Source organism: Macrotis lagotis, chromosome 1 (assembly GCF_037893015.1).
Source record: "Macrotis lagotis isolate mMagLag1 chromosome 1, bilby.v1.9.chrom.fasta, whole genome shotgun sequence".
NCBI lineage: Eukaryota > Metazoa > Chordata > Mammalia > Peramelemorphia > Peramelidae > Macrotis > Macrotis lagotis.
The window spans coordinates 742,818,070-742,962,248 of record NC_133658.1 but is presented as its reverse complement, the minus strand read 5'-3'; the positions used below and the strand labels follow the sequence as shown (position 1 = coordinate 742,962,248).

The following is a 144,179-nucleotide window of genomic DNA, read 5'->3' as shown; positions in this document are numbered from 1 at the left end:
ACCTGACAGCTTTTGAATTCATAGGTTCTGTCCCTCCAGAGTCCAGTCGTCAGAACCTGAGGATTCCTTTTGGCCTATGGACTGTCCAGTTGGCTACTACTGTCCACCAGGCACAGAGTCTTCCACACAATATCCTTGTCCCAGTGGTATCTTTAGCAAAAGACCAGGGGCAAGCATCTCCGAGGAGTGCCAACCCTGTCCAGCAGGGCAGTTTTGCAATTCAGGTGACTAGAATCTTTGGGACTCTCTTTTTTTTCTAAGATAAGATAGAAATTCTTGTTTTGTACATGCACATGCACAAATTGGAAACTAAAGAACAAGATGAAGATGTTGATTGGTGTGTCAAGATGTCGTGGGTTGCCTGCCTCTTCAAAAAATTTATACACAAAGTCAAAGAGGGTTGAGGGTCTCAAAAGGGCAGATGGCCAAACTTGGGAATAGTTTAATAGAGGGAGATGGAGAAGAGATAGGTGGGACTGTTCAACTTCTATGTCACAGCCAGACTATAAGCATTTAACACCCTAAGAAAGATTGGAAAGACTGGTGCAGACCTCTTTAATAGACCCCTGAGGTCACAGATAAACCAAGCCTCCCAAGTAAAAACACTATCCAAGTGGTTATCACACTATGATCTAAATATTCCAGGTCACTGAATCAGCTTTCATTTGCTGTTGCCTTGCTACTTCTTGAGTAGAACAAAATCCATTGTTCTATCTCTCTGCTTTGATCTCTTAAAAACCTTCCTGCTGTTGTCAAATCCTCTTGGTACAAGAAAAACTGCCCTGATGGTCATATTTGTTGTTGTTATTAAATCATCTCAGTCATGTCAAACTCTTTGTGACCCTGTTTGGAGTTTTCTTGACAAAGATACTGGGGGGGTTTTCCATTTCCTTTTCCAACTCATTTTACAGATAAATGAAGCAGAGTTAAGTGACTTGCCCAGGATTACACAGTAAGCATCCAAGGCTAGATTTGAACTCCAAGTCTAGCACTCTATCCACTTTACCACCTAGCTACACCAGTCATCATACTTATTATCATACTATGCTATGCCAAATCCCAACTATCCCTGGCTCCTACCAGCTACTAATTTGTGAGAATAACATTATAGTAACCTTGAGAATAGAAGGCATTTTCTATAAAATATCTCTCTGCTCTCTTCTCTCTCTCTCTCTCTCTCTCTCTCTCTCTCTCTCTCTCTCTCTCTCTTCTCTCTTCTCTCTTCTCTCTTCTCTCTTCTCTCTTCTCTCTTCTCTCTTCTCTCTCTCTCTCTCTCTCTCTCTCTTCTCTCTTCTCTCTCTCTCTCTCTCTCTCTCTCTCTCTCTCTCTCTCTCTCTCCTATACTATACTATAAAATCTATAGAAAAAAAAATATAGCCATCAGAGATGGGACATAATGCCTGCACTGGTGATCTGAACCTCCAACTTCAGTAAAAAAGCACTGACTGGAATCAATTTGAGCCCTAGGCTCAGATCTCATATCAGATGCCTTCTCCCTATGTGACTCTGGAAAAGTCCCTTAACCTTTCTGCACCTCAGTTTCCTCATCTATAAAATGGAGGGAATAAACTAGATGGCAACTCTATGGAATACTACATAGAGTACTAAACTAGAAGACAGAAAATCCTGAGTTCAAATGCTATTTCAGACACTGATTGCTTGTGTGACTCTGAAAAGTTACTTAAACTCTCTCAATCTCAGTATCTTCATCTGTAAAATGGATATTATAATAATAATAACACTTACAGGGTTGTTGTGAGCATGATATTATCTATAAAGAGCTCTGCAAATCTTAAAGTGCTATATTAATTTTGGTTATTATTATTATTATTTTCCAGAGTTGATGGCAAAGCTAAGATTTGAACCTAGATTTTTCTGATGTTAGTGTTGAGTGTTTTTACCTGTATCTCCAGTGAAGTTACTTCTGGAAAAAAAACACTTTCTAACAAACACTACATACAAATTTTAAACTGAGAGTGATGAACAATCACATGCTGGGGAAAGGGAAAAGGTGGGAAGAACAAAGACAGGAAGAATTTAACTGATGGAATTGAGTCTGTACATTTCAGAAGGAACCAAATAGTGTCAGTTATGACACAGCTGCCTTTGTTGATCTTCTAGATATCAGTGTCCATGGTCCTGAAATGTGCCCCCAGGGCCATTTCTGCCCACCTGGTACCCAATCACCTACAGAGCATCCATGCCCTCCGGGTACATTTGGACCCAGGACAGGGGCCACCAGTGAAATGAGCTGTGAGTCCTGCCCAGCAGGTAAATGGAATTTTGGCAAAAAAGACCCAAAATGAAGTCCAATTGAGGGATAGGGCAAGGATGGGGGAGGGCAAGGAAAGAAGCAAGGAACCAAATCAATTTAGGAGAATCCCTAAGTTATCTGCTCTCTTCATAAGAAAATATGGAGGATAAGAGCCAAGCATTACTAATTTTACAATGTGTCCTAAACCTGTGGACATGATCATAGAAAGAAAATATGCTTAATACTGTATAACTGGAATAAACTCCTGCTCATTCCCCACCCTCATTTGACTAACTGGCTTAGACTTGTTGGGTCCCTGAATGTCTGGCACACTTTGTGTTTTCTACTTCCTTCTCTAATATTTAATATAAAAAAACAGTGATAAAGGGGTAGATCTTGCAACCATAAGAACTAATTTTGAGATTCAGCCACCATTCACTAGCTATGTAACCCTTAGCAAGTTACATGACTTTTCTAAAACCTCAGTTTCCCTATTTGTAAGATGGAGTTTATAAGGATCAAATAAGGTAATGTTTATAAAGAGTTTGCAAATTAAAGAATTATACAAATGTTAACTATTTTCATTATTATCATTATTCAGCATCTTCATTTCATAGATGATTATATTTTTTGAGGGTCCCTGATTCAGAGCCTGAGAGTTGTCTCTATGTAGACCATGCATTCAGCAAGAACATAGGCTTCAACCATCCAAATGGACACCAAACAGGATCTGAAGGGGAGAAGGGGGTGGGGGTTTTCCCTTGGTCCTTGAGCCTATTTGTGTCTGCTTGTTCTAGGTATGTATTGCTCGTCAGAAGGACTGTCTGAGCCATCTGGTCTTTGTCACTCGGGCCACTATTGCACAGGGGGAGCTGTGTCTCCTACCCCCATTAAGCACAAGGTATGAGTGTTGGCTCCTATGCCAAGGATGAATGGTTGCCCTGGAGCACCCATGCAAATTAGCCCAGCCCACAAGCCAGGGCAGAAACTCTTCCAACTGATTATATTTAAAGAGGATGCCAAGTCAAAAGGTGTAACCCAAGTTTTGCCTCTCACTTATTAACTAATCTTTAACAAGTCCCTCTACTTTCTGGAACTCAGTTTCCCCTAATTAAGAATGAAGCTGCCCTCTTCTCTAGAGTTATGGGAGGAGTAGGAAAACTAGGTCAGAGGGGAACAAAAAGAAAGCAAAGTTAGTGAAATAACTCCATAATCTAAAAGTGGAAAGGCTTCTTCAAACCTTCAGTGTCCCTCACCTACATTCAATTCATACCTCTGCTAAGAATCTTGAAACAGAACCCAAATAACATTCACACTTCAGCACAGAAAATTATCCCCTGGTAAATGAGGGGTAAAAAATCCCCACCCCTGCTGAATCTTATCTTAGAATAAAAAAAAAAAAAACTGATTAATTCCTTTTCCTTTTCCATTTCCTACCCCAGGTGGAAACTCCAGGATATTCAGGGAATGATGTCTGTCCCCCTGGCTTCTTCTGCCCCAGTGGGACCCATTCTCCTGTGCCCTGTCCTCTAGGAACTTATTCCTTTTCCCCAGGCCTAGAAACTGAAGAACAATGCCAGCCCTGCCCTAGAGGAAAGTACTGCAGCAGAGCCAGTCTGCTGAGTCCCTCCCAGCCAGCCCCCTGCAGCCCTGGGTAAGGAGACCATCAATCCCACCCCACCCCAATCCCAGTCTCCTGGCAATTTTCAGCTTTTCCTTCTGGAGAGAGATGGCCATAAACCACACCCAAGGTCCCTAGGGCTTCTTATTCTTTTGATCACAGAAGAGTATGATTCACCCCCAGCAGTTCTAGAAACCTCAAGCTCAGAGGGAACTTGGACCTTGGTGCCCTCTGTAAAAGGAAAGGTATGGCAATGTGATCTAGTGGAAGGAACACTGGATTTAGAATCAGAAGACCTGGACTGGACCACCAATTCTGACACATGCTACCTGTGTGAATTTGAGCACTTTCAGTTTGGCCTTAATTTTCTCATCTGTAAAATAAGGGGGTTGGAGAAGATGGTCATGAAAGTCTCTTCCAACTCAAAATTCCCAAGATCTCATGGACTCAATGACCTTGAAAATTACCTCCTCTAAAATTCAAAATTCTATATCTGTGGGAAAGTTACATTTTTTGGATGAAACAGTGGCAATAAGAAGCCCTAAAAATTATTTAGTGGTCTAACTTCATAGCAGATTTGTGCACCTATTTGAGAGTAGTTGTCCCATCTGACAGGGCTACCTCCAAATCCTCTATAAATTCTCTCCCTATTCTATGATAAGTTTAATCCAAACATTGGCAAGAGGTGATAATTACCAATGAAAATCATGTACTCTGTATCTCAAAAGGAAATCAGAGAAGAGAAATGAAGACCAACCTATTAACTTAATGGAAGTGGGAGACTCTTCCTCCAGTGAGTTCCCATCTTCATCAGCATTATTTGGGTATGCCCTCCTGGGACCAAGATCATTTGTCTTGTCATCAATGGTCAGTTTGGAGAGGAGAGCAGTTAGTTCCATTGAAGCAGGCAGGATAAGAGCACTCTTGACCTTGTGCTAAAGCTGACTCCCTAAGCCCTCTTTTCCTGCTTAGGAATCTATTTAAGTTCCTGTGCCAGGGACTTGGGGGCATTTTTCAGTATTACCTGCTGAGGACCCAGAAGAAATTTGTGCATATTTCTGAAGCTATCAGGAGAGTTCCCACCTAGCTCTTGGCAAAAAGGTGACCATAGGAGTGTGATACCCAGCCCAACACTTACAAGATTCATTCTAAAGCAATTTTGCAGCCTTGGTCATTGCCCTCATGATTCTGGGAACTGTCTTGTTTTTATGCTTTGTTTTCTCAGGTACATCTGCCTGGAAGGTAGCATCAGCCCCTCACCATCAGATGAAATCCAGGGGTACAGATGTCCCCGTGGTTTCTATTGCCTTTCAGGTGCCAGTATTGAACTGCCCTGTGAGCCTGGTACCTTCAGCCCAATGCTCGGGATGAGTACTTGCTTTCCTTGTCCAGCAGGTACCTTTTGCCAACAGGCTGCGTCTGTGGAGTCTATCATATGCCCCAAAGGTAACCTCCATGCCTCACAGTTAAACTTTCTTCAAAGCCATGACTAAAAGAAGAAATTGCTAGTAAAGAGCAATGTAGACAGAGGATAGTGTGTTTAATTTTCCAGTTTCCCTCTTTGCTTCTTTCCTCATTTCTGTCTAGGTTTTTGTTTTTCTACATGTAAAATGACAACTGCAGATTTAGCACTTGAAGAGACGTCAAAAATCTAATCCAATCCCTTCATTTTACAGATAGGGAAACTGAGGCCCAACTAGATTGAAGTGATTTTGACATACCTAAGGTCAAATAAGCAATGAATAACTGAGCCAGGATTTAAACATGGGTCCTCTGATTTTAACGAAAGGGTTTTCCCTTTGAATCTACCTTTTAAAAAAGATTTTTGGCTCATGTTTATATTTCCCCAAAGAAGGAAAAGGAACTTCATCTTTCTTGGGCTAATACAATATCAAATATAGGACAAGCTTTACTAAACCAGACAAAAAACATGTAACCCACAAAGGGCTTATACCCAAGCCCTAAGTTATTCAAAACAAACCCTACCTTTGCCAGAAAGTCCTTCAGAATTAAAATGCTATTCTGGTCTTGAACCCTATCTCTTTACATTCCTTTGGCGAAGATCAACCTGTATCATGAACCAGGTGATACTTTTCAGGGGTATTTAAGTGGGGATCATTTTATTATTTAAAAGATAGCCAATTTTATGTCTCTTTTTCTTAGAACAATAATAGAGTCAAAACTACCATTACTTAAAAAAAAAAAAGACATGTTAATGTCCTGCCCTTTGGTTCCACTCAAAAATACTGAATTTCCCATATGAGTTTGTTTTTTTCCTTTTAGAATGTAAACTCTGAAAAGGTAAGATTGACTGCTTTTGTTTACCTATCACCAGCACCCAAAATAATGTGCCTAACACATGATATGCCCTTCCCTGATGTTATGGGGAATGTATAGGTCCAGGGAGATAGGTTGATTCCCTAACAACCCTGAGTGCTTTTCCCTAGTGAGGAAGGTGCCTAAACCCAGGCTAGGAGTATTATTGTATAGAACTGTTTATTTAGCCCCTTAAAAATGAGACTCACTAGACCCTAGTGACTAGAGGATGGTATTTGTGGGGGAAAGATACCCCTGAAAAGTATCACCTGGCTCATGACACAGGCCGATCTTCACCAAAGGAATGTAAAGAGAAGAGGAAGGATGACTTAGGCAACTGATATAAGTAGATAAGGTTAGAAAATATTATTGTCAAACACTCATCATTGGATAACAGAAGGTTCTCGATTTGTCTGGGCATACCTTTACCCAGACAAATAATTGGCTATTTGATCTATCCTCTAAGTTTCCTTTTCCATGAAATGGGTAGGATAATTCCAAGAAGATGCTGTTGATAATGATGGAAAGGGAAGAACTTACACTAAACCACTGGATGATTGGTTGTACCAAGAAATTGGCAGAGCTAATCTCAAGGGTAAAGTGGCTAGGAAATATGGTGCACTTTGTGAGGGTAGGCTGGAGCATCAGGTTAGAAAGAAATTGTTCAATCATTTAGCACTATAAAGGAACACTTTACAAGTGCCTATTTAGCTTCTTATCACCTCCCTCTTTCTGAACTCTAGCTGATGTTCACTTTAGCCTGATTCTCTTGTCATAAATATAATGGGGTTAGGGATCAAATGGGGATGGCCCATGTGTAGTACTATATTGTAGCACTTCAGGTTGCTATTCCAGTTTTCTCCTCTGCAGGTCATTACTGCCCAGCTCATTCAGCTTCAGCTCTGCCCTGCCCAGAGGGGACCCTGAACACCCTGGAAGGGGCTCTCTCTCTCGATGCCTGCCAATCATGCCCAGTAGGGAGGTATTGCCCAGGAGAAGGCAACTGGCATCCTGGAGGTAAGTATTGCCACTCCTGAAGAAGAGACCAATGGTTTGTTTTGTTTTTGTTTTTGTTTTTGTTTTTTGTCTTTTGGGGCAGGGAGGGGGAATGAATTAAATGGTTTGGATACCAGAAAGATGGAGGAAGAAGAGATGGACAAAGTTCCTCAAACCAGATTAGACAGTCAAAACTTGATGGGGTGAATCCTGCTCCCCCAATCATATTTAGACCCATAGTATCAGGTTAAACTGATTATAAACCATAATTCTGTAGGAGAGAGAAAAGTAGCTCAGTGGGACTGTGAAAGGTGTGTATATGGAGGCTGAGCAGGGTTTCTTTATAGCACTAGTTGGCAGAATCATTTTTTTTCTCTCTCACCTCCACCTTGAGAGAACTATGGACTGTCCAAGTGTCCAGAAGTTCAGAATCTGTTACTTTTCCTTCATCTGGAAAAATGTACAAAGTCCTCCCCATCCCCCCATGTTGTGAAGGAGATCCCACAGCAAGAATATTCTGGAAGCATCTTCACTATTTATTCTGAATCCTCACCTTTCAGGTTTGCATTGGCTCCTTTTCACCCCCTCACAAAAATTTCTGGTACTTTGCTATAATTTGCATCCCAAACAGTTCATCAGCTAACTGCCCATTTTTACTTTGGGTCCCAATCTCTCTGAAGAACTTCTGCAAACAGAGAGCAAGGCAGCCATCTTGACCTAAGCTCTAGCCCTGTCCTTCACCTTGGAAGTCAGGAACAGAAATTCTGAAATAGTAAAGAAGAGCAGGTTCAGAGGCCTTTGTCTTTGGCTTCCATATCTACTTGAAACCCCACCATCTGTCTTCCCCCTTCACTATCAATCCAAATCTAATAATACTGATACAATTCCTTTGTAATCCAACCCCAAAGCTAGGCATATCCAGGATAGCAATGGGTATGGCTACTTTGATCTCAACCATTGAAGCAATTCAGTATTTTGGACAAAGATTACTCTATGGAAAGTTGTTCAAAATCCCCCCTGACCAGAGTTGAGGATCTAGGGTAAGTCTAAGGTGGACCTTGCCACAAACAGGAGGTCTGTGAGAATTTTCTTCTCATTCTGAAATTCTCTGATTCTTCTTCATTCACCAGGTCTGTGTTCTGCAGGCTATTACTGTGAGGGAGGAGCTGCTTGGCCCATCCCTCAGAGAACTACAGCTTTCCCTCTCAATGGACCCTGCCCCAAGGGGCACTACTGCCCAGAGGGGACTCTTAACCCCCTTCCCTGCCCTATAGGGACTCTAAGAAATGAGACTGGTGAGTTTGTCTCCCTTATATAGTTACTAATCTCCAGCTGTACCCCTACCCTTTCCAATGCTGTTCAGAACCTCCTTCAGCAATTCTTTCTGAATTCATCCCATGTCTTTCTCATATGATATTACATCTAAAGTTTAAATTGTCAGATCTTCCCATATTTGCTCTGTTCCATTGTACTTCTCTCTGTTCTAGCTATATCTGTCCTTCTTTTACCCAAGACACCATGGCATGATGGAGAGAGTTCTGAACTAGGAGTCAGGAAGATCAGAGTTCACATCTTAACTCTGATATTAGGTGTCCCTGGGCAAATCATTTAAATTTTATGTGCCTTAGTTTCCACATATGTAAAATTAGGGAGTTGCATTAGAGAGTCTCTAAGTCCTCATTCATTTCTATGGCTATTTTCCCTCCTTCCTCTATATCTCAGCACAGAGTCTTCTAATTAGATGTTCAGTGTTACTGGCTAACTTGGGGTTGTTGATGCCCCAAAGATAACCCTGGTCAAGATGCCCCCTTGGCAGTAAGATTATTTCCTTTCTCCAGGTGGCTCATCTGAGGGCAGCTGCCTACCCTGCCCACTTGGATTCTTTTGCACCGCCTTAGGCCTCAGCTCCCCAATAGGATCCTGTGCAGCTGGATTCTACTGTCCTTCTTACCTCAGTTCCTTCAATTCTACAGGTTTCCTGTGCCCTCAGGTACCACTACTCACTTCCCCCAGAGAAGAGAGGAGAGGAAGGGAGGGAAAGATAGAAGAGGAAAGGACAGGGAAAGAGAGGAGAGGAGAGAAGAGAGGAAAGGAGAGGAGAGGAGAGACTGAGAGACAGAGGGGTTTGAATTTGTCTCCAAGGGTCATATTCTACAGCCCAAGAGCTCAAAATAACTCAAAGCAGCAAACAAAAATTTTGAGCCCCTCACTAAGAAACACTAAGATTAAGATGCCCTCATTCAATAACAATGATAATACCTAGTATTTTTATGACACTTTCAGATTTACGAAGAGCATTTGAATCTTATGACAACACCCCCCCACACACACACACACCAGGCTTCTCTACTCTTATCATGTATTATTACTATATAGTCTTTGTAGGCACACTATGCAAAATTTGTCTAACCTGGAAAAGTCACAGTGGACCTAACCCCTCCTACCTTCCGAAATTAAGCCTCAGGAGATGGCATGGCTTGTGTTTACTCTCCAGGGTCATTTCTGCCAATCAGGAGCTGCTCATCCTACTCCATGCCTCCCAGGGGAATACCAAGCAAAGCAGGGCTCAACCAGCTGTCTTCCTTGCCCTCCAGGATTCTACTGTCCAAAATATGGCACAAAAGAGCCTAGGTTGTGCCCAGCACATGCCTACTGTCCTGCTGGTATGTACAGGAGTCACTTTCAATTATCTAGACCCACCCATTTTGCCAGTTCTATTGCTTCTAGAATAAAATATAAAATATTAAAAGAGTCTTCGTGGTATAGTTGAAAGGACTTCTGGATTTGGAGTCAGAGTTTCTAGATTCAAATTCCTCTGTCATTAGCCACCTGTATGACTTTGAACAAGTCACTTCTCTCTGGGACTCAGTTTCTTCATCTGTTAAGCAATATGATTAAACTCTTGGCCCCTTCTAGTTAAATATTTTTGCTATTCTCTCAAACTTCCCTAGACAAAGATGTAAATGTCAAAGTCCATTTCCCTGGGAATACATTTTGTCTTGATTGGGTGAGTTAGTTAATTTATGTATTAAACATGCTCAATTGAATTCATATGCAGCAATTTAATTTGTGATTGTTTACAAATGGCTATCTTTAGTAAAAGATGGATATATCTTTTATAAGGGAAGCAAAATTCTTCCAGCATAATTCTCAAGCTCATAGTGCCGTTGGGATTCCTTTCCCTGATTTTGATGATGCTAGATACATCTTTCTTGCTTGTCTCTGCTCTGTATTTTAAACAATGAGTCAGAAAATCAAGTAGCTTGCATTATATTAAGCATTCTACAAATGTTGAGTTGATTCATAACCCTAAATGGGATGGGACTTCAGAATCACCTGTTTTTCTTTTCATCTCTGTCCTGTATGTCTAGTCTCTCTGTCTTTTTATGTCTCCATCTTTATCTCTATCTGTGTCCATCTCTGACTGTGTGTCTCTCTGTCTATCTGTCTCTCTCTATCTCTGATTCTCTTTCTCCTCCCCTTCTCTTTCTTTCCCTTTACTTACCCTCACTATAATTGAAGATTCCCTTTACAGAATCTCATCCATCAAAATCTTCCTTCAACCAGAGTTCTCAGATTCTATCTTTGAGAAATTTTTGAGCCAATTCCAATCTCTAGCAGTTCCTTTCAAACTAGAAAGTCTCTAAGTATTGATCTGCTGGTGGAATATATGGTATTGGATATGTTTCTGTTTTCTGAGGATCATCTAAGCTAAGCGTAAAGACTCATCATCACCAGGCTGACTTTAGGGCAGAAAATTGTCAAGAACAGTTCTTAAAGACTCTACCAAATTGTAGAGGGATTCCAATATGCACCAGGGAAGGGAGATTTCACACCTGATCCATGAAATAACAAATATCCTTGAAATCTGAAAATCTTAGCAATGTAAGATTTTCTGAGGATGTACCTTTTACACAGTAGCAATGCCTCAGATGAACCAAAACAAAGTAGATGGCCAAGGCACATTAACAACTGATAACTGATGAATTTGATAAAATATTATATGAAATGATAAAAAAATGCAAATAAGAATTTTAGGAAGAAGAAACTAAAGAAGAAACCTGGCAGCTGTATACCAACAGCTCCCTCTAATTACAAAGTTTTAAAAAAAATGAATCCTATTCAAACAAGAAAGAGAAAAATAATCTGGGAGTATATCCTGTACAGAGAACATGTATTTCCAAAGAAGGAAGGCAATGGGAAGAGATGACTGGGGACCCTTCCCCAGTAGGATAGAGAAAGGAAATTACTTTAGTGGCACTCTGTACAACATAGTACTGAGGTTAACACTAAGGTTCTCCCTGGATGTGTCATCTATACAAACAGAACTCAGTAGCCAGGTACATGCCAATGATCTGACAAAAATGGTCAGAAGACTGCTTTACCCCCCCCCACCACAAATCTCTCACCTCTCCACTAGAGCCTAAAATTCTCCCATTAGATTAATTTATTTGGGTTATGAAGTACCTATATTATGATAAGTACTTTACAAATGTTATTTCAGTTGGTCTTCATTTAAGGGAAACAGGTTACTGTCTTTTAAAATGCAAATACCCCTAGAAGGAATAATATCAACAAATTCATACAAAGGAGCTAGAAACATAATTACTAACTTTTATAGAATTTCGAGGAGGAAGAGATCATAACATCCATCTAATTGAATACCTTCATCATATAGTTGATGAAAATAAGGCCTAGAAAAGTGATATGATTTGTGATAAGATCAACCTATGTAATGAATAGAAGATTAGAATTCCAACCCAGGGGCCCCACTGTAAAATGTAGTGATTCTTCTCCCATATCACAGTCAGGATTCTAGTAAGAAGAGGGGTGAGAAATGTGTAATTTGAAATGTGTGATTTCCCCAGTTTTTAGTACTGCCTATCTATTCACCATACTGGATTTACTCCAAATTTATGTTTATGTCTAAATATACTTTGTACTTAAGTTTTGGTAAGCTAAAAGACTCATGCCCTCAGCAAGTATCTGCCTCATTGTAAGCACCTAAAATTACCTATCTTTATTGCAGATGCTTTTAATGGCAGCACTGGAAAGAGCACTGGGCCTGAAGTTAGTAAGAACTAAATTCAAATCCATTTTCAGACAATTATTAGACATGTGACCCTGGGCAAGTTACTTGACCCCTATTTAGCTCATTTAATCATCTGTAAAGTGGGTATAAGAATAAAACCTTCCAGGACTGTTTTGAGAGTCAAATGATATAATATTTGTAAACCAATTAGCATAATTCTGTCTTAAAAATGCTTGTTGCTGTTGATGTCTTTGTTTTAAGCTAGATGGCACAGTGGATGGCCCTGAGTCAGAAAGATCTGAGTTCAATTATGGCCTCAGACATTTGCTAGCCATGTGGCCCTGAGTCAGTCATTTGACCCCTCTTAGCCTCAGTTTCCTCATTTTCAAATGAGGATAATAATAGCCCCTGCATCCCAGGCTGGTGGTCAAGATAAGAGTGAGATCATCTTTACAATCTTTAAAGCACTTTATAAATACCACCTTTCATTCTCATGATTTATTTACTTTCCTTTTCCTTTCTTCTAGGGATATGGTCACCATCTCCATGTCCCCAAGGAACCTTCACTTCTCGAGACACATTGGGCCTAAAGGAAGAGAGTGACTGTGCTGTCTGTCCCCCTGGTCATTACTGCAGGTCAGTTGGGTTGTTTCAGTCATTTTCTTTCCCTCACAATCACACGGAAGAGTAGTAACCTTCCTTGGTAGAACACCTGGCTGTCTTGCTCTAGTCCAGAGGGAACTACATTTCCAGGTAAAGACAACATCCTTGAAAGAAGAGCTCTTAAGAGATCAACCTGCCTTCCTACCCTGCCCCAATCAGTGGTAAAGATGACAGCTCAGAATAAGTTGGCCTATACCTAAGTTGAACAGATGGGTAGTACAGATCAAATGACCTGGGACCTAAAAGAAATCAAATTGGACCTATAGAAATTTCAAAATAGAAGCTAAAAAAGGAAATCCAAACTGTTCCCTGCCATTGGGACATTGGTTAATGCAAAAAAACTCGGAAAACAAAAGGGGAAATTTTTCTATAGACAAATCAATATTCATTTGAGCTTCCAAATGAAACTGCTCCATTTTTTGAAGGAATTTTGAAGGTACAATGTGGGATTATGTCTTTCTCCACTGCTTGCTTAAGAAGTAACTTGGACAAGCAAGTACCCTGACGTCCCCATTCATGCAATAAAGACATTCCAGCAAGAATCATAGGATTCACAGAAGTAAATCAGGATTCCAGTACTAGAATGAGAACTTTTCAGAGGCCAATGCCTTTAGCTCCAGAAGGATTGCACTAAGCCCTACTATCAGGGGAGGAGGCAACCTCCTCCAGTTATGTAAACAAAATAACCAACCTCCCTTTCATTCCCCCACCTTAATAAAATCAGTTTACTTATAAAGAAAAGTAGATATGAGGGTTTAAAAGAAATTAAAAAACTTCCCTTTTCTATCTGTTATCTCTACTAAGATTTTTATGAGTTTTTGTGTCTATCAGGTTTGGGTGGGAGTGGTTAATAAAATTTCCCTGAACTTAGACAAATTCTAAGGCAAATGAGTCTTTGGAGTGGGGGGAGTCACTTAGATGCCAAGTTGATTTTTTACTATCTTGAGTTTTATAGGAAACTTCATCATTCCGTAAAGATTCCTTATAAGGGTAATAAGGACTTTCTCTCATTCATCTAGCTATTATAGGGATTTGAACATATTAAACACAATAAATGTCTGGTTTTTTTTTCAATTAAATTGGTGTTGAACAACTTGCATGCTTGGGAAGTTCTTATCTTGACTGAGTGAGTTTGGGTGGTATCTGTTCTACCATAGAGTTAGACTTGAAAGTTCCCTTTCTCATCTAGTTTCATTTGTCCATCAAAGATTTGCTGAAAGTGATTGGGATATTGTGCAAAATGATGAAATCCTCTCAACACTTGGAAACTCCTTTCCAAAATATTTCCTGGGGTTGGTACAAGAAGTAGTTGGGGAAATCTGTCCCTTTTGTCTTTGTTTTCTTAGTATGGAAAGATGCTCATAGCTTTGAGACTGATCTTTCCAATTGAAAGCAACCCAGAGCCCTGCTTCTAGTCTTTGGTAGGGAAAAAAAAGGATTGACTTGTTGATGGTAGAAGGTACTGTGGCAGGATTTAAAGGATTAGACTGGGAATGTGTGGAAATTTCAGTTTTTATTCTCTCTCTTTGAATCTGTCTAAATCTGTCTCTCTGCCTCTGTCTCTCCCTGTCTCTTTCTCTCTTTGTCTCTCTGTCTCTCTCTCTCTCTCTCTCTCTCTCTCTCTCTCTCTCTCTCTCTCTCTCTCTCTCTCTCTCTCTCTCTGTCTCTGTGTGTGTGTGTGTGTGATTGATCTGGAATTAGGTGATCAACTACAGGATAAAAGAATGTTAGCTGTAAGGGACTTTATAGCCCTTTGAAGCAGCAGGTGGAGCACTGGGCCTCAGTCAAAAAGACCTGAATATAAATGTGGTCTCAAATGCTTACTAGCTGTGTGGGCCTGGGCAAGTCACTTAACTTGCATTAGCCTTAGTTTCCCCAATTATGAAATGAAGAAAATAGAACTGAACAAACATATAAATAATAATATTTATGATAGTGAACAGCTGTTCTGTGTGTATACCAAAGACAGAACAAAAGAGAAAGAGGATAAAGTACAAGAGGAAAGATTTAGATTAGATATTAGGGAGAAGGTCTACAATTGCTGGAGCCAAAGACAGATATTTTCCATTTCCTTTTATGAAATCTATAGGAACAAAATGGCCAGTTAGCTGACTCACTGTATAGAATGCAAAACCTGGAATTAGGAAGACCAGAGTTCAAATCTAACCTCCCACCCTTCCTAGTTGAGTGATCCTGGGCAAGTCACTTAATCCTGTTTGTCTCGATTTCCTCATCTATAATGAGCTGGAGAAGGAAATGGCAAACTCTGCTAGTATCTCTACCAAGAAAACCACAAATGGAGTTGCAGAGAGTTGGAAATGACTGAAATCACTGAACAACAAGAACAATTGTGGATTGTTATCTTTCTAAGCTAGTCCTGCACTGAGACAGGAAGATGGACTATGTAATTTCTCTGAGTTCACTTCTACTCTAGAATTCTTTGCTCCAGAGATATAACCATGGCCTATACCTAGGTATGAGTTCTGATTAGAGAAGCAGTATGGTATAACGGAAAAGAATACTTGTCCTGGTGTCAGAAGAACTGAGTTTAAATCCTACCCCTATTGCTTCCTATCTTCATGACCTCAGAAAGTTGTCTAACTCAGTTTCTTTATCTGTAAAATGAGAGGAGATAGCCTTTGGATCCTGTCTAACACTAGATCTAAGACCTTATGATGGCCTTCCCCCACTCTTTGTCAGGGATGGAAGACTACATGGAAAATGTCCTGCTGGTTACTTCTGTCCAAATGGAAATTCTGATCTGATGCTACCAGACTCAGAGGAGTCCCTGACATCATGCCCTATGGGACAGTTGTGCCCAAGGAAGTGTCCCACAGGTAACCAATGCTCTTTCTTGTCATCAATGAGGTTTCTTACCCATAGGAGGAAGGGTGATCTATTGAGGATTAACATAGACCAGGAAACTTAGGTTTTCCTTGGACCAGAGGGGTAGAATTTCTAGGGATTCAGAAGACCCAGTGACTGATTGCCTCCCCATTCGCTGTCACTCTGGTTCTATCCAAGTCTATATCTATTATGTACCTTTAGGTCTTGAAAGATTATCTACTAGAATATTATCTACTTCATCCCTTTCATTCTTCAGATAAGGAAACATGCTCAGAACATTTAAGTGACATGTCCTAAAATAACGAGTAAGTGGTGAAACTAACACCCAAATCTATGTTCTTTGACTCACAGGTCCATGAATCCCTCCACAGCCTCTTGTCAAAGGGTGCTAAAGGTGAAAGGAATCTTAGAAACCATTTAGTCCAATCCCTCACTTTATATAGGACAAACAATTCCTGAATATAAGTGACTAACCTCTAGGATTAAGTGCAAACTTCTCTATCTGGCATCCAAGTCCTTTAAACCTGACTCCAGTCTGCCTTCCTAGGCACCACTCCTCATCATGCACATTACATTCTAACCCACTGGATTTCTTGGTGCTCCTCCTATTTCCTACCTCCGATGATTTTGCTCAGGTTACCCTCACCCTCCTGCTTGCCATGCACTCACTTAACCTTCTCAGATGGGCAGCTAGGTGGCACAGACCTCAGACACTTAATGACTGTGTGACTCTGGGCAAGTCACTTCATCCTGTTTGACTCAGTTTCTTCATCTGTAAAATGAGCTGGAAGAGAAAATGGCAAACCACTCCAGTATCTCTGCCAAGAAAACCTAAAAATAGGGTCATGAAGAATCAGACATGACTGAAAACAACTAAACAATAATAACAGCCCTTCTCAGAATCCCTAGCTTTCCTCAAAGCTCAGCTCATGTGATATTTCCTGACTCACCCAGCCACTCCCTTCAAAATTATTTCATATCTATTGCATAAATGTTTTATATTTATTTAACTATGTACATGTTTTCACTTTACCCTCCCCGCAGAATGTAACCACCTCAAGAATAGGGCATATTTCATTTTAGTTTCATCTCTGATAGTGCCTGGAATATGGAAGGCATTTAATTAATGTTTGTTAATAATAACTTGCCAAACTGGGACTCAAACTAGATCTTCTCACTCTAAACATAATTGTCTTTCCAAGTCACTAAGTGTCCTCTGAGTTCCCAAGAAATATTTATTTCATTTATTTTTATAACATTCTTTCATTTTATTTTTTCCATAATAGTCATGTTTGGAAAATAAATATAGCTACCCCCTCACAAAGAGAAACCTCGAGAAAAATAAAGTAAAAAAGGTATGCTTCAATTTGTATTCAGACACCATCAGCTCTAACTTTGGGGATGGATAGTATTCTTTATCATAAGTCCTTCAGAGCTGTCTTGAGTCACAGTATTGATGAGAAAACGTTAAGTCATTCATAGTTGATTATCCTACAATATTGCTGTTACTTTGTATATAGTATATTTTCCATTGTATCTGCGCACATAAATCTTTCCAGGTTTTACTGAAACCATCCTGTTCATCATTTCTCATATCAGAATAGCATTCCATCATAATCACATATCAAAATTTGTTCAGTCATTTCCCAACTGATGGGCATCCCCTCAAGTTCCTTGTAACCAGATAAGAGATGATATATAAATATATAAATGTGTGTGTGTGTGTGTGTGAAACATATATATGTCATTTTCCTTTCTATTTTTTGCCTTTTCTAGAATACAGACCTAGTGTGCATTTCTAGGTCAAAGGATAAGTATGGTTTTATAGCTCTTTGGACAAAGTTTCAGATAGTTCTATAGAATTTCACAGCTCCTCCAACAATGCTTTAATGTATAATTTTCTCTGCATCCCCTCCAACATTTACCATTTTCTCATTCTATCCTATTAATCAATCTAATATTTAAAAGGTAGTACTTCAGAATTGTTCTAATTTCCATTTCTCCAATCAAGAGTAAGTTAGGACATTTTTAATATGGCCATGGATAGCATTGATAATCTCATCTGAAAACTTTTCATATCTTTTGATCATTTAACAATTGGAAATGGCTCTTATTTTTATAATTTGATTCAATTCTGTATGAGAAACTTGTTTCAATATTTTTTCCTCACAGTTAGCTATTCCTACATCCTATTCCTCCCATCCCTATTTATTCTATTCTCTCTCTTCTTTTACTCTGTTCTTCCTCAAAAGTGTTTTGCATCTGACCACTCCCTCCCACAATCTTCCCTCACTTCTAACACTTCCCCCCACTTTCTCCCATCCCCCTTCCCCTCCTACTTTCCTCTAGGGAAAGATAGATTTCTATACCTAATTGAGTGTGTATTTAATTTCCTCTCTGAGCAAATTTTGATAAGAATAAGTCTCACGCAATCCCCCTCAACTCCCTACTGTCCCACTCGCCTGCAAAAGCCTTTTCTTTGCCTCTTTTTTTAGGTGAAATAATATTATGTCCCATTCTACCTCCCCCTTTTCCTTTTTTCCAGTACCTTCCTCTCACCTCTAACTCCATTTTTTAAATGTTATGCCTTCATATTCAACTCCTACATGTCTTATCTATATATGCTTCTTCTAACTGCCCTAACAAATGAGAAAGTTCATGTGAGTTATCAGGATCATTTTCCCATGCAGGAATATAAGCAGTTCAATATCATTAAGTCCCTTATGATTTGCCTTTCCTGTTTACCTTTTTACCCTTCAATTGAGTCTCATATTTGAAGATCAAATTTTTTTGTTCAGCTCTGGTTGTTTGTAAGTCCTCTATTTCATTGAATATCCATCTTTTCCCCTGAAATAATAAGTTTAGTTTTGTTGGATAGTTAATTCTTGCTTGTAATCCAAGCTTGTTTACCTTTGGGAATGTCATATTCCAAGCCTTATGATCTTTTACTGTTGTAGCTCCATGATGATGCATTCAACAATTTCTCCTTGAGCTGTGTGAGCTCTGAAGTTTGACTATCATATTCCTGGCAGTTTTCATTTTAGCAATCTCTTTCAGGTAGTGATTGGTAGATTGTTACAATTTCTATTTTATACTCTGCTTCTAGAATATCAGGGCATTTTCCTTGATAACTTCTTGAAAGATGCTATCTAGGCTCTTTTTTATGGTTTTCAAGTAGCCCAGTAATTTTTAAATTATCTCTCCTCTATTTCAGGTCAGTTATTTTTCCCATTAGATATTTAACATTTTCTTCTAGTTTTTCATTTTTGACTTTATTTTATTGTTTTTCAATTTCTCACAAAGTCATCAGCTTCCCTTTGCTTCATTTTATATTTTAAGAAATTATTTTCTACAGTAAGTTTTTGTATCTCTCTTTCCATTTGGGCAATTCTGTTGTTTTAAGGCATTCTTCTCATCATGAGTTTTTTGGACATCTTTTTCCATTTGGTCCAGTCTGGTTTTTAAGATGTTGGTTTTTTCAGTGTTTTTTGTATGTGTGTGTGTGTGTGTGTGTGTGTGTGTGTGTGTGTGTGTGTGTCTCCTTCACTAACCTGTTGCCTCAGTTTTCATGATTTTCCCACATCACTCTCATTTCTCTTCCCAATTTTTCTCTTGCTCCCTTACTTAATTTTCAAAATCCTTTTTTGAGTTCTTCTGTGACCTGAGACCAATTCATATTTGTGAGGGGGGCATGTTTTAAATTTACAAACTTTGACTTTGACTTTGACTTTGTTAGCTTCTTCTGTATGATCTTCCTTATGACCATTGTACCTATGGTCAGATTTTATATTCTTCTGTTGCTTGCTCATTTCCCCAGCCTATGACTTGATTTTAACTCTTTGTTAAGGTAGGAAGGGTTCTGCTTCCAGGGTGGAGAGTGTACTGTTCCAAGCTTTTGGGGGTTTGGCACCTGTTTGCAGAGATATTACTTGGTAATATATAGTAGTTTCTAAGTAGATCTACTCTGTTGGTCAGTGCTCTGGTTTGTGTGACCACAAGTCCTCCTTTCTGCCCTGGAACTATGAGAAGGGTCCCCTGCTCCCACAAGCTCTGTAGTGCTCCTGCTCCATTTCTTCCTGAGACTGTGACCCAGATCAAAGTATGGGCAAAACAACAGTGATAAGCAAAGTGCTTCAGTGATAGCAAAAAGACCCCTGTAATCTCCTTTTGGCCCCCTTACCATCGGTGAACCGAGAGCTCAGGGAGCAGCTGCCACTGATGATTCAGCAGTTCCCAGAACTATTCCTAGTACACTGAGATCAGGTAAGCACTGCTGTGGCCTGCCCTAGACAGCGCCACAGACCTTTCTGGCTGATCTTCCAAGTTATCTCGGGCTAGGAAATAATTTCCCTCCATCTTATTGTGGGTTCTGTTGCTCTACAATTTGTTTAGTCATTATTTAAAGGTGTTTGGAATGGTTTCAAGAAATAATTTGGGGGTAGTTAGGTGGTGCAGTAACTAGAGTACTGGCCCTGGAGTCAGGAGAACCTGAGTTCAAATTTGACCTCAGACACTTAATAATTTCCTAGCTGTGTGACCTTGAGCAAGTGATTTAACCCCATTGCCTTAAATAAATTTTTTTTGAAGTAGATATCTGAAATTTTCTTCCCCGCCCCTTTAATCATTGTTTTCAGAGAGTCAGATAATTCTTTTTTTTTTTCATTTTTATTTTTTAGGGGTTTTTTTTGCAAGGCAATGGGGTTAAGTGACTTGCCCAAGGCCACACAACTAGGTAATTATTAAGTGTCTGAAGCTGGATTTGAACTCAGGTCTGCCTGACTCCAGGGCCAGTGCTCTATCCACTGTGCCACCTAGCCACCCCATAATTTTTTTAAAAAAGAAAACTATAAAAAAAGAAATAATTGATCACCTTCAGTAAAAGAGCTCTACCATGGGGGCAGCTAGATGGCACAGTGGATAGAGCAGTGGCCCTGGAGTCAGGAGGATCTGAGTTCAAATTTGGCCTCAACCAATAAATTACCTAGCTGTGTGAACTTGAGAAAGTCACTTAACCCTCTTGCAAAAAAAAAAAAAAAAAAAAAAGAGTTTTACCCCACCTTAGGTACTAGTCCTACTTTAGGACTCACCTGGAAGTAAGAAAGATCCTTTATGCTTCACTTTAGGCTTTTACTGTCCTGAAGGAAGCGAAGTCCCAACTCTGTGTCCAGCCCACACTATAGGCATTGCCCCTGGTACCAAACAGAAAGAGGACTGTGAGCCTTGTCCGCCTGGACGCTGGTGTAAAGCAGGTTAGTCCTGGGTCAGGGGAGAGGAAGGAGTGTATTCATTTATCAACTTTCCCATCAGACTGGCATAGCACGATGATAGAGAAGTCAGAGTATCCACTGATGAGAAAGCAATGGAAGGAGGGAAAGGAACACAGATGCTTTCTCTATAGGTAATCCAAAAACATATCCCTGCCCTGGTGGTCACTACTGTCCTGGAGGGAATGAGAGCTATCTTGGTGCTCCCCAAAAGTGTCCAGAGAACTCATATCAGCCAGCAATTGGTGCTCAGAGCATGGCAGAGTGTCAACCTTGTCCCCCAGGATACCACTGTCCCTCCCCAGGTAAGAAGCCCTGAGAATTTCAAGGGGATCTGGTTGGAAGGGTACTATTGAAAAATTACAACTGTCTGTAATGACTTCTCCCTACCCCTATCCCTACATGCCACAAACTTATTTCTTTCCAGGTCTATCTTCATTTGTAGATCATCCCTGTCCTCCAGGATATTGGTGCCCAGGTGAACAAGGTGCTTTACTGTGTCCACCAGGCACCTTCCGGACAGAACCTGGAGCATCATCATGGGAAGAATGTAAACCCTGTGCCCCAGGGCACTACTGCCCTGACCCAAGACTGACTGGCTTGGCAAATGTTTTTGGGGTCCCCTGCAGAGCTGGCTCAGAATGCCCAGAAGGTTGTTTCATCTATTCCTTTCACTCCTCTCCTCAACCCTAACCCTTTTTTCTCTTTTCACTCAGCCCTGCTCTTCTCCCCACTTCTGACTACCTCCTCATCCTCACTTCTCAATGTCTCCTTCCCAACCCAGGCTCTATTTGGAGTGTATTGAGAAAATCTTCTTGTGTAGAACAAGGAAAGGAGGGATTGTAGATTTTTTAATTTACCTTTGGAAAGGACTTTAAAGATCATCTACTACTTCTATCCTTTTATTTAACAGACGAAGAAATTCAGGTCTAAAGAGTTTAATGATTTACCAAAAATATCCAAATCCAAAACTGGAATCAAGCTTCTCCTACTCTTAACTCTGAGTTTGCCTTTTAAACAGGCATGCCTAATTTCACCTATAGGCCCAACTCTTACCTCCAAGTGGTGACTCAGAGAAGGGCAGTATATATGACTAAAGTCCTGGGTCCTCCCCAATTTTCTTCAGGATTTTCGAACTTGGGGTTTCCCTTCCCATCTCTACCCCATAGTCCACTAAGTTTCATAGATAACTTTCTTTTTCTTGTGTTTCCAGGTTCATTCAATGAAACTATGTGCAGGGCTGGTTTCTATTGTAGGCCCCAGACTGGGGACCCCTCACCTTGTCCCAGTGGCTATATCTGTCCAGAAGGTTCCTCCACCTTCACTGGTCCAGAACAGCTGTGAGTGTCCCTATTGCCTACTTGGCTGCAGATTGTATACTTTGCAATTGTATCTCAGATATTCAAGACCTGGATACCAGGTCTATGATGATAAATTTACCTTGATAATTTGGGAGTCAAATTCCCAAGCAACTTGGCCTCTAGCCATGGGCTCAGGTCTCATTATCTGCCTATCTCTATTGTCTGAAATAAGATTCCTATTATCTTCTCCTGGGTTCCTAAATCATTAAAGCTAGAAGGAAACTAAGAAATCCTCTAGAAGCACAGCTAGGTGCAATGGTTAGAGTACCATCCCTGGAATCAAGAGGACCTGAGTTCAAACCCAGCCTCCAACACTTAATACTTAACTGTGTGACCTTGGATAAATAACCACATTGCCTTGCAAAAACAAAAAATAAAAATAAATCATCTAGTCTTGTGTCTTCATTTTAAAAGGGGGAAACTGAGCCCCAGAATAGTTAAGTCATTTAGTCAATGTCACACAATTTGTTAGTGAGAATCAAGCTTAGGCAACATGTCTAAGATAAAATATAAGCTTCTCTGGTAGAAATTCAAAGCCCTTTACAACCTAATTCCAGCATCCCTTCCTAGTCATTGCTCCTAATCCAATGCCCTTTCCTCTCCTCATCTTCTTTCCCCAGTCCTGAGATCCAGGTCACAGAACCTACTAGAGGAACCTATTATTAGGAGACAAAGGAAGATGCTGTCTGTCTCAGCACAATGAAACAAAGACATAATCTAGGAATATCTTTAAGGGGGAGTCAACTAGGTAATGGATAGAGCCTTGGGTCTGGAGTCAGGAAGACCTGAGTTCAAATGTAGCATGAAATAATATATTTCAAACATTTAGCACAGTATCCCATGTGCAGAAGAGACTTGAGAAATGTGTATTTCCTTTCTCTATTGTGGGGTGTGTGTGTGTGTGTGTGTGTGTGTGTGTGTGTGTGTGTGTGTGTTGGGACAGAGGAGAAAGGGCATGATAATCTTCCTCACAGTCTGCCACCTGCTGTGTTGTTTTTATATATAGCTGCAGATTTCCATACTACTGCCCACTGGGCAGTGCCCATGGCCTGCAATGCCCTGGGGGCATGGAGGCCCTGAATGTAAGTGGCCTGAGGGTTTCTGCAGAGGCCTGCTGCCAACTCTGTGAAGCTGGCACCTATCGAAGCCTTGCCCTACCTGAACTACCCTGCCAGGCATGCCCAGCAGGATTCAACTGTCCCCCAGGTAAGTACTTAGGGAAAGATGGATGGGAAAGAAGCCTGGGAGTGAATAGTGAAAGGCACAGATGGAGTAGAAGACTTATTTTGAAGAGAAAATGAGGTGGAAGATTCAGCCAGAAGTTTCTGAGGATCCTAGGAGCACCCTCCTGTACTTTTTTCTGATTGGCCCCAGCTCCATCTGACAAAACAAATGTGAAGGGAAACAGGATTCAGGACTGGCAAACACTGGATACATTTTATCATTAAGTGAAAACTGTATGGGAATTACAATATATATAGAAATGGATATAAATTGTCTTCCTTTGATTCAAGAGACATAGTGGATGGGATGGGATCTTGGAGTCAGAAAGACATGAGCTCAAATCCTAACAAATGTGTCAACATACTGACTGTGACCATGCACAAGCCACTTGGCTTCTTGTTAAGGCTCTAAAAACTATTAATTAACAGAGAAGTTATCCATTCACAACAGTGGAAGGAGTTTACACACTCTCTATACTGATGAAATCACAAGGTGGGAAGTTCTTTTCCAATAAACAAGTTAATAGCTCAAGTATCTTGGGTACTAGAATAGACCCAGTCCAGTTGCCTTAGTCAGTCAAGATTCTGCATCCTATAAGTAAAGGAAGGAAGGAGGGATGTTTTCTGGTGGATGGAAGATTAAAGGGCCTGTGGGATAGGGAGATGGAGCAGTGTGGCCATGCATGAAGTTGTCTTCTTCATCCCCTGCTACCATATCTGCCTCAAGCACACACCCTGGGCTATCTATCACTCACTATCTATCTCCACTCTTCCACTCTGAATTTGCTTGTGGTTTTTCTCTAGGGAGTGAGACTTACCTCAGACACCCCTGCCCAGCTGGACATTACTGCCCCTCCATGACCCCCCTCCCCAGACCCTGCCCCCCAGGGACCTTTGGAAATACCACTCAAGCTCAGCAGATCAAGGAATGTCACCCATGCCCCGCTGGCACATTCAACCCTCTATCTGGTCAGACTGGCTGCTTCCCTTGTGCAAGTTCCTCCTTCTCTCCACCAGGTGAGTCTTACCTAGGACCCAACCTGAGTAACTAAGTCCTGTCTCCAAAGGTAACCTTGGGGGTAAAAAGCTTTGCTCCAAAGGATTCCCAAGGGCAATGTGGGCTAATGAGAGTCTACTTCACTACTAGCTTTAGTCAGCTCAAACTATTAATTTAGTGCCATAATTTAGTTTTCCCATTTGGAAAAAGGCTATATAATCATACATATTTGATATATCTTGTTTTCTTTCTTCCCCTTCATATTGGTAAGGGGAGAAAAAGGTATGTTGGGGGGGAGAAAATTAATGCTTGACAATTAAAAAAATAAAATTTAATATAAAAAAGAAAATGGTTATAGTCAGTTAACTAAGCATCAACTAAGTGAAAGGTACTGTGCCACAGTACTGGGGATACAAAAAGAGGCAAAAGGTAGTCCCTGCCCTCAAAGAGTTCATAATGTAATGGCTGTCATATCCTCCCAACATCCCAGGAATATGTATGGATAAAAGAAAAAATGTGAATACAAATAGAATGTGGTACTATCATCCTCTCTTGATAAGCTGTGTAGCATCATGCATAGAGGGTCAGCCTTAGAGGCAGGAAGAACTGGGTTCAATTTCTGCCCTTGAATCATACTAAGGTCGGAAAAGAGAGATAATATCATTCCTAGTCTCAAGAAACTTTGATTCCATCTAGAACACAGTATATGTTTTTTGAGATGTTTGCAAAATAGATTGGGCTATGTTGCAAGGCACTTACAGCTGAGGGGGCTGGGGAAGGCTTCATGGAGAAGGCTGTGCTTGGACTGTGTCTTGGAGATCTTAGAGGGGTAAGGTCGCATATTCCTTGGATGGAGGACAGCCATACCAGAGATGGAGATGAGACTTGGAGTAAGAAGGTCAGAGTGAGATTGGACCATAGACCATGGACTGGAAAAAGACTGGAAATTATAAGAAATTATTTTTATATTTTCTAAGAAAGTCAACTTCTCCTCTCAAGGCCCGAGGCAAGAGTATTGCCTTTGGAATCTGAGGACCTGAATTCAAATTCTACCCTTGTTGCTTGCTATTTGTGTGACAAACCACTTAAGCTTTCTGGGATTTGGTTTCCTTCTTTATAAAATGCCATTTCTGCTACTCTTTGAGTTCATGAAATATCACTTTATAAAATCTATTTGGCATTCAAAGCCCTTCACCTCATGCCCCTATGTCTTACCTTTCTAGTGTTCTTACACTTTTCTCTTCCACCCCCTCTCCCTCATATTCTGTGGTACAGTGATACTTAACTCCTTTCAAGTGGTGATACTCATACTACCTACTTTCTAGAGCTGTTGTGATGCATTAATCTATTAGCACCTATGATCATGTTGACAGATTTAATTTCTGTAATGGATTAGGGACCCAGGAAGAATTATTTGTTTTTAGTAATTTTTTGCAATTGTGTTTGACTCTTGGTGATCCCATTTGGAGTTTTCTTGGCAGAGATATTGAAATGGTTTGCCATTTCATTCTCCAGCTCATTTTACAGATGAGGAAACTGGGGCAAACAGGCTGAATGATTAGAGGCCAGATTTGAAGCATGTAGGAAAGGAGAATGAATCAGAGCTCCCTGCTAGAGAAGACAGGTTAGGGAAGACAAGCCAAGGTCAGAGAGAAAACAAGGATCTGAACAGATGGCTAGAAGCTCATATGAGAGTGTTGCCAAAAGAGAAAGATAAAAAAAAAGAATTCAGAAAACAAACTTTAAACATTAAGTTCTTCAATATTTTGCTCAAGGGTAATTCTGGTAAGCCAATATGCTAACCATATGTTTGCTCTCCTTGGAAAAGTAGTCCTCAAGTACACATGGGCAGCTAGGGTTCAGTAGTTAGAGCTCTCAGTGTGAAGTCAGGAAAATTCATCTTCCTGAGTGCAAATCCAGCTTCAGTTATTTTTTAGCTGTGTGGCCCTGGGCAAGTCACTTAGCCCAGTTTGTCTTAATTTCCTCATCTATAAATTATCTGGAAATGGCAAACCACTCCATTATCTCTATTAAGAAAATTCCAGATAGGGTCATGAAAAATAGGACACAATTGAAAATGACTCCACAAGTGCACTAGGAGGCTAAGAAAGTCAACTTAGATTTGTATTTTAACTTGTATAACTCCCATACAGTAAATTTTATATTCTCCAAATATTCTTATAAGGTCTTATTTAGGAAAAGTAAACAGAAATATTCAGCAATAGTGTGAATCATCAAATTTTTCTACCACATCCCCTGTCCCCAGCTCCAAACAATCATCTAAGACTTTTAACTGGGATTTTCTTGTATTTAGCCCTTTGACTTCACCCCTAGATTATGTATCTCCATATCAAATAAAACATGTGTAAATCATTAACCACTTAATGCTTTTTTCCCCCTGCAACCTATTCCAATCTTTCATTGCCCATCAGGTTGGAACAGTGAGATTTTCAGCAACTCAGTTTCAAAGTGTCTTCAGTAACTCCCCATTACCTAAAATCTCTCTCTCTCTCTCTCTCTCTCTCTCTCTCTCTCTCTCTCTCTCTCTCTCTCTCTCTCTCTCCCTCTCTCTCTCTCTCTCTCTCTCTCTCTCTCTCTCTCTCTCTCTCTCTCTCTCTCTCTCTCTCTCTCACACACACACACACACACACACACACACACACACACACACACATACACAGAGTCTGTCTGTCTGTCTCTATCCTGTGATCTCACTACTGATTGTCTCTTGCTCTCTTGCTGCCCAGTAGATGGCACCATGATATTGTTTTTTGTCCAAACCTGTGTTCTACTACCATGGGGAACCATTGATTCTGATTAGCAGCTCATAGCAACTTCTCTTAGAGTTGCCTGGGGGGGCCACAAATAGAAGCTGAGACTTCCCAAGGTCAAACTGCTGCTGCTTGTTAGAGATAAGACTTGAACCCAGATCTTCCTGATCCTAAGGCTAGCAATAGTAGGTGCTTCATATGTTATTGTTGAACAAATCAAGCAATCAACAAGCGATTATTGAGAGCCTACCACGTGTCAGATGCTATGCTAGAAACTAAAGATGAAAAGAGAGACATAATATCATTCCTAGTCTCAAGAAGCTTTAATTCCATCCAGAACACAGTATATGCCTTTTGAGACGTTTGCAAAATATATTGGGCTATGCTGCAAGGCATTAACAGCTGAGGAGGCTGGGGAAGGCTTCATGGAGAAGGCTGTACTTGGACTGTGTCTTGGAGATGTTGGAGGGATAAGATCGTATATTCCTTGGATGGAGGGCAGCCATACCAGAGATGGAGATGAGACTTGGAGTAAGAAGGTCAGAGTGAGATTGGACCATAGACCATGGATTGGAAAAAGGCTAGAAATAAGAAATTATTTTTATATTTTATAAGAAATAATAGGAGTTTTAAGACTGGAAGGATACCTTGGTACCATGTTGTGAAGGGCTTTAAATGTCAAAGGTAATATAAAGTAACTAGAGGTTACTGAAAAGAGAAGTACCCTGATCAGACTTGTGCTTTATGAAGCTAGGGCAAGAATGACTTGGACTTAGGAGAGACTTGAAGCAGTAAGGCCGATGGGAAACCATTAAAATGTTCTAGGCAACAGATTGATAAGGACCTGAACTGCAGCAATGATTGTGTGGGTGAAGAGAAAGGGGCAGATGTAGATGTAGAAGTACAAAATTTAGCAACAGACTGAATATGTGGGATGAATGGGTGTGAAGAGCTGAGAAAGACACCATGGTTGGAAACCTGGGAGACTGGAAGGATGGGAGTGTCCTCAACAGAATAAGGGAGATTCAGAGGAGGGATGAATTATACTTCATGTTTACTAGTCCTACTTCCCTAACTAAATTGAAAACAAACATTATGTCTTAGCCTTCTTTTGTCTCTTCCACAGCCTAGTCCCACAGTAGGAACTCATAAATGTTTGTTGCTGATGAGCATGGGGTTATCTCTCTCTTCTCAGGTGCCTCCCACTGTACATGCCAGGGCCTGAATCGGGCCTTCCAGAAGTCTGATGGTTCCTGTATCTGCTTGGCAGGATATGTATCTTATGATGAGAGAGGCCAAGAGAGTTATGACAGCAACAGTAACCAAGATTGTCAACCCCAGGTAGACTCTACTAAGCATCGTGGAAAAGGGATGGTAAATGAAGATGGTACCCCCTCTTTCTTCATTTTTCTTCCCACTGAATTAAAAAATCTTTAAAATGTAAGGGAATCTTAGAAGTCATCTAGTCTAGTGGTTGTCAAACTTTGTGCCATTAGGACTCAGTTACAGTTAAAAATGGACAATCACTCTGCCTCCCTAAAGAGTTTTTGTTTATATGGATACTTCATTTATTGATACTTACCATATTAAAATTTAAAATATCTCAGCATTATTATGAGAAGTTTTAATTTTTCAGACACTCTAAAAGGTCTCAGACCACACATTGAGGACCACTGACCTAATCCAATCTCTCACCAAATGCAGGAATCCCCTTTATAATATCCCTGAAAAGGAGTCATCTAGGTTCAGCTTGAATATTTCCATTGACAAGAGGGCTCATTAACAAGACAACACATTCCATAGCAGAACTCTCAGTGTTAGCAAGTTCTCCTTAATATTAAATTTATATGTCCCATCCTGCAGTTCTCTAAAGCTTTACAGAGAAAGTCTGTTTCTGATTCTCCTTTAGGTATTTAAAGTTAATTGTCATGTCTCCCCAAAACTACTTTTCACTGAACTTAACACGTCCGGTTTCATCAATTTTTCTTTATGATAGCTGGTTTTCATACCCTTCACCATGTTGATTGCTCTCCTCTGGATATGTCCCAGTTGTTCAATATTCCTCTTAAGATAGCACTCATACATGAACACAATAAGGATGGTTGACCAGTACAGAGTCCATTGGGACAGTGACTTCCCTGCCTTTTTACCTAGATATTATGCTTCTATTAATGTTGTTTAAAATTTCATTAGCTTTCTTGGATGCTCACTGTTGGCTCTTAAGAGATTTTGATTAATTAGAACCTCTAGGACTTTTCTCATACAAATTACTGCTCTTTCATCTAGTATTTGCTCAGTGTATTTTTTTAAAGACAAATGTAGGACTTTAATTTTATCCCCATCAAATTCCATCTTATTGCTTCTAACTCAACATTCCAATTTATTGAAGTGTTTTTGAATTTCAATTCTCTCATCTAGTCTGTTAGTTATCTCCCCTAGCTTAATGTCCTCCAAAAATTGGAAAAATTTGCTGTATTTTTTTTCATTTAATGCATATATTAAAGTATTGAACAAAACAAAGGTAAGTGCCTCTCAGGGCCCTGAGATGATCCACCAGAGCCTTCTCACCAATCCCAGGTTAACATTGATGAGTCATTCAACAAGCTATGAATTCACTTGGAAGCATTTTCATCAAACCTATATTCTCTATCTTGTCCATAAGAATACCATGAAAGACTCAATCAATAAGCATTTATTAGGTACCTACTTATGTACCAGACATGTTATTAAGACCTGAGGATACAAAGAAATGCAAAAGACTATACCTCCCCTTGAAGAACTCACTCTGATACATCCTTGGCTGAAATTCAGATACACTATTTCCCCAGCCTAGGAATCCTATCAAAAAGGAAAATGAAGTGAATTTGGTATGTTTTGCTATGAATAACCCATATTGGTTCCATGTGGTCAGCATTCTCATCTACTTAATAATCCATTCTGGACTTTTTTACTGGGGATCACTGTTAAGCTCAACCATCAATAACTTCCAGAATCTACAATTTTCCCTTTTTGAAAATCAGAGCAATATTTATCTTGTCTCCAGTTTTCTAATATTTTTCCCATAATTTTTAAAATATTACCAATAGGAGTTCAATTATTTACTGCAAGATTTTTCTTTAACCAAGGATGACAATTTAATTCATTTCAACAAACAAAATAATTATTAATTGCTCACTCTACACAGGGTTTTGTTTTATATGAAGGAAGGAAGGAAGGAAGGAAGGAAGGAAGGAAGGAAGGAAGGAAGGAAGGAAGGAAGGAAACAAGTTATTAAGTGTATACCATTTGACAATTTGATCCTCAAAATAAGCTTGAGAGATAGATAATTTTGTTAAAGAAACTGAGGCAGACAGAGGTCAGATGATGTGCCCAGTATCACATAATTAGTAAGTGTCAGAGACAGAATTCAAATTCAGTTCTTCATGACTTCAGGCCCAGCTCTCTCTATCCACTGCAATACCTAGTTGCCTCTGCCTCATTGGGAATATAAAGGTAAAATGAAATAGCTCCTAACCTCAAGAACCTTGTATCTACTTAGTAGGGATATTGAAGTATTGAAGTTTAAAGGGGGGGGGGGGAGAAGGGGAAGTCAAAAGACCTGGGTTCAAATCCTACTTCTTCTACTTTGTGCTTATGTGACATAGGACAAATCAATTCACCTGTCAATTCCTGTAAAATAGTAGTTTTTTAAGAAAGATTTTAGTTTGAATTTTACAATTTTTCCCCTAATCTTGCTTCCCTCCCAACTCCCCCCACAGAAGGCAGTCTGTTAGTCTTTACTTTGTTTCCAGGGTATACATTGATCTAAGTTGAATGTGATGAGAGAGAAATCATATCCTTAAGAAAAACATACAGTATAAGAGATAGCAGAATTATATAATAAGATAACAGGTTTTTTTTAATGAAAGGTAATAGTTTTTGGTCTTTATTCAAACTCCACAGTTCTTTCTCTGGATACAGATGGTATTCTCCATCACAGATACCCCAGAATTGTACCTGAATCTTGCACTGATGGAATGAGCAAGTCCATTTAGGTTGACCATCACCCCCATGTTGCTATTAGGGTATACAATGTTCTTCTGGTTCTGCTCATCTCACTCAGCATCAGTTCATGCAAATCCTTCCAGGCTTCCCTGAATTCCCAAACCTCTTGGTTTCTAATAGAACAATAGTGATCCATCACATACATATATCACAGTTTGTTAAGTCATTCCCCAAGCGAAGGACATTCACTTAATTTCCAATTCTTTGCTATGAATATTCTTGTACAATTAAAATGTATACCCTTTTTCATAATCCCTTCAGGGTATAGACCCAGTAGTGGTATTGCTGGATCAAAGGATGTACACATTTGTTGCCCTTTGGGCATAATTCCAAATTGCTCTCCAGAAAGGTTGAATGAGTTCACAGTTCCACCAACAATACTTTAGTGTACCAGATTTCTCACATCCCTTCCAACATTGATAATTGTCCTTTCTGGTCATATTGGCCAGTCTGAGAGGTGTAAGGTGGTACCCCATAGATGATTTAATTTGCATTTCTCTAATAATCAGTGATTTAGAGCAATTTTTCATATGACTATGGATCACTTTGATTTCCTCATCTGTAAATTGCCTTTGCATATCCTTTGACCATTTGTCAATTAGAGAATGACTTATGATTTTAAAAATTTGACTCAGTTCTCTATATATTTTAAAAATGAGTCCTTTTTCAAAAATACTAGTTAAAAAAATTTCCTAGTTTACTACATTTCTTTTGATCTTGGTTACAGGAGTTTTGTCTGTACAAAAGGTTTTTAATTTAATGTAGTCAAAATTGTCTAGTTTATTTTTAATTGATGTTCTCCATCTCTTCCTTGGTCATAAACTACTTGCCCTTCCATAGATCTGACAGGTAAGCTATTCCATGATCTCCTAGTTTTCTTGTATTGTTTTTTATGACTAAATCCTGTATCCATTTTGATCTTATCTTGGTATAGAGTGTGAGGTGTTGGGCTAATCCAAGTTTCTGCCATACAAACTTCCAATTTTCCCAAGAGTTTTATCAAAGATAGAGCTTTTATCCCAATAGCTGGACTCTGCGTTTATCAAACAGCAGATTACTATAATCTTTTCCTGCTATTATACCTAGTCTGTTCCATAGATCCACCACTCTATTTCTTAGCCAATACCAGACAGTTTTGATGACTGATGCTTTATAATATAATTTTAGATCTTGTAGGGCTAAGCCACCTTCTTTTGAACTTTTTTTCATTAAATCTCTGGAGATTCTCGACTTTTTATTTCTCCATATGAATTTACTTACAATTTTTTCTAACTCATTAAAATTATTTATTGGGGAGTGGCTAGGTGGCACAGTGTGGCATAGTGGATAGAGCACTGGCCCTGGAGTCAGGAGTACCTGAGTTCAAATCCAGCCTCAGACACTTAATAATTACCTAACTGTGTGGCATTGGGCAAGCCACTTAACCCCATTGCCTTGCAAAAACCTAAATAATAATAATAATAATAATAATAATAATAATAATTTATTGGAATTTTGATTGGCAGGGCACTAAGCAAGTAGTTTAATTTTGGTAGAATTACCATTATTATTATATTAGCTTGGCCTATCCATGAACAGTTGATATTTTCCCAGTTATTTAAATCTGATTTGATTTGTGTGAGAAGTGTTTTGTAATTGTTTTCAAAAAAGTTTCTGAGTCTGCCTTGGCAGATAGACTCCCCGGTATTATATATTGTGCGAAGTTACTTTGAATGGGATTTCTTTTTCCTGGCTCTTTCTGCTGCATCCTGATAGTCATACATAGAATTGTTGAGGATTTATGAGGGTTTATTTCATATCCTACAACTTTGCTAAAGTTGCTAATTATTTCTACAATTTTAGATGATTTGGGGGGATTCTCTAGGCAGACCATCATGTCATCTGCAAAGAGTGAGAGCTTTGTCTCTTCCTTCCCAGTTCTGATTCCTTCAATTTCTTTTTCTTCTCATTGCTGAAGCTAACATTTCTAATATGATATTGAATAGTAGTGGTAATAATGGGCATCCTTGTTTCATCCTTGATCTTATTGGGAATGCCTCTAGCCTCTCCCCATTGCATATAATGCTTGTTGATGGTTTCAGATAGATACTGCTTATTATTCTAAGGAACAATCCATTTTTTCCTATACTGTCTAGTGTTTTAAGTAGGAATGGATGCTGTATTTTGTCAAAAGCTTTTTAACATCTATTGATATAATCATATGATTTCTGATAGGTTTGTTATTGATATAATTAATTATACTAACAGTTTTCCTAATATTGAACAAATCCTGCATTCCTGGGATAAACCCTACTTGGTCATAATGTATTATCCTAGTGATAACTTGTAGTCATTTTGATAAGATTTTATTTAAGGTTTTTGCATCTTTATTCATCAGGGAGATAGATCTATAGTTTTCTTTCTCTGTTTTAACTCTTCCTGGTTTAGGTATCAGCACCATATTGGTGCCATAGAATGAGTTAGGCAGAGTTCCATCTTCATCTATTTTTCCAAAGAGTATATAGAATTGGAACCAGTTGTTCCTTAAATGTTTGGTAGAATTCACTTGTAAATCCATCTGGTCCTGGAGATTTTTTTCTTAGGGAGTCCAATAATCACTTGTTGAATTTCTTTTTCTGAGATAGGGTTATTTAGCTATTTAATTTCCTCTTCATTTAACCTGGGCAATTTATATTTTTGTAAATATTCATCCATTTCACTTGGATTATCATAGAATTGGCATAGAATTGGGCAAAATCATTCTGAATTATTACTTTAATTTCCTCCTCACCTTTTTCATTATGATACTAGCAATTTGGTTTTCTTCTTTTTTAATCAAATTGACCAGAGGTTTATCAATTTTACTGGGTTTTTTTTATAAAACCAATTCTTGGCTTTTTTTATTAGTTCAATAGTTTTCTTGCTTTCAATTTTATTAATTTCTCCTTTAATTTTTAGGATTTCTAATTTGGTATTTAATTGGGGGTTTTACTTTGTTCTTTCTCTAATTTTTTTTAGTTGCATATTTAGTTCATTGATTTCCTCTTTCTCTAATTTATTTATGTCAGCATTTAAAGATATAATATATCCCCAACAGCTGGCTAGAGTGTGTCCCATGTGTTTTGGTATATTGTATCATTATTGTCATTATCTAGGATGAAATAATTAATTCTTTCTATAATTTGTTGTTTGATCCACTCGTTCTTTAAAATGAAGTTATTTAGTTTCCAATTAGTTTGGGTCTATATCTTCCTGGCCCAATATTGCATATGATTTTTATTGCATTATGATCTAAGAAAGATGTATTCATTATTTCTGCTTCTAAGAAAGATGTATTCATTATTTCTGCTTCTCTGCAATTGATTATTAGTTTTTTATGCCCTAGTACTTAGTCAATTTTTGTGTCAGTGCCATGTACTGCAGAAAAGAAAATATATTCCTATCTATCCCCCATCCAATTTCCTCCATAAGTCTATCATGTCTAGGTTTTCTAACAATCTATTTACCTCTTTCACTTCCTTCTTGTTTTTTTATGGTTTATTTTAATGGCTATTTATGGTCCAGGTATTGGGATAAAAACTCTACCTTTGATAAAAACTATTGGGAAAATTAGAAGTTAGTATGGCAGAAACTTGGATTAGCCCAATACCTCATACCCTAAACCAAGATAAGATCAAAATGGATACTGAATTCAGTCATAAAAAACAATATTATAAACAATTTTAGTTTATAGTTTATTTAAATATGAAAGTGGGAGGTTGAGGTCTCCCACTAGTAGAGTATTGCTGTCTATGTCTTCCTGTAACTCCTTCAACTTCTCCTCTAAGAATTTGGATGCTATACCATTGGGTGAGTACCTATTTAGTATTGAAATTACTTTATTGTCTATGGTATCTTTTAGGATGATATAGTTTCCTTCCTAATCTCTTTTAACATTATCTATTTTTGCAGCTACTTTGAGATAAGGATTGCTAGCCCTGCTTGTTTCACTTTAGTGTATCTCCGTGCTTCAGATGAGTTTCTTGGAAGCAGTATATTGAAGGATTCTAGTTTTTAATTCACTCTGCTACTTGCTTATGTTTTAATGGAGAGTTCATCCCATTTACATTCAAAGTTGTAATTAGTAACTCTTTACTGCCTTTCATGTTATCTTCCCTCTGTTTGTATTTTCCCCCTTCCCCCCCCTTTATCCATATTCTCCAGTATTTTGTTTCTGACTACTACCACCTTCAGTGTGTTTGACCTCCTATATCCAACCCTCCTCCTCTTTTTTCCCCCTTTCCCTTTGCCCCTTCTTCCTTCCCTTCCTTCTGTTGGTTCCCCTTTTACTCCCCCCTCCCCTTTCCCCCTTTTAGTACTTGAAAGGGAAGATAAGTTTCTTAACTAAGTATATATTCACTTTAAGCCAAATCTGATGAGAGTAAGATTCAAGCAGTTCTCACCTCCTCCCTTCTACCCCTCTATTTTAATAGGTCCTTTGTACCTCTTAATGTAATGAGATTTACCCTAATCAGTCTCCTCCATCCTCCCATCTCTTTACTGTACCCCTTTTATAAGGAGGTAGTACTTTTAAATCATTCTGAGTCACAGAAAAGTCATGAGTATCCATCACTTCTGGCTAAGTGTGTTCTCTCTAATAGAGTTACAATTATTGAGAGTTATTAGAGTCTTTCTCTCAGGTAAGAATATAGCCTGTTTCATCTTATTGGATAGCAGTTTCACGAATAAGTCATGAGTGTCCATCACTTCTGGCTAAATAAATTCTCTCTAATAGAGTTACAATTCTTCAGAGTTATAAGTCTTTCTCCCAGATAGGATATAGCCAGGTTCATCTTATTGAATAGCAGTTTTTTTTTCTTTTTTCAACCCCCTCCCTTTATTTTTTTTACCTTTTCATGTGTCCCTTACATCTCCTGTTTGAAGTCCAAATTTTCTATTAAACTCTGGTCTTTTCATCAGGAAAAGTTGGAATCTATTTCATTGAATGTCCATCTTTTGCCCTGGAAGAGAAGGTTCAGTTTTGCCAAATAATGAATTCTTGGCTGCATTCCAAACTCCCTTGCTTTTCAGAATATCACATTCCAGGCCCTTTGATCCCTTAATGTTGATGCAGTCAGGTCCTGTGTAATACTTACTGTGGCTCCTTGGTATCTAAATTGTTTCTTTCTGGCTGCTTGCAGGATTTTGTCTTTTATCTGATAGTTCTGGAATTTGGCCACAATATTCCTTGACATTTTCATTTTGGGATCCCTTTCTGGAGGGGGATCAATGTATTCTTTCAATAACTATTTTGCCCTCTACTTCTATGATATCAGGGAAATTAAGTCCAGACTTTTTTTTTCTCTTCAATGTTTTCAGGAAGACCAGTAATTCTTAGATTATCTCTCCTTGATGTATTCTCGAGGTCATTGATTTTGCTGATGAAGTATTTTACATTTTCTTCTATTTTTTTCAATTTTTTGGTTTTGTTAACAGACTCTTGTCATCTCATGAAGTCATTAGTTTCCACAGACTCCATTCTTTTTTTAAGAGATGAATTTTCTTCATTTACCTTTTGCAACTGCTTTCCCAAGTGGTCAATCCTATTTTTGAAAGAGTTTTCCATTTGACCAATTGAGGTTTTGAGAGAATTATTTTCTTTTTGCATTTATCCAATTGTATTTTTCAAGGATTTGTTTTCTTGTTGCAAGGTGTTAATTTTTGCTACCAAATTTTCCAATTTATTTTTTAAATATATTTTTTATTTTTTTATTTACACATTACTAAGATATTCTTGTTTAAGAGTAAACATAATACCCACCCCCATAAAAAAGATAAAACCTCATGAGAAATAAAATGAAAGACCTAATTTATTTTTAAACTCCTTCCTGATGTCTCCAAGGAAGTCTTTCTGTGCTGGAGACCAAATCAGATTCTCCTCAAAGGTTCTAGGTCTCTCTGAGTTAGGGTCTTTTCCTTCTAGGTATTTTTCTATGGATCCTCCTTTGTGATGACCTTTCCTCATTTTCCTTAGATCTTGTGTTGGAGGAGGGGTTGTTCACAGAGATTTGGTGGTGAGATCCCTAGAGGCTTTACTCACTGGGTTTAGTAACTCCAAGTGGTCAGGCCAGTAGGGGGTGCTGGTTGCTTTCTCTGGATTGTCTGTGACCTTGATTTGAGGCCCTCTCCCTTGGCCTGGAGGGGGTGGCTGAAGCTGAGGAATACTTTTATCTTTGAACAATGGTGGGCTATGCCCTGGGGCAAGGTAATTACTCTCCCTATTCACAGCTGAGGGAGCTCTGCTGCTCACACCTGAGCCTGGGTGGGAGGTGGGCTATAATTGTGTTTGTTCTGGGAAGAGGCTTCAGCTGAAATGAAGGTATGGACTCTGGGTTCCTCCAGACCAGAGGAGCCCAGGGATCAATGTCTGCAACTCTCCTGCACTGGTACTCACCCTCCAACCCTGCTGGTAAGCCCCAGACTGTCAGTCCTACAGACAATGCCTCTGCTTCCCAGTTGGCTCACATCTAGTCCTGCTCTCAGGCTCTCACCTGACAGAGTTTCTGCTTTCCATGCCCGGCTCACCCACAATCCTAGAAGACAAACTTTGAGGTAAATGTTCTTCTCCTAGCTTCTCTTTCTGGGTTTTGTTGATCGGATTTCTGTTAAGAGGTTTGTTTCATATTATACATGAAGTAAGATCAGGAGACAGCACAGTGCCTGTCTTTTCTTCACCATCTTGGCTAGAAGTTCCTAAAATGGTAGTTGTACCAGATGACTTCTAAGGTCTTTTCCATGTCTAAATCCTGTGACTGCATACAGAGAAATGAAGACAACAGATACAAAAATCAAATGAAGGAATTTCAAGTTAGAGATTATTAATTGAGGTAGACTTAAAGATTTGATCTCCATGAAAATTCCTCAGTGCTCTCTGGCTTTTTTATTTCAACTACTTTTCTACCCTCTTCAAGGGGTGGCTTCAACTCTCCCAAATATGAAGGTTCCATATATAGATAAAAACATATATGTATATATCATACATAAATACACAAATATAGATATTTACATGTATGTAACTATTGTCACCTCAATTTCCTTTTTTACCAGCATAGACTTTGCCTTTTCTTCAAAACCATTTTATAAGACTATGAAGAAACGTTCCCTGATTAGTTCCCCCATCCCCACCTAAATGATAACTCCTTTACTTGTCATTCCCCCAAACTTAAACTTTCCAAAAAACAAATTTCTGTTTGCTATCATGTTGTTTATTAAATGTTTCCTAGATGTCTCACACTGGGAAAGTGTTAGGTGTGACCCAGGTTTGAATTCTAGCTCTACCATTAACTACTTTTATAACCTTTGCTGAACAAACCCAGAATATGCAGTGAATTCTCATTAAATATGAATGACTGGATCAAACTCTTGGAGCAGACTCCAAGGCCAAAATGGTCCAGGGCCATCTTTAGAATATTCAGGCAACTCTCCTCTAACTCTGAGAGCCCAAACAAGAGTTTCCAGTGATAAACTGACTTACCTTTCTCTCATGGAATCTTTCTTGTAGGTTGAGGAGAGATGCTCACTAGAGGACATCCGCCTCTCTGCCACCCGCAAGTGTGTGTCCCCCAAGCAGCATAACTGCTCCTCTTTCTGTCATCCAACAGGTGGGGAACTCAATGGAGACCTGGGAATGTGAGTAATTATTCTACCCTGAGCTTTCTTTAGTGCTAATAGGGGGCCATTTGGGAAGATAGTGGTATGACTTGCCTAGGGCAGGACTAACAAACCCTGATAATGCCTGGTTATTAAAGTGTAGTGACTCAGGTCAGTGTTATTGCAAATACTAGGTAAAGCAGAATTAACACCCCTCCTCAGAGCATCTAGAAATTAGCCCTCATAATTTAAAATATGGTTCCCTACAAGAAGGGGGCAAGCTGAGGCAAAGCAAAGTTAATGCTGATTGAGATGTAAATATAGTTCAGAGCTAAGGGAGGATGGTAGTAGAAATAAAAAGGAATTTTAAAGGTGAAGATTGACACATCAGGTATATCAATCAATCTGAAAATAGGGCATCCATGTAGCACAGTGGATAAAAGATCTGAGTTTAAATATGACATGAAACATTTATTAGCTGTATGATTCTGGCCAAGTCACTTAACCCAGTTTGCCTCAGTTTCCCCATCTATAAAATGAGTAGAAGATGAACTGCTTCAGTATTTTTGCCAGAATAACCCCAAAAGGGGTCATGAAGAGTTGAATATAAGTAAAAAAGACCAAACAACAATATTTTTACTACCTCATGGTTGGATCTTGGGCAGTTCTTAGCATAGTACAATGGGAAAAAAAATTGTAGTTAGAGCACCTGGATTCAAATCCTGTCTCTCCCTGTTTGACATTGAAGAAGTCATTTTTGCCTCCATAGGCCTCATTTTCCTCATCTGGAAAATAAGGGGTTGGATTAGCTGGCCTTTAAAACTCCTTTCAGCTATAGGGCTATTATTCCAACAAGAGGGGTAGGGAAAGATTTTTCTGAGGAGACCAGGTCAAATAGTACTAAATGATTCCTATCACTCCAAGTCTAGTTGATTCCTAGTGGCTCTAGGACAAAAATACTCTCACGCAATAAATCAAGGACTCATCACAGAAGAAGGAAGACTTTCCTTGTAGCATGCCAACTGTGGGGTTTTCCAGAATGGATCAATCAAAGCTTATACAATAGAGGCTGGTCAAGTGTTTGAGTAGGGAAAAAAAGGGGTAAAGTTGATGCTCTGTAAATTGGAATGAAATAAATCATTCTACAAATTACACCCAAATAAATGTTTTTAAATAATTAATTACTTAAGCACTTTGAAGAAGAATTCTATAGCATTAACCAGGCAACCACTTTGTCAGAATCTAAGGAAAGTGATATAGGCAGAAGGGTAGCACAGTGGAAAGAGTACCAGACCTGGAGTCCTTCCTGAATTCAAATCCTAGACACTTACTGGCAGTGTGACCGACCCTAGCAAGTCACTTTATTCTGTTTGCCTCAGCTTCTTCATCTAGAGAAGAAAAGGACAAACCATTCCAGTATCTTTGCCAAAAGAACCCCAAATGGGGTTACAAATAGTCAGGCACAAATGACATATCTGAATTACAACAAGGAGAATAATTCTTTTGATCTTGGGTTGCTGCAATCCTGATCCAGGTAGTTCCTTCCATCTTTCATGGTAGATTCATAGATTGGAAGCAAAAAAGAGTCTTAGAAGTCATTGAGTCTGACCTCCTCATTTTATACTCAGATAACTTGGTGGTGCAGTAAATGGAAATGAGATTTAGAAAGACAGGATTTCAAATCCTACTGCAGATGTTTCCTGGCTAAGTAATTCTTAAAGACTTAGTTTCCTCATCTGTAAAATGAAAATAATAATAGCACCTATTCCACAATATGACCACATGAGTTATAAGTTAAGCACTACATAAATGCTAACATGTTTTACAAACATGGACTCTAAAACCCAGAGACTTTAAGTGAGTTGGTCATTAATAGATATATGAGCAAAAATATCAGATGGAATTCAAAAACAAATTTTCTTGTCACCTAATCTGGTGCCTATTCATTCCACTTTTCTTTCTGCAGCTGCCAGTGCCAAGAATATGTCTCTGCTGAAGAGCTCTGTGATACCCAATGTCTGGCTAAGGTCCCTCAGCTGTCTCTGAAATGGGGTCCCAACAGAGAACTGTTCCTTACTGTTCAGGACCAGAATGGAAGGAACATTCAAAAGGTAAGCAGATCCAGGACCAAAGGGCGCGGGGAGTTGCTAAAAGGTTAAGAGGCCAGAAGAACCATATACCTCATAGGGAAGGGGCTAGAACATCAAAGCTGACTAGAATGTTTGTACAAGTAGGATAAGAAGAAATTAGACTGGGGCAACTAGGTGGTATAGTGGCTAGAGCACCCATTCTGGAGTCAGGAGTACCTGAGTTCAAATCCGACCTCAGACACTTAATAATTACCTAGCTGTGTGGCCTTGGGCAAGCCACTTAACCCATTTGCCTTGCAAAAAAAAGAAGAAGAAGAAGAAGAAGAAGAAGAAGAAGAAGAAGAAGAAGAAGAAGAAGAAATTAGACTGTGGAGTAAAAAAAAAAACAGGCAACAGAGAAGTAAATAAAATTAATAAATTCTGACATCTACTGAAGGACGTTAGAATCAAGACTCAGAACTGGTAGGACCCTCAGAGTGCAAATGAGCTCTCTATAAAGGGCTTTCCAAACCTTAAAGCACTAAAAAAAAGTCCGTTGTTAACTCTATTACTGGGATCCAATGAAAATTCCAGCTTCTTAAATGTCAATCAGTGTGGGAATTTGCTTTGTATGAATGTGTGTATGTTTGTATATGTGTAAATGTCACTATATTATATAAATTTGTGCATGTGTGTATATTTGTAATAGGTGTTGTTTTTCTTGCCTTCTCAATGAATGAGAAAGGGAAAGGAAGAGAGAATTCCAAACTTAATTTTTAATTAAAATTTAAAAATAAAAAATAGAAGAATTAATTAATAGATACATAGATATAATAATAGATCATAATAGATGGTTAAAGAGATAAAAGTAGGTAAGTAGATAAATGAATGAATGAATGAATGAATGAATGAATAGTCAATCAATCTAAAAGTCCTGCAAGAACATCTCTAGGGATGGCAGAGAAACTCCTAGTATGAATTGCTGCTGAAAATCTAAGACAATAGGGCTGTGACTGAATGGCCAGGGCAGAATAGAGAGATTTCAGAAAGGAAGGATAGAACATATATTATTTTCATGACTATGTTTGAAGATAGAGAGAAAAGTTGTGTGAAGATAAGAAAATGAGGGCAAGAGAGTGGTAATGGTCACCAACAAGACATAACCTGGGGAAGGGCAATCAAACTGAAAGGAAAGAACAATAAGAACTGAAAGAAGGGGGGCGGAGGTGCTTCCTGTAGGATGTGCTGGGAAGAAGGGGTGGAGATAGTAAGAAAAATAGTGGGATCTCAAAGCATGAGGAAGGACATCTGCCAATATGGGCCAAACTTTGGCCCTGAGTACAGGTTCTCTTCTATCATTACCTCTTAGCCCTTTCTTTTTTGGGGGGGGGGGGGTGCTGTATCATGGGTTATTTAGGAAATAGAGAACACAATAGGCCCAGACCAGCTTATCCAGGGGAGTGAGCGAGTTCACCTAGTCCATCATGGCCCCCACGGGATCTTCGGATTTATCTTTTCCCGGACTGAGGTGTTGGATATATTCCTGATGGGTAAGAATTCAATTCAGTGAAAGTTTATTTTGTACTGCATGCAAATCACAGTTTTCTAAAGACAATATGGAGCTGACCCTCCCTCACTGAGTTTACATTCTATTGGGAAAAACAAATACCTAAAGAAACATTAGCAGAGAAAACTCTTTTCTATAGCAAAAACCTCAGCAAGTACTAGGGAAGTCTAGAGGCATCACCACAGAAGTAGAATGGGTAGTGTCTAACCCATACTGGTGACTGTGGGCTGCCACTGTTTCCCCTTTCAAGGATATTAGAACTATTTTGGAAACCTCTCCTTGGCAAGTCCATATTCTATCATTATCTGGAGAAAGTAAGGATGCTTTGACTCTAGACAAATTCTCAGAAAACAAAAAGGAAAATATTGGAATAGACCCAAGGCCATATGCAAAAGGAATCTCCTAATAGAACTTGATGAGATTATGGAACAACATAAAGGAGACTAGGCAAAGGCTGCTTACTAGAGTCCAGGTTGGGGCAGATAGGTGGCACAATGGATAGAGCAGTGGCCTTGGAATCAGGAGGAACTGAATTCAAATGTGACCTTAGATACTTAATTCTTATTTAACTGTATGACCTTGAGCAAGTCAGTTACCCCCAATGCCTTGCAAAAACAAGAACAGCAAAAAAAAGAGGCCAGGTGTCTGCAAATGCTTCAGTGCAGACATGGGAAAATGTGGAGAGAGGGGAGGCTTGAGAAGGACTTGGGATCCTATTGGTTCTTTGAGGAAAGGAATTCAGGGAAGGAATGGATAGAGAACAACTTGACTTCCAGAGAAAAATCACATTCCTTTAACAATACCTGTCTTCTCCTTATTCTCAGAGTTTAAACTGGACCCAATGCTGCTACGGAACCCTATGGATATTCCAGAGTCAGAGCAAGCCTTGCCAGGGAAGACTCACTTCTTCTCCCCCAGCATTCCAAACCCAGTGGTCTGCCTGCAAGTGGGTGACTCCATTCTTTTCCAGCTTAACATTCTCCCCAAAAGTAAGTTCCTCCAGACAACTGCAGAGCTGAACCATGCACCCCCCCACCTTCCCACCAACTTCTCCAGTTCTCTGATACATGTTTTACTATACTGTCTAGAATAGACATAACCTTCAGTGTCTGCTGTGTCAAAGAAAGTGTGAAAGGTAACCTAGAGTTTGACTTTAATAAAAGAACAACAGGTTAACAGCACATGTTTCTTTGATTATTAGACTGCAGTCAATCATGCATGACAGGACGCTCAGAAATTGAGCTCACAGAGGCTTTTGGGGGGATCATATTTATACATTGGCACAGTCTGAAGACCAGGTCTTCAGTAGATAAAATTTTCAGTACTTGTCCATCAAAGGAGTTCCGTTATGTGTTTCAAGTCAATTCATATCCATCAAGGTCTGAAGGACCAAAATCGATAATTTCATTAACTTCAGAAAAGTGTTCTCCTTACTGACCTTGGGGTTCATAAGTTATGCCAAAAGACTTTCACAAAGTTTATGTGGGTGGGGAAGGGGGATTGGTCTTATCATCTAGAGAGATAGGAAGGCTAGCTTTCCTAAAGACAAGGTACCACTCTTTACAAATGCTAATTTGGTCTGATTACCAGAAGACTTTATGTGAAAGATGAAGTAAAAAAAAAAAAAAATACACACACACACACACACACACACACACACACACAAACATACATATATACATACATACATAAAGGGTAAAACTCATTGTTGACAGAAGTAACAGGGCATTCCAGGTTCACAGAAAACATACCCATGAAGGCAATATAATCTGTATAATCTAGTGGAATGAGATGGGAAATCTAAAGACCTTGTATCTAGTACTGGCTCAATTGTAATCTTAGTGGTGTGACTTTTGGCAAGTCATCAGCCCTTTCAGTTTCTTCATCTGTAAAATGGGAGGTTGGCCCAAGTGATAGTGCACACAAATTTTTAAGTTTAACGTACATTATCAATACTGTTTTAAGACTAGATAATCAATAAAACATTAAATCAAGCCCCAGAGATAGACTGCTGATTTCTGAGGTATAAAGTTCACAGTGAAAATTTAATTATCATTTTGGGCTGGCCCCTCTTTCAGTTCTAAGTTTCGATGAGTCATACATTCAGTTGGCTGGCCTGAAAAGAAATGCCTTTGCCTCAAAGTAAAAATTTAATCTTTACAATTCAGTTGGGTCAGTCGTTTCTGACTTTTCATAACCCCATTTAGCATTTTCTTGGCAAAGATACTTGAGTAGTTTGCCATTTCCTTCTCCAGGAAACTGAGGCAAGTAGGGTTAAATGACTTGCCCAGGGTCACATAGTTAATGAGTGTCTGAGGCCAGATTTGAACTCAGATTTCCTGTCTCTAGGCCTAGGGCTTTATCCACTATACCACCTAATGCCCCTCAAATTAAGTACTTATCTCAAGACCAGGCTCTATGGGAGCACCTAAGAGGTAGGCTTCTAGCTATCCAGAGATTTGCATACATCATTTGCTAGATATAACTGTCTTACTGCCTCTATCCTGAGACTTCAGGTTCTAATAGATCTATCTCCAGACAGCCAGGTGCCCCTTGTGTCTAACCCAATTTCCCCTCTTTCTATTCCAGCAAAAAGTCTGGAATTTTCCCTGTGAATTGACTTTACTTCTCATATATAGTGGTTGAAACTTCCCCAATGGTGCTGTGGCAGGGCCTGCTACCTGGGGATGAATCAAAAGCCATGAGTAGCTGGTATGGTTATTGTGTAGGCTAATGTAGAAGAGATGTGTCTGACTTTAATGAGAAGGGACCTAGAATGAGTGAGTGACCACATCCAAAGTACTCATTGTAGGAATTTAAAGGAGGCAGGCAAGACTTATATTCCTGACCTGGCTAGAGAGTAAATTAGAAGAAGATTCCTTGTTGACCTAATTTGAAACTTTTCCCTTAATATAGGTTGGGGACAGGGAAGAGGTGATGAATGAGAGATATTTCCTTTAAGCATATTATAAGTTCCCATAGTCTACTTGGAAAATGGATAAAGTAGTATAAATCCCTGAAAGTTTGCTAGAGATCTCAAAGAAAGGGAGGTGATAAAAACTCAAGTTTAGGAATGGCCCAGAACATTTCTGTAACACTTAAGCCCATAAAAGAATGGCAGAGCCTTAACTCCTCTTCTGACCAGAACAACGTCAAATCTGTAACTGATATGATTATTGTCTAAGCTAATGGAGATGAGAAGAGATGGGTCTTTGGGGCAGCTAGGTGGCTCAGTGGATAGAGCACCGGCCCTGGAGTCAGGAGTACCTGAGTTCAAATCCGGCCTCAGACACTTAATAATTACCCTAGCTGTGTGGCCTTGGGCAAGCCACTTAACACCATTGCCTTATTAAAAAAAAAAAAAAAAAAACGAGAGATGGCTCTGACCTTGAGACCATAGTTAATAGCTTTGTAAAATTAATATAAAAACCATACCCCAAAATTATATATGACTGCTAATATACATTAAAACAGCATTGAAAGCAGGACTCAGATTAATTGCAATAAACAATCGATCTCAAAGAGTAAATGGTAAAAGACATCAACTTCCATTCAGAGAGGTGTAGACTAAAGGGGAAGAATGTTGAATACATTGACAGTTAAAATCATTTTGTCAGTTGGTTTTGTTTAATTTTTCCTTTGTTATAAGGAAGAATTTGACAAATATAGGGAAATAACTGTGTTATACAAGAGCATCAACAAAACTATATTAAAAGTATTCTTAACGTCTTGTAAGTGTAAGTGTATTGGGGTACTCATTGCTTGTAAGGCAAACAGGATCAAGTATATAGTCTTGCCACAAAGTCAAAGATGCCCAACTCTTCTTTTGCCTGTTTGCAGATCGCCAGGCCAGTCACTACCCAGTGTACCAGAAGCAGCATCTGTTCAACAGCAATCCTCAATGGGACTTTGGCACTTTCAGGAGATTGAATCACCTGGTTCAAGAGACCCATCTCAACTTCTCTAGGTAGGATCAAATACTCACGGCTAGAAGAAATGGAAAAGATGATCTGCTTAATATCCTTCATTTTGAAAATGCAGAAATTGAGGTCCAAAGGTGATAATTATTTGCTCAAGGTCACTTTTTGCCAAAAAAAAAAATAATAACAAAACCCAAATGAAGTCATGAAGAGTCAAACATAACTGAAACAACTCAAGAATAATAACCCAGGCAGTAAAGGGACAACTTTTGGCACAGTGGATAGACTACCCATCTAGAGTCAAGAAGTCTCATCTTCTTGAGTTCAAATCTGGTCTTAGACATGTACTAGCTGTGTGACCCTAAGGCAAGTCACTTAATTCTGTTTGTCTCAGTTTCCTCATCTGTAAAATGAGTTGGAGAAGGAAATGGTAAAGAACTCCAGTATCTCTGCCAAGAAAACCCCAAATGGAGTTATGAAAAATCAGACATGCCTAAATATCATGACTTTCCCTATAGGGGTTTCCATATGGCACTCATCAGCATTAAGAAATTAAATGGGAATTTGGTTTGGGTTTTGCAGAAGCCACAAATGATATGCAAAGGTAAACAGGATGCCACAGAAAGAGTTTAGAACCTCAAAATGGATAAAATATATGTATAGCATTGTATATGTATATGTATATGTATATGTATATGTATATGTATATTATCAAAATATTTTCTTTTAATATAATAATAATTCAGACTTCTTCTCTGGTACAAAGGGAGGGTCAGAAAATTTTATGTAGATTTTCCAGATTGTTGGGGTACTTGCTGGGGATGATGATGTGGAAGGTCTAACTACAATGACTAAAATAACAACAATCCATGAAGTAAATGACAGCACCAAAATCTGAACTCAGATCTTATAACTCTAAATCCAGTGCTCTCTGCAGGGACAACTGCTAATCCCACTAGGAGATCCAGGTTCAGGAAAGAGCTTTTGGTATGGAAGCCACAATGGGAAGCTTCACTGGATCACAGACAGCTAAGACAGGCTTTATTTGTCATTCTTTTACCTCCTCAACCCCATGGCCACTCCTCAAGGATCACACAATGCATGGAGAACAAAGCAAAGCTGTAGAGAGTCATAGAAAGCTTTCCTAGCCAAGAGGAAACCCGAAATGCCCAGGAATCACTATGATTGCTCTGAACAATCAGTATGTGAAACTCCTTCTGATTCTCCCAAGTGAACTCTATTGCAAAGGCAGGCTGAGAGGGTGAAAGGGGAAGCTCTCTTCTACTGCAAAGATCAATCAGTCAGCATTTATTAAGCAATTATTCTGTGCCAGATACCAGGGGTACAAGGATCATGAATGAAACCATCCCTAATTACAAGGAACTTGCATTCTAATAATGTATGTAGAGAATTTTGTCAAACATAAAGCACTATATAAATGTGAATGATAATTATTATTATAATTACTATTATTATAGTATCGATCAGTCTAGATAATATCACAGGCTTTGCACTTCTGAAGTCCATCTTTAAGCCCTAAACTAAGAATGACTTGCCCAGATGTCATTTCCTAGAGCCAGAACAGATCATTCCAACTGTGCATTACCAGTGTATAATGCTTGCTCTCCTTGCCTATTTCTATCACCTAGATCAGTGTGGATAGATAGTTTATAGCAAAGGCAGCACAAATCAGCATAGACCATCACAGGTCAAGCTTCCACTAGTGAACATAGAGGTTCACTGTATGGCCATCAATCAATCAAGTGCTTGAGATTCAAAGAATAGTAAAAATGAGGAACTAACATAATGAGAAATACAGCACATACACGAATAGGAAGAGATTAAGTGTGCTAATTGGTGATTGGAGAACCAACATGGAATAATGGATAGAGAACTTGCTTTGGAGTCAGGCAGACCCAGGTTAAAGTCCTGCCTCTGACATATACTTCCAGGAAACTCTGGAAGATGATAAATTATGGCTATAAAGGATAGGGGTGGGGGTGGGATTAGTGGAAGGGAAAAGACAGGATTAAAGTCTAGTCACAGGTATGAGCATACCCACACTACCTAAGACAGGGATGGGGAACCTCCAGCCTGCTGGCTCTATTGGTCTGACATTACCAAGACAACCTCAAGCAGGACTTGAAATTCAATACTCTAGTAGCTTTGGGGGGTGAATTAATTGAATGTTTAACCAAATATAGCTCACAAATGATGTTATAAATATCCAAATGGCCCTTGACAGAATAAAGGCTCCCCACCCCTAACCTGGAGCAAGGCTCTAGAAACAAAATTCATCCAGGGCAAGTCTCCTCTCTTCTCCATAGGTTTGCAAACGTGTTCCTGGACCCAGGCACATATGTGTTCCAGGACAATGGACAGCCTGAAAGTATTCTCATCGTGATGGTGAAAGAGGAAGGTGTGGCCTGTGATCCTGGCACATCTTCCATACAGCCCTCCTCCCCATATCAACTGGCCAGACACGGGATCCTTAAACATCAGCCACTGCACTTAGCTCCTGATTGGGTAACAATTACAGGTATGTATCCCTGAAGGTGGTCCAAGCAGATCACAGGTAGGTTTTGGGTCTCCCTCTCTCCTTCCCACTGGAAGTACCATGTCCTCTTCTAGACCTAATCCCATCACTTGTGAGTACTGACCTTTACCTTGTTCCTTTTCTGACCTGTGCTAATTGTCCCTCTTTAGACAGCTTTGTGGGCCCCTGCTTCCAAAGGCTCAGGTCTGATGTCAAAATTAGTGCAGCTACTCTGGCATTAGCTCAACTACAATTCTAAACTCTCAAACTCAAACAAACCTTCAGCCTCAACCTTCTGGATATCAGGGATTATAGATAGCGCACAGGTAACTTGAAAGGGAAAGTTTTTCACATCTAGAACCACTCTATAATCAATAACAAATACTTATGAAGTATCTGAGGATACTAAAAACCAAATTAAATAGTCTCTGACTTCAAGGAATTTACAATCTATATGGAAGACAAAGGGATAACAGTTTTGGGGGTTGTTGGAGGAGGGAGAGCAAAGCACAGCTGATTGTCTAACCTACCAGAGCTTTATTTTCAACTCTGTTTGAAACTCTTGTTTCACCTTCCTCTAACTGAGAGGTTCACAGGATTATGAAACTATTGGAAATGACCCTAGGGGTCATGTAGTACAATCATCTCATTTTATGGTTGGAAAAAAACTGAATCTCAAAGAAGTTAGGCACAATCACCTGATCACACGGACATATCCCCCAAAAACTATCTTTGGAGATATACCTATGTCAGAGGACTTTTTGATTTTTTCTTTTTCTATAACTCTTTTCTTTCCTAAGTAAAAGAGAAGATCATTTCATACATCTTTGATTATATGTTTCTTATCATCTTATTAGTTTTCTATAGAAGATGGTACTCCCTTCCTGACACCAGAAGCCTCCCAAAATGAGTACTGTTGATGTGGTGCATTGGAAAGAGGGATGGATTATGAGTAATAAATCTTGGGTTCTAAGTCTATCCTCTTCATTTAATTAATTTGATCAATTTACCTGTATTCCATGGTCTTCAGTTTCCACATATAAGGAAGTTGGACCAGAGACTTCTTAGGGCCCTTTAAACTGTAACATTCTAAGATACTCTGAGCCTTGCAGATTCCTTGCAGAGACTCAGAGTTGGAAAAGATTTGATGTCATTTAATCCAGCCATCTAATCCATTCCCAGACCAACACACCTTCACAACAAAAAGTCATATGGCCTTTTAGTGAATATCCCCATTGGTAAACATATGACCTAAGGCAGTTAGATTAGGACACTTTTTACTTATACTAAACTGAAATCAGTACCTGCAACTTCCATCCATTGTTCTTAATTCTTCCTTCCACAAGGCCAAAAAACTCAAGCATCATTTCTTCCATGTTACAGTCTGAATCTAACCCCACCTCAATTCTCAAATGAGAAAACTGAAGCCCAGGAAGGTTGAAACTTACCTAGGGCTCCACAGATAGTATTTGGCAGAGAGGCCATTTGAAGACTGGTCTTCTCTTTTCCTAACACACAAGCACTCCATGACTTGTGGGTCCTCTCCCACCATCCCAGGTTGTGAAATCTTCAAATCTGATTAGAGTTATCTGTGTTCTTGATTTAAATCACTGATAAAAATTTTTATAAATATTATAAAACCAAGTATAGGTCTCTAGAGACTCTCTTCCTAATTTACAATGCTCTATTGTTTGTGACTCTTTGGGTCTAATTATGGAGTCAGTTTCAAATCAGTCTAATGATATTTTCATTTAACTATCAATTCTTCATCTCATCTTAGAAGTATAGCACATATATGTTCTGGATTCACTCTCTCAACCACAATACTACTCCCCATAGCAAAACTGCAGTTCCATCTGCCCCAAATTTCTAAAGGTAACCCTGAGGGACTTTGAAGTTTTTCTAATAGTATTGCTCTCAAGTCCAAGCTAATATTTTCATCTCCAAAATCTATCATTGCTATTGTCTTCCCAATTTAACTATTTGTTTTTTCCTTAAAAACAATTAACCAATTATTCCAATTAGTTTTTATAATACAAAGTACATAACTAGGGCATCTAGGTGGTACAATGGATAGAGCACTGTTCCTGGAGTCAGGAGGACCTGGAGTTCAAATTCAGTCTCAGACACTTAATAATTATCTAACTGTGTAGCCTTGGGCAAATCACTTAACCCCACTGCCTTGCAAAAACAAACCAAAAAAACCTTAAATGATTCCAACAAAATATTCTTCCTACCGAGTTCACTTGTGGGTGTGGCATAGTGTGTCAGCCTTCAGGTCAAGGTCAACTGGGTTAGATAAAGCAGGTTGATACTCAAGACTGGCTCCTCTCAGGACTTGTCTGGCAACACATTCTGCTGTGAATTTCCAGTTTCTAGAGCCCTGGTAATTAGCTCCCCCAACCTTTCAAACCTCACAAGGTCATGATCTTCTATTCAGTCTCCAATATTCACTCACCTGACATTAGGAAAGAAGTAATACAACAAAGAAGAAACAAAGATGTTTGTAACTACATGGTCATAGTATTTCTTCCTCCTCATGTGAAAGTCACCAAAAAGAAAGTGTAGGTCTGTTCCTGCCTTTTGAATGCTGACTCAGTTTGGAAGTGGAAGCCATCTAGACTCTAGGGTGGTGTTCTATCTACTGTACCACCAAGCTGCCTCAAGACTTAATTTTGTTGTTTGATTTTGTTTTGTTTTGTGGGGCAATGGAGTTAAGTGACTTGTCTGAGACTGGATTTGGACTCAGGTCCTCCTGACTCTAGGACCAATGCTTTATCTACTGCACTACCTAGCTGGCCCTCCAAAACTTATTTTTGATAAACATTTCTGGCTCTTTGGGATTACTGCTTCCTTTTCAAGATGTTCATTAACCATGCCTTAATTAATCCTTATTCTACAATATTTCAGGAATTAAAACTCACTGACCTCTAATTTGAAGATTCTATTCTCTTCCCTTTTAAAACAAAAATTACTCTTCTACAATCCAGGATTCTCTCTCTCTCACTCATTATTTTGCAGTAGTGCCTGATAGTGACTCACAAATCATATCCATTCCTCTTTCACTGTCTATTATTTGGGGATTTTTGTGGAGGACAAGTCATTGGCAAACTGAATTTATGGAGTCATCCATATGTTATCTTACCATCTCTTCCCTTATCATGGGTTTCTACTCCCAGCCATTTTTATCCTATCCTTCAGTTCATGATGTATGATTCTCGACTAAGCATGAAGGAACCATAGAGTCAACAGAAACAGACCAGAGGAGACTACATCCCCAGGTTACACCCTACTTTCCCTACTATCCCTATCAGTCAGTTAATTCTTTCTATAGAGAATATTCATGTGAAACAAACCTTTTCTAGGCCCTGTGGGCTGAGTAAAACAAGGACACAAAGTTCCATTCTTCTAGCTAGAGGAAAGAACACATACATAAAACTGTTGTTGTACTTCAAAGAAAAAAAAAGACATCAAGAAGAGTAAATCAGTGTCATTCTGGTATAGCAATGATCAGAAAGGATGGGATTAATACAGAAAGATTGTCCTAATTTAGGAAGTGAGTGTGGAGACAGATTTTAAAAAGACTATATTGATCAGTACTGAATGCCTCTTAAGTCAGGAGAATTGCACATGCAAAGGCAAAAAGATAGGAACAATTTCTGAATATCTTAATGATAATGAGTAGATGAGCTTATAAAACTGAACTTTCTCCATCCCCCTAGGAAAAAAAGCTAATAATACAGTTCTGATTCTTTAACAACTAAATATAAACAAGTTCTGGGAAGATCAGAATCAACCCAGAGTTGCAGGTCTCCCTAGGCAAGCACAGAATGCAAGCTGTCCCTGGAAGACCTAGGACTACATTCTGTCATGCTCCTGAATATATCGAGGACTCTCCCTTACATCTTTTCTGATCCCTTTCTTTGTCCTTCTCTGCTTTCAGGAGTACTGTTGGTTATTGGTTTAGGAACAATAGTGCTGACTATCCTGGCCTTTGTACTAATGCCCTCACTTTCTGGAGTTTGCCCCATGAAACACTGGAAGCCACGATGGAGGAGTCTTGGGGAACCCCACATCCCTCCCCAGTATGTGCTCATCAGAGACAGGTGAGCCTTCCCTTCTTCCAATCCTTTTGGGGAAAATGAGCTAGTATTGCCTATTCCACTTTCTGACCATTCTGCATCTTACTTCCATTGGGTAAACTTAATAAATGTTTACTGCATTGAATTGAATTATATTAACCCATCCTTATCTGAATTTGATCTTGGTATCTAGTATCAAAAATTTATGACATGTTAATTATGAATAGAGACCTAAACTCTAGGTTTAGAAAATATAAAGATGAGTGAGAATACACCCTCAGCATAAGGAATTATAAACAAGAGCTAGATAATCTCAATGGTTATCTTGTCCACCAAGAGATTTTTTAAGGACATATATGTAGTAAGCAATGTAAATGGGATTCAAACTCAGGCCCTTTGACTCCAAATCTATCACTTTTTCCAATCCCTATTCTTCAGAAGCTAGTTAGGGTAGCGAGGTAATTAGGTTCACAGCTCATTTAAATACAAGATTAAATTCTCTAAATGCCAAAGAGAGAAACAAATAAAATAATATAAGATATTTCAGAGGAAGAAGAGCCCACATATGGTGAGGATCAAAGGAAGAAAGATTAAAGAGGAATCAGTGAAGACTTCACAAACTAACAACTCTCCTGGGTCTTGAAGGTTGGGTAAAGTTCTAACCAACAGAGATTCAAAGGTAGGGTATTTGGTGAGGGGCAGGGTATGAGAAAAACTATAGAGGCAAAGTATAGAATGTGTTTAGAAACAAGGAATTTGGAACCTAGTATACACAGGAGTAAAGGCTAGAAAGATAGTCTAGTTCCATATTATGAATGAACAAACAAATAAATACAATGAATGAATAAATAAATGAATGAATGAATTTTAAATGCCTTATATGATCTGAGTGAGTGTATTCCAAGCTTTATGCTGAGCCCTAAGGATACAAAGAGAAAATTGTCTTTATTCTCAAGCACTTCCTAAAGAGGGAGACTGCACATGGAGCAGGGTTAAGATCTAGTAGTAGGGTGCCAATGCATGATAAATGGCAAGGTCCGCTGGCTCTTAGGGATGACTGAAAAGTTCAGACTTTATTTGGGAGCCACAGAAGGTTATTGGACAAGAAATTGCTGGAGGTTGTTTGCAGGTCCTGCTCTTTCCTCTTCTGGTCCTCTTAAAGCCTGGAATGAAACAAATTAACTATCCCTACAGAACCAGAAGAGCATTGTAAACAGTACCAGTAACATGATATTCAACTATAATCGACCCTCTTCTCCACAATAAAGTGAATAAAGGCAGTTCTAAAAGATTTGGCTGAGAAATGTCATCCACATCCAGAGAAAGAATATGGCATCTAAATACCATAGTCTTTTCACTTTTTAAAATTTGATTTTTTCTCATTGTTTTTCCCTTTTGTTCTGATTCTCCTTTCAAAGTACAACTAATATGGAAATATATGTAGGCTGATTGTACATATATAACATATATCAGATTAGTTGCTATCTTAGGGTAGGGGGAGGGAAATGGAAAGGAAAAAACTTTACAAAAATGAATGCTGAAAATTATCTTTACATATAATTAGAAAAAAATATTTTTATAAGAAATAACAAAAACTCCTATAATGTGAGACTATCAGGACTGAGATTTTTAAAAAGTTACAGTTCAACTGCTTGACTCTTCTATTAGACAATAAAATAATTTGTAGAAAAATCACAGAGAAAAATGGTGGAGGGGAAAAGATAAGGAACTGGTATTAGAAGATCAAATCTTTGTTCTCCTAGCTCCTTGTCTGACTTACACAAATCTCAACCTCTCTGAACTTCTTGCTCTCTAAAATGAGGATCTTGAACACAATCATCTCTAAAGCAAAACACTATACTATAAATATTCATTGATCTGAGGGATAGCCTTGCTAGGGGTTCAAAATTTCTTTAATTTTTTTTCAGATAAGTGTAGCCTTGACAGACAAATGTAGGGGTGGCTTTTTAGAGCTATGATGTACAGAAGTAAAATAAATAAATTTGGAATTCTAGTAAATGTGAAAGATAAGTTGCAAAAAAAAATAGCCATCTCTTATGGTCAAGAACTGGTGGTTCATAAGAGTCTGAATGTATGCCCAAAGACACAGATATCTGTTTCCAAAACACTACCAAAGGGGTTTCATTGATTTCTAGGTCCTCATTCTCTCCTTCTCTCTCTCTTGCCAGCCTCCCATTCTATGATGCTTTCAGTTCTGGAGAAGGACCATCACTCAGTGATAAGGATGTTTTCCAAGGCTCAGATACGATTCCAGGTATTCAGCATATGACCCTTTTCCTTTAATTCTCCAATTTCCCCCCACCCCTACTCATATCTCACTGATGAACAGATGCTCAGCATTAGTCAGTAAGTACCTACTATGAAGGGGCAGCTAGGCGGTGCAGTGGATAGAGAACCAGCCCTAGAGTCAGGAGGATCTGAGTTCAAATTTGATCCCAGACATTTGACACTTACTAGCTTTGTGACTTTGGGCAAGTCAATTAATCCTGATTGCCTTGCATCCAGGACCATCTGCAATTATTCCGGCTCTGGATCCAGATGGCTCCAGAGGAGAAATTGAGGCTGGTGACTTAGTACAGTAACCCCTCACTTAAATCCAATTCATGATATCACCTCCCTGATGTCATGATCTTCTTCAAGAATAAAGAACAAACATGCTTGTCATCTATTATGAGCAAAGTATAGGCAGGCAAAAGGAAGGCAAAAGACAGTCTGCTCTCAAGGTGCTTATGGAAAAGACAATATGAAAAATGTACAAATAAGATATAGAGATAATCAACAAAAAGAAGGCATCAGCATTGGAATGAGCCCTAGAAATCATGTAGGTTCTTTGTCTGAAGTCCTGATTCCATGGGATCCATTAACTTGAATAGGGAAAAGTAATTACATCTTATTTTTTTTTTAGATTTTTTGCAAGGCAATGAAGTTAAATGGCTTGCCCAAGGCCACACAGCTAGGTAATTATTAAGTGTCTGAGGTTAGATTTGAACTCAGGTACTTCTGACTCCAGGGCCAGTGCTCTATCCATTGTGCCACCTAGCTGCCCCTAATTACATCTTATTTCAATAAAATTGTTCTCCCTTGAAATCTTATATATCCATTTTAATTTATACACTTAAAAAAGTGATTCCAAGGAGTCCATAAGTCCTTCACCAAATTGCCTAAGCAATCTATGACACACAAAAAGCTATCCCTATCCCTGTCCCAGCCTAAGAATTCTAAGAATTCCAAGAATCCCTTCTACAGAACACCTAATACATGGTTACCAACCACTACCTGCTGACCTCATCTGAGGAGGATCTCATTACCTCAGAAAATATCCATTTTTTTCAGGTGGTTATAATGTTTAGAAATTTTTTCTTACCTGAATTTGCCTCCCTGAAACATCTACACCATCTTGGATCTGGCAGAATAAGTCCAATTTCTCTTCCCCTAGGTCATCCTAGAGTTGTAGAGAACTGACTTGTTTCCTCTAAGGCTTCGTCTCTATAGGCTAAATATTCCTGTTTCTTTCAGGATCTCATGGTTTTTCACTGTCTTGGTCTTTTATTTTCTTCAACCTGTCAATAACTTTCTAAAAACATGGTAGCCCATTCTATGCAAAATGAGCACCAGATATGATCTGACCAGGTTAAGAAATCAAGATAATGGTCATTTCCTTCATCCTGGACACAGTGTGACTCTCTTAATGTGGCCTAAAGTAGCATAATCTTTTTAAAAATACAATATTGCCCTGTTGACTAATACTGAGTTTGCAATATACTATCTTTTTTAATATTTATTAGCTTATTTTCACTTATTTCATTTTTAATTTGTGAAATAAAAAGGTTGCACATGAAACTGCAAATATACAATGTACAACTCGATTTTTTTTTAATTTAAGGCAATGGGGGTAAAGTGACTTTCCCAGGGTCACATGGCTATGCAATTATTAAGTGTCTGAGATCAAATTTGAATTCAGGTCCACCTGACTCCAGGGCCAGTGCTTTATCCACTGCTCCACATAGCTGCCCCTTGATATTTCTTTTAAATATGCAACAGTTATCATATAAATTTCATTTTCCCTTCCTTCTTCCTCCATCCCCCCGCCCAAGAGATGGTCACCATTAGAAACAAAAAGGTATATATATGTAAAGTTATTCTATGCATATTTCTTCATTAATTCTTTCTCTAGAGGCAGAAATCTTTCTCACACAGACAGTTGTCTATATATACCTCCTTCATCTTGTACTTGTGCCTATATGTGTGTATGTCTACATATATAGATATATATTTGTGTCTATATACATATATATATATTATATATAGATAGATATGTACATATGTTTAAATTCTTGAATTTGACTCTAGACTCAGGTACTTATGTGACCCTAGGCTAGTCACTTAATCTCTGCTTCAGTTTCCTTATCCATTAAAAGTGGTTAAATGATAGCACCTCCCAGGGATATCATAAGGATCAGCTGATATAATACTTGTAAAAGTTCTTAGCATGGTGTCTGTCACATAGTGGGCTCTATATAAATGTCAGCTATTATTATTAAATACATATATATATATATGTGTTCAATATATTTCTATCTCTATTTCTCTAACTCTTTCTGTGTCTTTCTGCCTCTCTCTGTTTCTGTCTCTTACACAAACATATACACACACACATACACAAACACACACACATCTCAGCTTTATCTGAGAACTGGTTTTTTTAGGACCTAGTCCTAATCTGGAGCTTATGAGAGTCCCTGGGTTCAGTCATCAAATGGTACCCACTTTCCTACTCCTTAGTCACATATAAATATCCTCTTCCTACTTAAGAGGTATGGAAATCCCTTCAGTAGGTTTCCTGGAAGGTGATGATCCTATCTCTAAATACCAGATAATAAATTATAATGAACAGAATTATTATTATTATTAACAATAATAATAATAGTAATAATATACAGAATGGGTATGCTGAGTAAAGACTCACAGAGTGAATTTCAAGAGATGAGTTTCAATAAAAACGTAATCTACTCTCCTATTTTCTAATTCTCCTATACTGGCAACAAAGGAGAGAATTAATTTCTCTCTTAGCAAAGGGAAGTTAGGGGTTGTAGAATCTCTTCTAAAACCTAAGCTAAATAAATACTCCCAGCATGAAATATTTAAAGGGTTCAATAATTCTAATGATAAGAGGGAACTGGTTGAAATATAACACTAGGCTAGTCTGACCCAAAGTATAGGCCAAGTATGAAATAGCAAAATAATATGGCACAAGAGACTGAAAAACTATCCTTTCAGTCAGCACCAGGCTGCTCTCACCTTCTAGGCTGCAGATTCATGTGGGTTAGATAGCATGAGCAGAACTTTTCCCTTGAGAGCCACCATTAAAAGAAGAATCTCTTATTACATGAAAAGGGGAATAGAGATGTTCCTTCTCTCAATAACAACATGCTTTGTGGAAAGTGTAGAGGACAAGACACTGAGAAGCTAGAATTAATGGAAGGTAAATTTCATTCTTTCATTAAACATTTATTGAAGATCTGCTCTGCATATGATTCTATAGACAGGTTGAAAACAGGCATTTAATTGCATTGTCAGGTCTCACATGGTAGGAAAAGAGCAGACAACATGTGACTCAGGAAGGAAGTCCCAGATGGGCTCCAGATGGGTGGCCTGGACAATAGAGATGAGCTCTGGAGGCTCCAGGTGCCTCATCTCTCTAATAGTTGGCTTAGCATATATAATGTTGTTGTTTTTGTTTAGTCATTCCAGTTGTGTGCAAATCTTTATGACCCCATTTGGAGTTTCTTGGCAAAGATACTGAAGTATTTTGGCATTTCCTTCTCCGGCTTATTTTGCAGATGAGGAAACTGAGACAAACAGGTCTGAGGTCAAATTTGAGCTCACAAAGAGTCTTCCTGACTCCAGGCCCTGGCACCACCTAGCATATGTAATATTGTTAGTATCTCCAGGTGCCAGCACCAGTTGAGGCTAAATGGCATTTCTCCACCTGAAGTCCTGACTGGAACAAGAGGTCCATGGAAGACTGAAGGAGTGGGAGAAAAGGTTCTAAGGGGCAAAATTCCTGATTCTTTTCAAAGCCCTTGCCCATCCTAGCCCTGGAAAAGGTGGTTTTTTGGGCAAGGCTGTGACTGGATCAGGGGATTTGCTGCAGTCAGTCATGGACACCTGTTTGCTTGAGCAAAAGCTCGGAAAATTGAAGGCCTCAAAAGGAATGTTGATAGATTCATAATAATAGTCTCTCAAGTAATATAATATTCTCTCATTCCACTACATAACCTCATGACTCTCCCCTGTGAGTCCCTTTTTAATTTACAGGACCTGGGGCTATATTGAAGGTAGGGATCTTGGTGGACACTCACCTCTTCTCTTGAATCCTTTGTGTCTTCCTTGACAAATCTCAATCCAGATTATTACTATCTTTTACCTCCTTTGCTCTTATTTATGTTACTGATAAAACAACTGGATATGGATAAAAACAACTGGATAAAATGCAACTGGATAAAACAACAAAACTGTGATGAATGTGTCCTCTATAATTCTGTGCTATCTAAACTCAACAGACAGGCAGTCAGGTGGCACAATGGATAGAGTACCAAGCATAGCATCAGAAAGACTCATCTTCCAGAGTGCAAATCTGGACTCAGACACTTACTAGCTGTGTGACCCTGGGCAAGTCACTTAATCCTGTTTGCCTCAGTTTCTTCATCTGTAAAATGAGCTGGAGAAGGAAATGGAAAAAAGACACTGTGGTACCTTTGCCAAGAAAACACCAAAAAAGCTCATAAAGAACTGGACATAATCACAGTCTCAAAGGAGCCCTCACTATACCAAAACAATCACTCTATTCCTCCCTAATCAATTTGTTAACCCATTTTCCAAAGCAGCTGTTATAAACTTTCTCATCTTTCCTTAAGACTCTCATGGAATTACAACTCCCCAACTCTTGTCTCATACTTACATGAAAAAAATTTGAAGCTACTCTCTGAAAGATGGTTCTCTTCTTCTCATCTCATATCACTTAGACTTCTTCCCACATGATCTCCTCCTTCATTTCTATCTCATAGGAAGAGTTGACTCTTCCATTTTCTCCCTACATGCACCCTTGATCTCATTCCCTCTTGTGTTTTTACAAATTTCCCTGTTTATCATAATCACCTTCTATTTTTAATCATTCCCTATCTCTTGGGTCCCACCCTTCTGGCTACAAGCCTATTCATTTTTTAAAGAAAACCCTTAGTTGAGATGACAATTACTGCTGGACTTTAGCCATATATTTCTTCTCCCCTTCAAGGCTAAATCTTTGAGAAAGCTCTCTCTTGCCAAGGTTTCCACTTCCTTTCCCTCTCACTTTTCTAAACTCTCTGTAATTTGGCTCCCAACTTCATCCTTCAAATGAAATTGCTCTTTCCAAGATTATTAATGGTCTGCTATTTTTAAATTTTTAAAATTCATTTTATTGTTAATTTATGGAATAAAATAAGCATCTCCATAACATAGTATAATTAAAAAATGATTGCAGATGAAACTGCAAATCTATTATGTACAACTTGGTATTCCTTTTAAATACATAATAAAGTAAGTTATCGAGTAAATTCTTTTTTCTTTTCTCTCCCTTCCCCCCACTCTAGAAACAGCTACCATTAGATGCAAATATTTGTAGTGTCTTCCTTCATATGTCCTTTGTATTTAATTTGGTTTTTTATAATAGTCAAAATGACTTATTACTCAAAGTGCTATTACTGTTAGCAAAACCATCCTTTAAATCAACAGGATTCACAATCTTGGTATAATCCTCAGCTTCTTATTTGCACTAAGCCCATATAATTAATCTCTTGTCAAATCTCTTCCTTTCTAGCTCTATAACATCTCTCATCAACATTCTCTTCTCTCTACTTAATCAGAGACCATCTTTTCCTTTCACTCATTTTTTTTGGGTTTTTGCTAGGCAATGGGGTTAAGTGGCTTGCCCAAGGCCACACAGCTACCTATTAAGTGTCTGAGGTTGAATGTGAACTCAGGTCCTCCTGACTCAAGGGCCAGTGCTCTATCCATTATGCCACCTAGCTGCCCCAGTTCACTCATTTTTGTCCTTTTTTTTTCAGTCATGTCCAACTCTGTGATCCCATTTGGGATTTTCCTGGCAAAGATGCTGAGTAGCTTGCCATTTCTTTCTCTTTCTCATTTCATTGATGAGGTAACTGAAGCAAACACGATTAAATGACTTGCCCAGAGTCATACAGCTAATAAGCAGATTTGGCAACATTTGAACTTAGACCTTCCTGACTCCAAGCACTCCTTATCTTCTGTGCCACTAAATTGCCTATTCAGAAACCACTCATAGTATAGACCCTCTTCACCTCACACCTGAACTTTTGCTTACTGGTTTTGAAACCTGTCTAAAGACTCTTTCTCCTCCAATCAGCTGACAAATGGAATTTCCTAGAGTGACAGTTCTGACCACTCTACTTCCTCCTTACTCAATAAACTCCAGTGGCTCTCTATTATTTGCAGAATAAAATATAAATTCTTCCATTTGACATTTAAAGCTCTTCCTAACCTGACCCCTCACTACCTCTCCAGTCTTCTTGCATCTTGCTCCCCTCCATACATCTAGTACCCTACTGGTCTTTTCCTTACTCCAAGGGATTATACTGGCTATTGCCCATGCAGAATGCTCCCCATCCTCCTCCCTGACATTTCATTTTCCTATTTTGCTAAAAAGAATCAATTCAAATCCAACCTTCTACAAGAGGTCTTTCATGCTTTCCTTCCATCTATTTCCTTTGATATTCCCTTTCACTTATCCAGTTGTATGTATCAATTATTTACATGTTATTTCCTTCATTCAAGTTTGAACACAGAGACTGTTTTTTGCCTTTCTTTATATTCCAGTTGTCAGCTTGGCACATTAATAAATATTTGTCGATTGACTAAATAGTTGAATAGGGTGAGAGATTTCACTTTGGAGATTCAAAAATCCATGTAAAAGTTTATTCTGAGGCCTCCAAAGCTCAGATATTCACAATGGATAGGGGGAAATGAATGAATGAAAAGCAATTAAGTACTTATTATATGTTTTAAATAGTTGATTCAAGAACACAGTACTCATGATTAAATCTTTTTTTTAATACAAATCTTTTATTTCTTTGGTATTGGGAACTTAAATGAGAGAATCCCTCAACTAGCACAGACTGACCCCTTGCTTTGGTATTTATGATCTTAGAATTTCCTGAGAAACTGAGAATTAAGTGACTTGCTTAGAGTCACAGTATCAAAGGCACTGTGCTTGGAGGTAGTATTAGATAATAATATTAATAACTGAGTTTCAGTATACTTTAGGTCTATTTACAAAGAGCTTTACCTCCATCTTCCCCATCTCATTCTCACAATATTCCTGTAAAGTATGTGTCATTATTATCCTCATTTTACGTAGGAGGAATGTTAAGACTGAGATATTTAAATGCCTGGGCCTACCCAGCCAGTAAGGTGAAGCGGGATTTAAGCTCAGTTCTTTCTAACAGTACTCTATGAATGATACCATTCTACCTAATATTAAAAACTACCTGGTAAGAGTTACCTAACAACTCTGGTGTGAGAGCTTGCCCAGCCTTTTCAGGACTGCTCATTCACCAGCTCTCACCTGTGATCTAATGGGCTCAACCTATCAAAAAGTTGGGTGGATAGCTACCCAAGTTTGTGAAGACTTTGTCCTGCTATGGGCAGATAAGAACAGCCATGAAGGCAGCTGAAACATATTTGGAGCACTTAGAGCATGGTCAGACATCTAAGATGCCAGGGTCATCCACTGCACCCTGGTCCATTTATAAATTGTCTTGACTTTGGTCCTGCAATTGGACTTTGATGACTCTGAAAGAGGCAGTGAGGCTGATGACTTTGTTCAACTCAATAAATCCAGTTCATGTGCAAGTTTAGCCATCACCACATGATGTCATGGGTCTTCTTTGAAAATGAAGGGCAAACACCTAACTTGAGTTAACAGGTGCCCTTAGGTTAAAACAAAATAAAAAACAAAACACTCTTAGAGAGTGACAAAATGTTTTCATTCCATAAATGTGTGTCAGAGGGAAGGGAAAGAGAAAAGCTAGAGAGGAGGATTAAATGATGAGATCTTTCCAGAGGCAAAATCCTAGTTAAAGGGAATCCTCCCCATGTTTGGATAATTGATTTATTAATGCTATTCTGAAAAATTAAGACAGAATTCAAAGTAAAAGAGGGAAAAGCATTTACATGGAGTCAGAATAAATCCTCATGTTTCCCTTAAAAATAAAAAGACTGACTGCAAGAAACTATCTTGTCCCCAGAAAACCAGATGAAACACTGTTTCCTCTAGAAAAATAGACTATGGATTCAGAATGTCGTATATATTTGTCTGATTCAGTAGCTAAATTATTTTAGTTTTGCTTATCTGCTTTTTTCTACGTAACAGAGGAGGGGTTAATGTTTCAAAGGCCACTATACATCTTTCAAGCACTTATTGGGTAACAGGAACTCTGCTAAGCACTGGAAATATAAGGAATAAGCCCTCAAGGAATTTACATTCTAATGGAAAAAATATATATACATGAACAGGCATAAACAGTTAGAAAGTAGTCTTAGAGAGGAAAGGAACTAGGCCTAGAGATTTCAATGGAGGTTATAGTATATTTGGAAAAGACTTTGAAATAAAAACAAAAAACATGAAACAAATAAAAAGCAAATGACCCGGATTTCATATTAGTACCTTGGCTCTGGTCTTTACAGTTTCTTCCCAAATGCTCCCTGTTTTGAGCAGAACAGCATTTAGGATTTAGTCCTTGTTCACAAGCATAATGCTAATGCTAATCATTATAACTAATAATAAAGTCTAACATATATATATATATATACATATATATATATATATATAGTGCTTTAAGGTTTACAAAGGGTTTTACATCTGTTAACTTATTTGAGATATCACCTTTTTGCAGTTGATCCCCTGTTCCCAGATCCATTGGGCATAGGAGGTCTTAAGGCAATCCTATATCTCACCCCCAATGGTATTACATTGATTTCTCCTACTTGGGTCCTGAAAAATTCATCCACAATGATATTCCATATACTTAGCCAGAAGTGATGGATACTCAGGGTTTTCTATGACTCAGATAGAGTGATTTAAAAACACTACCTCTTTAAAAAGGGGGACAGGAAGGAGAGAGGGGATTGAATGGGGGTAAATCTCATTACATTAAGAGGTACAAAAGAGTATGGTAATAGAGGGGAAGAAGGGAGGAGATGAGAAACACCTGACTCTTCCTCTCATCAGATTTGGCTTAAAGTTAATTTACACATTCACTCAGTTAACTTAAAAAACATCTTACCTTTCAGGTATTAAAAGGTGAGGCAAGGATGGAGACAGGGAGGGGGGGAGGAAAAAGAGGAACTAACAAAAGGAAGGAGAGGGAAAAGGGAAAGGGGAAAGAAAGGGGAGGGGTGATATAGGAGGGCAAACACACTGAAGGAGGGGTATTCAGAAACAAAATACTGGGCAATACAGATAAAGGGGAAAAAAGGGGGAAAATACTGAATGATATTCCAGAATTTCATTATGCATGATCTGATCTGATAGAAGTCACAAATTCCAGATAGACCCAGACAAAAAGCAACCTTACTCCTTCCAAAGAAAACATCAATGGAAGGCTAGCTGGGAGAGGGTAGTTCTCTGTTTATAAAGTCATAGTGACTGATAACTAAAGCCTGAGGCAGGGTCATTGATAACCTGACAGATATTGAGCACAGTGAGTCAGAGTTAAACTTTTCTGTTCAGCTACAACTATAGGTGAGAAGTTCTTTTTGGAGCATTTATATAAGAAGGCAAAGCTCATCTTGATCTTAAATTAACTAGCCAAATCAACTACTTTTCCTCTCAAATACCTATTTAGCATTCTCCTTTGTTTCCTGCCAGGCTTAGTAGAAGAGCTTTCTCCCTCAGAATTTATGAAAAACTTTTTAAAAGTCAGATGGAATCTTCTGAAAACATCACCCTTACACACTTTCCCTTAATTCCCTTCCCTTCCTCTCTGTGCTTGCTCAGTATGGTACAAAGCATTCTTATGTCTGAGCACATGAGGCTTTGGAGTCTTGCTCTTATTGGAAAAAAAATACTATTTGGCAAGTTCTAAGTTAAACTCCCAAGACTCATTATCCTTTGGGTTCCCCAGGGAGAGAATTCTGAAGGATTTTGTTTCCTGTTCTTCTAGGAGGGGCACCTCTGGTAAAGACCCTGGAGGATTTCAGTGTTCGCACCTTGTATGATAAGCTTGAGGATCAGAACTTACACCTGGCAGCACAGTTGAGCAAGCACAGGAGTGATGCTCTTGTCTTCTACAAAGGAATAGACCAACAGCTCCAAGGGTTAAAGGTTAGGCTCAAGGGACTCCTCAAGGGACCAAAAAATAATGGAGTTATTCTTTACTTTCCTCTTAACCTCTACTTATAATCCCTTGGGAAATATGTCTCCCTAAGTCATGTCCATTCCCATGTGGTAATTACCTTTGTTGGAAAGGGGGGTGGCATTATGGTGAAGAGAGTCTTTGTTATAAGAGGCTCACTTTGTCATTTCCTATCTCTAGGAAATTCTGCAAGAACTGAACTGTACTGAACTCCAAGGACTGAAAAGAAGTGGAAACCCCCAAATTGAAAGTAAAACCAAAGAGCAGAAAGGCACTGAGCAGAGTGAAGAATACCCAAGAAGCAACATTATACACTTCCCAGAGGGAAAATGGCAGCACCATTTAGGTGAGACTTTGGAGACTTACTTTGGAAAGAAAAAGTGAAGCTTGGTCTAGGAGGTTTGAGTGAAAAGAAGGAGACAGGACAGTAGGAAAGATGGGGATCACTAAATTTTTATTTCTGGAAACCTACACTATACTGATACACAGATCAAGCCAAAGATGTATCTCCACTAGCATTGCAAAAATGCTGCAAAATATATCTGGGAAATCTATTTCTTTTTTTGTTTTGTTTTGTTTTTGCAGGGCAAAAGAGGTGTGCCCAGGGTCACACAGCTAGCTAATTTTTAGGAATCTGAGGTAGGATTTGAACTCAGTTCATGTGCTCCATCCACTGTGCCATCTAGCTGCTCCAAGAATTCTATTTCACTAATAATTTATGGTCATTTAACATACAATATCAAGATAATACATAAATATATAATTGATGCTGAAAACTACCTGCTGGTTATTCAATGATGAATGAATAAATGATGAAAAATATTAAATACTTTGGGCAAAGAATTTATTATCTTTCAAGCTAAGGATATAAATAAAAAAATCCAAAGACATTCTCTGCCTTCAAGAAGCTTACATTCAAGACAAGTGGGAAGAACATTTTGGTTCGAAAAGTTCTAGGAATAGTGTAAGGGGGTCATTGGAGCCAAAGGTAAGGAAGATAGGAGAACTGGGTTAATCTTGGTGGCTGATAAAGGGAAATCCAGGGAGTGAAATAAATTATAAAGCAGGACTAGAGCTTAGATCTAAATAAATGGGTTGGGGGGTTTTTTGGCAAGGCAATGAGGTTACATGAATTGCCCAAGGTCACACAGTTAAGTAAGTATTAGATGTCTGAGGCCAGATTTTGAACTCAGGTCCTCCTGACTCCAGGGTTGGTGTTATATCCACTGCACCACCAAACTGCCCCTTAAAATGCTTTTTTATCATTTCTACATTCTTTATTGACTACTCAGCAAGAAGTCTTCATCACCAATATTTACTTACTTGGTGTCTTGATATTTATGTTAAATTCAAATCTAGGATGAGGAGAGAACTGAAGGACTGAGGCAACCACCATTTAAGACAACAGACCCTAGAAAACAGGCATGAAAGAGTTCAATATTCTAAGACTTGGCTTCTATCCCAGGGAGCTGGTGAGATAAGTTTTAGGAAATGACATAATGAATAATTAGAAAATTCCTAAGTACATTCAACAAACTTTATTTGGCATTTGAGGTTTTATAAGCTACAATATTTATCAATATCCTCCTCTTTCCCATGAATATTCACCATCCCCTCCCTGAGCTTCTGGGAGCAAAGGGAGGAAGGTCACATTATCAATGCCAGCATACCTTTTGTAAGTATACCTGTAGAAAATATCTGGCAGAAAGTAGGTGAGTCAATGAGAAAAGGTAACACAGTGACATGCATATGATGTTTAGCAAGAGTGAGTGAGGATCTGAGCAAATGGAGAGGGGGAAAAAAAGGATTATGAGAAATCTTTGCTCATGAAAGAAAAAGGAACACTATCCTTTTTTTTTTCCTTTTGTCATATCCTATCCTCTGTTTTCTGGGACCCAGGACATGAGATTTCCAAACTATAACTATTTGGGTCTTTCAGGTAAACAATAGAACAGGGTTGGGGAAAGTGGTGGAAACGCCCCTCAAATTAACATTTTTAGATGGATTTAGATAAGGGGAGGGGGGGTTGGGACTTTAAGTTGAGACATCTCATAATATAAAGCCTCATGATAGTCAGGCAAGTGTTAGGACAAGGAGAAGGAGACAGAGACATGAGGATACTGGCATATTGCTATTGGGGAAGTCTCTGCTATGGGAATGAGGAAGTGGAGGAGGAGGTGGAGGAGAAAACACTGACTGGGAAGGAGCAGACCAGCTGGTATGTTTAATTAATTATTCTGGCTAAATGGGCGCTAATCTCAATTGTTCTATCTGTAGAAGGAGTACAAATGCTTATAACACCCTCTAAACTTTGGCAACCTGGGATAAAACCCTGATCTCCCTGTCCTAGGCATAACTCTAAACAAGGAAATGGTTTCTAGAGACATGAAAGAGAAGGAAATGATGTATCATTATCTGATAGGATAGTGCATCCAGCATCAGCTACTCACACTAACACCACCACTATCATTTTCAATCTCCCTACACACTGCTGCAAATTATAACCAAACATGGTGACCATTTTCACTAAAGAGACAGAGGGTTAACTGAGTTCTTAATTCTTGATTTGCACCCATCTCTTCTTCCTGCATTCAATACACCCCCAAAGATTCTGGATAAATTCAGTTTCTAGAAACTCAATAAGAATTCTTCCTTTCAGTGCAGCTAGGTGGTACAGTGGATAGAGCACTAGTCCTGGAGTCAGGAGTACCTAAATTCAAATCTGACCTCAGACATAAATGATCACCTAGCTGTGTGAACTTGGGCAAGTCACTTAACCCCATTGCCATTAATTTTAAAAATGTGAAGAAAAAAAAAGAATTCCTCCTTTCTACTTCTGGATTTTGTGGGAACTGGAGTAGAAGAAGATAGACTGGAACCAAATAAGAAGAAACTCAAATAGGTGACTGGAAGAGGTCTGGATTAGTAAAATATGAGATAAATTGAATTTAGAAAAGAGAAATTTGGGAAAAGTTGATAAAAATCTTAAGGAAAATATAGACTAAGAAAAATAATCCAGACTCTGGTTTCTTGGTTAAAAGATCACAATCAAGAACAGTTGAGGACATCAAAAGCTTAGAAAGGTTAAAAGAAATCTAGGGAAGTGGAACCTAAACCGCTAAGATTCAAGAACGAAAATGAGAAAGTAATTGGAAAGATAAAGCAAGTGAAGTAAGAAAAGGCAAATGGAACATCTAGAGGTTAAAGTAAATTAATTGAGTTAAGTGGAGGGTAAGACAAATTGGTGAAACAGGATTACAAGGTTTGAAAGAACAGGTGAGTGAGGCTGTTGCTGTAGAGTTGTTATTGAGTCTAAAGTAAGGAAGTTACTGGGGTTGTTAAGCTATTAAGAGGTGATAATTAGTTATAAAAATTTTAACCAGGTGCTTAGAGATGACATGTAAATTACCTACAAGTAGTTCAAAAAAACAAGACTGAAAATTTCTAACATTGTGGAGAGTAAGAAAAATTATGCAATTATTGTGTCAAGTGTGTGGTGTTTACATTATCTGTGCTTTAAGTGTAGGCTGATCTCTCTACTGGAGGAAAAGATAGAGGGACTCAAAGAATGACTCTCCATGTTTCCAGTTATTAGGGAGAAGGGAAGTTTTCCTAAAGGAAATAGAATGGAGGTTTCAATGGAAAGAAAATAGGAAGAAAAGAAAAGGGAGATTTGACTTTATCCAGTGGATTAGAGGAAGAAGAAAAAAGAAGCAATATTTGGTGATTCAGGGATACTTGAGCAACTATTTGTTGACCTGTCCATAATAAAGAAATCTATTGACTTCTCAGGGCATGTATCCAAGATCTGATACAGCACCTTCCTAAGACTTATCAAAATAACTGACAATTACTCATTACTTCTTAGTCAAATGAGACACAAATGCCACTACCATAAGAGACCAAAACATGTATTTGCCAATGATTTGGGCAACAGCAGCAACAACAACAACAACAAAAATACAGGGAAACATTAGTTTTTATTCACTGTTTCCCATTTAAGAAAAGAGATATAAATTAGAAAAATTAATTTAAATGGGAAGATACTATCTCAGAATGGAAAATCAGCTTCTGAACCATGGTTTAAAAAGGGAGATGACAGATTCCTGGTCAAAGATACAGTATACCTAACAAAGACTGGTAAAAATATATGTGCTGAGTGTCTTCCAAATTTAATCAAAAGAGTTTTAAGTTGAAAAGAATAAGGGAAAGGAGAAGACTGCATGTGTTTGTGGGTGTATACATTTATACATACATATATGTTTATATAGCTATATCTATGCCTATAGTGTAGCCTTGCCTGAGGTATATATAGATATAGATATATGCCTCAAGCAAGGCTACATAGTAGGAAGAATAGTAGTAAATACTCCCAGAAGTTCCAGTGAGACAGAATCTAAGAATGGAGGCAGTGGAAAACTCATGGCCTCAAATATTTTTATACAGGTAACCAAAGTTAAGGCAACAAACAAGATATAATAGAGGTCAATGCAAATTTGACCTCATAATAATTACTAAGACTTGGAAAGGTGAAACCCATTCAAAAAGGTAGCTGGTGAACATCTAGAAAGTAATTACTAAGCTCCAACATGATTTCAATAGGAACAGGTCATTCCAGATTAACCTCATTTCCTTTTTTGGCAGTATCACTAAACCAGTAAATGAGGGGAATGTTGTGAATCTAGTCTACCTGGATTTTAGCACAGCTTTTGATAAAGTGTCTCACACAATTATTGTAGAGAAGAAGGAAAGATATGGATTAAACAATAATACTAGCAGAAGAATTTCAAACTGGGTAGATGATGGGACTCAAAGAGTAACTTGATGATGGTGGTTCAAAGTCAGTATAGCAGGAGACTTCCAATGAATTTTCATGGGATTCTATCCTCTATTGTGCCTGAGATAAAGGTCTAAGGGACATAGTTAAGAAATTTGTCAATGACACAAGGCTGAATAGAATTATTAATACAGTGGATCCAAAAGGTCTCTCACTGGTTTAAGAATTGGTCTGAATCTAACCAAATGAAATTCAATAGAAATAAATGTAAAGTCTGACACTTGGATACAAAAATCCCTTCTCAAGTAAAAAATGGGGAGTTATGGATAGTCAGCAGCTATTCTGAAAATGATCTCTGAATTTCAGTGGCTAGATGCTGTTTGTTTCTTTTCTCTTTCTTTAGATTCCTTGAAAGTAGGAACTGTTTTTTTGCTTCCCCCAGTTTCCCTAAGTAGTTCCTATAAGTTTAAAGGTCCTTTAAAAATGTTAATTTACTTACAGACAACTCTGTATGTCCAAGGTGGAGAGACAACCAATAAAAACCAATTTGATCTCAAGCTTCATTAAAAGATGTAGAACTTCTAGGAGTGGAAGTTTATAATACTTTTCCTTCACCACACCATCAATAGTTCTTGTGATAGTTCTGGGTGCCTTAGTTTAAATTTTGATAAATCAGCCAATCAAGCCATTGTGTTATTAGAACTACAGAGAGTAAAAAAAACTCCTTATCCACAAGATCATACTCCAATAGTAAACTCCAGATACAAGCAATTTTGTACAAATAAGACAGTTTATATATATATATATATATATATATATATATATATATATATATGCATGTGTGTGTTATAATACATATTTAGATATATAGAAAAATATTTACAAATATGATCATCAACAGAAAGAAGGAACTAGAATTAAGGAGGAATGGGAAAGATTTCTCATAGAAGGTGAACTTTTAGCTGAGATTTGAAGTCAAAGATACCACAAGACAGGAATGAGAAGGGAGAGATTTCCAGGCACAGGGGCAGCCAGTGAAAATGCTACAGATGGAGTGATTTATAGGAGAAAGAGCAAAGAGGCCAGTGCTATTGGTTCCCACAGTATGTGAAAGGGAGTAAGTTGTAAGAAGACTGGAAAAGGAGGATTCAGCCTGGTTGTGTGAATGGTTTTTGATGTCAAACAGAGGATTTTATATTTAATCCTGAAGATGACAGGAACCACAGTATTGTTTCAAATATAAAACTACAGTCAGATTAACAGAAGACTTAGCAGCTTCTACATTAAAAGATTGGAGGGCTTGGAATATGACATTCTAGAGGGCAAAGGATCTAAGATTACAACTGTCCTCAGTAACAAGAACATATTAGCTGATGTCTTGAGATTCCTGAGATTCTGTGATTCTTTTGCAAAGAAATGCATGTCCAGTGCATGTATAGGGTACAACTTTATCAAACAGAACTCAACTTACTTCACCCCTTGGCAACTTTCACCAGCCAGGTGTATCAGTGATTCTTCTTGGCAGGCTCATCATTTCCCAGTTACTCGTGATGACATTCTATTGGAATGCATATTCATTGCATCTGTCTTAACACTCAAGCTTGCTGGGATAAAATATCAGATACTGAGGCCTCCCAGGCAAGAAAAACCATTTATAAGTAAATACCTTCTGCCTTATTACATTAATGAACTGCATTCAGCAAACATTCTTCCCCTGCCCCAAAATACTTCCTTTGTTCAGCCCCAAATATACTATAGTGTTGCAAATATAGAAAACCCAAAATATAGGCTACATACAAAATGATATCACTTTGAAGATGAAAAATATAGTGTATGTGCATAAACACACACATATCCACATACTCACAAATTTGATTCTAGGTTACTCTCAAATTATATGTTAAACAGATTTAGAAGGAAATGTATGATATATTTTCGGATCCAATGAGTAAATTTTAACCAAGTAGAACTCAAAAGTTAGACCAGTACTATACCAGTACTAACACCATGATGCACTGGAAGGAGAAATGGATTTGGACTCAAGATACAAGTTCAAATCCCAACTCTGCCACTTATTTCCTACCTGTGTAACTTTGAGAACATCACTCTTTACTTTTAAGAGATGTACCCAAGGTCACTCACATGGATAGTTAGCCTTTCTGGGCCTCCTCCTTATTTATAAAATGAAGAGATTTCTACTGATTATTTTATCTTCTATAAAATAAGGGGACTGGATTAATCAATGTCTAAGGTCTCTAACATTTCTAGAGCTAAGATCTTAAGATCCATGATTACTCCCAAGAAAATTGTATCTTCCATCACCAATTCAAATGCCCAAAGACCAAAAGTCACCTTTTGGTGGCACTAAATTCATAATATAAAGTCAGTCTAGTTCCTGAGGCCCCAATTGCTAGGTATTCACTGAACTAGAGTTTCAGGCAAACATCTTCATTTTAACTCTCCTGTGCTTGTTCTGTGAACACTTATACCAATTCTGTCCCACAACAATCTGACTCATGATTCCTCAACTCAACCTGTGATCTACTTAATTCTGGAGTTCAATATGTATATGCTAATGTTCCTTTGAACACTTGATCTCCCAGTTTATCAGCTTCTTCGGTCCACACTATCATCTACATCTATATTTCAACTCACACTTATGGGAATAGTGTCTTAGATCTCATCATCACTATGCTCTGATCAATAGCTCGCCTCTGATCACAATCTCCAGGATTCTATAGGGCAAAACTCCAGTCATCTGAAACTAACCCAGTTTTGTGGCTGGCCAATTTTCATCTCCTATTCCCTACATTCCTGTGATTCTGCATTAGCATTTCCTAAGGCAAAATAAACAAACTAAAAAAACCCTCCCCCTTCTACCTTTCCTCACCATCTAACTCAGTCATAATCTTTCTTCAAATCCCATCCCCTTTCAGTCTCCTGTAGAACTCCTTTTTAATATTAATAAAATCTTCTCCATCAGAGATTTCTCCTTTTCACAGAAATTTTCTTGAGTTCATGGAAGCCTTTTTTGCTATTTTTTTCAGTTATGTTTAATTCTTTGTGGTTCTATTTGGGGTTTTCTTGGTAAAGATACTGGAGTGATTTGGCATTTCTTTCTCCAGTTCATTTTACAGATGAGGAAACTGAGGCAAATTGCATTAAGTGATTTGCCCAAGGTCACACAGTTTGTAAGTGTCTGAGGCCACATTTGAACTCATGAAGATGAGCCTTCCTGATTCCAGGCCTGATACTCTATGGGATTGGGGATTTCTACAGATTTTTTTCCTACCAGTCCTACCACATTCACATTCATATATATACACACACACACATACACATGGAAAGGGAAGGAGCCATAGGTTTTGCTTCTCACTGCTATTTCCAGATGCTCTTTCACTCAGTAGCTTCCCCTCATTGAAGCAGCTAGATGGTGCAATGAGTAGAGCACCAACCCTGAACTCGGGGGTTCAAGCCAGCCTCAGATACATTAATTGTGTGTCCTTGGGCAAGTCACTTAACCCTAATTGTCTCACATTCAGGGCCATCTCCAGTCATTCTGATTCCTATCTGGCTAGATCCAGTTCTAGAGGTTCCAGAGGGTACCGTGAGGCTGGTGACTTAGCACAGCACTCCCCTCACTCAAATCCAATTCATGTGCTTGTTATGGCTTCACTTCCCTTATGGTCTTATTCAAGAATGAAGGAGATAGGGGTGGCTAGGTGGCTAGGCCCTGGAATCAGGAGGATCTGAGTTCAAATTTGACCTTGGACACTTAATAATTATCTAGCTGGCCTTGGGCAAGCCACTTAACCCCATTGCCTTGCAAAAAAAAAAAACCTAAAAAAAAAGAATGAAAGAAATACATCATCATGCCCTCATTTTAGGTTCATTCCATCTGTGTACTGTCCAGTACAGGTCATAATTACTGTAATCTATCTCCCCCTTGCTCTAGGAGTCTAATTCTTGGCTAAATTTTCTCTTTGGGCTCCCTCCTCTCAAGTCTTTTCTCCACCAATGTCCAGCAGCCTTCTCACCTGGAAGATCATTTTACACTTGAAATGCCTTTTTTCTGATTGATTGTTCCTCCCAGAAGCTCCAATTTAAGGGAAGTTCACTGGCCAGCCACATTCTCTTCTTCATTCCTCTCTGAACTTTCTCAGAATTTCTTTTCTCTACCATTTTTCTTACCTTCTCTCTCAAGCTTCTTGCTTTTCAACTTCCTTGTATATGTTGTCTTCCCTTTAGAATATAAACTCCTTGAGGATTAATATTTTTCTGGATTTCCAGTGCTGAGAAAAGTGTCTGGCACAAATAATGTTTGTTGAGTTGACTGTTAACTTGGCTCAAAACTTCTCTATTCAAACCCCTGGCCTTCTGCTTAGGGCCTTCAATAGATAATGTTGGTGCTGTTTTGAAGACCTAGGTCTCCACATTCATCACCTTCTTCAGTTCCCATGACCTATATGTTCACTTTGTCTAATATTAATTGGAATGGTATTTCATTATCACTTTGCAAATTTCAAGATATAGAATTCTAAAACTCCCCTTTCTAATCATTATCTCCTATTCTTCCATCTCTATTTCTGCCTCATTCCTCCTAAATCAATACTTTGTCCTCAGACAACCTCCAGTCCCTATATTGTTTCCCATTTTCCAAGCCCATCCCCCAACTTCATTTTGCTCCCTTTATAACTTTGACCTTCATTAACATGTAGATTGTCTCATACCCTTGAATTTCTCACTTCCCTTAATGAACTCTAATGTTCTAACCAAACCACACTATTTCCCAAACTCAATGTTCCTTCTTTCTCCTCTGTGCATTCATGTAGGCCATTTTCCATTCTAGCAATGTTCATGTTATTCATTGTTACCTCTCAGAATCCTTATCTTCCTTCAAGGAAAATTATGGTGGAAAGGAAAAACTTTGGATTGCAAAGATACCTGGAACTGACCACTGTGTCTCAAGGATATCAGTTATGTAGCAGTCCTAAAGATGGATATGACTGCCAAACAAGGAGTAGCAAAATCCTAACATCTCAGAGTTGAAAGATCCTCACAAGCCACCACTTGTTCAGAATTAAATAGCCTTTGTTACATCATTCATTCATCTATTTTCTTTTACTCATCTAATTCCAAGAACTTGGTTCTCAGAATCCCAAAATTAGAGGGGTAGAATAAACCTCAAATCTCATCTAGTCCAAGCTAGCCTTGTCCAAGAATTTTTCCTATGTCATTCACAACAGCTTTTACCTGAAATCCTCTTTTGAGGGGAACTCCCTCTTTCTCAAGGGTGGCTATTTCATTTTCAGATAGTTTGAATTATTAGAAAGTTTTTCCTTTTATTAGGCTGAAATTTAGATCCTTGCATCTTCTACATTATTTCTGCCCTCTGGTGCTAAGCAGAACCAGTTGAATCTCTTAGACACATGAAAAATGGTTATAACTTCCATAAGTCATCTCTTCTTTAGGCTCAACATCCATAGTCTATTGAACCAATAATCACAGGTCATGCTCTCAAAACCTTCTGCCATTCTGTCCCTCTTCCTCTGAATGCTCTCCAACTAACCTGGTAACCTTCCCAAGAAAAGATAACATAGAGAAATTTCTGTGTAAATAATTTGCACTAGATGGAGAATCATGGAATCTCAGACTTGGAAAGGATTTCAAAAGCTATTTATTCTAACTCATCCATGAACAAGAGTTTGATCTATAATGAACCTGACAAGTGGACATTTAGCCTTTAGTTGAACACAGTAGTTCATAGGGCAGCTCATTCCACTTTTGAACAGTTCTAATTGTGAGTGTGGGGTCAACTAGGAGAAGCATTAGATAGAGTGTCAATCCAAAAGGTAGGAAGATTCTTCTTCCCAAGTTCAAATCTGACTTAAGACACTTAGGAGCTATATTGACTCTGGGCAAGTCACTTAATCCTATTTGTCTCTGGTTCCTCTTATGTAAAATAAGCTAGAGAAGAAAATGACAAACCATCCTAGTGTCTTTACCAAGAAAATCCCAAATGGGGTCTTGAAGACATGATTAAAATGACTAAACAACTATTGGGGAATTTTTCCTCACATTAAACCTCAATTTACTGCCCTACAGTTTCTGTCAATTGCTCTTACTACTGCTCTCTAACACCAGGTAAGACAAGACTCAAACTTTTCCCCCATATGGATACTTGAAAAAAAATCCTATTCTACAAGTAATACCTGAGCAGGCATCCCACAATATGATATTCCCAACAAATAATCAGTAAGACTCTACTTAATACTCTGTTCTCAGGAAATTTATTACCTCTTGTTGCAACCCATTACAGTTTTTGGAAAATTATTAAAGGGCAACTGGGTGACTGAGTGGAAATACATTGGACCTGGAGGAAGATCTGAGTTCAAATTTAGTCTCAGTTCCTTATGGTTGTGTGTCCCTGGGCAGGTCATTTAAGATAATTTGCCTTATTTTTTTAAATGTAAAATGAGTTGGAGAAGAAAATGACCACAGGAAAATCTCTAATTGAGATCACTGAAGAAATACTGAACTAAAATGAACCACAACAACTAATACTTAGGAAAGTTTCCCTTACATCCAACAGATACTGTATTTCCGCATGTATAAGACACACCCCTTTTTGAAAAATTTGGGGTCTAAAAGCTTGAAGTGTCTTATAAAGTAGTTGTATATTTTTACTTGCATTTCCCACTTTTTCAAGCTTGTTATCTTTGCGCTCATTGTTTCATATTTGTTACCAGAAGATTAGGTTATGTTTTGCCACTTTCTGCCCAGCAATGGCTCAGAAAAGATTTTTGTCCAGTGCTGAATTCAAGTTCAAAGTGATCCAGTTTGCAAAAGTAAAAGGAAATCCTGCTGCTGAACATCAGTTTGATCCTCCTCCAACTAAGAAAACAACCCAAGACTGGCTATGGGAAGAAGAAACCTACTGAAAAGGCCCTGGAAGAAGAAGGCTAGATGGATTGAAGAACAAAGGGCCACTGGAATTCTTGTGTCCACAAAGATGGTTCAGCAGGAGGCCAGAAGAATTGCTGATGAAAAAGAAGTGACTGATTTCAAAGAAGAACACAATTGGTGCTTCAGGTTTATAAAACTGAATGGACTAACACGTGTTCATGCCCCAGACTTGTCCAAATGATGCCTGAAAGCTATGAGAAAAAAAGTCCTTGAATTTCATGATGACTAAAACTTGAGTTCAATAACTTTAAATACCTTTTTTTTATTCAAATGTCAGGCCCCCAAATTAAGGTTCATCTTATATATGGGAGCATCTTATGAATAGGGAAATACAGTAGCTATCTCTTTGTAACACCCCACTCATGCCCTCTGGGGTTAGGCAGAGTAAATCTGACTTTAAGTAATTGTTTTGGAGTAACAAGAAAGCTAGGTGACACAGTAGATAGAATTCTTGGCCTGGAGTCAGGAAGACTCTTCTCCAGTTCAATCCAATCCCTGCTTCAGACAATTATTAGTAAGTCTCTTAATGCTGTTTGCTTTAGTTTTCTCAAAAAGTAAAATGAGTTTCAGAAGGAAAGGACAAGTCATTCCAGGAAATTTGCCAAGAAAATTCCAAAAGGGATCAAAAGTGTCAGACAGGACTGAAAAAAAAAAATGACTAATTTGGGAAAACAAAAGAAAGAAACCTTGCTCCAATCCTCTCCCTCCCCCTCTCATTTTCCTGGTACCTCCAGGGCTTTCATGAGAAAAGGAATTCTGCCCTGAAATCCTCTATCCAGGCTATGCCTTATAAAGAGCTTAACTATAAGATATATGAGTTTGCAGGGGAGGGTTGATGTGAAGTGCTTGCATCTTTTTCCTTTACTGTGACCAGGGAGTCACTCTATCCCCAGGCTGTTAGCCTCTCGTGGCTCTGTGCTCTAAAAGACTGTGGTCAGGGAACAAGACAGAGAGAGAGAGATCTCTAATTCATGGTTTAGTGGCTCTAGAAATCCTGGAGGTTCAGCAGATAATTGAGTATATCGGTGTTGGGAGGTATCTGTCCTTAATTCCTCTGTTCCTAATTCCTTCTCTCTGGATACTCACTTTTCTTCAATACAATTCTTTCTGGTTGAATTGATTGTGTGGGAGTTTTGAATGAGAAGGTCTCAGTCCTAATTTTACTTCTTTAAACTGTGTGAATGTGGACAACTCAAACTTCTTGGGACTCAATTTCTTCATCTGCTAAATGAAAAACGTTGGTCTAGATGATCTTATAAACTCACAGTTATAAATTTATGATTCAATCAATGATCTGATATGATATTTTAAATTTGGAGTTACTATTTTTGATTTAAAAATTGTTCTCTGAATTTCTAGTTGAGATTTGTAAGGTTGGAATGTTGACTTCTGCCCTCCACAAGGTCTCTCTGGCACAGTGGATAGAGCACTAGCCTTGGAGTCAGGAGGATGGGAGTTCAAATCCAGCCTCAGACACTTGCCATTTACTATGTGACCTTGGGCAAGTCACTTAACCTTTATTGCCTTACATTCAGAGCCATCTCCAGTCATCCTGATTCATATCTGGCTATTGGATACATATGGTTCTGGAGGAGAAAGTAAGACTGGTTACTTAATATAGCACCCCCTCATTCAAATCCAATTCATGTGCTTGTCATACCATCACCTTCCTGATGTGGTCTTCTTGAAAATGAATTTTCTTTGAAAATGAAGGACAAACATACTACTGTTATAAATCTGATGACAGGCTCTGGCTGTGTGAAATAGCTTAGTCCCCCTTTAATTGCATCTGCAAGTTTTACTTTCAAGTTGTGTAAACACTTAGAGTGAAAGACCATCCTAAGAAGTCAGGAAACTGCTCTGGTTATCCAGATAAGAGTCTGAATATATTCTAATACTTGTAACAGTTTGGAAAGGGAGAAGCTCCAATGTTTTATATGTCCGTGTCTTATCTAATAACAACATAAAATAGCAAGTCAAAAGAGAAGACAGTAGTTCTGTTGCTAATCAGATTTTTAACAGTTCTGACATGGAACAGATCTTATAGATGGGTTAGAAAATCAAAAATAATAAATGACACTTTTAGGTATAAATGTATAATCTGATTGGTTGGCAGCTAAAATTTTATGGCTCTTCTATAAATATTGATTATTCATTTAATTCTGAGACTGGATTTGAACTTAGGTCCTCCTGACTCCAGGGCCAGTGCTCTATCCACTGTGCCACCTAGCTGCCCCCCCATTTCTTATATAACAATAGTATTCCATTACATTCATATAGTACAACTTGTTCAGCTGTTCCCCAACTGATGGACATCCCCTCACTTTCCAGTTTTTTTTTACCACTACTAAAAGAGTTGATAGAAATACTACAGAACTAGTAGTGGATAGATGAATCAAAAGGTATGTCCAATTTTAATAGCACTTTGTGTATAGTTTCAAATTGCTCTCCAGAATATTGAATCAATTCACATCTCTACCAAAAATGCAATAATGTTCCAATTTTCCCACATCTTCTACAACATTTATCATTTTCCTTTTCTGTCATATTAGCACTAGGTGTCACAGTGGATAGAGCACTGGTCTTGAAGTCAGGAGGACAGGAGTTCAAATTCAACTTCAGACACTGGACATTTACTAGCTGGGAGACCTTAGGCAAGTCACTTAATTCTGACTGTATCCAGGGCCATCTCCAGTTGTCCTGATTCATATCTGATTACTGGCCCAGATGGTTATGGAGGAGAAAGTGAGGCTGGTCACTTAGCACAGCACCCCCTCACAAAAATCCAATTCATGAGCTTGTCATGACATCACCTCCCTGATGACATGGTCCTCTTCGAAAATGAAGGATGATAAACATGTTAACCAATCTGATAGATGTGAGGTAGAACCTCAGAGTTGTTGTGATTTTCATTTCTCTAATCAATAGTGATTTAGAGTATTTTTATATGACTATAAATAACTTTAATTTCTTTATCTGAAAACTACCTGGTTTTTTTTTTTTACCATTTATCAACTGGGAGATCACTTGTATTCTTATAGTTCTTTATATATTTGAGAAATGAGATTTTTATCAGAAACACCAACTATAAAAATTGTTTCTCAGCTTTCTGTTTTCTTCTGATTTTGCACTGATTTGGTTTATGAAAAAACTTTTTAATTTAATGTAATCAAAATTATCCATTTTATATTTCATAATATTCTCTATCTCTTATTTGGTCATAAATTCTAATTATCTCTATAGATTAGACAGGTAAACTATTCTTTGCTTTCTTAATTTGTTCATGGTATTATCCATTATGTCTAAATCATGTACCCATTTTGACCTTATCTTGGGGTGTGAGATGTTGGTCTATGCAATTTTCCCAACAGTTTTGTCAAATAGTGAGTTCTTATCCCAGACACTAGAGTCTTTAGGATTATCAAAAAGTAGTTTACTATACTCATTTATTACCATGTCTTGTGATCCTAATCTATTCCACTAATCTACCATTCTGTTTCTTAGTCAGTACTAGATTGTTTTGATAATTGCCCTTTTATAATATTGTTTTAAATCTAGTATAGTTAGATCACTTGCCTTTGCATTTTTTTTATTAATTCCCTTGATATTCTTGACTTTTTCTTATTCCAGATATATTTCATTATTAGTTTTTCTAGCTCAACAAAATAATTTTCTGGTAGTTTGATTAGTGTGGCACTGAAAGTAGATTAATTTAGGTAAAATTGTCATTTTTATATTACCTTGGCCTACCCATGAGCAACTGATATTTTTTCAATTATGTAGATATGACTATGAATGAAAAGTATTTTGTAATTGTGTTCAAGTAGTTCTTGGGTTTGCCTTGGTAGGTAGACTCCCAAATATTTTATATTGTTTATAGTTATTTTAAATGGAATTTCGCCTTCTATCTCTTCCTGCTAGGTTTTGTTGGTAATATATAGAAATGCTTTTGATTTATGTGGGTGTATTTTCTATACTGCACAGTTTCTGAAGTTGTTGTTTCAAGTAGTTTTTTAATTGGCTCTCTAATTATATCCTCATTTCACCTGCAAAGAGTGATGTTTTGTTTCTTCAATGACTATTCCAATTCCTTTAATTTCTTTTCCTTTTCTCTTTGCTAAAGCTAACATTTCTAGTACTACATGACATAATGGGGATAATGGGCATCTATGTTTCACCCTTGTTCTTATTAGGGAAGTTTTCAGCTTATCCCCATTACATAAAATACTTGCTAATGTTCTTAGATAAATAGTATTTATCATTTTAAGAAAAATTCCATTTATTCCTATGTTCTCTGGTGTTTTTAATAGGAATGGATGCTATATTTTTCAAAAATTTTTCTGCATCTATCAAGATAATCATATGATTTGTCAGTTTGAAATCAGTTTCTCTGTTTTTGCTCTTCCTAGTTTAGGTATCAGCACTATATTTGTATCATAAAAGGAATTTGGTAGGATTCCACCTTTCCTAGGAGATTCATTGATGGCTTGTTTAATTTCTTTTTCTAAAGTGAGGTTATTTATGTCTTTTATTTCCTCTTCTGTTAATCTGGCCAATTTATATTTTTGAAAATATTCATCCATTTCACTTAGATTGTCAGATTTATTGTCATACAGTTAAGCAAAATATCTCCTAATTACTGTTTCCATTTCTTCTTCAATGTGGGAAATTCATCCTTTTTCATTTTTAATATTGATAAATTGATTTTCTATTTTTCAAAATATATTCTATTGTTTTTTCATAAAACCAGGTCTTTGTTTTATTTATTCATTAGGGTTTTTTTTTTACTTTCAATTTAATCTTTCCTTTGATTTTTCAAAATTCCTAATCTGGTATTTAATTGGGATTTTAAATTTATTCTTTTTCTAGCTTTTTTTAGTTGTTTGTCTAATTCATTGATTTGTTCTTTCTCTATTTTATTCATGTAAGCATTTAGAGATATAAAATTTCATCTATTAACTGCTTTGACTGCATCACATAAATTTTGGTATGTTGTCTCATTATTGTCATTCTCTTTGATGGAATTACTGATTATTTCTATGATTTATTGCATAACCTACTCATAGATTATTTAGTTTTCAATTAGTTTTTAGTCTATCTTTCCATGACTTTATTACACATAATTTTTATTGCTTTATGATCTGAAAAGGATGGATTTCTGCCTTTCTGCATTTGATTGTGAGGTTTTTAATACCCCAATCTCAAATAGTCTTGGAGCCACTGAACCCAGAATGGCTCTGGAAGAGAAAAGGAGGCAGGTGACTTTGCATAACACAATTGGATTTCATTTAAATCCAATTCACTTGCATATCATGGCATCACCTCCCTGATGCTTGAGAACAAAGGACAAACATCAACCTCTAGGAGTAATAAGAGTGGTCCCACTGTTGGCAAATTGGACTACACAGTTCCTTTGCTTTCTTTTTCTTTGTTTCTTTCTTTCCTTCCTTCTTTCCTTTCTCCTTTCCTTTCTCCCTTCCTTCTTTTTTCCTTCCTTCCTTTTTTCATTTTTCTTTCTTTATCTTCCTTCCTTCCTTCCTTCCTTCCTTCCTTCCTTTCTTTCTCTTTCTTTTTCTTTTCTTCCTTTTCCAAACTATTGACTCTCTCTTACATACTTCTCATTTCTTTTCCCAATTTTTCTTCTACCTCTCATTGATTTTTAAATTTCTTTTTGAGCTCTTCAAGAAGGTTCTTTACTCTTGAGACCATTTCCCTTTGAGGTTTCTCAAGCAGACATTCTGACATTGTTGTCTTTTTTCCTAAGTTTGTGTTCTGGTCTTCCCTGTCACCATAGTAGTTTCACTGGTCAGAGCTCTTTTCTCTCTTTTTTTTAAACCTATTTTTTAGCCTTCTTCATAACTTATAATGTTGAACTCTGCTCCTAGGCTACCAGTGGCACAATCCCAAGTTTCTTATTTGGGGGAAGGGGCACTGATCACTGGCTTTCTGCCCTGGGGTCTTAGGTGCTTGCAGTTCTCTCACTACTGTGCAGTTATCCAGCCTAATGGTGCCTTTTGGGCTAGGGGCTTCTAACCTGACAGTTTGCCTTCTGTCCTCAGATGCTGATCTGTGTATGGCTAAGGCCCTCCCTCTGGCTTGTCTGAACACTGTATGTACAGGGCTGCATTCCCTTTTCCCAAGTGAGACAGACTTTCCTGGAGTCCTAAGTTATCTTAAGCTAGAAAATTGTTTCACTTCCTCTTTTTGTAGATTTTGTTGTTCCAGAATCTCTGGATATTTAATTTAATGTTATTTGCTAGGGAGACTGGGGAGAACTCAGGTCATTTCCTGATTTTTCTCCCCCATCTTGACTCTGCTTCTCTTATTTCATTTTTTTTTAGGTTTTTTTGTAAGGCAAATGGGGTTAAGTGGCCTGCCCAAGGCCACACAGCTAGGTAATTATTAAGTGTTTGAGACTGGATTTGAACCCAGGTACTCCTGACTCCAGGGCCATTGCTTTATCCACTGTGCCACCTAGCCACCCCTTCTTATTTCATTCTTAAAGCAACTAGGTGACATAATGGATAGAGTATTGGATCTGGAATTAGGAAGACAAGTTCAAATTCAGCTTCAAAAAACTTTCTAGCTATGTAACTCTGGGCAAGTCACTTGACCTCTCTTTGCCTCAATGCTATCTTCTGTAAAGTGGAGATAATGATAGATTTATAAAGGATTCAATGAAAAAATATGTTGTTATTGTTGTCCAGTTGTTTCCTACTCTTTGTGATTTAATTTGTAGTTTTATGGACAAATATACTAGAGTGGTTTACCATTTCCTTCTTTAGTTCATTTTATAGATGAGGAAACTGAGACAAACAGGATAAGTGACTTGCGCAGAGTCACAAAATTATTAAGTGTCCAAGACCAAATTTGAACTCAAATCTTCCTGATTTCAGGCCTGGTACTCTATTCACAGCCCTACCTAGCTGCCCCAATATTTTTAAAATATTTGTTTAAAAATTTGTTTACATGCCAATTGTCATCATCAGCATCAACACTACCACTATCCCCACCACCATCATCATCACTGCCCAAAATTGCATTAATTTTTTTGACTGCTTCATCACTTTTGAAACATATTGAACTTACAACCAATACAAATTCATAGTTTCATTTGGGGCAGCTAGGTGGCACAATGGATAACGCACTGGTCCTGGAGTCAGGAGTACCTGAGTTCAAATATGAGTTCAGACACTTAATAATTGCCTAGCTGTGTGACCTTGGGCAAATCACTCAACCCCATTGCCTTAATTTTTTTTTAAAAGTCACAGTTTTATTTGAATTCTTGCCTAGTTGTGTCTTCCCAACTTATACACTTTTATCAAACCCACATGTATGACTTCATATTTTTCCCTATTCAATTTCATCTTATTTCCCCATTGTCCTAAGCTGTTGTAATATTTTTAGATCCTATTACTGTCACTCAATATGGGAGCTTGTCCTCAGAGATTAGTTTGATATGCTGTCCATGCTTTCATCCAAAGCATTGAATCATAGCTATGGTTCTCGATCTCTTACCTACCTCTTTTTCTGTTTAATTTACATTATTTGAGTTTGGCCATTTAGCTAGTTTGGAGCTCAACTATTATCATGTCTTCACAGTTCCATGAAGTCCACATATATGTCATAAGAGATTTTTGTCAAATGAAATTCAGGCATACATACTATTTTCAAAATTCATAGGATCCTTATATTTAGAGTTAGAAAGGAACCTTAAAGATACTCTAATCTACCTCTCTGATAATAATAATAACTGGCATTTACACAATGCTTTAAGGTTTGCAAAGCATTTTATAAACATTAACTCATTTGATCTTCACAACAGCCCTAGAAAGTAGGTGTGTGGTTAATATCTCCATTTTTCAAATGAGAAAAGTGAAGTAAAAAGAAATTAAGTGGTTTATCCCAGGTTCATATAGCTGGTAACTGTTTGAGGCTGGATTTGAATTCAGATCTTTTAGATTCCACATTATCCCCTCTATTGACTTTACCACCCAACTGTCTCTTATTACTGCAGCTAAGGAAACAGTTAGAAAAGGTTAACACCACCTCAAAAACCCCTCCTGTTCCCCTAGTTATTAGAATAGCAGTCTAGTAATCTTACTCAAAAAAAGGAAATAAAATTATTTAGGTATAATTTGTTATTGTTATTCAGTCATTTCAGTTGTGCTTGATTCTTCATGACCCCATCTGAAATTTTTTTGGCAAAGATACTGGAGTGGTTTGTCATTTATAGATGAGGAAATGAAGCAAACAGTGTTAAGTGACTTATCTGGGATCACACTGCTACTAAGTGTACTAAGTGTCTGAGGCTAGATTTGAACTCAGGAAGATGAGTCTGACTCCAGGCCCAATAAGTTATGATACCTAAAAAAAAATTTTTAGACTGATTACTTTTTCTGATTCTAGGATATGTCTTTAATGTTTATTATTTAATGCATACTATTTAGAGATACTTAGGAAGAGACTAGGCCAAACCATTCTGGAAAACAATTTGGAACTATGCCCAAAACACTTATTAAACTGTCTACACCCTTTCACTCAATGATAGCACTAATAGGTATGTACTCCTAAAGAGATAAAAAGAAAAGAAAAAGGACCTTATAATATAAAATATTTATAGAGCTATTTTTGTCATAACAAAGAATTAGAAACTGAGGAGATAATATACCATATCTGAACAATATTTGGTTTTTTAATGAGATGGAATGCTATTGTGTGGTAAGAAGTGGACAATTTCAGAAAAACCTAGGAAGATTTCTATGAACTGATAAAAAGTGTAGTGAGCAGAACAGAAAAATAACTTACACAATAACAACATATTACAAAGACAAACAACTTTGAAAAACTTAGAAACTCTGATCAATGCAATGACTTACCAAGCTTCCAGAGAACTCATGATGAAACATGTTACTGACTTCCTGAAGCATGATAGATTCAGAGTGTTGATTGAGATGTATTGGGGGGGGGGGGGGCATGACCAATATGGGAATTTGTTTTTTCTGCCGGTACGTGTTTGTAACAGGGAAAATATATATGACTAGGCCAGTCTTTGGGAGGAGTGGAATCAGCTAAATGAGGTCTTTCCCACCCAAGCCTTGAGTCAATTAGTCGGTAAATTCTTCCTAAAGGGCAGAAAACAGATCTTTCCCTGGATCTCCCTACAACTTCTAACACAATGCTAAACACAAGGAGTGCATGGGACTACAACTGAGTGAAGCCTCATTCATGGTTTCAAGGAGTCTTTCTTTTTTTTTCCTGAAAGCCACTGTCAGCAAGTGTTGCAAAGTTTCCACTTCTCCATTGACCTCTATATATGTAAGGATACAGAATCATCTCTCTGATAGGATAAAATGAATTATCTCTCTTTGACAGGATAAAATTGAATCTGAATAATTATGCAAATGGAGCTTGATTGGCTAGATGCTTGATGAAAGATTGTGAGCCTAGCTATCTAGCCAATAGGTAGCAGGCCAGGGGGTTAGGACTAGGATAAAAGGGGCTTGCCCTCCTCCACCTTTGCACTCCTCCTAGAGCTATAACTCATATGTGTCTTCTTCTCAAAAAGAGCAAATAAACTTTTTGTTCTCCAGTCTGGGGTTTCTGACTTTTATGTTTAAGCAAAACCAAAACTGTAACAACAATTTTGAAACCACACAAGAGGTACTTAAGAATGAATGAACAAATGACAAATGAATTGATAATTGAATGAACCAGCAAACAAACAAATGAAAATCTCCACTGTTTCCCTTTCCCAGGATGTGTGCCTGCTACCTCTACCTTTGACTTTCAGATGGAACTTGATAGAGCTATTGCAGTCCTGGTAAATGCCCTTTCCCTCTCATCTTGGATGGCTGATGAGGCCAGCCCACCAGATCATGTAGCACAGGTTGGTTCATTATAATTGTTTTTATTTGTCCTTAACTTGCCAACTCAAATTATGCATGCTCATACACACACACACACACACACACACACACACACACACACAAAAACATATTCTATGACAAAACTTTCTGGTGATATGCATACAATTCTCCGATTCAGAATCACTATTAATAAGTCTCTCTTGTCCAAGCTAATTGCCCAGAGAAGTCTCTTGGTTTTGTCCTATTAAGCCAAGTTTAGATTCAGTCAATTTAGGTAGGCAGGAAGCCTCCTCCAGGGTCAGAACCCTTTAACTGAACTCAAAGGAAGAAGATGTTAGTCTCTGAACTCTACGTTATATTATGCCCATGATAAATTCATCATGGAGAATCACCATAATTTATCTTGGAAGAATCACAATAAGAAAATCATATAAAAGGATAGTATCTTTAATTAGTGATAACCACATAATATTAGTGGTTTCTTGATTTCCCTAGGGCATACTTGAATACAGTTTATTTGAGTGTCATATCATGATGAATTGATTCCTTTTAGACCTCTCACTTGAAGCAAGATAGGAGGATACAGTTGCTAGGGAAATTGAGTCCAATCACATGCCCAAGTCCATACCAACAAGAAGTCTAATTCCCACTCAGAAACCTGGAATTCTCCTTTGCTCTGGCATTCTCCCTTACTGCTCCTTCTCTTCTCTCACACTGTCTTAGTACAAATGTCTGGAGCAGGATTTCTTTTTTTTTTTCTTTAGGTTTTTGCAAAGCAATGGGATTAAGTGACTTGTCCAAGGTCATACAGCTAGCTAATTGTCAAGTGTCTGAAGCGCAAGTCAGGTCCTCCTGACTCCAGGGCAGGTGTTCTATCCATTGTGCCACCTAGCTGCCACTGGAGCAGAATTTTTTAACCTTTTTTATATCATGGACCCCTTTGGAAGTTTGGTAAAAGATATGACCCCTTCCCACAACATTGTTCCTAAATGAATAAAACAAGATACATAGGATTATAAAGAGAGCCATTATACTAAAATTTAGTTTTAAAATTTTTGTTTTATTATTGCATAAGTATTTTCTTTTCCAATTACATACAATAATAGTTTCTACCAATCATTTTTTTAGGGTTTTTTTTTTGCAAGTCAATGGGGTTAAGTGGCTTGCCCAAGGTCATACAGCTAGGTAATTATTAAGTGTTTGAGGTCAGATTTGAACTCAGGTACTCCTGACTCCCAGGCCAGTGCTCTATCCACTGTGCCACCTAACCACACTTACTAATCATTTTATGCAAGGTTTTGAGTTTTACAAATTTTCTCCCTCCCTTCCTTCCCTGCCCCATCCCCCCCAACAGAAGACAATCTGCTATAGGCTTCACATTTGCATCCATGATAAGCATAGATCGAAACTGAACTAACAAAATATTTTTTGAAGTAAGTTCACAGACCCTAAGTTAAGAAAACCTCTCTGCACTGGAGGAAGAGTGTTCTAGGACTGTCTCCTCTTTCTAGGATTCTGAGCAGGATGTTGACCAACCCTTATCAACCAGTGAGCAGGATCCCCCACAGGTAGCTGAGGAGCTACCCGTCTCCAGTGAGAAATGCTCAGAAGCAAGGTATGGAAATTCTGATCCCCTCAGACTGAACTTTCATATAATACTCTCTGATGAGAGTCTTATTAGTTTTCTGACACCATTCTTGAAAATATTTTTTTGAAAATATTTTAAAGAGTATCTATTAAATAGAGCTTATTCCAAATCCCAACCAATTCAAAGATTAAATGTTTAAATGTCCTAGAAAAAAAGAGAATTAATTTGGAATGTAAGAGACCTATAAACTAATTTCTTTAGCTGGATTGTTTCTGATAATTCTAATAATAGATTTCTAATAATTACCTTTCACATTTGTCTAATATTATTCTAAAAATAATATCCATCATTTAATTAGAAATAGAAACAATTAGAAAATAACCTAATAATAGCACAGTTATGCTTTCCACATCACGGGGTTAGGGGTATAGTGCCCAACAATCTGGAAAATCACCCATAAAATTTTTTTGGCTCTCCCTTATACTAGGATAAAAGTCAGGATTTTTTCTTTTTCTTTTTTGAGGTGTTTAGAGCATTATGTATGTTGACATTATAACATACTATAGATACATATATATTATGCACTTCTACATTTCTAATTTTTCTGTATCAATATTGTCTGATGATCAACTATGATGGAATTGCTCTTCTCAGAGGCACAATGATCAAAGACAATTCTGAAGGATTTGTGATGGAAAAAGCCATCCACATCAAGAGAAGGAACTATAGATATAGAGTCTGAATGCAGACCAAAGCATATTATTTCCAAATTTTAAAATTCTCTTTATTTTTTCTCCCTCATGATTTTTCTTCCTTTTTTTCCTGATTCTTCTTTCACAAAATGATCAATATAGAAATATGTTTAACATAATTATACATATATAACCTATATTAGATTACTTCCTGTGATGGGGAAAGGGGAGGTAAAGGAGTGAGGGAGAAAAATGTGGAACTCAAAACTTTACCAAAAAATGATTGTAGACAACTACTTTTGTGTGTAGTTGGTAAAATAAATAAATTAATTCATGAATTTTAAAAAATAAAGGTGGAAGGAAAAGAGACTCATGTTCTGTCTCTTTTGGTTTAGACAAAAAAGGGCAGTGGAAACAACCCCAGCCTGGAAATGCCAGCTGTATCTTCAGTTTCCTCTTGGTTCCAGGCTACAGCAAAATGAGAATGTCTCCCTTCCCACTGAAGTTCCAGCAAAGGAAGGAGATACAGAAAATCCAAGTCTCAGAGAACAAAACACAGTGACAAGGGATTTGGATGTGACATTTCCAGACCTGCAGGTAGGTCTATGGCTTCACTGCCCACCCCACAGCCAGATGATGCTAAAACTATATTTTTCAGAAGAGGAGCCATCTACATTTGTAAATTTCTTCCTAAGGAGTTGCCCCACACCACTGATATCATATGTCCCAAAAAACGATAAAAATTATGTTTGCCAGAAAATCCTTTTTTTTTTTAGGTTGTTGCAAGGCAAATGGGGTTAAGTGGCTTGCCCAAGGCCACACGGCTAGGTAATTATGAAGTGTCTGAGGCTGGATTTGAACTCAGGTACTCCTGACTCCAGGGCCGGTGCTCTATCCACTGCACCACCTAGCCACCCCCAGAAAATTCTTTTTTCAAAAAAAATAATTGATGCTCTTTTATTCCCGTGCTTTCCAGTGATACCCTACTATCCTAATCCCTCCAACACAATGGTTCTTTGCTTCAAAAAAAAAGCACGATTAAACAAAACAAATCAATAAATTGGCCATATCCAAAGATGTATGCCTAATTGCATATCTTCAGCCTACCACTCTGCCAACAGGCAGGAGGCATGTATTTATTTATACTCAGTACACCAAAGTCACAATTGATCACTGCATTGATCAGAGTTCTAAATTTGACATGATTGTGATTATCAAGTAAATTGTTCTTTTGGTTCAACATGAATTTATATAAATTTTCCTAAGTTTCTCTGATTCTTCATAGTCTTCATTTCTTATAGCTTAATAACATTCTAAAATATATCACAATTTGTTCAATCATTCCCCAACATATGGGTACCCATAGTACCTTGACTTCTGTCAATGACATTCTTGGGTTATATGTCTAGTAATTGTATCACTGAAGCAGAAAGCATATGCAATTTTTTGACTTAGCTAAAATAATTCCAAATTTTTTTCATGAACAACAACCAATTCACTCCTGAATAATGCACTAATGTACCTGTCTTCCCATAACTCTTCTAATGTTTCCTATTTTTGTCTCATTACCTTTGCTACTTTAATAAATGTGAGGTGAAATTCAGAGTTGTTTTAATTTACATTGATCACATTACTAGTAATTTATATTATTCTTTCATATGGTCTGAAAGCTAGAAAAGGGGACCACTCAAGAAAATTTCATTTATTTGTTTGCTGGTTCATTCATTTATTCTTTGATTATTTAAATTCTCATGTGTCCAGCACTGTTAGAAATTATAAGGCTAGGGGCGGCTAGGTAGTGCAGTGGATAGAGCACCAGCCCTGGAGTCAGGAGTACCTGAGTTCAAATTTGAGTCAGACACAATAATTACTTAGCTGTGTGGCCTTGGGCAAGTCACTTAATCCCACTGCCTTGCAAAAAACCTAACAAAAAAACAAGAAATTATAAGGCTACCAAGTAAAAGATCTCTTCCATGCACCATAAAGTTTACTCACAGGTTGAACACTTCTTCCTGTTGCCATGACTTCTATTCCATTTCTCCCTGATTATACCTGTGCCTACTCAACCACACATCTTTTTTTTGTATGCTTATGTGATTTCCATTATAATTTTAAATTGTGTGTACTAGAAGTAAATCCAAATGATCAGAATCTATGCTGAATAATATTGCCATGCAATGAATGATTCTTGGATGTAATTTTCTGAGGGATAGAATCCAAAGAGAACATGATCCACTCTCTCACATAAATCATACCCAAGTTAGATAATTAGCCAAGAATGTATAATTGTATTTCTAGTATCAGGAAGACTATTAGGGGGAGTATTGGAAAGAGAAATGGATCTGGAGTCAAGAAGATCTGAATTTAAATCCAGTCTCAGAAACTCACCAATTATGTGATCCAGGGCAAGTCACTTAGCCTCTTTTTGCCTTAATCTACTAGAAAAGGAAGTGGCACCCACATGCACACATGCACACATACACACACACACACACTCACAGATATATATATATATATATATATATATATATATATATAAATACACAGAGATGTATAAATAAATAAATGGATGCATTAATAAATAAATAAAAAGCCCAGAAAACAACTAAATAAACAAGTGAATGAGTAAATGAATGAACAAATAAATAAATGGACAGACAGATAAAATAAATAAAGGCATGAATATATTTATGGATAGAGACAAGCAGAAAAAGAGATAGGTAGATGATTGAATACATGCATGCATACATACATACATACATATACAGATATATACAAAAGTGAGATCATGAATTATACTTCCTTGTTGTATCTCTCCAAAGAATAAATTAATTCTGTCTAGCCCAATGGCTCACCCTAAAGTCTAATTCCCTTCATTATGAGAATTAAACAAGAGACAAAACAAGGATATTAGAAGATTCCACTTCCTGTTATAAAGGAAGGGAGAAGGAAAGTGTCTGGAAACACATGGGGCTTTGAGTGGAGAAGATATGAAAGAGAAGGGCCAGATCCAAGAAGGAGGAAAAAATATAAATAATGAGGCTTCTTTCCCATTCTATAGACTTCTAGCCCAGGATTAACTACTAGACTATCATCCTGAAAAACTTCCTGTTGTTTTATTTTCCTGTAGGGAATAACAGCAAATACTTTTTAAACAATATAGCTTGAGAATGGTTAAATAATTTTAGGGGTTTTTTTTTAAGAGAGAAAGAACTAAAGAAGTCCTAATCTTCCCTATAGCCAACCAATCAGAAGAAACTCTGAAATCAAAGGAAGATGGTGGTCCCTCTAAATCATTTGTCAATTGATGGATTAAAACATAGGAACCCTTATAGGATTTCAATTTTTCAGCAGTTTTGGGATATATCTGACTTCTCCTATCTATAAATTAATTAAGAGGCAAGGGAAATTCGATGGCAAAAAAGGGATCAGAACAAGAAAAAGGAAATCAGATTGGGAGAAGGTGCTGTCTTCAGAACAGCATATGGATCCCAGATTAAGAAAAAGGAGTCAGAGCCCAATACTCTTATCCAGGGTCCCTTAGCCTCTAGAAAACAAATGAAGGGTGAAGAGGTGAGGAAAGTAGGCATCTTAAGGCCAAAAGAAACCTTAGAAATCATTTAGTCAAGATCCAGTTTCCAGTTAAGAGACATCTACCCACATGGTTGACCAAGTCAGTATTAAAATCCAGACCCTCTAATTCCCAAACCAGCATTCTTCCTCTTGTCACTCCATGGCTTCATCATAACAATTCTGCACTTTTAAAGAGATAGGAAGTTCAAAGACTAGAGTCCATGTTTTACAAATGAAGAAACTGAGGCCCAGAGAAGTTAAAGAACTTGCCCAAGTTTATTCAACTGGTAAGTGTCCAAGACAGGGACTGAACCTGGGTTACTCCTGACTCTAGTTTCACTTCCCTTTTCAATAATAATAATTAATACATATATAGTACCTACTCTTTGCCAGACTCTGTACCAAATGCTTTACAAATATTATGATATGCCACAATCTGGATAATAGGATGAAAAAGCCAACTTCAATCATAAGAGCAAAACCAGTCATTATAGCTAGAACCCAAGAAAGAAGAAATGAGTCAAAAGAAGAAAAATAGCCTCCAGGGCTGGATCTATTGATATCTCAAAGGAAGAAATCTACTCAGAGACATACAAGGAGGTTAAAAGCCCATGAATGAAAATCCTTGGAGAGGGTCTTTTTTTTTTAAACCCCAGAGAATCAAGACACAAGATCTCGTGATGAGAGGACATTGGGCAAAGGATGCAGTTCTTAGCTCCCCACAAGCCAAAAGTCCAGGAAAAGCAGTTGAGGGGGAGAAGACATGCTACTGGAGTGTTGCAATCAGACAGATGACAGCTAAAGAAAGAAGAAACAGTTTTGTACTGCACAGTAATCAAAGTTGGAGACCAGATGGAGGTAGAAGAAGAGAATGACGCATTGGATGATAGTAATAGAAATGGAGAAAAGTAAGCAGTGGTGAATGTATGAAACTAAGGGCAAAAAAAACATTAAAAAAATAGAAAGCCGAGTTATCTCCAGTTAATGATGATAGCAGTTTTCATTCCCTGAGACCATACTGAGTATTCTGGATTTGGCCAACAGGAATGGAAGCCAGGCCAAAACTAAGACATCAATAATGAGACAAAGATGTCAGGAAAGCTGAGGAAATCTAAACTGCCTGGGGAGGAGAGAGAAGCATGCTGTTTGTTTACCACCTTGGTATACTTGCAGAGTTTTGTATTGTTAATTCACCCATTCAGGCTTTGTCCCTGTAAAAGGGACAGCTCCTTGTTTTGAATACTTCCTCGAAGAGATAAGAATTATAGGATGCAGGACTGGAAGGGATCTTGGAAAATTTGGGGAAGCAGACTATAAGAGCACTGAAGTATATAATAACTCTTCTTTCCCAAAATAAATTCATCAGATAAACACCAAAATTTCCAATGTCCAGGCCAGATGAGATTGAACTGTACTACCACAGAAAGGAAATGAGATTCAGGCCAGAGAGGTGAGCTAAGAGAGATGATGGCCAATTTCTGGGATCTCTCTCTCTCTCTCTCTCTCTCTCTCTCTCTCTCTCTCTCTCTCTCTCTCTCTCTCTCTCTCTCTCTCTCTCGTTTTGCAGTTATATAGCCTTTCTACCATTAGCACTCAGATAGTAAGTATCAGAAACCAAAGAGAGAAGATAACACTACACTGTTGGCTATATACCAATTCAATATTTATAGAGTAACCACATTGATAAGTTTACAGACACAATGAAGTTATATGCATTAACATAGACTTATAAAGGAAACACAATATTGGGGCAGCTAGGTGGCGTAGTGGATAAAGCACTGGCACTAGAGTCAGGAGTACCTGGGTTCAAATCTGGTCTCACACACTTAATAATTACCTAGCTGTGTGGCCTTGGGCAAGCCACTTAACCCCATTTGCCTTGCAAAAATCTAAAAAAAAAAAAAAAGAAAAGAAAACACAATATACAACGTTATGATCCTCACAACAGCCTTGTTCAATAAATTTTGTAGATATATTATCCCCATTTTGAAAGATAAGAAATTAAGACTTAGCAACCCTCAGACTTAGAGAAGCTGGCAGATCCATAGCCACACATCAGGGACAGGATTAGAACCCACATTTCTTCTAACTTTAAACTATTATACCATGCTACCTCTCAGAAATCAAATCAGGATAGCAAGTTTTATCAATTAACATGCATTTATTTATTAAAGTATCTACCATGTGCTAGATACTCAAGATGCAAAGATAAAAATTAAAGTCTCTTATGGTATTTACATTCTAGCAAGGGAATCAACATGGATACATTAACTCACACATATATAATTTGTTGCATTATTCAGTCATGTTGGATTCTTCAGGGACCATACTGGCCAGAGGAGTTTATGGACATAGATACTGGAGCAGTTTTTCCTTTCCTTCTCTATTGGATTAAGGTAAACACAGGCTGTGTCTTTCCTAAGGTCTTCCTGACTCCAGGTTCAGCAATCTATCCACTATCTACACATATATAAATATAATGCATATATAGTAAACACAGAGTAATTTGGAGTGCACTAGCATTGGCAAGTTTAATAAGACTTTCCTATAGGAAGCAACATTTGATCTAAGCTTGGAAGGATGCCCAAGATTCTAAAGGTGGCAGTGAGAAAAGAGTGCATGGATATATGATAGATAGATAGATGGATAGCAGACAGAAAAGAAGATAGAGCAGGCAGTACATTCCAAAAGCTTTTCTAAACTGGAGATTTAAATAAAAGCAAACAAGGCAGTTGTTTTCTAATAGAGCTGAGCTGGGAGAGGGCAGGATACATAGTGACATGATTTGGAACTGGGAAGTGAGACCTGGTTCATAAGAAAATGCAAATTTTTGCTCAGCTATCTGAATTTAAAGGCATGGAGATAGCATGTTGTAAATTGATTCTTGTCCTTGTTATTGGAGAAGACCAAAATGACATCTCTGTGTTTGAGACAAATTACAGTGTATCTGACTGTAACTGATTAGACCAATACAAGCTCAGAATGCTCTCCCAAAGGTCGGGCACAAACAGTCCATGTGAACACCTGGGGTGAGTGTTCTAAACGTATGTATGTGATGTTTCTTTTCAACTTCTTCAATTCTGCCTTCTTCATAGAGCACAGCATCCTCACTGATGAGGGCATGCCATGCTGGGTGGTCCTGTGTCAGTGTCTCTCATGCTGCACAATCAATTCCAAAGTTCTTAAGAAAGACCTTCAGGGTGTCCTGGTATCACTTCTTTTGACTCCCTTGTGATCTCTTGCCCTTTATGTGTTCTTTGGCAAGTGTACATCTAGCATTCTAATAACATGACCAGCCCATAGTTACACTCTGGGTAGTAATGTAGTAATGTTGGAATACTAGGCAGTTTAGCTCCAGAAAGGACCTCAGTATGTGGTATCTTCTCCTGCTAGGTGATCTTCAGAATCTTCCTAAAACAACTTAAATGGAAGTGACAGTTTCCTGATACGGCTTTGGTAGACTGTCTGGGTTTCATAGGCATTTAGCAATGAGGTCAGCACAAGGGCTCTGTAGACCTTCAGTTTGGTAGCCAGTCTAATATCTCTTCTCTCTCATACTTTCTTGTGGAGCCTCCCAAATACTGAACTAGCTCTGGTAATGTGAGTATCAACCTCATTGTCATGTGTACCTTCTTGGAAAGGACACTGCCAAGATAAACTTTTCCATTTGCTGTAATCAATGGTTCAACATATGGATGGTGTGATGTTGGCTGATGGAGCACCTGTGTTTTCTTGGTATTGTTAGACCAAAATTATTACAAGAAGCAAAGAATCAATCCATATCTTGTTTCATTTCAGCTTCAGGGGCCACATTAAGTACACAATCATCTACAAACAGATCTTGCACCAATACTCCCTTCACTTTTGGTCTTCAAGTTGCCATCAGTGCAGTAGCTAATGTTGAGGCCTTGTTCATCCTCAGTGAAGGCTTTTGATAACATGACTGAAATCATGATGCTCAAAAGTATGGGAGCAAGGACACATCCTTGTTTCACCCCATTGGTGACTGAGAAATCTCAAGGGCATCATGCACTATCCAGAATGTTTCCATGCATGCCATCATGGAACTGACATGCAGTACTGATGAACTCCAGGCAAACAAATTTTGACATAATTTTTCGTAAATTCACAACTGACAATTTCAAAAGCATTGCTTAGATCTACAAATGTTGTAAGCATATCTCTGTTATGTTCCTGATATTTTTCCTGGAGTTGTCGGGCAGCAAACAGCATATCAATTGTTTCTTGACCCTTTCTGAAGTCATCATTATGACTTTCTAGGAGGTGACCATCTTCCAAGTGAAGGATAAGTCTATTGAGAAGGACTCTGGCAAAAATCTTACCAGCAATAACTAAAAGAGAAATACCCCTGTGATTGTCATAGAACAATCCCTTTACCTTTATAGAGATGGATGATGGAAACATCCTTGAATGTCTGGGAGATAACCTCTTCATGCCAAATAACCTCGAAAATTTCAGACAGTTTTTGGGTGAACAATGGACCACCTTCCTTGTAAATCTCAAGTGAAATAGAATCATCACCAGGTGCTTTGCCACTTGAAAGGAGCCTAATGGCATTCAAAACCTCTTCTTCAGTTGGAACTTCAGTTAGAGACTGATTAACTTCATCTTGAGGTAAATGGTCAATGGCTTCTGCATTGATTAATAATGGTCTGTTAAGAACATTATAGAAGTGTTCAGCCCATGTCTCTAGGATCGTGTTTCTGTGGTTAATCAATGTGGATCCATCAGCACTGAGTAGCTGAGATGCACTATATGTCTTTGGCCCAGAAATAGCCTTTAGGGCATCATGAAACCATTTTGATTTGTTATTGTCTACATAAAATTGAATTTCATCTGCCTTATTACTGAGCCAAGAGACTTGCATCTCTCTAAGCTTCACTTGTACTTTATCTCCGATGGAATTAAATGCTGTCTTCTTAGAAATTGATGAATTATCCTGCTTGTAAACCCTGTGGAATTCCTGTTTTTTCATTTAGCAGCTTCTGTATTTCCCCCATCATTTTCATCAAACCAGTCTTGATGTTTTTGAGTGTTCTGACCCAGATGAGCAAAATCAGTCCTGTTCACCAGATCTCTGAAAGTTGTCCATTCTTTTTTGCTCCGCTGCTGCCAACATATATGTTGGTTCAGTTTTCCCTCTAAGTTAGTAACAAACTGTTCCCACTCCAAGAGACACTCTAATCTCCTGACATTAATTCTTCTAGAAGTCATTTTGCCTGAGGCCATCACTTTGGTTGAATGTGAATATTTAGTTTATAGATGAGGTGTCTGTGATCAGCCCAACAATCTGTACCCACATTACCTTTGTCACTCTTATATCCTGTCTGTCTCTTCTCCTTATGATCACATAGTCTAATAGATGCCAATGAGGGTACATCCAGGAAGTTTCATTGTGTTTAGGTAAATGGAAGACAGTGTTTGTGATGAAGTCATGAGATGCACAAGTCTTCAGTAGAAGATGACCATTGCTGCTGCTGTTTCCAACTCCATCCCTCTCAAGGACTTCTTGCCATATCTGGTAATCTAAGCCTATTCTAGCATTAGAATTGCCCAGAATTGAGCTTATCCTCCTTTAGTACACTGATCACAAGGTCTTCAGGTCTTCATAAAATTTTTCTTTAACTTCATCTATATTTATCATGGTGGGAGCATAGGCACCAATGATGGTGGCATGGTAGTTTCTTAGAAGTGGCAATCTCATTTTCATGAGCTTGTCATTCACTCCTTTTGGTAAACATTCAAGAATGCTGACTAAGTTAGTTTTGATTGCAAAATCTACCCTAATTTCAATGGTGCTCCCCTTCACTCCAGAAAAATGTATATGCAACTCCAATTTCAGTTCGCTGGCCTCCATTTGCCAGCCTTGTTTCACTCAGGGTTGCTATTTGGATATGATACCTGCTGGGTCCTCATGTAGCAAGAATTGTCCATCTTTCAGGTCCATTGGATCTTGTGTTGTCTATGAGTATGAGCACATTCCATGCACTGATGATGAGTGAAATATTCTTTGAAGAAGTTTTTGTAGGGTTTTTTGTGTCTCAACCACACTGTGGGATCCCTGCAGTAATCAGAACAGGCTTGGGTAAGCAGACAATTTTTAGGGCACCTTTTCTAGGCCCTTCTGTTATCAGGATGTGATCAGTGTGATCCTTGAAAGGGCTGCTTAGTCACCCAGGGGAAATGAACCTATGACCAGGACCCACTATGTGCAAGGTTGTGACTACAGCTCTCAATGTATCCATACCTGCTGCTTCATCATTTGCCTGTTGCCACAGGACTTTGAAAAATGGTAAAGTGTGAGTGATGTCTTTTGATACCTATATAAATTGGATTTAAGTGAAATAGAGCTGCACAAAGTCATCCACCTCATTCTCTCCTCCAAAGTCATCATGATCCAGCATAGCAAGACAGAGTCAAGACAACTGGTGATGTGCTAGATTCAATGGATGACCTTGGAGACTTAGATGTCTAACCAAACTCTAAGCACTCCATGGCACCTGCTTCAACTGGCTTCATGGCTTTTGGAATGAAGTATTCTCATCCACCCATTCCACCAGTGGAAAACTTCACATGTTTGGGGTGGACATCCCCCCAACAACTCACTGATGAGTTTGGAATTCCCTCAGTTACCCACAACCTGGTTTAACCTGACTGCCAAAACGGTTACCAAGGTAGCTACTGTGTATGCTACAGCTTCTTGGAGCCACATGTGAGAGTTAGATGACTCAAGTGGACATCAAAGGAGGAAAGCAGTCACAGGAAGAGGGTTGGGTAGTGGGTAGCCCTCACACCAAGGTACTAGTCTTTCTTGAACACACCCTACCTTGTGTATTACAACCAGCAAGAAATCCCATTTGGCTACACCGGAGAGAACATGAAGACCTCTCTAGGCATACCTGAAAGTTCATCTGGAGTCATATAGTGAAATGCTGAAGGGAGGAGTTTGAACTGCTAAGATATGTTGTCCCCTAGTGGGCGAGGAAGCTCCCTAAAGGCAATGTTGTGGAAGATAAACTAGAAAAAAGAAAAGATGAGACAGTGAAATCAATTAAGAAGTTATTACAAGGGCAGCTAGGTGGCATAGTGGATAGAGTACCAGCCCTGGAGTCAGAAGGACCTGAGTTCAAATCAGACCTCGGGCACTTAGTAATTACCTAACTGTGTGGCCTTGGGCAAGTCACTTAACCCCATTGCCTTACCAAAAAGACAAAAAAAAAAAGAAGCTATTACAATTATCAGTACTAGCAAGAAAAGATCATCATGTAAATCAGAGATTTAAAAAAATGTTTTTGAACAAGCATCTTCTTTATGACCAAGATAATATAGGTATACCATGAGTTAAGAAAACCTAATCTATTCAAGTACATAGCTAGGTAGAAGAGAAGATAGACACTGGAGCTGGAATCAGGACAACTTGAAATCAAATATAGCCTCATTTTCTAGCAGTGTGATTCAAGGGTATGTCACTTAATCCTGTTTGCCTTAGTTTTCTCACTTGTAAATGATATGGAGAAGGAAATAGCAAACCATATTAATTCTTGCCAAGAAAATCTAAATGGGATCACAAAGAGACAAAACTAAAACAACTTAATAATAAGAAAAATTCTATTCAAGTATCATCATTCTTAATCAAATGGCTTACCTTTTCAATGATGTAAATGATGTAGAGACTACAGGCATTAGGTAGACAGAAGGACAAGATAACTTATAAAGCTCCTTTACCTCTAAGATTCTGTGATTTTGTAAAAACACTATAATTTTCCCCTTGTTATCCTTACCCCTATATATGTTGTTGACTTGATATTTCCTTGTGACATTTTATAATAAAACCCTTAAAAAAACTAAACTAAGTGTTATTTACATGGAGTAAGGTTTGGAAGAGAAAGGGAAAAATCTGTCCTTGCCTTCAGGTAGAAAATTCAGGCCAGAGTGTAGTAATAATAAAAGTTCAAAAGGGGGAGCCAGCTAGCCAAACCTCAGGGGTTGCTGGTGAAAGAAAGACAACCAACCTCATAGAATACCCTAATCCTACAGTTTAGATTATCACTTGTACAATTCCTAGGAAGAAGATGGGCTGAGGATTCACTTTGATTCCATTTTACTCTGGCCAAGTAGCCAACTGCTAGAAGAAAAGGACTATACTAAGGCTTGCAGGTTATGCAAAGATGGACAAGACAGATTCCTTACCAAGAGTTTAACACCCATAGAGGGTGGACAAAGCTTCACTCATGTCCTATACCAATGCCTCACTGAGACCGGAAAAAGGGAATGTGATAAGAACATTAATAATGATGAAAGAGAGCAAAGGGATCAAGGCTGTTAGAGATAAATAGCATTAAGGAAGGACAAGGTCTCTCCACCTCTCCTTCCTTTCTTCCTTCCCTTTCTGAGTGTGGGGAGGGGAGATTTGTGAATATTTTATTAAGGAGACAACATTTGGACCGAATTGAAGAACAGGTAAGAAGAAGAAGAAGAAGAAGAAGAAGAAGAAGAAGAAGAAGAAGAAGAAGAAGAAGAATAGCAGGCACTTTATATAGTGCTTCACAGTTTATAATGCCCTTCCAGAATCACAGCCTCTCCAAGTGAAAAACATCTGAAAAATGCCTTGTATTCCCAGAGAAAGAACTTAGGTTGTCTGAATATAGATTGATGCATACTTTTATTACTCAATTTTTCCTGGTAAATATATATATATATATATGTATATATATATATATATATATATATATATATATATTCTATCACAACATGATTACTATGAAAATGTCTTACGTGTCTACATATATATAATCTTATTCAAATGGCTCACCTTTTCAATGAGATGGGTTGGGAAATGGGGAAGGGAGAGAATATGGAAAGCAAAATGTTAAATGAATGTTAAAATTTTTTTTTTACATGTAAGTGGGAAAAAATAAAATACTAAATAAAACAAAAGATATAAGAGAAAAAAGAAAACAGAAGGAACATCTGAGGCCAGAATAGCGCATACCTAAACAAACAAACTCTACAACATATCTTTGAGATGGTCATTTAACCTTTGCTAGAGGACTTCTCTTTAATGAGAGAGGTCCTCACAATATTCTTTGAAGGCAGTATAGTACGATAAGTAGTATTAGTCACATTTTACTTGGAAAATGCAGTCTATATAACTAAAAAATATCAGTGGTAAAATGTGGACCTTGGTCTCTTCTGCCCCTTAATTTGATTCTCTGTTCCAACATAATGCCTCTCAGTTTTGACAGATGGAAGGGGGAAAGGATTGGGAAGGGATTTGATCCCAGTTAGAATGCAGTCAGTGGGAGGCATCCCAAATAGAAGGAAAAGCATGAGAAAAAAAATTAAAGCCGGAAGTAACTAGAGACTCATTTCAATTCCATTAAACAAAGAAGGTTCAGGGAACAATGGACAGTTTAGTTTACCTGAATTTTATGATGCATGTAAAGGAATAATGAAAGATAAACCTAGAAAGGTAGATTGGGGTAAGATAGAAAAATAACTTGATATAGTTGAAGTGTGTTGAATTTGGAGCCAAGGACCAGAGTTAAACTCCTATCTGACTCTAAATACCCCAGGGGTAGGTCATGTAATCTTTCTGGGCCTAGTTTATTGATCAGTAAAGTGATGGATTTGGCCTAGACAAGTGCTAGACTTTGGCTTCTAAATCTATTCAGTAGACATTTGTGGGCAGCTCAGTGCATAGAGCATTAGACTTGGAGACAGAAGAACAGAGTTTAAATTCATCCTCAAGCACTGACCAACTGTGGAGCCTGGTGAAATCACTGGACCTCTGTTTGCCTTAATTCACTGGAGGAAGAAACAGTCTGAAAACCCCATGGTTTTTTTTTGTGGTTCACAAGATCACAAAGAGTTGGGCATGACTGAACAACATGAACTGATCCTTTATCTGTCTTCTTGGCTTTTAATACTATGCTTTGAAGTATAGATTTTATTCTATAGAATAGGAAACTTTGAAAGTTCTACAGATAAGAGAGTGGCCTAATCAAAACTACAATTTAGAAAGATTATTCTAACTGCTGTATGCAGGAGGCATTGGAGGAAGAAAGACTTAGAGGCAGGAACAATAATTAGAGCCAAGAACTATTATAGTAATGACCTTTCCTACATCACTGTCATTATTAGACTTCCATTTTCCTCTCTCCATTCCTACATCACCACCCACTTTGTAATTTTAGGGAGGAAAGGGAAGAAGAAAAATGTTGTAGTCATGTAAAACAAAAAAAAAAATACACATAGTGTGTTGCTGTACAGAGTACAGATGAGATTTGGTCAATGGGGAGTGGGGGGAAAGAGACAGAGACAGAAAGAAAGATCAAGAAGGAAGAAGGGAGAGAAAAAAGAAAGGGGGATAAAGACAATGGGAAAGAGACAGACAAAGATAGAGACAGAGGATGGAAGAATGAAGACAGAACAGAGGAAAAAGCAAGTGGGGAAGGGAGAGAAAAGGGGAGGGGTAGGAACAATGTACTAAATACAAACTATATACATTTAAGAAAATCAGTCCCTGTCCTCAAGAAGCCTATATTCTAATAGAAAAAAAAATGCATATATGGATGCTAGAAAGGGAAGAAGGTTCTTCCAAGGAGGCATGATGATTCCATAACTGGAAATTGTAGTAAAGGTCTGGACCCTATATAGGTGAGAGTTCACCTCTCAGAGCCAGGGTAACAAGGTAGTCCTTGTTTCACCAAAGGATAGTGGTGATGAGAAAGCAAAGAAATAGGGTGGAGTCCTGCACCCCCGTAAGATATGATGATGTTTGTGCTTCAGTCTCAAAGAAGACCATGACATCAGAGAGGTGACACCATGACAAGAATGTGAATTGGATTTGAGTGAGGGGGTGCTATGCTAAGTCACCAACCCTACATCTCCTCAAGAATCATCTGGGTCGACTGGAGATGGCCCTAGATGTGAGGCAATCAGGTTTAAGTGATTTATCCAAGGTCACACAGCTAGCTAATTGTCAAGTGTCTGAGGCTGGATTCTAACTCCTGTCCTCCTGACTATAAGAATAGTCCTCCATCCACTGCTATCACTTAGCCGCATATAAAATGAATGTTAAAATTTTTACATGTAATTGGGAACTATATCACAAAATAAATAAAATATATTTTTAAAAACACCAAAGAGTTAGTTTAAAAGCCTAGAGGAGGGGAAAGATGGGGCATTTTAGTCTTCTGGGACCTGGCTGAAAACAGAAAGGTTAAAATGAAACATTTTTGTGCCCCCAACCTTTCCCTTGGGAAGTCTAGATGCCCAATTCATTTTGACCAAACCTCTTTTTTAAAGAAAAGAAGATGGCAGACAGGATATCAAGCAACATTAAGCAAATACTCCTAACCAGCAAACAAAGAATGATGAGAGTTCTTGGCCTGTGAAACAGTCATCAAACAGCACAGCACTAGGAACACTAGGGTGGATGGAAATGCAAACACTATGCCAGAATGGTAAGGGCATGTCACTCTTGTTTTTAGAGCAAGATCTGGCAGCTGGAAGACACCCTGGATGAGCTGAATGAGGAGTTCCTTCAACTCAGCTTTCAGACCCTGAAACTACAGAGAGAAGGGAATGAAGAAGGCCAGGTATGGAGCCAAAGGACCTTGTTCACAGTGAGCACAATCAGTGGTCCACTCAGACCATCTCCTTGAGTTCTCTGCTGTGTCCATGATAGCTAGACTTCTTGGGTGTGGGCCCCTGTGAGTCACCAGAAAGATAGGGACCAGTGAGGGGTGGCAACCCTAAGCCAGCACAACCAGTTGCAATCAGGAAACTCACCAGTCCTTGCTTGGCTCTGGGTGTTTGATTTGGCAGATTAGAGTAAGGACCCAGTTTGACAGAAACATGAGGGAGTGGGACAAAAATCACACAGTTGCAAGATACAGGTCAAAAATCATTCACCAAGTATTTACTTACTTGCTATGTGAGAGACCCTATATAGGCATTGGGAATGAAACTGTCCTCAAGGAGCTTACATTCTATTGGGAGACTCACCAGGTACATACAACACACATACACACACACACACACATATATATAGGAATACAAAGTAATTTCAGAGTTCACTAGAATCTAGAATTTGGGGTGAATAAGAAAAAGTTTCACGTTAGAAGATTCTAGGAGTCAGAAATGAGAATGAAGTTGGAGGCCACCCTGTACAAAAGCAAGGAGGTTGGTAAGGGAATGTCTTACAGAAACAACTATAAAGTCACTTGGGCCAGGATGCAAAGTCAAAAAGGAACGTTAGTCTCCATATTACAACACAGTCTGTCTTTAATCTAGTAGTCCCTTCCCAAGTCAGGTCTCCCTTTGGAACAGTTAAAAGAGTATTGAGATATCAGGAGTTCTAAATTCTGGTTTCAGTTCACCTACTATGAAGTTGCTTCACCTTATGTGAGCTCCTTTATAATTCTGATTGTGCGTTTCCTAAGGTAACTAATAATGAAGTGGATGGAATGGAGTCAGGAATTTCAAATCCAACCTCAGATAATAGTCATATGATCCTGGCAACTTCTTGCCTCGGTTTCCTCATCTGTAAAATAAGCTGGAGAAGGGAAGGGCAGACCACTACAGTCTGTCTGCCAAGAAAACTCCAAATGGAGTCACAAAGAGTCACAACTGAAATGACAGTAATATCATGTTCTGTCATCTATAAAATGAAACCCGTATAGTCCCGTCCAGTTCTGACTTCATGTGATTCAGTGATGTCAAGATAGAGGAACTGGGGAGGAAGTAAGGTAGAGGTGTTAGTGTGGTTGAGGCAATCATAACATGATAGTGGAGGGAACAGAGGGAAGGAGGGAAAGCAGTTGGGGGCAAACTCACTCAGTATTTTGTAGAAGCCATGGCTAGAAGAGCTACTGTTTCATCTATAATCCTACCATATCAACAGTCACCATGGAGATTTCCTCTTCATATCCCCCTGCAGGGAGTTGTTGCCAGGGAACAGCCTAGAAGCAAGATTAGACAACAGTGGGAGGTCCAGTTCAATGCAAATCATCTTATTCTCTGCCCCACCCCCCCCAAGTCTTAGCAAAATCACAACTGAATCTCTAAAGGACAGCCAAGGGAGCTAGGCAAATTTTCAGTCTCATACCTATAAATTTATAGGAGGGGCTTCTGGGACAGAAAGGCCAAAATGAAACAAGTCGTGAGGCTTGCCATTGGGAGGTCTAGATTCCCAGTTAGTTTTGACCAAACCTCTTTTAAAAAAAGGATAATGGGAGGCTCTTACTGCTGAATGCAAGCAACACAAAACAAATACCTTTTAACAGGCAAACAAAGGGTGATGGAGAGCTCCTAACTTGAAACAGTCAGCAAATAGCCCAGTGCCTCTGACTATGGAAAGATTGGTTAAAGTAGCAAGGGAGTGGGGAAAGGCAAACCTTTTCTTTATTTTTGGAAGCACTTGGAATTGGGTGATTTGCCCAAGGTTACATAGCTAGTAAGTGTCTCAGGCTGGATTTGAACTCAAGTCCTTCTGACATCAGGGCTGGTGCTGCCTACTTAGGTGTGCCTCAACTCTTTCTTTTAAGAACAAAGAAACTGAGGCCCAGAGAGATTAATATGTCCAAATGAAGTCTTATAAATGGAAAGGAGCAATCATCCCAATTCAAAATGTGTTGACCTTCCATGCTGCTTCAGGCCCCAAGGTCTGAAGTTTCCTAGAAAACCAAGGCTTGTTTATTTTTAAATTGTGAACATAAACTTCAGCTTTCTGTGAAATTCTTGTTTTAAAACTTTTCATTGTTCTTAACATAATTGACTTGCCTCTTGAGAAATCTTGACAATAATGATCATAGCAAACATTTACACTTAAGGTTTATAAAACTTTACAGTCATTATGTCATTTGATCCTCACAATGAGGATGGTGATGGTTGTCCTTCAATATCAAAGAATACCATCACAATCAGGGGAGGTGATGCCATGACAAGCACATGAATTGGATTTGAGTGAAGGGCTGCTGTGCTAAGTCACCAGTCTCACTTTCTCCCCTGGGGCCAGTGGCCAGATATGAATCAGTCTGACAGGAGATGACTCTGGATGGGAGGTAAATAGAGTTAAGTGACTTGCCCAAGCACACAGCTAGTAAGTGTCAAGTGTCTGAGGCTGGATTTGAATTCCCATCCTTTTGACTCCTAGGTCAGTACTATTCAGGGCACCACCTAGCTGCTTTATCCTCACAATAATGCTCTGAGGTAAGTGCTATTAGTATAACCATTTTACAGATCAGGCTGTTGAGACTATTAGTGGTTAATGACTCATCACCTAACTTCCCTCCCATATTTTTCCACATTAAATTCTACAGAAAATTATACCAAATAATATTTTAAAGAAGGTAAAATAATTGACAAAATAAAAAAATCTGAAAAGATATGGAGTGGCAACCCGTGCAAAGGAGGATTCATTGAAATGATTCTTTGTAATTTTGTAATATTCATAATTAAGGGGTTCCTAAGAGCTCAGAAGCAGCATGGAAGGCCAACACATTTTGAATTGGAATGATTGCTCCTTTCCATTTATAAAACTTCATGTGGGGGGCCTGCTAGGTGGTGTAGTGGATAAAGCACCGGCTTTGGAGTCAGGAGTACCTGGGTTCAAATCTGGTCTCAGACACTTAATTACCTAGCTGTGTGGCCTTGGGCAAGCCACTTAACCCCATTTTCCTTGCAAAAATCTAAAAAAAAAAAAACTTCATTTGGACATATTAATCTCTCTGGGCCTCAGTTTCTTTGTTCTTAAAAGAAAGAGTTGAGGCACACCTAATTAGGCAGCAACCAGCCCTGATGTTAGAGGACTTGATTTCAAATCCAGCCTGAGACACTTACTAGCTATGTAACCCTGGGAAAATCACCCAACTCCAAGTGCTTCCAAAAATACAAAAGGGGGGGGGGGTTGAAAATTATCTCTGAAGTCCCTTCAAGCTCTAAATCTATGGTCATATGACTCTCCCAAAGTGATAGAGTATTAAGAATCCCCTGGGTGGGATTCAAACCCGGTTCATCCTGAGTTTCTAAATCCAGAAGTCTTGTCACTACATCATACCTAGCCTATAAACGAGGGGCAGGGAACTTCCAGCTCATGGGCCATATTAGTCCTGTTGAAATCTTTTGGTAGGTGCTGTCAAGGCAACTGCAGATGGGACTAAAAATTCAATAAATCCATGAGGTTTTAGGGGTGAATTAGTTAAAGTGTGATCAAGTATATCAGGAGAATGATGTTAAATACCCAATTGACCCTTGGCAGAAAGGGTCCTTCCCCACCCCTGCTGTAAATCAATATAGTTATCATCCACTGGTCCAATATTTAAGTCAAACATATAAATTTCCTTCATCATATATCCAATCATTCTATGCCAATCACTCAAGCAAACTGTCAGGCAGTCAATCTCCACCTATTTTTGAGAGCCCAGAATTCTATATTAAACATGGAGGTAGTTAAATTTAGAAAAAAGAAAAACCTAGACTCAGACCTGGATTGTAGCAGTAGGCTGCTGGTGAGTCTACCTGCCTCAAGTTTCTTCTCACTCCAATCCATTCTCTATTTAGCCACCCGTGATTTTCCCACAGCATGAGTCTGACCCCTTTACTCAATAAACATCAGTGACTCCTTGTCACCTGCAGGACCAAATATGAAATCTTTTAAAGACTTTTAAAGCCCCTCATAATCTTCCCTCCCCACCATTCCAATCTTCTTACCTTACTCACCCCCAGCATATCCTACAATCTAGCTGCAATTGCGTCTTGCTCTTGAACAAAATATTATGTCAGTTCCAGCCATTTTCACTTTCTGAAATACTCTCACTCCTTTTTTTTTCCTACTTCTTGACTTCTCTGGTTCCCTTTGGTCCCATACCACCTTCTACAAAGGCCTTTCTGAATCCCCCTTAATGCTAGTGTCTTCTATCTGGTGATTATATCCACTTTATCTTGTATATAGGTTCTTTATGTTGTCTTTTCCATTAGGCTGTGGGCTCCTCAAGAGCAGGAATTCTTAGTAGCCTCAGCTCTTAACAGTACCTGGCACTTACTAGGCACTTCCTAAAGATTTGTTGACTGATTGATTGATAGGGAAAATCAGTCATTTGTCATGAGCTTGGGTAGAATCTGAGTTGAAGGTGGTTTTAGGAAACCATTCAATCAAACTTTCCATTACATGCAGAAATTCTCTCTTAGCTTTTCTAGTGAGTGGACATCTCATCTCTTCTTGAACATTTCCTGTACCCTTGATGAATTACTTCAATTACTTAAAAAATTCCAACTGTTTTCTCATGATACAAATTGGAGGAAAAAATAAAATAAACTATCAAATAGAAAAGCAAAAAAAAAAAAACTCAATTGTTAAAAAAAGGTGGGTATTTTCCCTTATTTTTATCCCTAATCTGCCTCTCTGTCATAGATCTAAATTTGGAAGAAAGCTCAGAAGCCATCTAGTCAAACCCCTTCATTTTTCCAATAAATCAGTGAGTCATTATGCATTTATTAATCCCTTTTTATGTCATGCAATGTTTTAAGCACCAGGAATACAAAGGATTGCAAAAGTAAAACCAAACAAAATTAAAGAACACCAGTTTCTGTCCTCAAGGACCCTACAATCTAATGGAGTAAACAATATGTAAACAACTATGTACAACCAAGATATAGAGTCAGTCAAAAACAATCAATAAACATTCATTAAGTGCTTATTTTACTCCAAGTACTGTGCAGAATAAAAATACTAACAGAAAGAAAGTCAACCCTTGCCCTTATAGAGATTTTATTGGGGGGGGAACAATATATTAAAAATAAATAAAAATAGCATCAGGGCACAGTCTTTAGATAGTCTGGAGGGTAGAGCCTGGAAAGAAATAAAGCCATGACTGATTTTGAACATCCTTCTTAAAATGGGGGTTCCAGAAAGAACCAGTCAAGAACCAGGTCTTTCAGTGTGAGAAGTCCTAGGAAGCATGAGCTTCCAGGGTGAAAAGGTTTCTGTTAGTATTGTAAACAAAGTATGAGGAATCAGGAATGCAACCAAGGGATGAATGAATTTTATAAAAGGTTATACATAAAAAAGAATAAAATTGTATATACAGAGTAACTTGAAGCACTCTCAGAGGGAAGACACTACCGGGATTTCAGCTGAGATTTGAAGCTAAACAGGGAAGCCAAAAGTCTGAGATAAAAGGGAAAGTATTCCAAGAATAGGGAATAACATTGAGAGATAGAGCAAATCAAATAGGATTGTATATTTGATCCTGGAGTCAATAGTAAGCCCCTGGAATTTATTGGGTAAGTGCAATGGACAGTGCTGGATTTGGAGTCAGGAGGATACCACTTCCTGAGTACAAATCTGACCTCAGTTACTTACAATCTCTGTGACCTTGGGCAAGTCACTTAATGCTGTTTGCCTCAGTTTCTTCAGATATAGTGAGTTGGAGAAGGAAATGGTAAATCATTCCAGTATCTTTGCCAAGAAAACCCCAAATGAAGTCACAAATCAGATGAAATTCAAAACGATTAAACAACACTACATATATGAAGCTATCTACTCTGTCCAGAGAAATGCTCAAACTACACTCAGAATTAGAAAGCCAAGGCAGCTAGGTGGTGAAGTGGATAGAGCACCGACCCTGTGACCTTGAGCAAATCACTTAACCTCATTGCCTTTCCAAAAAAAAAAAAAATTCCAGCTCAGAATTAGAAAGCCTTACTATGTGACCTTGGGTAATTCACTTAATCTCTAAGTTTGTTCTTCCATCTGTAAAATAGAATAATAAAAGAAACTACTCCATAGAATTGTTATGAGGCTCAAGAAAGATATATATGGTAAAGTGATTTGCAAATATTAAAGCTATCTATATTTGCTAACATTTTCCCCCCCACTCTCATGTCCGAGTCTTTTCCAGGCTAAGGATTCCCAGTTTCTCCAATAATTTCCCAATGCTATGGCTTCAAGTCCCTTCAGAATCAATTGCTTCACTGTGTCAATATCCCTCTTAAAATATGGTACCCAAAGCAAAGTATAGTATTCCAGTTGGGATCAGTGTACATATTTTTGGTAGACTGACTGGCTAAGCAGTCTTTTCCCATTAGAATGTTAAGTTCCTTGAGGGGAGAGATTTTGTTTTTATTTGTATTTGTATCCCTGTCTTTTAACACTGAGTCTAGCACTTAGTTGTTGTTGTTCAGTCATTCTCAGTCATATCTGACTCTTCATGACCTCATTTGGTATTTCTTTGTCAAAGATACTGGACTGGTTTGCCATTTCTTCTCCAGCTCATTTTTCAGTTGATGCAAACAGGATAAAATGATTTGATTAAGGTCACAGAGCTAATGTCTGAGATCAGGTTTGAACTCGGGAAGGAAGGTGTCTTGCTGACTTCAGATACAATTCTCCATCCACTATACCACTTGGAACAAAGTAGACACTTATTAAATGCCTACTAACTAACTGACTAGAAGCCAAATTATGCAATGACTTATATACACTGGTAATTATTAAAAACCTCTATTAAAATACCTTGCTGGTATTGGAGGTTTTTATCTTCTTTTGTTTTAACCCAAGAGCAGGTGCTCAGCTTTACCCTTTGCCCCTTAATCCTTATTAAATTTCACCTTGATAAATTAGATCCTCTTTAACAGTCTGTTGAGATCTCTATGGACATCAAATCTGTCATCTACATATATTAATACACATCCCAACTTTATCATTCACAATTCAAAGTCCCTGGTAAAATATTAGAGAAAACAAGGTCAAGGATAGAGTTCTTCAGAATACTACTAGAAACCTCGCTTCATCAGTTCATCAATCCAGGTTAATATCAATCCATTAATCAATTACCCAGATACAGTTTAACCAGTTATTCTGGTGTAGTGGATAGTCAGGTCTGGAATCAGAAAGTCCCTGTGCCTCAGTTTCCTCAACTATAAAATGAAGATAATAACAGCATCTACCTTCCAGGTTCATTTTGAGATTCAAATGAGATAATATTTATGAATCCCTTAGAATAATGCCAAGCACAAAGTAGACATTTAATACACATTCGTCTCCTTCCTTCCTTCCAATTGTACCATCTTTTCTTTATTGTATCCATAGACAATATCATGAATGATTTTTGTCATTAATTCAGTTTTACTATCTCTTCAGCAGTATCTTGTAACATTTTCAAAAAGAAGATATGAGTTGGAAGGAACCTCAGTGACCATCTACTGTAATTCAAAACTCATACCCTCTACTTAAAGGGGAACTCTCTCCCTTCCAGATGACTCATTATGTCACATCAAAAATCTGCATCTCTTCATTTTCCAGTCTAATATCCCATCTTGAAAGCCTATTGTAATCATTGCTTTGCCTTGTTCTGTCTTGTGTCTGTTTTCAGGAAAGGTGAAGGAAGAGAGACTCAGGGGTGATTGAGTTCTCATAACTCTTTGAGTTCTCATGGCTCTACCACCAAGCAATAGTTTCTTACTCCACGTTTCCTTTACTCTCCATCTCACTCATGCCCAGTCCTGCCCACATGAAAGTCCTCCTATCCCAAATTTTTTCAATGTCCCTGCCCTTTTTAAAACACAAGATGTGATCTCCACCATCGATACTGCTTTGTAAATAAGTTTCAGTCCAGTGTTACCTCACCTGGGCAGTGTTAACATTTTAACCACATCCCAAATTGTGAAAGACTGGGGCCTATGAAACCAACCAAAATCACATGCACCTAAATCAGGAAAGACCAGGGGAAGGAAGAGGTACAAGCTAAATTGTCTATATGATGTCTCTCATTCCATCAGTAGATTCAGAATATTTCTTATCACCTAACTGGTTCATGACAGATCAGTGGAACCCCTGTCCCAAACCTTTTGCCAATCTGGAATTTCTTCTTCAAAACCCATGATCAGGGCAGCTGGGTAGCACAGTAAATAGAGCACTGGCCCTGGAGTCAGGAGTGCCAGGGTTCAAATCCAGCCTCAGACACTTAATAATTGCCTAGCTGTGTGACCTTGGGCAAACCACTTAACCCCATTTGCCTTACAAAAACCTAAAAAACAAACAAACAAAAAAAAAACAGAACCCACGATCAGTGGACATCTAACCTTCTCCTAAACACTTCCAGTGACAAGGAAGTCATTATTCTATAGTCTATAGTCTATAATCTATAACTATTCTATAGTTGGAAAGCCTGGTTGTTAAACAGTTCTTCCATATTTTGGGTTGAAATTTGCTTTTTGTTAATTTGCATAAACTAATTATATTATTATGCTTTGTGTACCACCCAATAAAAACTCTGTTGTCATATAACATGTTTTAATTTATCATATCATCCTCATCATCACCACTGTTTACATAATATTTTAAATTTTAAGTTAAATTAAATATTTTAAATTAAATAATAAATAAATTTTAAATTAAATATTTTAACTTTACATTTATTATTTTGCTTGATTCTCACAATCCTGTAAGTTACTTGCTATTATTCCCACTTTACAGATGCAGAAACTGAGGCAAAGAGAGATTAAGTGACTCACCCACTTGAGTCAGGGTTCAAACTCAAGTTTAACTACCCATTTTGCCACCTGCCTTCAACTTTGCAAAGATAATGATCATGACTCTACCTTTTGTTTTCCATTTTTCCGAGTCAGAAGTGCACAGACTCTTCAATTTTCCCTTCTACCTCATGGTATCCAGACCCCTTCCCACCCTGGTAGTTTTCCTCTGGCTAGTGCAGATAGAGAACAAAATTTCCCGTAATGTATTCATAAAATTCTAAAAACAGCAAAAATTTCATCTTAATGAAAATAATTTTCTAAATAGCATTCTCTTTAAACATAGATGTCTTATAAACCTACTTCACAGAGTTGCTGTTAAAGTGAGTTTCATAAATCTTAATGAAATGAAAATAGCCATTAGCCTTGCTCTTAATTTTTTTGTTTTTGTTTAATCCAAGAAACTTTTGGGGGGTTTGTTGGGTTTTTTTTTAAAAAGACAGTAATTTATGCCATGAATTTGTAAGGGATTGGTTACAACAGCTCAGGTTCCTTGCCATAGGTTCTCACAAAGTGTGCTTCTCTGGTTGGAGTAGATCGATGTTTCAGTTGAACACAAACTTTTTTTTGGGGGGGGAGCTTCCTTTTGCTTCTAATCATCATCTTTTACTTGCTTCAAAAAAACTCTTTTTTTCTTTTAGAATACTTAATAAGCTCAATACCCACATTAATTTTCTTAACTAGAATCTTGCCCTTAAATTGTTTACAACAATGCCAACAGCATGGTATCTAACTTTATGGACCCATGCAGCCTTGCCATGATAACATTTGTGAAATATTCCTTGCTGTACCCATACCCTTGATTATTCACATATACATAGCCAAAGAACGAATACTTCCAGGTCCTAAGGACCTAGAAAACATGCATCATGTTCCTCTTATTTTTCCTTTTCTGTTCATCATTTTAGCAACTCACTGAATTATGGTAGAGTAGGTGGAAAAATTAGCATTGCTCTTATAACTGATCTGCCTGCTTCAGTTCATACTAAACTCCCTGACCCTATTTTTCAGGTCTATGCCACAGTTATATTTCTCTTTGAAGGAATTCCCTTGTAAATAATTAAAGCTTTAAACTGCACTAAGACTTTTGGAACACCCCATTAAAGGTGATTTTTAGGTCTCAATGAATCAGAGAGCTCACTATGTCACCACATTTATTTCTTTAGGTCCCTTTCTCCAAAGTTTCCATGCACCCATTCCTCCTTCATCACATTTTTTTTTGAGGCAATCAAATTAAGTGACTAATCAGAGTGACACAGTAAGTAATGGAGTGTAAATGTGAACCCAGGTTCTCCTGATTCCAGGGTGATTGCTCTATCCACTATATCACCTAGCCATCCACTTAATAAGTTCAAGATAGGAATCTGGCTCATCATTTTCCCTATCTTTTATTTTTTTTTACTTTTTTTTAGGTTTTTGCAAGGCAAATGGGGTTGAGTGGCTTGCCCAAGGCCACACAGCTAGGTAATTATTAAGTGTCTGAGGCTGGATTTGAACTCAGGTAGTACCCCTGACTCCAGGGCCGGTTCTCTATCCACTGCGCCACCTAGCCGCCCCCTTCCTTATCTTTTATAAGACAAAATTGTCACTGAAAAATTAAGAATTTTTCAGATTTTTCAATCTGATGTTTGGGTATTTGAAGTCTCCCATAAGTACTATCTCTTGCATAAATCTAGTTTCCATAGGACTAAGAAGGATATATTATACACCAGTAATGTTATTCCCTCTGTTTCTCCTTTGTCTTCGCCCAAATGTTCTTTTCCATGTATCTACTCCCAGATTCATGAATTGACCGCCAGGTAGAGAGGTTCTGGTTTGTAGTCATGAGTTCCAATCTATCATGTTTCAGTGACATTAATGAGATCGTATATATTTGCTCAGATTAAAATTTTCAGTTCATTTCATTACCCATATAGACAATAAATTCTATAAGCATTATTTTCTATCCTGTTATTTTCTCCCAGTAATTCTTGCATATTTCTACTTCTGTTCTTGTTTCTATGATATATTTTCTGTCTTCTATGGAGTAGTTTATTTTACAGTTGGATTGGGACATTTCTCCCTTCAAATGAAAAGAAAAATCATTACTAAGAAATTATGAGTTTATTTTTAATTTAAATAAATCTAGGACACTTGATGGGGTGGGAGATGACAAGAAAGAAAAAACAACTGACATTGTGTAATAATTATTCATGATTATTAAAAGTGACAATTGTGTAACAATATAATTAACTGCTGTTACACATTGGTGTAGTATATTTATGTGGCACCATATCTTTATTAGTTACTCATGACCAGTCCTTAAAGGACTAACATTGTTTTTGACTTCCCCAAATTACAGATAAGGAAACAAATACGAAGAGATTATTTGGTTGTAATATTAATAGTAAAGTAGCAGTAATAGTAACAATAAAATAACAGTAACTATATGTTGGGGCAGCTAGGTGGTACAGAGTGCCAAGCCTATAGTCACAAAAACCTGAATTCAAATCACTTTCTAGCTGTGTGATCCTGGGCAAGTCACTTAAGTCTGTTTGTCTCAGTTAAGGTAAGCTGGAGAAGGAAATGCAAGAAAACTCCAAATGAGGCCAGAGAGAATTGGACACAACTGAAACATCTCAATAACAACAATGATTATTTATATGTTAAGATTCCACTATTTAAGTTTTACAAAGTACTTTCTTTACAATAACCCTGTGAGCTTCAATAATAATAGGGTCTAGACTTGTGATATCATTGATGTAGGGAATTCCTGGGTGAGGAAACTCTCTGCAAATGTAAATTAGCACCTTCTCTGGAATTTATAGGCTAAGAGAGTTTCCAGGAGCATTGAAGGTGATTCACCCAAGGATAAGAGTTAGAATGTTGTCAGACGGGAGTTGAATACAAGTTCTCTTCATTTTGAGGATGATTATCTACTACACTGCCTCTTAACAAGAAAAGGAAGTAAATGATATAATTTCCAGTGTTTTTTTTTTTAGTTGTTTCAGTTGTAGCTGAGGCTTCAAGACCCTATTTGGGGTTTTCTTGGCAAAGATACTGGAGTTGTTTAACCATTTCCTTCTCCAATTCATTTTACATATGAGGGAACTGAAGCAAACAGGTTAAATGACTTACCCAAAGTCACACAGTTAAGTATCTGAGACTGGATTTGAACTCAGGAAGATGAAGTTTCCTGATTTTAGACTTGGTATGCTATCCACTGTGTTACTTAACTCACTCCAAGACCATTTTACAGATAAGGAAATTGGCTAAGTCTGAAACACATAGCTACAAGGTGTTAGAACTAGATTTCAAATCCAAGTCTTACATTTTCCTCTGCATTCCCAAGATGACATAATAAATAAGGATCAGAACTAAGTTTAAAATTCTCAAGCTTAAAATCCCAAATTTCTGTTATAGATTAGCCAAAGGTAACACATCTCTAAACTGACATTCTTATTCAGAGTGTCTTTCTTTTTTCCTGTTAGGAAGAAAAACTAAACATGAGAGAAGAAGATGAACCAAAGGGTAAGACCTTGGAATCCAGTGGTCCAAGAAGTGACCAGGCTCTGCTTCTGGAGGTCAAGAGGACCCACTTGGCACAGAGGATTGAAGATGTAGAATGGGAACTGTCATTCCTCCTTCACCTTGCAGATCCCAGTATACCTGCTGGAGCAGATCAACTGGATCGCCATGCCAGTTTAGACTTCCTTCCTTTGCATTAAGGAGACTGGTTCTCATTCGCTGATGGCAGCTTCAACATGAAGGTTATAATTGGGTTCCCTTGGAGATCCCACATTTCAAAAAAAAAATTTGAAGTCAAGAAGGTTTGTAAGTTAGATACAAGTAGAGAGAAGAGAAGACTTCTTTGCAATATACTATATTATAAATTTTTATATAATAATCTTCACTCATTTAATACATAGGTGCATATCTGTATTTTACTTTATTTCAAGAAATATTTTATCTACTGAGTGCAAAGCTAGTGGGTGAGAATTTTCAGTCTTCAATGGATAAGTATGAATAACAGCATGATGTTCTAGATAGAGCATTGGCATAGGTTCAAATTGTGCTCTAGCTGTGTGATCCCAAGTTATCTCTATGACCACCTGTAAAATAGGGATATTCATAGCTTCTGAATTATAGAGTTGTGAGAGGAAAGAAAATTATATAAAACTCAGCACTTAAGATGTGATTTCTCTCATGCTAGCAAACCTCATCATTACCTTCACACCCATAGCAAATTTCCAGACCACTGTCCTAAAGTCCAAGGTTACTGCTAAGGCAGCAGTTGGGTATAAGTCTTGCCTGACATCTTTGCTTTCAGAAGGTAACCAGAACACTAAAACATCTGGCCTATCTTGAGCCAGCTTTGTGCTTCTTTATATACCTATATATCATATTTCCCCATATATAAGACACACCTTAATTTGGGGACCAGAAATTTGGAAAAAATGTATTCCATATACTTATTGAATTCAAGTTTTATTTATCATAAAATTCATACAACTTCTCATCACTATCAAAGCTCCCATCCATTAGTTTGTCCACATCTGTGTTTGATGACAAATCACTGTCTCAGGAGAGACTCTGACTGCTCTCCTGCCTGTGCTCTAGCCTATGGTTGACCACAAGCTCTCCCTGGATAAGTCTGTTGTGTGGACACATGCTCAATCCATTCCATTTCATGAACCTGAAGCACAAATTGTGTCCTCCTTTGAAATCAGTCACTTCTGTTTTTCTCAGCAATTCTTCTTGCCTCATGCTGGACCATCTTTGCGGACACAGGAATTCCAATTGTCCTTTGCTCTTCAATCCGTCTCTCCAATTCCCTCTCTAAATCAGGCTATTTAGCTGACTTGTCTGTCAAGGCCTTCTTCTGTGGACGTTTTTCATAGGGTTTCTTCTTCCCACAGCTAGTCTTGGATTTTCTCAGTTGGAGGAGAACCAAACTGACATTCAGCAGCACGATTTCCATTCACTTTTGCAAACTGGATTACTTTGAACTTGAATTCAATGCAATAATCTTTTCTGAGCCATTTCTAGGCAGAACTTGACAAAATGTAACTTTAAATACTGGTAACAAAAGAGAAACAATGAATGCAAAGACAACAAGCCCAAAAACGCAAGAAATGTAAGTAAAAAAAAATCAACAATCACTGTATAAGATGCTCCCAGTTTTTAGACTCCAAATTTTTTGAAAAAGGGTGTATCTTATATATGGTGAAATATGGTATATAAATTATATAGAGTTATATATATATTTCTATAAAATATTTTATAAAAACATAAAGCATTATATAAGAATGAACTATTATGGGGTGGCTAGGTGGTGCAGTGGATAGAGCACCAGTCCTGGAGTCAGGAGTACCTGAGTTCAAATCTGACCTCAGACACTTAATAATTACCTAGCTGTGTGGCCTTGGGCTAGCCACTTAACCCCATTTGCCCTGCAAAAAAAAAAACCTTAAAAAAAAAGAATGAGCTATTATGATTAACTCTGTTACCATTGATGTGGCTATCCCCCTCCAAGTATATAGAGGATAGCCTATACAAATTTTCTGATATAATAGCAACATTTGTCCAAGTTAGTCTTTAAATCCTCAGCACCAAATGTACCCAAATATTATGGAGGCAATTTTGCTAGATGTTGCAAATAAGAAAAATTTCACAGTTTCAGTGCTTCAGGAACTCAGAGAGATTCTGAAAGGTAGCACAAGGGTCAGGTCCATGGTCCACTCTTAAAGGGGCACCACTTGGTTCCCTATTGTTTTTTGTCCTGGCCTTATACTGATTTCCACCTTCAGTGAATTAACACAAGACTATTTGAATTGTATGTGGAAAATTTCATCTCTTGGTTTTCCAAAAGGCTTAAGGGGTAAAAAGAAATTACACCCTACAAGGAATGACTCTGAAGTGAGACCTTTATTCTCCTGTACAAGGGAGAATCTATTATTCAGTAGTTGCCCAATATCCATTAAAAATATCCCTAAGAATTATGCCCAAAAGTCAAAAAAATGTGCATACCCTTTGATCCAGCAATACCACTACTGGGTCTATACTCTGAAGAGATTATGAAAAAAAAAAAAGTAAAAACATCATCTGTACAAAAATGTTCATAGCAGCTCTGTGGTGGCAAAGAAATGGAAACTGAGGGAATGTCTATCAATTGGGGAATGGTTTAACAAACTGTGGTGTATGTATGTGATGGAACACTATTGCTCTATTAGAAACCAGGAGGGATGGGAATTCAGGGAAGTCTGAAAGGATTTGCATGAACTGATGCTGAGCGAGATGAGCAGAACCAGAAGAACACTGTACACCCTAACAGCAACATAGGAGTAATGATCAACCTTAATGGACTTGCTCATACCAACAAGGGCAACAATCAGGCACAATTTTGGGATATCTGTGATGGAGAATGCCATCTGTATCCTGAGAAAGAATTGTGGAGTTTGAACAAAGACCAAAGAGTATTATCTTTAATTTTAAAAAATGTTGTCTTCTTATGTAATTCTACTATATTTCATACTATATGTTTCTTCCTTAAGGATATGATTTCTCTTTCATCACATTCAACTTAAATCAATGCGTACTATGGGAATGATGTAAAGACTAACAAACTGCCTTCTGTGGGGGGGGGAGGGAAGCAAGATTGGGAGAAAAATTGTAAAACTCAAACTAAATAAAACCTTTTTAAATTAAAAAAGAAAGAAAAAGAAAAGAAAATAGCAAAAAAAAAGAAAAAGAAAAAGAAAATATCCCTAAGAACACCTAACTCCAAGGAATGACAGTGTTTGGGATGGTGGCAAGGTAGGTATAGAGCTGAAAACAATCTATGTTTCTGACCCTTGCAAATGGAATCGGGGTGGAGTTAGTTTAGGAAGAGCAAACCTTAAGAGGAAGTAGAAGTGAAGAATAATTGACCCTATGGCAGCTGGAATTCCTGGGGTTCTCTCTTTTCAGTATGTCATTTCCTCTCATCCAGGTGGCTCCTGTTCATCATCCAGGTATGCCAAGTAGATGCTCCTTGGCTCCCAGTCAGGTAGCTTTTGGTGTGGGCAGCCCCAGCAGAAGAGCTGTGGCAAGCCCTTCCAGCTTTGGTGAGGGGGCCCTGCTTCTCACAACAAACCACGCCTGGGTCCTGGAACACTGCCAGCACTGCCAGTGTTTACATATGCTTCTCCATGGAACTAGAATCTAAGCAAGGGTTCTGACAGACAAAACAAACCAGTAAGAATGAGGGGGATGGGGAAGGTAGGGCAGCTGTTTTAGCTTTTTTTTTCTTTCTAGAAATCTGCTTGTTTCTTCAAAATTTTTCTGGGACCTTTGCTTATACTTCAGCTTTCTCATTGCTAGCTGCCGGTGGTCTCAGCACTTAGGGTGTGATTTCTTTCATGCTAGCCAACCTCATTATTACCTTCACACTCAAGAAAAGGCATTCCCATAGCAGATTTCCAGACCATTCTCCTAAAGTCCAAGGTTACTGCTAAGAAGGCAATTGGGTACAAGTCTTTCTTGACATCTTTGCTTTGAGGAGGTAACCAGAATCCTAACATCAGGCCTGTCTTGAACCAGCTTTGTGTTTCCTTACATTTATCAAAATGTTTATCACCATTCTCCATGGAGGTAAGTGGAATACCCTCTCTGTCACTCTTCTCCTAAACCTCCTTATTCTTGCAGGTCTTTGAAGATGGCATATAGGTGGAACAGTGATAGAGCTTGGGATAATCAGGAAGATCTGAGTTCAAATCCAGCCTCAGACACTTAATAGTTGTGTTGATGCTAGCAAGTCATAACTCTTAGCTCAGTTCCTCATCTGTAACGGGGACTTTCTGGGAACAAAAAGGTAAATCACTCTCTATCTTTGCCAAAAGTCCATAGAGTCATGTATAGTCAGACTTAACTAAATGACTCAACAACCTGAAGGTCCTTGACAAGACAGGACAGATGGAAAATCATACTATGCTTGGTTGATGCTCAATAAGGAGGGTTGGTACCTAGAATGAATCAGTTACCCAGGGTAACAATTGGGCAGTTATGGAAAAGCAGATACAGTTAGTTCTTGAATTCAAATTCTTATGTAACTTTTTTCTGCTTCAGTTTCCTTATCTGTAAAATAGATATAATAGTATCTGCCTCAAAGAGTTGTTGTAAGGACCAAATGAAGTAACTTGTTAAGTGCTTTGCAAACCTTAAAGTTCTATAAATACCAGCTATTATTAGTTATTATAAAGAATCCTGTTTTGGCCCTGCCACAAAACAGGTCTTGTTGCTGTTATATTCCCCCACAAATGCATCATTTGTTCCTGTGTCTTTAATTCTTAGTCAAATTCTTTATTAACTCTATTTCCACTACTACAGGGAAACATTGCTGGCCATTGGATAACTCCACCCCAATCCCCCACCAACAAATCTCTATCCAGATACATACAATCAAGGTATTCATTCACCCTGTTATACAATATTCCTACATTTAGCCACAATGTAGGAGTTCCTTCAGATTAGGAACTGTGTATTTAATATGAAAAGAAAAGGAACCAGAGGTCCATTTGTTATAGAATCAGGGAATGCTGGAAATGAAAGAAACCCTAGAAACCCTCTAATCCAAACCCCTTAGGTACATAGAAGCAAATAAAGACCCAGGGAGAGAAAATAAGTTTCCTGAAGTCACACAGGCAACTGGCAGCAAAGCCAGGTTTCATGATTCTTGGGTCATTGCCCTTTCTACTTGCCTAGGGTTAAACCAAAGTAATCTCAAGGATAATGTGGATGACTCAGGAGATACTTGTGTGGTTGCTCTCTCTACAACCTGACTACTTTACTCTTCCTTGTATGACACCTCCTTCCCCCAGTTCTCCTTTGCTCACCTCCTACACCAACTGCATCTGCCAAACCTGATGACAAAGCCTAGACTAGAGCAACTCTTCCCATCATTTCATAGGTATGTGCCCTCCATGTAAATGCTATAAAGAACAATTTGGAGTGGAATAGCTCTGCCAAGGTTCTGCCTCCCACACCTTTCTGGGAGAGGCCAACTTCTTTAGCCTCTTTACACATGTGTTTTTGTAAAGCATTCTCCTTCATCACCTCTGTGTCTTTGAATCCCTGGATCAAGGACCACTCCCTTCATGAGGCCTTTCCTGATCTGTCTAGTAACACTTCTTCCTTTTTAAAATTGTTTTGTATTTTCTCAAATTATCTCATAAATAGACTGGATTTACTTGGGTATGTGTTGCATACTCCCCACCCCCACCCCCATACCTACCGCTGCCCAGTAGAGTGTAAACTCTGAGATCTCAGTTGTTTTTTTTTAATCTCTGTTATCTACCTCCCCAGACCTCACACATTTGTTGTTTTCAGCTGTTTCAATCATGTCCAACTCTCTGTCCATATGTCCTTTTTGGCTTTTGTTAAGTTCTTTTTTTGTTTTTTGGCAAAGATGCTGGAGTGGTTTGACTTTCCAACTCCAGCTCACTTTACAGATGAGGAAACAGACAGACAAAAGGGTAAAGTGACTTGCACAGGGTCCCACAGCTAGTAAATGTCTGAGACTAGATTTGAACTCAGGAAGATGAGTCTCAGACACTCTGTACACTGTCAGCTAGTTCACACATAAATAGTCATTTAATAAACATTCTTTGAACTGAATTGCAGAGCCTGGAAAAGTCTTAAGGATATCCTCAGAAAAACAGAACTGGTTTTCTCCAACTTATCATAGGACTAAATTACTGAGCCGCCCTTGTCTCAAGGTAGCACTTCCCACCACTGACACCCATCCCTGCCCAGCTAAGAAATACAACCACTGTTAAAGAACATTGTCACTATAACTCCTATACTGAAATTTAATCACAACCTCAGATTTCTTCCTGCAGATCATGAAAAGACCTTATTTAATTCTCATTGCAAAGTAGAGGTGCTATTGAACAGTATCAAGCAGTGCTGTGGCTGTGAGCCTGAAGGTAAGCTGAGTATAATGCTCAGGAATACACACTAGGGAGGCTACCCCACCATGTACCTTTACCCTTCATGTCTCAAAAAGATGACTGAGAATAGTGGTGGCTAGTTTAGGACAGAGATGACTTCTTTAGGTCCCTTCTAACTCTCAGGATTTGACAGAAATTCAGGGCAACCAACCCCTCCGCTTCTCATGAGTATCCTAACTGGATTGGTGGGAAAGTTCCTTCATACTCCAATGGCATGAGCAACAAGCCATTCCAGAGGAAAATTGGGATTAAGGGAGGGCATGTTAGGTAGGCACCTGTTTCTTTTTGGCAGTCACCAGGAAATTCCGAAGAAATGGTCCATGCTACTCAAAGCAAAATATATTTCATAGATCATTTATTTCCACAGTGCCTCTATAAGAGCAATTCCCCCCCCCCCCCCGTTCCCTTCCCTCACCCTGGGATGGAACTCTGTTCTTTCCCATCTCATCCTCCTCTTACACCATTGCTTTTTATATATAGCTTCCTTAGACCCCCAATTTTTTAAACTAGTTTTGTGTGAAGAATAAAGAATATTAATTTTATTTTATTCTGGAGTCCTGGGCCAAGTAAAGCTGTGAGGCAATTGACTTTTTAACTTTTTTCAGTGACCACATTCTAGTTATTAATGTAGCTATAAGTATGCAAATTAGATTAAATTTCTCTTCTGGAAAAAGACCATTTTTTTTAATCTACAAGAGTCAGGGTAGCACTATGCTTAGAACACTGAACTTGAAATCAGGAAGATCTGGATTCAAATCCTGCCATAAACCCTAGTTTCCTCTTCTGTAAAATGGAAACAAAAATAATACCTACCTCCTGTGGTTATTGTGAAGATAGGAGATAATGTATGTAAAGCATTTTGCAAACCATAAAAGTCCTACATAAAGGCAAACTATAATTCTATTACTATTATCCTGATTTTACACAAAATGTAGAAAGAATATAGTAGTACTACCCTGGCCCAGGCTAAAGGATGACTCAAACATAAGAAGAGATACCACAGGCCCAAGCAACAAGAGAAATGACATGGACTCAAATCCAGAGAAATGGGATAGACTTAGATATGGAGACAGAATAGATCCAAGCATAGAGAAAGATCCTCACTTTCAGAGCTCCTATACTAGGCTTGTGCTAAGTCAAGTCTAGCTTAGCTCATCAGGGAGCTTTCCCCTGAGACTATCACCTGGTAAACACAGAAAGGGCCTATGTGTATTTTGAAATTACTTTAAAAGTGTAGGTGGTCTTGGAGGAACATTGCCCCCCCCCAGAAATCTATTTTTAAAACCTGCCACAATATTGGGGGAAATCTGAAACCATCCATTAACCAGTTTTCAGTCCTTCATCTGTAATATCAACTCTGACTCTTTTGTTGGGTTATAGGGATGATTGATCTGACAGACGAGAGTGGTCAGTTTAAAAACCTTCTCAACTACCCTAAACTCTATGCATCTGAACTACTAAAGCCTCAAGAAACTTATATCCCTTTCACCATAACACGTATGTATTATCCCAGGAATAAAACCATCACAACAATAGTGTGAAGAATTGGAATGGGAAGAGGGTGTCTTAAAGCTTGGAGACTAACAGAGAACTTGAGATGAATTGCCATTCCATGATCTTTAGGGAGAATCACACATCAATTAACCTAAATCTATGTTACTCTACCTTCTCCTAATTTTCATAGCAATGCTTACAGACTTTTTCCAGGAAGCTGTCACAGCTTACACACATCTCTTAGTCTCTGGGCAACACACATTTTCCTAGATGTATCACCCCACCGGGCTTGGCCCTCCCAGCTGTAGCTGCATGCTAGGGAAAAGGTTGATTAAAAAGCAAGTGAAGGAAGGAAGAAAGGAGAAAAGAAAAGAGGGAAGGAAGGAGGGGAAAGGGGGGAGAAGGAAGGGATGGAAGAATGGAAGGAAGAAGGAAAGGAGAAGAGGAAAAGTAAGAAGAAAAGAAGGAAGAAAAGAAGGAATAAATAAATAAATTCTCTTTGCCTCAACAGGACCTGAAGGTTCATCAGAACTAGTATATGTAGCTCTTTTAAAGGATGATGAAAATACTGATTCTAAACTTCTAGGTGAGTGGATCCTGTGAGCAATGCCTCAGAAGTGTCCCTTGGGAGAAAGGACTAGTCTAGGTATGGGGAGAAGAAATCTTGTACACATGCAAACATGCATACACACACACACACACACACACACACACACACACACATATAATTTCCCAGATATTTGTATGGGACTTCATGGTTTACAAAGTGTTTTACAGATATTAACTCATTTTATTCATAATATCTGTATAAAGTCCTATTCTTTTTATTTAAATTTATTTTTCCCCCAACTATATGTAAAGCTAATTTTCAACATCCATTTTGGTAAACTTTTCTCCCTCCTACCCTAAGATCACAAGTTGTCTGATATGGGTTATACATGTACAAATCATGTGACATATATTTCCATATTAGTCATGCTATGAAAGAAGAATAAGAACAAAAGGGAAAAGTCATGAGAAGGAAAAAGCAAAGATCAATTTTTAAAAAGTAAAAATAGTATGCTTTGATCTTCATTTAGATTCCATAGTTCTTTCTCTGTATGTGGATGGCATTTGCCATCACATCTTACAAAACTCTATTCTGATGCCCTAATAGCTGACATTTATATGGCTCTTTAAGGCCTGATAAATGTTTCATAGATGATATCTTATTTAAGTCTCACAACAACCCTGGAAAGTAGGTGTTGATCTCTTGGCCCAGGCTTGGCCCAGGTTCAAGTTTGGTCTATGGTTCAGGAAGAAATAATAAAAATGACTGATTAAACAGAAGACCTACACCTCTACATCATGAACATTTTCTTCAAAAAGAAAGAACTAGTAAGCACTGAATATAGAAAGCATAAAAATAATATCATAAAGTGAAAATACTTATTTTATATACATATATTAGATAGGAAAAGACTCAAGAATCAGCTGTCTATGTAAAATCAGACTACTAATAAGAGCAAAAATCAGTATTAAGAAGAAAATAAAAGGTAAAAGAAAAATAATAATGAGAAACAGCTGTGTCATACATTGTAAGTAACTGTCTTGAGCTATTTTAAAAAATGGGAAATGATTATAGTAATATCAATATAAATCAACAGAGAGACCAAAAAAGTTCAGAAAGCACCTTATTCAGCTAACACTAAATGGCCATATATAGTTTAGCATATAACTCACTTGTTAAAATCTTGCCAAGAGAATGATGGATGAATATAAGATGTATCACCTAATAAAGCAAGGAAAATCAGTGGATAGTAAAACCCAAGAAGCTATACAAAAGATCTAAGCAAAATCATCCTTTAGACATTTTTTTAGGTTTTTGCAAGGCAAATGAGGTTAAGTGGCTTGCCCAAGGCCACACAGCTAGGTAATTATTAAGTGTCTGAGACCAGATTTGAACCCAGGTATTCCTGACTCCAAGGCCAGTGCTTTATCCACTACACCACATAGCCACCCCTCCTTTAGACATTTAAAGATGAAAGCAGCAGGTCAATAAAGAGAAGGAAAATGGAAAAGATCTGCAAAGATTTTTTTTAAATGTTTTTACTATCAAGTATAGTGGAGATTCTACATTTGAACTTTAGCATCATAATCCTTATTGTCCTTTTAAGTGAGGTCAAAATGGCATTAATGAGAACAAAGGCATAAAAATAAATCAGGCTGTTTTTAAATAAAGTATAGATCTTTGGGAGGAAGTTTAGGAAATAATGTTGTTCAGGTGTTTTAATTGTGTTTGACTCTTCATGACCCCATTGGGGTATTCTTGGCAAAGATACTATAGTGGTTTGCCTTTTCCTTTTGCAGCTCATTTTACACATGAGGAAACTGAGACAAAAAAGCTCAGGGTCACATAGCTAATAATATCTGAGGGCAAATTTAAGAAACCTAGATGGTACCATAGCTAAAGATATCAACAAGTTTTTGGAAGGGAGGGAGGGAGGAAGGAAGGAAGGAAGGAAGGAAGGAAGGAAGGAAGGAAGGAAGGAAGGAAGGAAGGAAGGAAGGAAGGAAGGAAGGAAGGAACGGAGGGAGGGAGGGAGGGAGGAAGGAAGGAAGGAAGGGAGGGAGGGAGAAAAGGAGGAAGAAATATACATAGCGGGCAAGGGAAATAACACAATGGATAGAGAGCTGGACCTGGAATCAGTAAGTTCAAAACCTACCCCAGACACTTCCTAACTATGTGATCTTAGTCAAGTCATTTAACATCTATCTGTCTCAATTTCTTAACTTGGAAAATAAGGATAGTGCCTAGCTCCCAATTTTGTTCTGAGGATAAAATGAGGCAATATCTGTAAAGCATTGTGTAAACCTTAAATCACTATATAATTTTGGTGATTACTATTATTGTCATAAAATCAGTGAAAATTTTTGAAAAAAGAATATTAGTAAAAAATGTCATCAGGGAAATATAGCACAGGGAGGGAAAACAGGCTGATCACAGGTCAAGGGGAGGGATACCAGATGGACAGCCAGCATTACACAAGTATCCTCTCAGTTTCAGGAAGAAGTGAGTCTGGCATACTAGCAGGGCCTCATCGGACTGACTTATGAGGAGAACATGACAAGAGTAGTCCAGGGTAGACAGGCATGGCTGGGTTGCAACTTGTATCAGAGAAGAAAACAAGGAAATCAAGTGATCTCACTGATCTATTTGAACATCTGAGAGTGATTCAGATTGTCTTGTGTCAAAAGGAGAAACCATAATCTTCACTTTACAAAGGAGGAAATTGAGTTACTGAAACAGGTAATTAATAATTAATATTAGCAATCAGAGCAGCATTACTGGTAGCACTGGATCTGAGTGCTTGGAACGCTCCTCTTTTGTGAGCTCCAAAGACAGAAAAAATATTTATGTATGGGAATAGAACAGAAGGAGGAATGAGCCTTTCTGTTCAGCTTCAGGCTGTTTTGGTATTGGCCAAGGGAAGCATATTCTTGGTCCAGATTACAGAGAATATGATGGCTCCTAAGAGGTGGAATGCAATAACCCTAGGATCATGAGATCAAATATCAGGAGCCCAAAAGGACTGCATATGACCTCTAATCCAGTCCCTCAGTAGTGGATAGAACACTGGATTTGTAATTAAGAAGACCTGAGTTTGAATCCCATCTTTGTCACTTGCTAGCAATGAAACATTGGAGAAGTCATTTAACCTCTCTGAGTCTCAGGTTCTTTTGTAAAATGGAAAAAAGAATAGCACCTACATCCCAGGCATAAAATTATGTAATATATGTAAAATAGTTTGCAAACTTTAAAGCTCTATGTTCATGTGAGCTATTGCATGAATAGGCAGAGATTATGATTTAGCAATGGTATGATGACTAAGATCTGAGTTCAAATCCTACCTCAGACACTTATTAGCTGTTTGTACAACTAGTCACTGAACCTCAACTAAATCATTTAATCACTGTGTCTCATTTCCCTCATCTGTAAAATGGGCTAGACTTGATGACACCACTGGTCTCTTCCAGTTCCAAATCTGTAAGTCTATTACTTATATAAGACTTTTATTTCCAGTATCACTCTAGTCTGTCTCTGGTGAGAAGAGTTGTTTTCTGTCTTCGAATAGCTTTCAGTCTAACCGTGGACAGGACAAGAAAAAGAAGGCTTAAACCTATCATGACAGAAATAACTTAGAAAAGCAAAGCATTGCTATTCTGTCTCACAATTAGGTGGTCAGATGTGTCTTAGCTTTCTCTGCATCCCCAGAAGCTCTTGGCCCAGTATTAATGTGTCCAATTGATTAAAAGCAACAACTGGGAAGTAATTCCTGAATATGTACTATATTCACAAGTTTGAACACCTGAGAGTGATTCAGAATTGTCCTGTGTCATAAGGGGAAGCTATAATCTTCACTTTACAAAGGAGGAAATTGAGTTACTGAACTGAAACAGGTAATTAATAATTGATATTAGCAATCAGAGCAGCATTCCTGGTAGCACTGGATCTGAGTGCTAAGCAGTAAACCAGAATAAAAGAACAATCAGATAATTTTCAGAGTCTTAGTCTCAACTATATATTCTTGGGTCTTTCCTGCTCTCTGATCTCAGGTTTTGTTGCCATTAAAATAATCTGAGGAACCTCAGTAACAGCCACTGCATATTCTGTTAACATTTACAAATAGGATACTTAAATTTGATCAACATAGGAAGAGCCTGGGGTGAACTACTATAATGTTTCCTTATTGGAAACTTCCAACCTGCCCTAGTCTCTCACTGTTTGTAAGTGGGGGAAAAGAGAGAGAACAGTCAACAGGAAATTCTTTAGAACCCAGTGTTAATGGTACAGGCTGGTGACCAGCCCACAATCTTCCCTTCCCAATGTCATTTTAAGAACAATAATACTTATCAATTAGGTAACACTTTATCATTGGAATGCTGCAAAGGCATGAATTAATTTAGTTGCCCAACCACTCACTTCCTGAAAACTGAGCTATATTGCCTCTGCAAGATTGAAGCTAATAAAGAGCTTTAACACACAGAAAATTAGCATTATTACTGTAGGAGAATCCTGGACTTACTCTACTGACCTACACATGCTCTAGCTGGTTGAGTTCCCAGAACGTGATTAGTTAGAAAATCACTTGGGGTTAGAGCAACTTTCCTGAGGTCTTGAAAGAGTTTTTTGAATATAGTTATCTTCCTGAGCTCTCAGTGTGTTTTCTTCCCTTTATCAATTACCAATTGACAACAATTAAGTATCATAAAGGGATATTTACTGAAAAGATATAATAAAAGCTTTTCCTTTCATCATCTGGGGATACAATCTCCCTTATATCATCCCAGTTCCTGGGAAGAGTGGATTCAATTTAAAGCAATTTCTACAAAGTATTTGTCCCCATCAAGTTGCTTCTGAATTCAGTAGATTCACTGTGGTTTACTGAATTCAGCTAATGAGCAGTCTTGTTGCCCGGCTTCTAGGGTCCAGTACTTTGGCTGCAGGGTATATTCACTGCTGCTTCAGGGTTATGCTATTAGATTATAACCCTGACCTGGACTCTAGCTCCTGGATCTCTAACAGCTCACTCTCCCACCTTTCAAAGTTCACCAGGTTGCAGCTTAATTTCTTCCATCTCAAATATTCTTTCTCCTCAAGGCAAAAAAAGAATAAACACAATAGAAATGGAAGCAGCTGACACAGACCATCAGCTCACAGACTACAGAGAAACCTGAGTAAGGATAAAATGTACCAAGGCAGCTCTCTCCATTAGCAGCCTTTTAGAAGCAGTCTTATCTCCTAACCAGAATACAGCCAGGAAAGAAAAAGAAAATAGCGTGACTCAATAGGGCCTTTGGAATATAGTCTCAGTTCTGGATCCAAAGTGAATTAGTAGGTGCCTCCTCTTCACATGAAAAGCTGATTGGAAACCATAGTAGTTCTTGTTCTGAATTGAGAAGCACAGTACTTTCATTCCATGTTCCCTTTCCAGAAGCAGAATCTTCAGTCTCCTCCCTGTGGAGATTGCATCAGTAGAGCATATGTTGCATGTTCATAAGAGATAAGTTTGGTCAGTCCTTTGCGTTATTTACTGGAGGAGGCAAAATCCACAGATGTTTCCAACTCCCATCTTAAATAATGATGATACAGATGGCATAGCCCCTGGCCCTTCCAAAATGAACACTGCATTGTGTCACATTTTAACAAATATATACTCAATCTATGTGATATCTCTGGGTCCCAGTTTCCTCATCTGTAAAAAGAAATTGAACTATATAACTTATGTATGGCTAATTTGGAAGACTACTACTTCATGCAGAACTATGTTAGGCTCAGGAAAAAATTCAAGAGATTAAACTATTTCCTCTTGAGCTCAGTATAAAAAGTGATAATACAGACAATTCTTTTACATAGAATTACATAAGTGTCTTAGAGAGTTACAAAATAGTGTGCTATGTGAGTTATGAAGTCCAAGGTGGCCACCAATGGGAATACCTGAAGGTTTCATAGCATTTAAAATAGGCTTTAAAGGAGGGAGAGAGAAGTTACTGCTAAGAAAAAAGAGCCTGAGCACAGACTTGTAAGTGGGAAATTGAAGGGTGTGTACAAGGGACAGCAATTTCTACAAAGAATTTGTTTCATTGAGTTAACTTCTGAATTCAGCACCTTGAACTGTGATTTCACTGAATTCAGCTAAATGAATAGAATTGCTGCCCTGCTTCTATGGGATCCAGGATCTTGGCTATAAGGTATATCCCTAGAGTGTAGAAGACATAAAGAGGTATAAAGGGAAATGATAGTAACATGTCCATCTGTAGTGGACTTTGAATGCCAAGTAAATTATTATATGAACTTTAATCATTGGGCAGCTGGACTGAGATTCTGAAGCACTGTAATATATTAATTGATGTATTTCTATTCTGCACAAGCATCTGAAAACTGATGCTCAGTGGTAGAAAAAAGGACTTTTGGTTTGGGGAGGAAGGAGTGCCTACTAACTATGCCAGGAAATCAATGAAAGTGTGTCATACTGTGAAGTTCTTGGGAAATAGTAATTTAAAAAGGAGGAAGCAAGACAATACAGTTGTACTGGGTGAACTGCCTGAAACATTCCCAACTATTCAGAGAGCCAGTGGGAAGGGAAAAGAGAAGGAAGATGAAGTCATTAGAAATTAGTTACTACACCCAATAGTCAATACTAAACCATCCATAACCAGGAGTTAAAGCACATTTTTAAAGCCCTCATGGTGAGAGAGGTGGTATGAAAGGATGTCAGCCAGCTCCAGGCTAGAGTTTTTCAGAAAATATTCTTTACTCAGCAGCCATTGGGAAAGTGATAGGAACTAATCTCATGGGACAGACTGCCAGTCATCCACTATGGGTGATCAATATGGAAAGGAGAAACATTTCCAGGGTAGAGGAAGAAGGGAATCCCTACCAAGAAGAAAAAATGTTTGACTCTTAGGGCACTCCACAGAAACAATACAGGAATTGGTAGGGGACCAGTGTAGAGAAATGTAGGAAATCATAGTCTTTGTTGATTCATATTTGACATCTCCATGCAGTTTTATGTAATGTCCTAAGATTATGAGATTTGAATGTTTTCAAATAACCAATTTGGTAACACTGAAAGTACACAGAGTGGCTTTGTGAAAATCATTGATACCCACCAAAAGGAAGAAAAAAAAAGATCTCAACTTCATATTGTGATTGAAAAGGGTGCCTCAAAGAGAAATAATAAAAAAAAAGATAGTGTCTAGGGAGGGTATGAGACATGATAGGTTGACTAAAGAAATTAGGGGATCATGATAAAATGTTAAGACCTCTCCTATTTATTACCTTGAATTGATGTGATTCAGTCTCCTAGAAACAAAACCAAAGGAGAAAGAGTGTAAGGTAGTTACCTTAGTACCCCCAAAATATTCTTCACAGATGGGCCACCAAGAACAAAAGAAAAAGGGATTCAAATCACCCAAAATGAACGAAAGCACCTCAGGCCAGATTTCCTGGAAACTGTCCCAGCAGGGAGCAACAAAAGAGATTAACAGGAAACTTCACAAACAGCACCAAAAAGGTCTGTGGGGAGAGGGACATGGGTGGGAAGCAGGAAGTGGAATAACTATAGAAAACTGTTTGAAGACTCTCTAGGGTTGCAGTGGGTAGAGCACCAGCCCTGGAGTCAAAAGGACATGAGTTCAAATTTGACCCCAGACAATGATTACCTAGCTTGTGATGTTGGGCAGGTCATTTAACCCCACTGCCTTGCAAAAAAAAAAAAAAAAACAGGATCCTATAGGGCCTGAGGAAAAGATCATCTGAGGTGAAGATGACAACGCAGGGACTATTGTGGTCTCAATGACAGAGACAATAGCCCCATAGAACTTGTATACAACCCAACTTGGTGACTTCTTAGCTTTCTGAGAGCAACCTCAGAATTGGCTTTTTGTTTTCAATTTGATTAGGCCTCCCTATCTTACTCAAACTCATCCAGTACAGTGGCCACTCATGGAACAGGCTGCTAGTCAACCAGTATAGGGGAACCAATATGGAAAGAATTATTTCTAGGGTAGAAAAAGAAGGGAATTCCTACCAAAAAGAAAAGGAAATGTTTGATCCTTAAATAGGGCACTCCACAGAGACAATGCAAGAATTGTCAGGGGACTGATATAGAGAATGATCCCAATGTTCATCTGCACAGAAACTTTGACCTGCTGTGTTTCTGACCTGTATCTGTTTGCCCCTCCTTAGACATCCTGGTGAGTCTGTCTCCACTCCAGGGGGTCTCATTATAGTGAGAACATGGAGTGCAGACACCAAATTGATTTAGCCCACTGTAGTTTAACATTCTGAAGATAAAGAAACCTACTGCCTCAATCTACCTCAACAGATAAGATTACAGGTGGACAATGCCACAGCATTAGCCATTTTTTTTACAAGAGTTGGAGGCTTCCTCTGAATCTTAAAACCCAATATTTCAAAAATAGATAAATATGCTATTTTCAGTTTTTTTCCCATGGTATTTTATGTTTTTTTTTCCCTGAGGCATTTTTCCTCTTTAGTTCTGATTTTTCTTTCACAACATGACTAATATGGAAATACGTTAAACATGACTGTTCATGTATAACATCTGGTTATTCACTGTCATGAGGAAGGGGGGATAAAGGGAAGGGGGTAGAAAAATGTGGGACTCAAAAGCTTGCAAAAAGATGAATTTAAAAAAACCTATTTTGGGGTGGAGCCAAGATAGCTACAAGAGTGGAGGGTGTCCTAGGAGCTCTCTCATAAATCTTTGAAACTAAGGACTTTAACTAAATTTTCGAGAGACAGAACCCACAGAGGGACCCAATGAGGCAGTTCTCCTACTCAAGGTAACCTGGAAAAGAGCAGAAAGGCTCTGCTCCCCAGGGGTTGGAGGGGCGCCCGCCAGAGGGGCGGTGTGCCACAGAGAAAGAACTTCAGCCTCCCGGAGGCAGGCCCAGGGCTGGGGGGAGTTTCCTGACCTGTGCCCCAGGGAGCTTGGGCACAAAGTGGGGGACCAGAGGGGGACCTCTGCCAGAGGGAACACGTGAAGCCCAGCCCTCAGGGCACACAGCAAGCTGCTTGGCCGCTGCATTCCAGATACAGGAAACAGAAGCAGGCTGAGCCATAAGGAGCCCCCAGGGCATGAGCCCATTGAACCTAGGGAGAGGAGTGAAGAGAGAGAGACACTGCTAAGAAGCTCTGTCCTCTGTCCCTGGAACAGGACTCTGGGGCTCTGACCACATTCAGATCCTGATCACAGTCCAGGCCCCCCCATAGAACAGCAGGGCCACCCCACACCTGAGCCCCGTGGCAGAGGAGGGGATCTTGCGGTCATTTACAGACCAGGAGGGAGGACAGAGCCTCACACACTGAGACTCTTGTGGGAGTGTCCCAAAAGCTCAGGAAGCACCCCAAAAACAGGCTTAGACAGGGAAAATGAGCAAGCAGAGAAACAAGAGAAACACTATTGAGAAATACATTATCTATGAACCCAAGAAAGATCAATATACTCAGTCTGGAGATGAGGAAGCACAAGCTCCTGAATCTAAAGACTCCAAGAAAAATAGAAATTGGGCTCAGGCTATGGCAGAGCTCAAAAAAGACTTTGAAAATCAAATGAGGGAGTTAAAAGAAAAACTGGGAAAAGAAAGGAGAGAGATGAAGGAAAATCATGAAAATGACGTCAGCAGCCTAGTCAAGAAAATCCAGAAAAATGCTGAAGAAAATAGCATGCTAAAAACCAGCTTAGGTCAAATGGATAAAACAGTTCAAAAAGTTATTGAGGAGAAGAATGCTTTAAAAAGCAAAATTGGCCAGATGGAAAAAGAGATAAGAAAACTCTGAGGAACAAATCCTTTAGACAAAGAATAGAATTCAGGGAGATTGATGTATTTACCAGAAATCAGGAATCAATACTTCAAAATCAAAAAAATGAAAAATTAGAAGAAAATGTGAAATATCTCATTGAAAAAGCAACTGATATGGAAAACATACTTAGGAAAGATAATTTAAAAATTACTGGAATACCTGAAAGTCATGATCAGGAAAAGAGCCTTGACATCATTTTCAAAGAATTACTACAGGAAAATTGCCCTGATATTATAGAAGCAGAGGGCAAAATAGAAATGAAGAGAATCCACCGATCCCCCAAGAAAGAGATTCCCCCAAAAAAACCCCTAGGAATATTATAGCCAAGTCAACGAGAAAATATTACAAGCAGTCAGAAGGACACAGTTCAAATATCATGGAGCTGCAGTCAGGATCACACAGGATTTATCAGCAGCTACATTGGAAGCTCGTAGGGCTTGGAATATAATATACCGGAAGGCAAAAGAGCTTAGAATGCAACCAAGAATCAACTACCCAGCAGAAATGAATGTCTTCTTCCAGGGAAAAAGATGGACGTTCAATGGACGAGGGGAATTTCAAATGTTCCTGTTGGAATGGCCAGAGCTGAACAGAAGGTTTGGTCTTCAGATACAGGACTCAGATGAAGCATGAAGATTGGAGGAGAAGGGGAAAATATGGGGGACTTAATGATGATGAACTGCATGTATTCCTGCATAGAAAAATGACACTGATAATACTCATATGAACCTTCTCAGTTAATAGAGCAGGTTGAGGGAGCTTTTATAGTTGAAGCACAGGAGAAAGCTGAATTCAAAGATAAAATATGGATTAAAAATGGAGTCAGTAGAAAAAAGAGAAATGTAATGGGAGAAAGAAAAAGGAGAGGGGGAATAGGCCAAGATATTTCACATAATAAGATTTTTCTTTATTACAATGAGCTACTGCAATGATATGGAAGGGGGGAAGGCAAGGGGGAATGAGTGAATCTTCGCTCTCATCAGAGGTGGCTAGGAGAGGAAACAGCATATATACTCAATGGGGTATAGGCATCTGGAGTAAGAAGGAGTGGGGGACAGGGGGAAGGGGGAGTGATGTGAGTGATGGAGGAGAGGATAGACCACAGGGGGAGAGTGGTCGGATATAACACATTTTCTTTTTTACTTCTTGCAAGGGGCTGGGATTGGATGGCCTGTCCGGGACCATAGAGTCAGGTGGATGCTGGGCCTAAGGGGTGGTATGGGGGCTCAGGCCTCTTGGCCCCAGGGCCAGGGATCTGTCAGCTGTGCCACTTAGCGACCCTACAGCAGAGTCAAAGTGAAAGGAGAGAGAAAATATAGTACATGGTAGTGGAGAAATACGAAAGGCAACAGTGGAAAAATATGGAAGTAACTTTTGTGATGGACTTATCATAAAGAATGTGACCCACTCGTGACAGAGTTGTTGGTGTTGGAACAAAGACTCAAGCACATTTATTATTATTATTATTATTATTATTATTATTATTATTATTATTATTATTATTTGGGGGGGGTGCAGGGCAAATGGGGCTGGGTGGTCCACCTGGGGTCGCATAGCAGGGTGATAGTTGGGTGTCTGAGGCCGGATTTGGACCCAGGTACTCCTGGCTCAAGGGCTCTGTCCACCACCTAGCCACCCCTACTATTATTACTATTTTATTTTATTTTGTTTTTTTCTTTTTGTTTTTTGTTTTTTGTAGGGCAGTGGGGTTCGGGTGGCTTGCCTGTCACACAGCTGGGTGATTGTTGGGTGTACAGGGCGGGATGTGGGCTTGGGTGCTCATGACTCCAGGGCTGGTGTTCTGTCCACTGCGCCACCTGGCCATACCTACAATTATTACTATTTTTTATTTTAATTTTTTCTCTCCCCTTTACTTTATTGCTCAAGTGAATCTATATTTTTGGGGGGGGGAGGGGGTATTTTGTTTACTCTTAAACAAGAATATTTTATTAATGTATTAAAAAATTTGTACAAAATGATAATAAATAAATATTAAATATTGAAAATAAAAAACTATTTTTTCATGTAAGTAGAAAAAAATAACATTTAAAAATAGATTGAGAAATGATGATAAATGTATGCATGAATATATAAAGTGAGCGAGTAAATGAATGAATGGTGAAATTCACTGGACCAGATGGAGGAATTAAAGCTCTTGATTCTACTTCCCTGGCTCTTAGTGGTGAAGGGGATACTTTGCAGTGTGAAAACATTTTGTACTGCTCATTGTTTTGACCTTAGAGAGGAGATGCTTTCCACTGAAGGGATAATCTTTATCTTTATCTGTGACTTTATCTGACAACTTTTTTTTTAATCAAACTTTAAGGCTTTGAAAAGTTTGATTAAAAAAAAAAGTTGTCCTGCCCTTCCTGATCCGAGTTCCTTGTTCTTTCTCTGAAGCTACCCTGAAACTTGGAGGAAACTCCAACTCCTCAGTGTCTGAGAAACAACCAAAACCTGGGAAGACTAAGAGAAAAAGCTTGACTTCTGAAGTTCTAAATCGAAAGGTAAGTGTCTACCTTGGGGCCCCAGTTGGCCTTTCCTTTTTTCCTGTCATTAAGACATGCCAAATCTATCTTTATTTCTCTTTCAGGCAAACTGAGACCCTCCCCAAGGAGCAATGGGAGGCAGCAGGCAACCTAAGGGGATGTGCTAGATTCAGAGTTGGAGTACATGAGGTTTTAATCCTGGCCCTTTGTGACTCTGATGAAATGCCTTCACCCTCTCTGGGCCCCAGTTTCCTCATCTACAAAGTGAAGGGGATTGGACCCAAAAAATCTCTAAGATCCCATCAGGCTTTAATTCTTTGAAACTAGAGCAGAATAATGCCTCTATGATGTGCTCAATGTGGGTTGGGGGAGAACACTATGACAGGGCATTGTGGCAGAGCATCTGTTTTAGTGGTAATAAAACATTTCCATAATTTGTAATAAATAACATATTCATAAACATATTGAACTTGAAATGTATCTGCACTGTCACCCATACATTATGAATACATACATTGTATACTTCAAGGCTTATTAATAGCATTTTTAATCCCAGGTTGTTTTAGCACTGCACATTTGTCCATAATTTTCTCCTAACCGGTCCAACTTCTTGGTTCCAATTAGTTGGTGTACCCTCAGGGAAAACTAATGATGTGGATATTATTTCAAAAGATCCTTGATTTCATTTGCATAATTCAAATAAGCAGACTTTTTTGAACAAACAAGTATATAGTGACAAAATAGTCCCTGCTCTCAAGGAGTTTATGTTCTCTTGGGAAGATACAACATGCATATATAATGTACAAAGTAATTTTAAAGGTGATAAAAATAGAGAATCAGGAGGTTTGAAGGGAGAGTGCTCATGAACTTTGAGCAAAGTGGATTCTACATATCAGTGGTGAGGAGTGCATTTCAGATTTGCAGATCACCATTTCTTTATACAGACTTTCACATCACTTATTGAGCACCTACCATGTATAGGCACTGTGCAAAAAACTAGAAAAACAAAAGCAAAAGACAATCACTGTCCTACGGAGTAAGGACTCTTTTATGTTTCTAATAAGAAATGGATTTTATTGTGGATAGGTTGTGTAATAAGGTCAGTTCCAAAATCCTTAAGACTGATATAATAAACATATAAGATTACATGCTTGATAAAACAAATATATTCAAAGCAATCTATATACAGAATAAATAGGAAACAGGAATTAAGGAAAGCTTCCTGCAGAAGACAGGATTTTAGTCAGGACTTAAAGGAAGCTAGAGAGATCAGTAGCTGGAGAGAAGGGAAGATTATTCCAGGGTCTGGAAAACAACCAGAAAAAGTGTCCAAAGTTAAGAGATGGAACATCTTATGGAACACCAAAAGAGTATATATTTGGGAGTAAAGTGTACGAAGACTGAAAAGGTAAAAGAAGGGTAAGTTATAAAGGGCTTTGAATGCTCAAAAGAGCATTTTATATTTGCTCCTGGAAGCAACCAGAAACCACTGGAGTTAATATTGAGTGGGGAGGTGGGGTTCAGGAGTGGGTAACATGATTGGATCTGCATTCCAGGAAAATCATATTAGTGACAGGCTGAAAAAAGGATTGAAGTAGGGAGAAGCTTGAAGCAGGCAGATCCACCAGCAGGCTATTGCAGTAATCAAGGTATGTGGTGATGGGTGCCTGCAATAAAGTAATGACGGTGTCAGAAGAGCAAAGAGGGCATATTGGTGTGGGTCTGGACGAAGGAGAGTCAGGTCAAATAGAAATGTACACACATGCAAGGTCATGATGCAAGAATCTACTGGATGTATTTTTGTAAACTCAGACTTTTTATAACAAAAACTTATCTCAGAAATGACCAGTTAAAGGAGACCCAGTTTCACAATTTCCCCGGGTAAATTTACAATATTTGTTCTTAGAAATCTGCATACTTCTCTATCAGAAAAGCCTTTTACAGCCACCTCTGGAGCCACAGATTATTCCAGGTCAGGGTTCACTGGAGAGCCAACAAATCTATATAATGAGCAAGAATACATACATCAGGGATGGCTAGGTGGCATAGTGGATAAAGCACCGGCCTTGGAGTCAGGAGTACCTGGATTCAAATCCGGTCTCAGACACTTAATAATTACCTAGCTGTGTAGCCTTGGGCAAGCTACTTAACCCCATTTGCCTTGCAAAAATATAAAAAAAAAGACTACATATATCTCTGATGGAAAAGGTCACCAAGGATATGTGTAAATCACTCTCAGGAGCTGGCCCTCAACATGTTGGGAAGGGAAGAGGAGAGATAGTGAAGAACCCAGGATTACTTCTAGATTATGAGCCTGAGGGATTATGAGAATGATGTTGCCCTCTACATTAACAGGGGAGGTTGGAGGCAGGGAGTGTTTTAGGGGGAAAGAGATTCTATGGAAATAATATAAAATGAAATCATGAGTGGGAAGATCCAATAAGTAGCAGGTAAGGACACAGATTGCCTAGGAGAAAATGACATGCCGAAAAGAGGCAGAAGCAGCAAATTTTCTCTATTTAAAATATTAGCCATAACTGATACTAAATGCAAGAAATAGAGAATTGTCATAGAATCTTTAAATTGGAAAGAACTCTGGAGATCATCTAATCCAATATGTTTCAGTGCCTGGATTCCCAACACAACACCCCTGCTAAATATTCACTCAGCTTCTTTGAAGCTTTGAAGTAAGCCAATCCATTGCTGGACAGCTGTAATTGCCCTAACTTCCCTAGAAGACTAATCCTTCCACATAATAATCTTGCCATTGAAGAAAACAGTTATCTTTTTAGTTTTCTGTTCTCTACATTACATTTCCCCTCTAAATTTAATCCCCAAGAGTAATTGTTGAAAGTTCTTTCACCATCCTGATCATCCTCCTTGGGAATTTATCAATATCCTTCTTCAAATGTGGTCCCCAGAAGTAAGCATTGTACTCTAAGTGTGGTCTGAGAACAATACTTTTCCTTTCTGAGTTCTAGACACTAGACAAAAGAGGATGGGTTTTGGAATTCACATCAAACTGTTGACTCATTTTGAGTTTGCAGTCAAGCAAAACCCATTACTTATTTTACACAAAATCATATTTAATTATGCATGTTTCCTTTTTTGTGTGTGTGTGCAGTTGATGTCATTTGGTCTAAGTTCACCCTAGCAGTTCTTAAAGTATGGCACTGAGACCACTGAGGGTCCTCAAGGTCAAAACAATTTTTACAATAATACAAAGATATTTTTATTTCTAATATGGTAAATATTGGCTGTTATGACATCAAAACCAAAAGCTCTTTGGGATCTTTTATAATCTTCATTCAAACTAATGAGCAAAACGTCCAATGATATTCCACTAAAGACTTCATTCCAGGTTGATGATCACTCATTAATCAAAATTCAGTTGATACAGTGGTCTTCCTAACTGTATTGTAATTCTGCTCACATTTTTTTTGAAAAAATATTTTCCCACTTAATAGTATATTTTTCCAATTATATGTTGAGAGTTTTCAACAATTATTTTTATAAGATTTTGAGTTTCAACTTTTCCTCCCTCTCTTTCTCTCCCTAAGACAGCAAGTAATCTGTTACAGTTATACATGAACAATCATATTTAACATATTCCCACATTAGTCATATTCTAAAAGAAGAATCAGAACAAAAGGGAAAATCAAAACAGTTCATATTTTTTTAATCTTATCTATGAGGATACCATGAAGGACTTTTACTGGACTTCATATATAGTATATGCAACATTTCCATGATTTTAGAAACAGATTAGATTCCAAAAGTTCACATACAAGCTGAGATTCTGCCTACCCTAATTATCTCTGCTTCTGATGTCAATCTTTCAGGGATTTGTCATATCAGTGTGGATTAAAACCTAGCTATAAACCCCACCTCAGTATAGTAGTTGGTCTTTAGGTGTTGTTCTGGCCAAAGTATCATAAATAAAAGGTATAGAAAATGTGTCCATTGATTTACTTGCACTTTAGAATTAATTGAATTGCAAAGCAAAAAAAATTCAAAATCTAGTAATAGACCAGACCTATGGCTTAGGTCCAAGACCGGAATGAAATGAGACATTCACAGTTTAACACTTTAGGAAAAGGAGGTTTACTTACCATAACAAGGAATGAATTTCAAAAATAGGAAAATATAGTTATTGAGGACAGAGCCTTGAGCCAACTCTATTACTCTTCTGTTCTAGCATTGGACATGCTGCTGATCTGGGGTCAGAAATATGAGAAAAGAGCTCTGGTGTCTCATGTCTTAATCAGATTTGTGTTTGGAATTAACAAAATGCCTTTGATCACTGAGTCAATTAAAATTTAAGGTTAATAACTTTTTTAAATTTTTTTATTTATTAAAGGCAATGGGGTTAAAATGACTTGCCCAAGGTCACATAACTAGGCAAATATTAGGTGCCTGAAGCTGTATGTGAATTTAGGTCCTCCTGACTCAAGGGCCAATGCTCTATCCACTGTACCACCTAGCTGCCCCTTGAGGTCAATAACTTTTAAGGAAAACCTAGGTTATACCTGCATGTGGCAGGACTTAAGGAGGGAGGGAAGAAACAATGGAGGAAAGGAAGGAAGAATGGAGGGAAAGAAGAAAGGAAGGAGGGAGGAAGGGAATGAAACAAGTATTTATTAGGCACTTGTTATATACTAGGAAATTTAAGAATAAATTGTATCATTTGTTCCTTACAACCTTGAGATGGTTTTGCTATTATTAAACCCATTTCACAGATGAGGAAACTGAGATAAATAGAGGCTAGGTGATTTTTCCTGGGTCCTGGTCATAGGTTTCCAAGGCTCCAAATCCAGTGCTCTATCCACTATGCCAGCTTTCCCTGTATTCTGTCTCTTTCTTTTCCTATAACTATCACCATTTAGAAAAATACTCAAAGTCCTAAATGTTGTTCTGTAGGGACTGTGGAAATTATGAATAATGAAATTTGTGAATATTTATAAAAGTAGCCCCTCTAGTTACCCACTTCTGCTAGAAATCCTCCTAGAAAGTTCAAGTTGGAAAATGTTGAACCTAGAATCCTATAAATGGAAATTGTCATAACACTCATCTAGTTACAACTTCCTGCACAACAAATGAATTCCAATATAAAAAAATTAAATAAATGGGATGAGGAAGGGAGAAGACTGCTTATATGTATCCCCCAGAGTAGATATAATGAAGTATAGCCAGTGAAATACCCATAAATTCACAGGAGACAAAACTCAAGAATGATCCAATAGTAAAATGCTGACCTCAAGCATCTGTACCCAAATGCCCAAAGTTAATATATGTCCAAGGCAGGTTGGTTTAGAAGACAGAGTGTTAGAATTGAAGTCAAGAAATGGATTCATATCCTCCATCAGACTTACTAGATGTAGAATCCTAGGCAAGTTATTTAAATTCATTAGGCTTCAATTTCCTGATATCTAAGATAAGGAAGTTGAACTCAGTGATTTCTAAGATCATCCTGCACAGCTCCAAATCTAAAATGCTATGATGAATAAACAAGAACTAGGAGTTGAAGCACAAGGAGGTAAAATTGACTCCTCATGTCAAAGAAACTGTTACTGGACCATGACTCTGGTCAGTCACACCTTTTTCCAAAAGTAGCAAGATATGTAAAAGAGGAGCAAGAAGAAAACATAGTATACAGGTAACATGTAAGGAAATCCAGGAACCAGAGTAAGGAAGTGTGGTGAAGAGCATTTGGATGAAAGTCAAACACCCTATGATGATGGTCATTGGCATATATTACAGACCACTTGAACACAAAGGGGAAATCAATGAGGAATTTGCAAAATAGATTACATAGATATTCCCCTTCAGTTATAGATTGCATTAGCTGACTTTTGAGGTCTCTACCAATTATAAGATTCAGTGATTTTTAAAGACAGACAACATACAGGGTGTCTGGCTATCATGATTTGTGATAGAGACTAGGTTCTGTGGAATAAGACAAGGGTGATAACACACAGAAGACAGAGGGTTTATGTGGTATGCCTCACTCAAATGCCAAGAAATACTGCTCAGTGCTGCTATTGGCTCAAGAATATCCAGGGACAACCATGAATACACACACACACACACACACACACACACACACACACACACACACACACTGAAAACAACTTAAAAAAAAAAACATTAACTGGGCAGTTACACGTAGACTATATTGAAGTGGCACAGTAGATAGCGAACTGAAC

General features: G+C 38.3%; 2 protein-coding genes and 1 long non-coding RNA gene across 3 annotated transcripts; 2 read left to right on the top strand and 1 right to left on the bottom strand.

The window, feature by feature from the left end:
• Positions 1-46,238: 46,238 nt before the first annotated feature.
• LOC141508025 (uncharacterized) lies at positions 46,239-120,782 on the bottom strand. Its single transcript, XR_012474323.1, has 3 exons — positions 120,527-120,782; positions 105,956-106,080; positions 46,239-46,620 (listed from the first exon to the last, which is right to left on the bottom strand). It is a non-coding gene; the product is annotated as an uncharacterized LOC141508025 (long non-coding RNA).
• Positions 67,731-118,832, top strand: LOC141508023 (uncharacterized). The gene is made up of 6 exons (XM_074216269.1): positions 67,731-67,844; positions 87,128-87,258; positions 88,750-88,853; positions 89,914-90,115; positions 104,608-104,715; positions 117,121-118,832. Exons 2-6 carry the CDS (start codon positions 87,163-87,165, stop codon positions 117,355-117,357), a joined length of 747 nt encoding a protein of 248 aa, XP_074072370.1. The 5' UTR covers positions 67,731-67,844; positions 87,128-87,162; the 3' UTR covers positions 117,358-118,832.
• Positions 120,783-120,848: 66 nt separating the features above from the next.
• Positions 120,849-138,517, top strand: LOC141508024 (uncharacterized protein CXorf65 homolog). The gene is made up of 6 exons (XM_074216270.1): positions 120,849-121,261; positions 123,508-123,594; positions 124,999-125,115; positions 125,624-125,698; positions 137,885-137,991; positions 138,078-138,517. Exons 1-6 carry the CDS (start codon positions 121,237-121,239, stop codon positions 138,084-138,086), a joined length of 420 nt encoding a protein of 139 aa, XP_074072371.1. The 5' UTR covers positions 120,849-121,236; the 3' UTR covers positions 138,087-138,517.
• Positions 138,518-144,179: the final 5,662 nt, after the last annotated feature.

Excerpts from the sequence above, each read along its gene's own strand:
- LOC141508023 (XM_074216269.1), top strand. The coding sequence starts at position 87,163 with ATGGAACTTGATAGAGCTATTGCAGTCCTGGTAAATGCCCTTTCCCTC. Across the intron at positions 90,116-104,607 it reads TGACATTTCCAGACCTGCAG|AGCAAGATCTGGCAGCTGGA; the intron begins GTAGGTCTATGG and ends TCTTGTTTTTAG. Across the intron at positions 104,716-117,120 it reads AAGGGAATGAAGAAGGCCAG|GAAGAAAAACTAAACATGAG; the intron begins GTATGGAGCCAA and ends TTTTCCTGTTAG.
- LOC141508024 (XM_074216270.1), top strand. The coding sequence starts at position 121,237 with ATGTTTATCACCATTCTCCATGGAG. Across the intron at positions 121,262-123,507 it reads TATCACCATTCTCCATGGAG|ATCATGAAAAGACCTTATTT; the intron begins GTAAGTGGAATA and ends TTCTTCCTGCAG. Across the intron at positions 125,116-125,623 it reads TATCCCTTTCACCATAACAC|GACCTGAAGGTTCATCAGAA; the intron begins GTATGTATTATC and ends TTGCCTCAACAG.